Source organism: Hippoglossus hippoglossus, chromosome 18 (genome assembly GCF_009819705.1).
Source record: "Hippoglossus hippoglossus isolate fHipHip1 chromosome 18, fHipHip1.pri, whole genome shotgun sequence".
Lineage (NCBI taxonomy): Eukaryota > Metazoa > Chordata > Actinopteri > Pleuronectiformes > Pleuronectidae > Hippoglossus > Hippoglossus hippoglossus.
In genome coordinates, this window is record NC_047168.1 from 2411946 (window position 1) to 2551251 (window position 139306).

At 41.4% G+C, this 139306-nt stretch overlaps 2 protein-coding genes and 1 long non-coding RNA gene across 26 annotated transcripts; all 3 read right to left on the reverse strand.

Moving 5' to 3' along the window:
• Window positions 1-3251: 3251 nt before the first annotated feature.
• On the reverse strand, window positions 3252-86269 carry camk2d1 (calcium/calmodulin-dependent protein kinase (CaM kinase) II delta 1). 23 transcript variants are annotated; one of them, XM_034615136.1, is made up of 21 exons: window positions 85928-86264; window positions 82331-82425; window positions 47845-47904; window positions 40928-40982; window positions 38297-38362; window positions 35408-35480; window positions 27908-28010; window positions 26776-26859; window positions 25304-25398; window positions 24405-24527; window positions 24228-24311; window positions 23971-24013; window positions 21944-21981; window positions 17778-17837; window positions 16150-16194; window positions 14918-14966; window positions 7838-7858; window positions 7519-7594; window positions 7312-7406; window positions 5121-5349; window positions 3252-4872 (listed from the first exon to the last, which is right to left on the reverse strand). In XM_034615136.1, the coding sequence occupies exons 1-21, from the start codon at window positions 85987-85989 to the stop codon at window positions 4869-4871; spliced, it is 1560 nt and encodes a 519-aa protein (XP_034471027.1). In that variant the 5' UTR covers window positions 85990-86264; the 3' UTR covers window positions 3252-4868. The 23 variants fall into 23 exon arrangements, with proteins under 23 accessions (XP_034471027.1, XP_034471024.1, XP_034471029.1 ...); XM_034615133.1 differs by having other exon boundaries at window positions 21944-21984; XM_034615138.1 differs by lacking the exon at window positions 35408-35480 and adding an exon at window positions 36699-36771.
• Window positions 33392-34241, reverse strand: LOC117779215. Its single transcript, XR_004616957.1, has 2 exons — window positions 33640-34241; window positions 33392-33594 (listed from the first exon to the last, which is right to left on the reverse strand). It is a non-coding gene; the product is annotated as an uncharacterized LOC117779215 (long non-coding RNA).
• A 13721-nt stretch (window positions 86270-99990) lies between the features above and the next one.
• On the reverse strand, window positions 99991-113166 carry arsj (arylsulfatase family, member J). 2 transcript variants are annotated; one of them, XM_034615131.1, is made up of 3 exons: window positions 112374-113166; window positions 100555-101995; window positions 99991-100508 (listed from the first exon to the last, which is right to left on the reverse strand). In XM_034615131.1, exons 1-2 carry the CDS (start codon window positions 112682-112684, stop codon window positions 100600-100602), a joined length of 1707 nt encoding a protein of 568 aa, XP_034471022.1. In that variant the 5' UTR covers window positions 112685-113166; the 3' UTR covers window positions 99991-100508; window positions 100555-100599. The 2 variants fall into 2 exon arrangements, with proteins under 2 accessions (XP_034471022.1, XP_034471021.1); XM_034615130.1 differs by having other exon boundaries at window positions 99991-101995; window positions 112374-113165.
• Window positions 113167-139306: the final 26140 nt, after the last annotated feature.

Sequence of the window (139306 nt, forward strand, 5' to 3'; positions counted from 1 at the left end):
AGTTGTCTCCTATGGACAAGTCCACGGCTGGTCACATCGGATCCAAAGGCTCATGGGACTGTTAAGTTCTCTGGTAAAATTAAACTAAATCACTGGTTTTGCCAGACCTAATGTCAATAATCTGCATTGTAAACAATACACAAGGTGACACCACATCCCTCTGCTCTGTCAGTGAATTAACTTTACCCTCTGTATGAAATGTGTTGTGCGAGTAGGCTGCATTGCCTTGAATGCAATTCATGCATGAGTGTCTGACCACTAGTGTGGCTGACACACACACACACACACACACACACACACACACACACACACACACACACACACACACACACACACACACACACATAAAGAATGAGCCTCGGCAGTACTAAAACAGAATGAAGGAGACTAACGTTTCTTATAGCAGACAACCATGCAACACTGGCACAGTCTGAAAGAAAGAATATTTTCTCTATATCAGCTCACAAATAAAAGACCGTCTGGGGTTTAAAAGTGATCACAACCACTTGCTGATTGTGTGAAATGGCTTCACGTATACATGACACAATGCTGAGAGAAACAATGGGACATTATTATTAGACAAGGGCTTCCTCTGATATCAATGTAGTGCATGAAGGCTGAGAAGTTCCCTTGATGATTCTGCTCCCAGAAGGGTTATTGGTAGTATTCTGAAAATCCTACCAGGAAGTAAAGGACTAGTTCATAGTGTCCTTGTTAAGACGAAGACCAGTGTTCTACAAAGACCTGTCAACAAACTGTCTACCTCTGGAAGCTGAAGAGTAACTGAGAAAAGTTCGAACAATATTAAAGATGGTCTTAATGTATGGACTCTGATGTTTACTGTAAAAATGGAATATGATTAGCCATGTTTGAATATTGGCTCTATTTATTAGTTTTGTTTCTAATAATTGCTATATTCTGAGCAAATATGGGCTTGAATGTTATGACATAGTTTATAGTTCTTCATGTTGGAAATGAAAACATAAATAAGAAAGTCGGAATATGGACAAATCAGAATGTTGGGTGTAATGGTGTTAGAGAGTTTTTTGGGTCTCTCAGGAGTTGGGGTAAGCCAGGTGGTCAGAACACTAGTTTAGTTTAACAATGAAATATACTGTATAACAACATGGTGACGCAACTGCATAAAAATGTACAACACCAACATACAACATGAACACAAGGAAAAAGATGATCGATATGGGGGGTGTGGAAGTCCCAGGGTCCAAGGGGACTGACCCAACCATTTCCACTTAGGTCCTGTAACTAGTTCTGTATATTAACACACTTTAGTTTGTCTCTGTCTGTTAAACGTGGATATAATTCAACTTAATGGCTCTGTTGCTTTGTCAGCTACTGCATCTCAGTGTGTGGTGGAGGTGGATCGACCCAGGTCACGTCCCATCACTGCAGTAGAAAGGCACAGCAACCTGAACACTGCCAACACTTTTACAAACTATGAGAACTACATGTACAGTACATGCTGCTGTCTGTGTCATTTATATACAGTATACATGACAAATCCAATGGGTTATTTCACCATAGCAGTGAAGTAAAGTAAGTAAATCTACTTAAAGTATTAAAGGTAAAGTGCAGCCCATTCTCTGCTCTGTCTCCTGTATATTGTTTAACACAATGCTAGTCCACACTGTCATATATCTCTTTTAAATGCAGTCATGGACGGGGTTTATTTCACGACTGAGTCTTGGTGGTGGCCTCTTCCAAATCCATTTTACATGAATCTTCCACCACAAGTGCTACTGCTGCAGGAGGCGTGGTCTAATCTTACCGGCCTGTTCCAATTGGATCAGTGGACTAGTTCCATTATTGAAATATTTTAAAAATAACGTAAACATGTAATGCAATGCATTGTAAAATAAAAAAAATTGTATTGGTGTAGACCAGAGGTCTTCAACAGGGGGTCCGCGACCCCTAGGGGGTCCGTGGAGGTACTGCAGTGGGTTAGCGAGATTTTTTATATTTTGTAAATTTTAAATTTTTTTTCCCAACCAATTTGTTTCCCACAAATTTAAATGTCTTTAAATACACATTAACATGAATCCAACATATTGTAGCGAACGGATAAATGGAGGCAGAAGACGTTATCTTTCAGTCAGCAATGCACACACTGCAGCTCATATACCTTGCACATGTTTGAAATAAAAACATGAATATATGAACCTGTGTATTATTTGAATAGCTTGTATTGAATGCACAATAACAGGGTGGCTATGTTTATACATGGCACTAGGCCAAGTTTAATATAAAACACAATTTTATAAAATATATATAGTAGGGGGTCCCTGCTCCATCTCTCCATCAGTTTGGGGGTGTTTGGCCTGAAAAACGTTGAAGACCCCTGCATTAGTGTATTATTAAAGTTAACACCATACCATGCTGACATTCAATGCCTTACTATACTGTGACATTTAAAGGTTGTGTGTAGAATTTAGTGACATCTAGTGGTGAACTTGCATGTTGCAGCTGAACACCCCTCACCTCACCGTCCCCTTCCAAATATGAAAGAGAACCTGAGTAAACCTTCATTTGTCATAAAAACTCAACATGTGTTAAGTTTGTCCAGTCTGGGCTACTGTAAAAACATGGCGGCCTCCGTAGAGAGGACTCGCTCCTGATGTAAATATAAAGTATTTAAAGATAAAGGGCTCATTCTAGGGTAAAGAAAACAATTTGTACAATTTAGATGAAACACACTAGTGAAAACATCACTAGGATTATTTTATATTCAATTTCTGCCAATAGATCCCTTTCACCTAAATATTACACACTGGACCTTTGAAGCCTCACTATACTATGACATTAAATGCCTTAATATTCTATAACATTTAATGCCTGACTATTCTATGACATATATGTTACTTAATGGACTATAATATTCCTAAAAGAACTGTAAATATTAAAATTCCAGACCCAACAGTTCCCACAATGAACAGGCACTCCCTCATTAACTGGAATAAAAATGGGGAAACGAGAAGAAGTAGGTAGAATAATAATAATTATTGAGAATGCTGTGACATTTTATTTCCAACAAACAGAATATTTTGTTTGCAAACAAGATGGAATCACCAGCATGCAAGTGTACATTGATTTGGAAAATAGATCTCCTTAATGTATGCGGTAAATAACAGAGGACCTGATACCTTTAGAATAGTTCATATTATAAACACAGCTTGAGAGGCAGTTAAAACAGTAGAGAAAGAAGTTTATAAATAAATAAAACCAGCACAAATCAATTCATTTGGCAGAAATCACACAATTTATTTGATATATCTTAAACATACATTAGGTTTGTCCCATCATTGCAACATTATATACCAGTGTCCCATTGGGAATTTCAATGCATCTTAGGATGATAGAAAAACAATTGTGGTGTTTGTGGAACATGTGATCACACAGTAGAATGGTATGAATTTTCTAAACAATTCAGTGATGTCATTACTTGTATGCCTATAAGCAAAAACATAAAAAAGAAATATGCTGAACCCAAATCCTCAGTGAACCGTGTGACTCCATGTAAAAATGTGACTGTTTCCTTTCCCTCAATTTGAAATTAAATTCCCTGGTTCATTATATCCACATTAAAAACCTCAATTTAAGTGTTTAAACATAAACCTGTAAGTGAAGCCTACAATCCCCAACAGTGACACTATGATAACATAATTATAGACACATATCAATGACTAAAAGAGAATGTTGATTGGTAACTTCGACCAAAAATCCAATTGCTAACTGCAAAAATCCACAGGAAGTTGCTTCCTGAACGAGTTTGAACATCGTGATTCTACTTCAGTCCTGTCCAGTGTAAAATGTGGCGCTGTAAAACATTGGCATGAACATATTGAGCAAACATTCCAGGTGAAATAAAGGAATAACATCAATTAGGGTACTTAAAGAAATGCAATAACAACAATGACAAGTGGAGGGATCACCAGAATCACAATATAAAAAGTAAACAAAACCAAATAGAAAAACGGATAAAATTCACATAATTTGCTCTGCACTGTATGAAAATACGATTTAACTGGCAAAGAGTTACAGAATGGCCCTTAAGAAGTATACGCATCTCTAGTTTAGTTTACATTCTATCACGAGAGACTCTTCCCACATGCTGCCGTGCGACGGAGCTCCAGACGCACAAAATAAAACAACATGTTCCAAATGATTTTCCTTTTTAAACATGTAGTTAGGTTCCTAGTAAGCATTCTTAATGCAGATGGATACTACAAAAGATAGAGAGAGAGCAACTTACATCAATTACCGAAACCTATACATCACCAAAACAAAGCAAGCGTGTGTCTGAGCTATAGCAGATGGCAATTCTGAAAAGATGCACGAGTAAAAAGCAGATATGTGATATATTGGTCTTTGTGCCGAAAGGCGAAAACATCACAATAGCTCATGAGTCCTCAATATGTGCAATATTCAAATGACAAACTCTCACTACAATGATAACTGGAAGTTTCACATGTGTGACCAGCCTCTTAAAAACGAATCAACTGGCGCCTCTGAAAATCACTTCTATTTAAAAACGTACTGATCTAAAAAAAACAACAAGAAAAACTCAGCGTATTAAAACATGTTGTGGATGGAAAGATCCGGAAATGAACACCACCACGCACTCACAACAAAATGATATCGTTAACGATTTCTCCCTCAATTTGCCCCCCCCCCCAACGTGTACAATAATCTTCAGTCCAGCAGCGACAATATGTAAACAACACACTGAGAGGGCTGAGCTCTAGCTGTTATGGGCAGGGATTGGCTGAGGGATTCGATGGATTCTTGGTAGGCGGGGTCTCGTCAGCTGACTGCAGTAGGCTGGAGGGCGTTTGTCGTCGCAGATGTTCAACTCAACTGGAACAGGAAGGACACGAGCTTTAACAATTACATAAAATACAAAAAACACGTGAAGCTGTAGTTTTTTCCCCATTGAGAATATGAAAGGTGTACCCAGTAACAGTGATGTCATTTATATGAGTGCACATACAATTATTGGATAAGGTGTAAAAGTTGGGATTTATGTTAGGCCAGACAACTCATTGTGTTTTTTACGCAAAGAAAAGAGGACAATCAGAGCGGCAGGACGCCGGAGGGGACATTACTTGGTGGGCACGGTGGGCGAGCCGGAGCGGTGGAAGTGGATGTTCTGCCACTTGCTGTCGCGGCGGTGCCAGATGCGGGTCTCCTCCGACTGCATGGTGCGAGGCATGCCGCCGACGTCGATGTACTGGGTGAGGCGGATGTAGGCGATGCAGGCGGCCTCGTCCCCGATCAGGTGGACGTGGGGATTGAGCAGGATGGTGTGGATTGGCTGCTTTCCCTTAGACAGAGCTGCAGAGGGAGAGAGACATGAACAGGAGGCTTAAACTGTATAAGTCTATTAAAGAGCCTGTCTGATTTACAAGGTGTCACTGTACATGTAAGGGATTTGCTTTGTTCTAGTTGAAAAATAAATATTGGCATATGTATTATCTGACTTTTCCCAAATATCAGTGCCAAATTCATTCTTGAGCTAGATGGGGCAATACAAACGAGCTCTGTGTGTAATCATCTGTGCAGTGAGGGATTATATTAACATTTCAGGTCAACCATCTTTTGTTCTACATCCACTTGGGTTTGTTTACAGCACAGCCCTGCACAGAAATGTGTTCCTGTAGCCTCATTACATAAACTGTCTTCATCAGCGGTGGTTCTCATCAGAGCATGATGAGCTCATTTAAATAAATGTAATCTTGAGGCTTTTAGTACCATGACATTTCATAGACTACATCCAAAGATCAAAGCTACTAATCACTTTAACATTTAAATACTCGCATTCAATTCAAAGTTTTCCACAGACGAGCTGAGGTGAAAGAGAGACAATGTTTCCAGGTTTTCTTCCCATCTATTCATTTTACATTTGGCAAAAAAAGGGTTTTCTGTCAGGAAGTGAGAAAATGTTTTTTGATCAAACTTAAAAAGGTTCAGTGTGTAAGATTTAGGTGAAAGGGATCTATCTGCAAACATTTAATATAAAATAATCCTTGTGATGTTTTCACTAGTGTGTGATCACCTTGAGTGTATGAATTGTTGTTTTCTTTACTTTAGAATGAACCCTTTAATATTTAAATACTTTATATCTACATCAGGAGAGGGTCCTCTGTATGGAGGCTGCCATGTTTCTTTTACAGCAGCCCAGACTGGACAAACTAAACACCTTTTGATATTGTATGACAACTGAAGGTTTCCACAGGTTCTCTTTCATGTTTGGAAGGGGAGGGTGAGGTGAGGGGTATTCAGCTGCAACACGCAACTTCACCACTAGATGTCACTAAATCTCAGTGTTTTACCCATTTAACCATCAAGTCTGGTTTAATGATTGAACATTGTTTTTCTTTTAACTAGTTCTCCTGACTTTTGAAAGCCTCAGTGGTAGAAGGTCTACTTTAAAATAGTTTTTGCCAAAAGTGAGACGTGACATGAAATGTTACATAACCTGAAAGTAAACATGAGGCCAAAATGTCTATTATAACAACAAAAACTAATTTAAAAATGTCTTTCCCCCCCCCATCTGCCTCTCAGGGATTTGGTGGGTTATTATCTTTTAACTGATTCCACAGATGAAAATAAAAGAAAAATGATCCAGCCAAAAAGAACTGGCCTCTCAGGGCTTCCATAGAGTTTTCTTCAAGGACGCATTATATTTCATAAATACATGGATGACTCCGGTTTATCGTTTACATTAAACCAATATCTGCAGAGGTGCTTATGTGCTTTTAACATGTGGGTTACGTGCTTTTGTTTATGTTACGAAGATGCCAACACAATCTTCAGATGAGCCAAGTGATCGCTTTTTGTAACAAACAAGAATTTCTACACATGGCAAGAATTTCTACAACATAATAAAATAATTCCATTAAAAACAAGAAAGCAATCTGGCAAATATAAATCCTGATGGTCTATGACTTTGGATCCAGATTCAAAATTAATTAAAAGAACTGTTTTCTATCATTAAAACAGATGGGGAGGACTTTGCAACCTTGTAAAGAAATGTTCATATATATTCAAGTACACATGCTGTACTGTTCCTGGTATCTAACAAGTTTTAAGTGGTGGTTTTTGTATCATGGTTTTGACACTGTGAGAACCACAAATCAAATAGCATTTGTCCGATGTACTGAAGTGAAACATAAGATTAAAATAAAAACTTTGTTCTAGCACCATCTTTGTCTAGACTACATTACTTTATCTATTATTATCCTAATCTAAAAATAATAAAAGTACACGACACCATCTGAGACAGAAATTTGTTACCGTTCTCAAAGTAGAAGCGGTGGAAGTCGGTGCCCTCCACCAAGTTTCCCAGGGCCTCAGGCTCAAAGGACGTGAGGCCGGGATCACAAATCTTCCTGAAAGAGAGCACGCAGGCAGGAAAAGGTCACATTAATGCAAAGACTGAGCATATTTGATGTTACATGTGGAAATGATTCAGATAAAAAATATTAAAACAGTTGAACTGACGTGTAGGCCTCAAAGTCTCCGTTGTTGATGGCCTCAATCAGCTGCTCGGTGACTTTAATGATCTCCTGCTTCCGAGCTGAGAGACAAAGACAAAGTTAGATTTGCAAACAAAATTCCTGAGGAATGTGAAATGAAGCACAAATTAAAGTTAAAAGAAGTTAGTGTGAAACATGAGGACGACACCGATCCAACATCACAACATCGGGACGTTCAGGGACAGAAAGAGCCACAAACTAAATGAAATAGACACAGTATGAATGAAGGAAAGACGGGTAGGAAGTTAGTCAGCATGGTTCAACATGGACGACATCAAAATTACCTTTCATGCTAAGTAGGTAAGCTAGGAGACAATGGATGGAAAGAATAAGTGCGGTTGTTGAGGCTTGATAAAAGTATAACCACTACTGACACTTAGAATATGGAGATGAGTGGTAACATGGTGGAGTCAATGAATGAGAAGGTTTAACACACACACACACACACACACACACACGCACACACACACACACACACACACTCACTAAATTCATTTTACCTCCCTCAGTCTCCAGTCCACTGTTGTTACCAGCGAGCTGAACACTTACAGTCCGCTGCTGTTTAAGCTGCTGTGCACTCATCCCCTTCACTGACACCAAAACCAAAACACTAACAGCCAGGAGGTGAAACATGTTCCCATCTAAATACTCCCTCTTTGCTCAGGACCAAAACTGGCAGCTCCAGCAGGTAAAGAAACAAAACACGTTTGGACTAGAGAAAAAACAGAATACCCCACTGTGATTGGCTGGTTTTGTAGAAAGCCTGACGCAGTAAAACCACTGTTTATCCTCCGTGGACTCTGCTTTGCAAACGCTGTGTTGACCAGCTGGACAGAAACGTTCTAGATAAGTTGCTTATGTACACGAGTTGAACATTTTTACGAAACAGTCCAGATAGCGTTTGTCCACAGTGACATTCCCCCCACACGCAGGGTGGTTTAAGGTTCAATGTCTTCTTTTGGGAAGTTTCAACAGAGCCACAAACCCAACACTAGACTGGTTGTCTAGAGGATTTTACTATGAAGAGTCAGTTTGATTAGTGAGAACTGCAGCAAGTGTATTTATCTACATCTAATGTAGTTCTCTCCTTCATTGGAGAGGGATCCCTCTCTTCTTACTCTCCCTGAGGTTCCTGTGTTTTTTTGTCTTCACCCTGGTCGAGGGTTAAGGGCAGAGGATGTTACACCTTGTGCTGATTGTTAAACCCTATGAGGCAAGATGTGATCTGTGGTTATGGGCTATACGTTCCACAGATTGAGCAAAGCGTTAGTTCAGGCAGGCTCAGCTCACCTGACAGCTACAGTAGCTGATCTCAAAGCCAGTCCACATCAGCTCACTCCCTTCCATGCATTCACTGGCAAAGCTCAAACAGGGCAGCTTATCTAAGCTGCGTCAGCCTGCCTCCCCCTGCTGCTTCCTCTGCAAGCCGTTTTGCAACCCACCTCCACCCCAGCTCCCCCTCTTTTCATACTGTGTTTGATTTACTCAGTGTCACTTCTGTTGTCACTGAAGCCTGCTCTGTTCTGTTTGGGGGGGGGGGTGGGGGTCTTGCTGCTGCTCTCCCTGTATTAATCTTTCCATGAAAGCACATGGAATGGTACAGAGAGTTGTACCATACCGCCCGTTAGTTACCCACAGATTACTTAATTAAGTTTTTGTTAGCGATAACAAATCTACTTATTTCAATACTTTACATTAAATAATAGGAATATTATTTGCATCATAACCTTGTTTTTTACTTGTGTTTCAACAATAGTTAGTATGATTCTGTAATGGAAATGTCTCCAAACAATAGAACTGGTTATGTAGGACTTGTAATACATGCGTAATATGTAACTATTTCTAATTTGAATGAATTGTTCTACGTTTTAAATGCTTTTTTATTTTAAAATGTAGCTATTGTTGCTTCACTGTGCACCAGTTCACAACAACTTAATCCAAATAAAGCTTATTATACTGCAGAAATGATAAACACATTAATGTTTGATACAGCTAGGAGTCTATAAAGTACATACTGAAAGTAAACTTGAAACTTTTCCATACAAAGGCTACAAAACAATCCTCAGTTCACTGCTCATTTAAAGCAAAAAAGAAACACAGGAAATAGTAAGCACTCACAAATTAAAAGGACAAAACACCTGAAAGTCTGTGTCACGAATCCACAGCTTCAACACTGTTAAAATCCTCCACGGGAGAAATCCCTCGCAGATCTAAACTAGGGCCACGACACGTGAGGAAGGGTCACACACACAGTCTTCTGATCTGAGGGGGTCAAAAGCAAACTCCCATTGAAGAGAAGTCAATCTATCAATCTAATTGTATTTGTATAGCCCATATTCACAAATCCCAATTTGTCTCATAGGGCTAAAGAAGTCAGGGTGTTGTGAGGGCTCCTGACCGGCCTGTGGGGGGTGCTATAGGACAGCAGCTCTGCACTCACATAGTTTAGGTGTGGTTCAGTGACGCTACACAGGAAGTCTGTCAAGTGAAGTGTGTCGCCTCCCACACTTGCATAGTGATCAACATGCATTTTATTTAAAGTAAAGTAGACTTAACTAAACTAAGTTACACTAATTTCTCGACTACATCTTCTAATTTCAGGACTTCTGCAAAGAATATGCAGTTCTACTTCCTGTTAAAATGGGTTGTATATCAGAAGGGGCTGAAGCTCACAGCTCCCCCTCTGCAAATTGGAACTTACACTGGGATTTGGTGGGCAGGGGCAGCCCATGCTGGGGGCCGGGCCCCTGTGTGGGGGTCTGATGGGGGCCACAGTAGCATATGGTAGGTTGGTCAGAGAAAAAGACCAGGAAGGAAAATATGAAGAAGAGGAGCAGGTAGGCAGCCACCAGTGCCAACAGGATGTACTGGACGAACTCCTGACCACTGGGCCAAACGCTAGGAGAGTACCAGCAAGAGGAGGAGGAGGAGAAGGAGGAAGAGGAGGAGGAAGAAGAGGAGGAATGGGAGTGAGATGAGGAGTGGTCTAAATGCTTCAGGTGGTAGATGGGGGGACGGGAGGATGGAGAGTGTGCTGAGAAGAAGAGGTTGAAGGATGGAAGGAAATGTAGACCAGCATGTGGACCCAACAGGAATGGGGGGAAAAAGTGAAATGGAGAAAATGAAAATGTGAAATGAAGAACACATGAAAAGCAGGAAATGACAATGTTCAGAATAATCATTTCTTTCCTTAAGCTGAGAACAACTCAGCTCGGATGGGGGGAAGATGATCAGGTAGACAGAACAACAGGGATGTGAGATGATCCATTTCCTCAGGTGAACAGCGATGATGCAGCAGCCTCGCAGATTATTAAAAGGAACTTTCCAACAGTTTAGGAGACAGTTGCGAAAAGACTGGTTTGTCGTCCACCAGCACAGAGAGAGGTCTAGCAGTCCCTCCAGGATGTCACAAATTCAGTCTCTGGATTATGTGAAGGTGGCTTTGCACTTTTGTCAAATTGACGCAACTTGTCTACAAATTTGACCAACTATCATAATGTCATAACAGATCTGAGCACAAAACGCTGAAGCACACATGGATCAAGAACCAAAGTCACTTCCGTCCTTCTGCTTGTGAAGACGCAGACATTTGTGACTGAGGTTCTTCACCAATAGGGGAAACGTGGTTCTGCACTGCAACATGGAAAACTTTCACACAAACAGAGCAGAGAATAACACAGAATATTATAATACACATCACCAGACTGAAAGAAACAAGCTGAATTATATTAAATATGCCTGGTTAGTGTTTGTGTGGTAGAAATCACAAAGTGAGAGAGACACGTGTTTGTGTGTCTGTTTGGAGACTGCTAAGGGTTAAAAAGTTCCCAATCAAATAATGTGTGTAAGGTTTATATATGGGTCATTGACGTGACGCCTATATTTTCTGTCCGACTGCATTTTCTTCTGTTAAAAAAAGGTTTAAATACATAAAGAAATACCATATATATGTAGTACCTCTCCCATATATGTACACACTTTAAATTTCCAAAAACCATTAGTTATTTCAATGTTTCTGTTTTTTAAAGTGTCAAAATATCATGAGGTGCGACCGTCCGGCCATGACTGCTGTTGTGAAAACTTCTTTGAAATTACTCAAAATCTATTCAAATTTATTTTCTGCCATATTTGGCATGATTTCCAAAGTCTTTTGTAATCCTGTACAAAATAGTATACAAACAAACTTTGTCCAATGATGTCCATTTTATGAAATATCATGTGGTGCGACCATCAAGAAATGAACAATTTGGGACTTTGATGTTGAAATCCATTCAAAGACAGGAAGTTGCATCATAAACCATTTTGCCAAGGACCCATGGAAGCAGCAACAGGTTTGTAACTCTCTCTCAAATTTGGAAAAAAATAACCTTTTTCACAGCTGGTATGTAGTTGCCACATTTGGATATCATGTGGTATGACCTCAAAAAAACTATGAATTTTAAGTTATTTCTAAAAATATATATTTTGATTATAAATTTCATAGTGACCTTTTGTGCTGACCTAGTTTGTTTCCTTTAGGTGGCCAATTCTGTGGCTGTAAACTTTGACTGAACTAGAAAATATCATGTGGTGCGACCACATGTGGTGCGTCCATTGCAGAGTGTTTGACATGATATATATATATGTCCTAGATTGGGAGTTTTGGGGCTTTTTATATTCAATTAATGATTTATATACATAAAGTACTTTATTTTAGTATTATTTGGAAAATATTTCTATGCAATTAGAGTATTTTTTCAACGGTAACAACGGTTTATGTTTAATTTTTGTACAATATCATGAATAAATACCACCCCAAAAATGTAACATGTAATTTTATCTCCGTTATTATGAATTTATTAGTAATTTATTATTTATTTATGTGTTTATTTATTTATAACTGTTTAAATTTATTTTACCAGATGCCAATTCCAAGCAAAATAAAAAATACCAAAACATCTTAGATCTTTTAGATTCAGTATATTAGGCAACATCTTTCCCTAAAAAAGCCTTAAATCCTTGAGGAACCATTCGATAGGATCTTTATAAAGTCACATTTTAACAGCAATATATGGCATTTGGTTAAACTGTATTCTCGTTCACCACTATTACGTCAGCATTAATTGATTTTTGGCCAATTGGGGCATGTGGCTATGTTATGCTGGTCTCACATTATGCATGGTGTTAACACTTGATGCTGGGCGTGCCCGACACTCAGTGCTGGCACGATCGTCAAAACGACAGCAATCACAGTTTCATGCTTGGGACACATGTAGCAGGTTTTTGAGCTAGCGTTCCATACAACCATACTTAGAAATATGGGCTATACAAATAATATTTGATTGATTGACTAGTTATCAATACGAGGCTATAGATAAGTACACAGGAAATAAAATCCACAACCAGATGAACACACACCAAGTTCTCCAGCTGCCTCTTTCAGATTAAGCTCTGCTCAACTTCTGCTATACACAGCGCAAGCAAATAGAGCACAAGGCAGTTCCACAACATATGTCACCATTCCAGGCTATCACAGCTTTAAAATGTGCTAAGAAGGTAAAACTTTGTGTTTACAGTTTGTTGGTTTGTTTACCTGCCCCCCCAGGTGACCACGAGAACATCATATTCATCATATAAACCTACACCACTGAAATACGTGCTCCCTATGAAGGACATCACTGCCTCCACTTCTCAACCAGCTTCCCAAAGAGAAGACACAGAGTGCTTTACAAAATCCATTTAGTATGGAGGAAATTAAACACTCTTAGGACACAGCCACCAGCCGTCCATCATACATGTAGGTGTTAATGAATAGCATATGCCCTCATTGCCATTCCTGCCACTAGCTCCTCTGCAGGCGGACCACTGCTGTGAAACTCGCAAAAGATGTCATGATTAAAATCTTCCCCCAATTTCATAAAGATTTCTAAGCCTCTTTGCAAACTGAGAGTCTGATTGAGAGCACACTCGTAAGACAGAAGAGCAGCTGTAATACAATATGTGCTTGAGAGAATAATAGCAGAGAGATTTTTTTTTTTTTTTTCTGGGGGGGACGACGACACATCCTTTCCTTAAAAAAAGGAACACATCTTACTGAACACTATAATAAGAAGAGCAATTTCAAAGCTCTGATGAATGAGGTTACTGGAGCATTGAGGAATGACGATCCCGTCAGCCATGAATAACAATGGAGGCCATTATAAAGGGCATGAGGCATGTCTGTTAATGGACCTGTGTACATACTGGAAGTATGGATGCGCAAAGAACGGGAACGTGAGGAACGTGAGGAGCCCCAGGAATGAGAAAATTCTTTGTAAGGTGGTAAAAAGACGGAATAACTCAAATCTAATTTGTCTGATAGATTCTCTGCTCTATCAAAGGTCGCTGCTGTAGAGAACAAGCACACAACACACACAGGAAGGCACACAATCACAAACCAATTACAGTCCCTGGTCAAGTCCAGCTGAATATACTTACTTCACCGATAAGACACACAAAGGTCCTTTTTGCAGTTCCTGTCTGTTGTTCTACTATAAGCTCTGATGTTCCCGGGATTTAAGTGTCTGTAAACTTACACTGAACAGTCTAACACTTCCTGTAGTTCAGTCACAAAGCAGTCAACACAGGGGACCTAAGCTCTGCTTGAAGCCTATTTGTGCTACTGAGGATTGAAACCTGAGCACTATGCAGTTTATTAAAAAGTATCTCACAACACAACTGCAAATGTCTGGAGTTTATGTTTCCTTTGAATGTCCAGAGAGGTCCAGAACAAAGATACTGGACTTGCATTCAAAATTAGGCTAAGTTAAGGCTGGAATACCAACTGGACAGAGTGAATATTTGCCCTTGGGCCCCAAATGTGAGTGTTTTCAGGCCCTTAGTGTCTGGGACCCCAAAGCAGCCTAATCAGTTATTTAGTTGGTGGTAATTTGGTCATGCAGCTATTCAATGGTCCCACCTCAAATTCTGGATTTCAAACATCAGTGCTGCGTAGGCTGTCCATTCACATAATCTATTTCAAATGATTTTGCTGACTGAAATAAATGTGTGCTCCACCAAATTACCATGAACAGCCACAGCAAGGCCCCATAGCTCAGTCCAAACATGGTTTCATTACATGGTACTGCCCAACAGGAAAACATAAGCAGCATGGACAATGAGAGATGAAAGATGTTGAAAAGACAATAATACAACATGCAAGATATTCATGCAATAAACAACAGATAAGAGGGTGCAGTCAAAAACATTGTTAGTTAAAAAACTAGCAATAATAGGAGATCAGTAACCAAGAGGGAAAAATTGGGGGACAGACTTTTACTGAGGTGCGAGGGAGCAGTCCTGCTAACAGAGTGGTGTTTTGTATTGGTTGGTCCAAACTTCCCTACCTCTCACGTCCTCGTCCTCGATGGTGGTGTTGGCGCTCTCGCTGGACTCCTGTGAAACAACGCATAAAAAGGTCAGTGAGGACAACCAGGCAGTCGACAGACGTGCTGAGGACATGGGACAAAAAGAGTTCCAGCAGCTCCTGTTGCTGAACTCAGACATTCAACAACATCTCTACAAAGAACAGTTGGTCAAATTGGCGATGAAAATGGGTCTGTAATGTAATAGATGTTTACTATAGGTTCATATTTTGTTGGGGTTTACTTTTCTTTATGAGTTTGAGCGTTACCTGTTGGTTTGTTAGTGACCTGTCTGACTTGCTCAAGTTTCATGAACTGTCTCAACGTCATCTCAGATCTCAGCAGAGAATACAATCTTATAATTGAATGTGCAAAACACATGCATCTCTTTCTATAACCAGTTTGGCTATTGAACACTACTTTTTACAAAATGTGATAAAGTAAAGAATGACATGTGAACATTGTACAAGAATAAAGACCAGGATTTTCCCTCTCTATTTTCATCCCTTTGACACATACGTAACATCTCATGTTACACGACACGTTACTTGTACAATGGATGAACAAATATCCGATTTTAACAAACACACAGGGTAAACAGAATATTGTACTGGTACGTGTGATGGACTTAAAAACAACTTAACACACTTGGGCACAGACACACATTATGCTTAACTATGAACAACAAAACCATCATGTCACTGCACAAAGCAAAAAACACAAGCATGCATCCCTCTTATGGATTATACATTATAATGCAGATCCATACATAGAAGCAGTAGATGGACTTCAGGCTATTCCGTTAAGGATTTGGCTTGGGGAACAGCTTTCGAATCCACGGTTGCATGGACTACGTTATGTTCCAATAACATGCATAATCCCACTGTCACACAACGGCAATAGTGACTGTGATGCTATGATGACAACATCAGCACCCGCTCGTCAAAGGTCTCACACTCTCTGCCACACAAGATTACATCGTTTCTACATTCAGAAATATCTGGAGATCTTACAAAATGGAGAGCAAAACACAAAACTGTAAACATGGATGAGCATTATTAAGTTAAAGAATGACATGCAACAGTTGATAACAGCATGCGACACGAGTCCATGGCCCCTTGCTTTCTCATTTGACAAACATGAGGCTCTACTCTAAACGGCACACACATGTCAGCCGCAAACTACAGCCTCAGACTATCTGACCCACTGTATACCTTGTTTCCGTCAGCTGGGTTGTGGATTACAGTGGTTTGAGGCTCCTGATTTGAGAGGTCGGTGCAGAACAAAAGTGGGTTAGGGGAAAACGTTGGACAGGAAAACACTTTGCAAGGAAAGGACATCAAAGTTGTGAAGGAAGTAAGGGTAACCGGCGTATTGGCCATTAGGGGAAAATGAAGTTGGAACAGAATCACTACAGCATTCTGCAGCATACAGACAGACGGGATGTTACAGCAGTGGAAGTTGTGACTATTCCATGAACTTCAGGTAAAGAACATCAAGTATTTCACCACAGATGATTAACTTTCACCCAGCACTGACAACAAGATGGCAAAAACACAGACACCATGGTAAATGACCTGCCTTTCCTGACATCCAACATTCTTCTTGAAGCTACAACACCCAGGACAGACTTCAGATGCAAGGCAGAGCAATCACACACACAACGTTACAGTCACATCAAACATGAACCTGTAAAGGTCAAAACAATATGTGAGATATAACACAAATCTGAAAGGTTAACGGAAGCTTCCAACTCGCAAGTATGCTATTGGAAAGCTCTTTGCTGTACACCGGTGCTGACTAGCCAACTGGCACTTCATGTGCACTGTAGTTTGAATCAATGGTACAAAGCTAAATCCTTAAAGGAAACATGCAACATTTTGTGGCATAGACTTATTTGTTTTCTTTCCAGCTACTGGTGGAGAAGTTTGATATCAATCTTAGTCCCTATGTTCAGTACAGAGCTGGAGGATGTGGTCAGCCTGTTTGTCCAATGGGACCAAAGCTGGAAGATGCTCTTTGACAACTTTATATTTCCATTTGTTTACAGACTGAAATAAAAATACAGTGTTAATTACTGGGTTGTAAAGGTGTTAACAGTTTCCCCCTGCTTTCAGTCTTTATGCTAAGCTAGGCTAATCACATCTGGCTAGAGCTCTGTACATGAACCACATAAATAAGACTGGTATGAATTGTCCCTCGTGTGCAAACAAAACACAATGAATGGTCAAATTTCCCAAAATTTGAAAGCTAAGCTTAAAGCTCTGTTGCATGCTATGCTCGCTAAAAGTGCAAGCAACAGATTATGCTTTGTAGGGATTGATTCGATTCACCTTCAAATTCTCAGTCACTGTGGTCGTGAAAATGCTTCCAATGGTTATTTACAGAAGACAAAAGACCTCAGAAACATATGGCTACTTGACTCAGTCTCGGCCCATTAACAAGCCAGTGTTGACTCCACTTTGACTGACAACAAAGACTTGACCTGTGGCAACAGTGCCTTAGAGACAGCTGACATGCAATGGCCCCAGTACTGCCATTACAGTCATCATCAACAACAAAGGTGAATGTAGCCCATGTACAGCAATATGGAAGTGCAATGAAGCCCCCCTGTGTGTGGACAGCTCATGCTACACAACCACTAAAGACATATGAGGTCCGTAAGCTTTATGGAGAAAGAAAAAATACCCAATCACCATCAACAATAAAGAGAGATAGGTGTAGACTTCCACAGAGCTGAGTATTGAGGACAGATGTCACTGACAGTATGGACAGATGGACAGTTAGACAGAGACAAACAATCATGCAAAAATGCAGGCAGTGAGGCAAGCAGACAGTGTACCAGAGAAGGAGTGGGGACAGGCTCTTTGGGGCTGGTGACCACATTGGCCTTGTTGTTGATCTGGAGGGACAGAGTGGACAGACAGGTAGACAGGCGGGACAAGGCAGAAGTGACAAGGCTTAGTGTCCAAACACTAATGCGAGCACCTGCTGTGGAGGGAAAACGTGGAGCATTGTGCTCATGAGTTCCTGTCAGCGACTCGCACCTGTTTGATCCGGCCAGCACAGAACAGTTCAACTTCAGTTTTTAGTCCGAACAGGGTGAGCAAATCAACCACTTTTAATCAAACTCACAGAAGTCCACCATGAAAAATAAAGTAAAATGAAAATTAATAAATAAAAATAACCATACTACATAAAGTGAAGAGTTGATAAACCAAGTTGGAGATCTCTTATCACGGGCCTGCAACCAGTGTTAGATGAAGACGTAATGACAGTGTGAAGCAAACCAAGTTACTCTGTAGTATTCAATTCAAACTGTTCTCTATGAGACCTGGATAAGGGACCTGGCATGAGAATGATGGGTTTTGTGCGTTTTCCTGGCAAAAAACAAATTCTCCCTTTGCACAAGAAACTACAGGGAAGTTCTCATTTGACTTGACGGGTTTTATTACTTAGCACAAGGATCCACGATGGAACGCTTGAGGAGATTACATGCCATATGGCCTGAATATGACACGTAATCCCCTCACAAAATACACTTTGACAAGCAACGTATCTGCAGCCATGCTAGCAGCTCTGTGAAGCTTTAACAGTGATGTTTTTCGGTTGATTGCTAACATCAACATGCACACAATGACAATAGTGACATGTTGATGTTTAAAGAGAAATGTTGACCATCTTAGATTAGCATGTTAGCATGCTAATATTTGTCAATTTTTCGGCCAAATTCCATTGGAATACAACTGATAGTTTCAGGGACTTTTCACTCTGAACCCAAAATACCAGCCTTAGGTTGCCAGTAGATAAAAAGTCATGAGATCAACTACATCATCCCCAATCCATCCAAAAGAAATGGGGATGTTTCACAGGATAAATGAAAATTTTGATGAGCTTGTGGCCTTGGAAGATTAAAAGGTAGAGGGTCAAAGAAAGAGTCAGGTTCCTCTGGGGATCAGAAATGTCTGCAATAACAAAACAACCAAATCACATAAACAGGAACGTTAATAACCAAATTAATGTTTGTTCCAAGACATGCAACGATGAAAACTAAGATAAGACTCATATAAACAGATGAACACCAGGTAACAGGTTCAACAATGTTGGACTAACAGTTTGAAGTGCTAATCTACCATGAGTCTACTATGATATTATACTAAAGGTTTAGCAGTATTTAACTTGTAGTACTACAACACAATGACAGGTGTCGTTTTTTTCCCATCAACTGAGAAGGTACAAGGAGGAGGGTCAGATCTAGACATTTCCTGGTTTGCACTTTGCTGAAAAAGAAATAAAGAGTCTGTAATTTCTCTACGTTTTTGCTCAAAGGCTGGGGATGCACTATATGAAGCAAACCTAACTTAAACTACCTGATAATCACAACTTACTTTACAGTTCAGAGCAAGTTGGTGTTTTTATACACAGATGATGGTTTGAAGTGTGTGTTCTCGTATTTCGACTCCCACGTTCAACACCAGTGAATAAATGGCATTGATTTGTGAGCCTGAAAACAAACTCTGCACTGGATAATGATACAGTTTCTGTATAAACCTGCCATTTGTATACCCAGAGAAAAACACAATGACAAAGCGTCAGTATGCATGCTGATAATGACTTAAAGTCAAAATGATGAATAAATGTCTTTGCCAAAGGGACAGACTGATCATATGTCTCAGGTAAGATTAATTTTAAACAGAACTGTTATCACTCATAGTCCCATCTCCTCCTGTTTACAATCATAGAAGATAAAGGACTTAAAGTGGATTGTCTCAGCAGCTCTGTGTGGCCACAGAGACATAGTTTTATAGTTGGAAAAGGTGGATAAATTAACCACTTGGGCATTAAACATGATTACTGCTGTTTGACAAGATCAGATCCAGGGCTGTAGTCAGGATAAAAAACTATTGAGATTAGGATTATCTAAAATGATCTAACTCATCCTCAAAAGAAGTTTGCTTTAGTTCCTGTATTTTTTTAGATCCAAGTCTAAAAATATAGTCATCAGCAGGTAAAACAACCACCACGAGATTCTTGACGTATTCTGGAATCTGTGAAAACACTACATATAGAGTTGGTATGATTTATACAGTCGGCTCAGTAAGGTTGTGCCTCCCCAGCCTTTAGCAGTGTGGAGCATTTAAACACAAGGGCTTTTCTACAGCTAACTACCCAATGCAGGGGTCTGGATCTGGCTAGAAGCAGCAGCGAGCTCAGGCCTACCCTCAAATGTTCTGAACTGTCCGTCTTCCTTTTCTACGTTGAGCAGCCACACCACAACAAAACAGAAATGGATCTGAGTGTGACTGTGCAACCAACACTCACATACACACACATAAGTCTAAATACGTTTTTTTAGACCATATACTGAAAAATGCACCCAGCAGGTTAAGTGGCTTTTGCACAGGCTCATCTGCCACAATAATGAATAACTGTATCAAATAAGCCCACAATAATTCCATTACTCATGTGATCAAAACTGGACTAAAAAAATAAAATCACATTAGCATCTTTATTACCCGTTGATCACAAACTGCTGTGATTAAGCCTATATTCAGTAGATACGCACACACACATTTGAGAGCAGCAACAGTGGTGTATTTGGATTAAACAGGTGGGCAGTTGGAATGACAAACAGTAATCATTGTGACTGAACATGCAAGACCGCCACCACCAGAAGCTCATCAGAAGAAAACAAGAAAAACACATTAGTCATTCAGGCAGCTCTGATGAAAGAGGAGAGAGGAAATCAGTTGAACCAGAGTTACAATAATCAACATGGAACTTGGAGAGCGAAGGGAGAACAATTCTTTGTAGACCCATTGGTTTCGGTTTCACCACAAACTGACTGAGAAGCCTCACCACTCTCATGAACCTTGATTCCGCCAGATGTCTGTTTTTTTTAAATTTCATTTATTAATTTATTTTGAAATAGGAAAGGCTCTGATACACTGTTCACCACCTGCTCAGCACCCAGCAGCAGACAGACAGTCAGAGAGCAGCTGGGGAACAAAGTGGAGCTTTTAGCAGCTGAAGCACCAGCTTTAAAAAAACCTCATGTGCTGTTGTGTGTATTAGCATTTCTCTGTTTCCCTCCAGTCCTTGTCATACACAAGTGCATTAACTTACATTAACATTTGAGCACAATAAATAAACAGGTGATTTGCCCTTAAGTCACATGAATAAGATCTGCTGTGACCAGAATTTGTGAACTATTTTCTACAGCACAAATAGCCCAGTAGAAATGGAGGACTGTGAATTATCCACCTGATTGTCTGCACTTCAGAGGTATCAGCACACACACACACACACACACACACACACACACACACACACACACACACACACACACACACACACACACACACACACACACACACACACACACACACACACACACACACACACACACACACACACACAGTGAGGACACCCAACACTAACTTAACCCTAACCCTGAAACCAAGTCTTAACCCTCAAAGTAATGTCCTCACTTTCCAAAAATGTCCTCACTCCATGCTTAAAATTGTCCTCACAAAGATATAAGTACAAGGGACACACACACACACACACACACACACACACACACACACACACACACACACACACACACACACACACACACACACACACACACACACACACACACACACACACACACACACTTAGTCATCACTTATTCCAACAGTTTCCTCATATCAGATAACAAACAGACGTTGCAGAGGGGGATCATTGTTGAGAAATGTGTCACATCCACTTGGGAAAGACATAATTTCCCTGCTGCACCTCAAGCTCCTTTATTACCAAGGCTGTAGTATGGCTTTTTGTTCACAGACAACGCTACAGCATTTGAGAAACAACACTTAAAACATATTTTAAATGAAGCTAAAGCTGCTGAGGTGCAGTAGAAGGTACAGATCCATATGAAAACAGTAGTACAGGACATGTAAGCTTTCTGTACAGGAAATGAGAGGAGCCAAGAGTGAAGAGTGAAATGGAAGCTGGACTTACTTTGACACCGTCCGTCTTTTTGTTCAGCAGGCTCTTGGCTACTGTTGAGAAAAAGAAAAAAACAAAACAATGGAAGGAACCGAGTTGCCAGCTGGAACGCGCACACACACACACACACACACACACACACACACACACACACACACACACACACACACACACACACACACACACACACACACACACACACACACACACACACACACACACACACACACACACACACACACACACACACACACACACACACAATGTCTATTCATGTTTGGCCAATTACATGCGACCTCAGACAGGGCCCTGTTAGAATTGGAAGCAGAAGAGAAAAATGCAAATCAAGCCAGGAGATGAAATGAAACTTAGTGAATCATTAGTCTGGCACATGGAATTAGATTCATCAGATGAGACTACAGGAGACACTGGCAGCAGTGCTGAGTAGACACCACAGCACTGTCCAGGGAATTCTCTCTTTAACTTGTCTTTTTTCCTATTATTCCTTCCCCTGCCCACTTTCACTCATGCACTTATGTGTCTTATCTCAAACACACTACAACATACAAACACGATTTAGTTGAAGGGGGAGTGAGGTGAAATTATATGAGAGGAGTTTATTTTCCCAGTACTGTTATCGATAATTAATATTTTTTCAGTCAACATGCAAGCACAGTTGGAGACAGAGGTGGTAGGAGAGCAGAATGTGGTGCATCCTCTACGACAATGAGGGGTTTTACTGTCAAACCACAGACGCGCGCATGTTTATTAACTGACAGCAGCTTTTCTGTGACATCAGGTCTTTTAGCAGCCATACTGGAGGGAAATGTTTGTGAGAGAAATGTGAAAAGATACAGGGACAGTAAGGTTATAGTGGCCTACTGTGATAACTGGTCTGTGGAGCTCAGATGAAATGATCTCATCAGGTGGAGGTGTTTATAATTGTTTTGTTCAAAAGCCATGACTCAAAACCAGTTTAAAATCCCTAAGTAGAATGTATAGGATATTATCCACTGTTAACAGTACTCTAACTGCGTTTAATTGTGTCTTCTCCTACACATAAAGTCTTTGGTAAAAGAGGGGTTCACTTTCTTTTCAGTGAAGGAAATGGTACAAAAGTGATCTTTGCCCCCAAATAACTGAAAAAACTGAAAGTCAACCTGTAAGACTAATATTTGACTATGCATCATTACCCAGCAAAACTGTCATTACCAGGGGGATCATGTTTTCACCCCAGTCCATTTGTTGTTTTCTATGCAAAAACTACTTTATGGATTTCAACGGAACTTGGTGGAAGGATGGGGCATGGGCCAAGTAAGGCCCATCGAAATTGGGTGCAGATCCAAGAATTTTCACCTCCCAATTATCTGCAGTTCAGAAACAATGGAATTTGACGATATTTATGTCTGAAGCTGTTTTACCTACAATATGGCTGCACACAGACACTGTTCGTCAGCTGAAAGCCGTATACTGGTGTTTTAGTAGACATGACATGCCTCAGAACCAAACCTGACACAGTAGTTTGACACTGTGGAGAAGTGTATACTACACCGAGGACTCTTACCTTACATATGAGTTACCACACAAGAGGGGGAAGGAAGAAGAACAAAAGTAAACACTGACGGCATGTTTGCACTGACATCGATTGAAGGTAAGTGACAAATAATAGAATTAACATGAAGGAAAAGACCATAAGCTTGCCTGTCATTTGTCATAAAGAGAAAATAATCAATACTGCTGGACTCAGTTTGAATGTTTTGCCCTTTAAATGGACCTGAAGATAGGACTTTATCGATCCTTGTGGTCATTCATTCTCTGCTGAGAGCAGATGATAAAGGAGGACGGATGAAGCTTAACGGGCTCTAAAGGCCAGAACAGTTTGAATACCAGCTACTCTCAAGAGAGCAGAATCTGAAACAATGTGTAGATATGCAATGTAACAGAGACAGAAGCAGAAGCACTATATTTCAGGTGGGACTGTCTTGTAATACTAAAAGCAGGACTGCTGTCACATGTCATCATAACTGGTTGATTCCTACCTGAGAAGTTGCGAGTGGCAAGCATGGTGGTCAGGATGGCACCCTGTGGAGGAACAGAAACCTTTATGACCTTTATGTTTACACGTGACTGGCTCTAACAGATTTTTTTGAAAAGGCCAAGTGGACCGATGTTTAAGAAAAAAAGAGTTGATCTCTTAACTTTTCCCCAAAATGCAGAAACTGAACGATAATTCTTCTTTCCTAGACCAAAAACAGGGATTGCCTCATCTTGTATAAAAGCACTTGTTGTCACTTACCTTGAGTTTCCTCCTGGCGTTGAATTTCTTCAGGCACTCCACAGTCTCCTGTCTGTGCATCATAGACGCCACAGTGGAGCGTTGCTGTAAACAGAAAGGAAGTGCGTTTATTTATCTGGACTCAAGGAGGAGAAGGAATGAACATGTACCAGTGTGCGTTTGTGTCGGGAGACGTACGCAGATCCAGGGGTGTTTGAGTGCGTCTGTGGCAGTGACTCTCTTGGCTGGATTAATGGTCAGCATCTTGTTGATCAGGTCTTTGGCCTCTGGAGTCACCGTGTCCCACTCGGGTGATGGGAACTGTTAACAGAGAGACGCCACAGAAACCATTTACAGTGCCCCACCATCAACATTAAGAAGCTGTAAAATTCATCATGTTGATTGACTGACACACTGTATCCTGTCATTCACTAAGTGCAGACCAGACGACAGAGATTGATAAACCGTTGTCAATAATATTTAAAGAGATATATAAAAACAAAGGCAGCACAGACCAAAACGACTGTCAACTTGTCCTCAGACTGGAGATAGGGCAACAAATCAGCTCAATTTGGGTCTGAAATGCAGCTATATAAAAGCACTCCCTCTCTAAAACCTTCATTGATAAAAAGCCTTTGCAAACCTTGAAGCTTTTTGACTCGCTGCACCTACTTTACTACTGCCGTCTGTTTTTATGTGCAAAACTAGAATTACCACACCGCGGCAGTATGCCTCCACCAACCAGTGAAGTTTACGTCTACATAAATTTGCTTTCCAGATTCACATGAGGTCACCATGAGCTTAGACCACTGAAATCTAATCAGTTCTTCTTTAAATCCAAGTGACAACTGATCAAATGTCGAAGAAAGAGTCCGAACAAATGTTTTGTGAGGTCACAGTGACCTTGACGTTTCACCACGGAAATCTAATGCATAGGAACATGAGGTTACCTGACCTCAAATGAGTACATCTTTGAGACCAAGCGACCATTTGTGCTGACTTGTGATTATAAAACATTTTTGTAAGAAGTTGTATCATGTATCATTGATAATGATACGAGAGAGAGAGAGAGAGAGAAGAGTTACTATACAACTCACATCATAGGCTCCAGCTTTTATCTGCTGGTAGAGTCTGTGCTGGTCCTCATCCCAGAAAGGTGGATATCCCACCAGGAGGATGTAGAGAATCACACCTACAAAACACACACGCACACAGTGTGTGTTAGTATTTACAGACAGCTCAATTTACGTTCAATAAATACATTTTCAAGCGGATACTCAGACAGAAAATAAGACAATTCTTTATTAGTCCCACAACGGCGAAACAGGAGCACAGTCAAAAAATAGACTTCAGTAAAGGAAGAATAAGAAAAAATGCTATATAAACGCAAGGACAAATCTAAATGGAATAGCAATAATATATACAGTAAAAGGATTGCAACTTCGGTTGAGTACTTACGTATAAAAAAATATAATATCCTGACATTTTCCCCATTACCTCTTTGAAAATCAGTTTCTTACTTAAGCGCAATGAATCATGGGATATGTTGGGCCAGGAAGGATCCACCCTTTGCTCAGGATGCTCCCGGTGTTTTGTTTGGTTTGCAGTGTATTTAGTTGAGGCACTCACATTTTACCATTGATTAGTGACTTATTATGTTAAGAATATTATGTTTTGCTGGTGTTTAATTAGTGCTAATAAATCCCATGCATATTCAAAGGGTTGCTGTGTGGGCCTCCCTTCCTAATTATGCTCTGAAGGAAGTCCAGGCATAGCAGTTGTAACAAACACAAACCTGTGCCAAAGTTTGCCGGTGTTATCAGGGACAGCTGGTTTTCCATTGGCTGGCCTTTTGCCAGGAAAAGATGAAAGGTCCTTTGTCTGACGGCAACAGTGTGACCACAAACACAACACAGGCTATTGTTTCGGTGGACCCCGTGGGCAGGCACAGGTGTGTGTGGAAAGGAGCACGAGTGTGTGTTTTCAGCCAGAGTGTGTTTGACCTCTCAGACCCAGGTGGCCTGGCCCATCAAAAGTGTGTGTGTAATGAACATCAGTGATGATTAATTCAAGAGGCAGGAGCCCTCTGTGGTACATGAACTACACCAGGCAACACACACACGCACGCACGCTTTGACAGTCCACTGGGCCACTGATGTGGCAGTGGTTGCCGATTTTCACTCTGACTGCAACATATGGGCTAATGTGTGTTTGAGAGAGAGAAAGACATTTGTCTCTTAAATAGAGCATTTTTATCTTTTCAGTTAACAGTTGATGGTTGGTCAACCAAAGTAGGTGAAAAAAAAAGTAATTCAGCACATGCCCAAATGCAAAATTCCATTGTGTACGCATGCAACGGGCCATGCCTTGTAGGGTTAGATACTGAGGTTAAAGGTGTTTACAGAAAAATGTAGAAACCTTGATTTCAACTAGTGTGTTCTTGGTCTAGCGTCCCGTGATACTCCCAAGGAAAAGCTTTTGATTGGCTGTTTCGGGCCAATGCATTTGTGTGTAACCAATAAACCTGTTCCGCTGGGTTTCCCCAGATATGAGAGGCAGAAAATCTTACCACAGGCCCACATGTCCACCGGCTTGCCGTAGGGATCTTTCCTCAGCACCTCTGGAGACAGGTACCCTGGTGTCCCGGCAAAACCTGCAACAACACACACACACACACACACACACACACGCAGACCAATATTAAACCTGACCCCCTCCTATATATTGAAGTCTTATAGAAGCTTGTTGTCCAGTAAAAGGACAAACACTTCACGTAGCTGTGGAGAGGAGCAGTGGTCCAATAAAGTGACGTTTATGAGCCGAGGTTAAAGGAAAACATCCCTCTGTGGGTGAGAAGTTTGGCTCACGACCAGCAACACTCAGCCTACTTTGAAACAAACTTCCAGCTGACTGGTGCTACAGTCAGAATACAATGTGAGGCTGGAGCTGGGGGAACAGACCAATTATTTCTCTGTCCTTCAGGGGATAGGGAGAGAAATAGACCTGATATCCATCCAGTCCAAACTTGATATGAGAGCCAAGAGCAGTGGTACACCCAGTCCCTTTAGATAGGTGTGAGGTAACAGGGGAGTTTCTTGGGCTCTGGCACATCTGTGAATCTTCATTTGATTTTGCCGGTAAAAGAAAACTGGGCCAAAAATGTAATTGTTCTATTTCAACTTTTGCAGCAAAGTGATGAATAATGTCCATGAAAGCACATACGTGACATCAAAAGTTTAACCAAAACTTATTTTGAACCCACCCATCAAACACGATGTGCCCAGTTTATTGAACCATTGAGAAAACAAAAGTTGCATCAAAATCAACACCCTTCCTAACTTTTCACGCTACAGAATAATGTAGAAAAAATAGGCTACAGTTACACACACATACAGATAGATATTGAACTTCATCTGTTGCAGAAAGCCATCTGATGTTTGATCATCTAACCCTTACCCATATCTATAGAACAAACATAGTATCAGGCTTTGTTCCAGTTGTGACATAAAACCAACTACAAGATCCACTTCAAGACACTGAAGGGTGAACTTGAGCCTTTTAAGATAAAAATCCTACAACTTCACCATGTCAATTACATATTTCATTAAACTGTGTTAATAAGAACATTGAAAATACGAATCCTAACATTTCTGCAGGTTATGAAAAGAGGGTTAGGGTTAGGGTTAGTTGTCTGTACTCACCGAACCATGCCTGCTGGTCTCCCTGCACCTCGATGGCCAGGCCAAAGTCTGCCAGTTTAACCGCCGCCCCCTTCAACTTGCTGGCGAGGAGCAAGTTCTCGGGCTTGAAGTAAAAGTATGCGAGGGAAAACTTTCAGTACCTTGCTCTGACATAGTGATTCCATTATAAAATTGAAATGACTTTCTAGTGTTTAAGTAACCTTAAACACCACAGGGAGGGTTATTGTAGTTCACAGTGTAATAAGAATAAGGAATGATGTCATACACTGTGTCAGCGTTTAGCAGTTAGCACTAATGGCTGAGCTGGAGGCTGAAGTGTAGCAGGTGTCAAGTCTAACAGAAACTGTAAGTGTCTCGAGGAGGGAGGTGAGACAGAGACAGACACCACTGACTCATGTTTAGCCTGATTACTCTGCGGTTCAAGTCAGGGGCCACGGCTGACCTCAACCCGGCGGCACAGGTGGACGTCTGTCAACAAGATGCTGGCAGGTTGCGATCAAGTTGGCCGTGCAAGCCTAACCGGTGGATAAGGACCGGGTAAGAGAGGCGAACAGTGACAAGTCAGATTACTTCATTTTAAATATGTGTAGTGTTACATGGACGTATGCATTTGCATTTCCACATAAATAAGACACAATGAACCTGTATCTGACTTGATGAGAGTCTGAAAAAAATCCCCCAGAAACTAGAATACAATTTAAGACCCAGGGGAATATTAAAAAGTGCTAATACAGTTCAAAACCTTTACGTCTACTAAATTTAGAAACTAATAAAATAACCTCTCAGATGGAAGATTCTGAGATCATAATAACGAAAGCCTCTTTCTGTTTCTTTATGAAGCTGCTATCACCACCGTGACCTTTCTGAAAGCAATAAAAGAAACGTTCAAATGAAATATCTGGCCTCCAATCGTCTGAGAACTAGGGATTAGTACCTGTCTTTAAACAGAACTCCTTTGAAATGTATGAACTCGACTGCATCACACAGGTCACACGCCTTTTGCTCAACTCGTGGTTTCATTTTATATATTTACTATTTAATGACATCTGTTTGATTAAAACGTGAGGTCCTCTGCCAGGGCTTCTGTGTGTTGTGCGGTCATTGTGTTGTGTGTGTCCAGTCTTTTGTTGCAGGTTCCTGGTTGGGTGGAGTTGGAAGCCATCAGGGAAGTGGAGGCCGCTGCCCACTGCCTCATCCTGGCTCATGTGGACGAGCTGCCTCCTCTCTTGCACAACACGGAGTTCTGCTTGAATTTTGATTTTTGCAGTAATAATTTAGCATCCTTTTTTTGTTGTCCTGCAAGTCCTATTGGTTTAATTTGCTGTGTTTATTATCTTAGTTAAATGAAAATTTGTTTTCCTCAAATAAAATGTCTTTGTTTTAGTTCAAACCACATTTCTTTCATTTGTCACTTAAAACACTTTTTGATCATATCATAAAATGACTCGGGTACAAAAAGAGGATTTTTTATGAATTCTAATCTCAGAAGCTTAATATCTGAGAGGCACATCAGGTTGGATGGGGATTTTTAGACCACTTCAATCAATCTGTCAATGCAAAGATTTGTTGAAGTATAGAAACTGTCAAATGACTGCTTATGAAACCAGATATAGAAATACATGTAGGTCTGAGTAGTTACACCCAGTTGCCTCTAACTGCCTCGACTGAATCTATCAGTCCTCTAAAACAAGTAATTGGAGAAGATCCTGCTCTAGTTACTCAGCCAATATGATTAAGAACTTGGATATCTTCAGACCACATATATATATGGGAGCAGATTTAATGTACGTCTGAATGGAAATACAGATGTGACAGGCTCAGAATGACATATGGTTCATAAGGCTCTCCAAACACTGTCTACACATCATCTTCACACTTCATAATTATCTTTGCTTTTCATTCCAGAAGGTATCATACATGCCATTCCATTCACTGAAGAACAATGGGATTCCTTTGATCAGTGAGTGTGTGTGTGTAGTGTTTGTGTTTGCTCGAGCTGTTAGTAGAGCATGTGGGAATCCTGAGTCGTGCAGTTCAGGAGGGCATGCTGGAGTCAGATGTTTGAGAAGGAGGAGGAAAGAAAGGGAGGGGGGCAAAAAAGGGATGGAGGGAGGAGGGGGGGTAAATGCATTCATCAGCATCATGCAGTCATTGCAAACGCTCGACCCCGGTTTTCTTCACCACAGCCCACCTCAAAAACACCCAATCCCAGCCCTGGAAAACAACCATGTAACCTAGTAGAGAGGCAAAAAAGGGTCAAATGAAGGACAAGAGGGAAGGAGGTAAAAATAAGTTTTAAACGTTGCTGTGTAAGGCACTGTGTTCCCTAGTTAAGGCCTTTACACAAAAGGGGGTGTGACAGAAAAACAAGAGTCATCCCCTAGAAAGAACATTCATTTCCTTCATCTTACTATGAGTCACAGTTGGTACACTTCCACAGATTGAAAAGGCATTTTTCAATTCTTGGGCTTGAATCATCATGACAAAAGCATCTGTTTTTGTGGACACACAATTAAATTAAATCTTCAGGCCTATAGATGAAGATTTCTTGAAAGAAGTCAACCGTGACTTCCAAATTACATTATGGCAAGAAACTGAACTTTACATTTCTTTGTGCTGAGAAAACAGATAAAACACACAACGTTCTCCCCTTTTAGATTCTGAGTTCATTAAGAGACGATGGCACTTTGTATTGTTCACAACTGCAGTGACAAAGCATCTTAAATTAGCTATTAAGATGCTATCATGACTTTAGCCTCCTAATGCTCCATCTCCATAACACCAGCTGCCAAGGCTCTTGGGAAATGTAGTATTATTTGAGCCATTTGTTCTCTGTATCTGACTGTAATAAATACTTGATTTCTAAGAAATTAAGTTGAAATAGTTTTAACTGGTGGCTACAACATAAAGACTTTTACATTACATTGAAGCTTGTGGTGTTTCTATGTTAAGCAACATTGAGTTTATTACCAATGAGGGTACAGATTGGAGATAAACACTCCCACAACATGAGGTTCCTGTCTTTGCAAATAAACTACCTCTGCCGAGAAAGTTATGTTTTCATTGCCGTTTGTTTGTCTTTTAGCAGGATTGCGCAAAAACGATTGAACTGATTTTTGTGAAACTTGGTGAACGGGTCATGGGCCATCAACTTTTGACATGTTCTTGGACACAGGGGCAGATTTAAATGTGGTTTTATAAGGGGACTGTTGGGCCTTGGGGGATAAAGGCTGTCTACTACGGGCCATTCAAGTTATCATATTGGTGAGTTAAAAGTAATCATAACTGATAGAAACGATGGCCACGACTACAACAATAAAACCCTCCTTATAATAAACTGTAGTAAAAAGCTGTTCCTCATAAGCTGCGTTCCTTGAAGGAAGGTTCTCCCTTATGATCACACAGATGGTGCTATAGGGGTTGAAGAGGCTCAGTCTGCTGTGACACCTGGTGACATGTCGCTAAAGCCTTAAGGTGTTCCAACAGCCTTTAATTACCACCTTATGTGGCTTGCAGGCCTCACACACATGGAAACCCACATAAGGTCACAGCATGAAAGGTAGGAGGACACACACACACGCACAAGCACACGCACACGACTGGCTTTCTGTATGTGTGGACAAAGTATAGTTAATATCCGATTGATCAGGATTTATTATCCGTCCTTGCTGCTGATGTGTAATAGGTGTAATTGGATTCTGTCTAACACAGCAAGCTATATAGTAATAAGATTTAGTGGCCATCTGAACCAGCCTGGGGTTCCTGCTGTAGTCTGGAGGACTAATACTGATAATTATACTGCATCTGATGCCAAAAGGTTGTACACAAACAAATGTTTTCCCAGGTTGTAACAACACATTACTGAGATTTTCTAGGGAGAAACTATGAGAAATTGAGGAAAAATAACTGAGACTAGAAATGATGCTGAAAAGAGTAAAAAGTGAGACAAATGAAGCCGTCACCAGAGTTGAACTCCATGCAAAGCTACACTGAGGTTAGCCTTCCACAGGAAGCAAATGTTTTATTCACCTCGTCGCCTACACAGATTGGAAGTGAACAGGAGGCGATGGTTTGCCACTGATACATTTGTGCATGTGTGACCGGGCCCTTGAGCTTTTAGTGTCTTCAGAGGGGGATGTGAAATCTGTTAAATGTCCTCAAGTGATGTCTATTGTGCCAGCATTGGTTGGGTCTGAAGAATACACTGAAAAGTGAAACAAAATGGAGGGGAGCTAATCTCTGTAGCCTGCTCCTCATCTCTGCTAGAGGCTCCTGGATAAATTAACTGCTAATAGCATGAAATCTCCAGATCTCTGACCAGACTGACAAGAAACTGCCAGGTTTTTGAGAGAAGAATTTCAGTAGTAAAAAAAAGACGATATCTCAGGTTCACTTGCAACGAATTTGATCCCTAATGGTTTGGAGTCCCACAATGTTAAATAGAAATGTAAAGCTAAAATGGTGGAGTATTCTTTCGAGTTGAGAATTCTCTGTGACACTGTCTTGGTGGTGCCCCACAAAGTTAGAACACTGGACAACAGCAAGAAAAATCCATGTGTCCAGACGGTTCATATCAACTATCACGCTTTACAAGAACTTAATAGAGACGGCTATGTATTGATTTCCTGTGTGCATGTTTGTGCATGTGTTTGTGAGACTTCTGTGCTGCTCAAATCCATTATCTTTGAGATATGAGATCACATGAATGCACACACAGACACACACAAAATGCTTTCCCATAGTGCCTCTCTCCGCCTGTTTGTTTTTGGTTATATTTGTTTTGTCTTTTGTGTTTCTGCAGCCAGCCTAGGCAGCTGCCTGGCAACAGCCAATCAGATTGCAGCGAGACGGCAGTCGGCGAATGCAAAGAGCAAGCTTATTATGGCTGATGGTAAACCAAACCTCAGACACACCCAGGTTCATTTGATTTGCAAATCCTGAGCTTTGGGAACAGGCCACAGGGTGAAAATCAGCATCAAACGAAACCAATGTGAACGTGTTGTTTACTTGTGTCCAAACGTCAACAACATTCTGAGGTGACCATGGTTTTTCAGTTCATCTCTGTTCTCGATCAAAACTCCCTCCCTCCATGAATAGAAGTTGGGCATCCGTCATGGAGGTGCATAATTCACCACATACCTCACTGTGCTATGGGCAACAAGGGAAGCTGTATTTCAAGCAGAGTTGAGGAACCTTTTTCTGCATCTTATTTTCGACAACGTGGGCCATACTAAACTACTGTAAACACAACAACATCTCTACTGGGATGGCCTGAACTGCCTCTGCTTGGTGACATATCTGATGTTAAGACATGTAATGTCTTGTTTTAATGAAAACACCTTGCTCAAAGCCTCACCTGACATGCATGGTTGACAGTCATTCCTGTCCATGATCGCACATAAATGATTCGCTAGTCTGTATTTGTTGTTTTATCACATTCCAGAGAGAATTTTTTTTTTCTTGCCGTGTCCTTAAGGGTTTTTCAGTATCTTGTCTCACGTCATTAATCTGCCTGTGAATGTTCTGCAAGACAAATTGACACTGAGGAACAATTTGTCTAGTTTCCGCAGCTCCACAGCAGCAATGAGATTCCTTCACTTATGTGAATGAGGTTTCAGCTTCTTGAAAGATGCTTGTTGGGGACAAACTCCATTAAAGAGCTTCAACTTAATCCAAGAACATTTGTCCTGGAAACTTATCCAGTTTAGCTGAATGTTGCCAGTTGTAATAACTCTCAGTGATGACATGCAACAGCTACACCCTGACCTGACAGGAAAGAACCACCCCGAAGGACATGTTATTCTGATGTTTTATGTCGTCTTCTTTTATTGAAGAAAAGGTAATCGCCGTCATGCTATTCACATTGAATGGGGCGACATAATGTGTTGCCAAACGCTCTGGTTCCCTTGCGTTGCGTCACGGTAGAAATTGAGCATCGCTAGACTTTTCATGGGGCAGTGGAGGCACAGGCCGATCAAATTGTGTTGAGACAAACTTTCAGGTGCAGGTGCTAGTCAGTCAATTAAGGAAAAAGAGGCAGCTGAAGCAGCAGGCTAACGTGGTGTGTTTTTAGTGTGGTTCTGGATTTTATTTCTCGTGTACTTCTCTTTAGCACAAAGCGTCAGGCACGCCCACCATCAGGCATTAACGCAACGCATACATGCAAGTCCAGCGCAATGCCCTAAAAGAAAGTGAGTTCCTGGATCCTCCTCTTTATCTGGATCAGCTCACAAATTAGGGTTTGGGTCACGCCCCTCCTCTCTACAAACTTTCATGACATCAGTTCAGTAGTTTTTGATTAATCCTGCTCACAGACTGAGAAATGGAAATGAAAACATAACCACCTTGGCAGAGGTAAGAATCCAGCACTATACCTGTGCTAAAACAAGCAACAACTTCCAATTCCAGCAGAGAAACAATGGAAATATATATAATTAATTCATGCATTCTAGTAACATTCAACTTCTAGAAAAATAAGGAAACAATATACTTTACTATAACAATTTTTAATACAACAATAAATCAGGGAACTATCCTGCAGACCGGGACAAAATCTGCAACAATCAAAGCCACATGGTCCCTAAAGTCCAAGTCTACTTCACTGAACTACTGTCAGCTCGTCTTTTCTCATGACTTGTGTGACATGTGGGGGAGCAGAATGGTTTAACCAGGAACAGAATTCACTGGAGCCGTTTTGCCATGTTTACAGCTGACTCAGTTGTGCATGTGAATACTTCTGCCATGAGTACATGCAGGTGGCCATCGACTTGCACTTCAGCTATATGTGCTAAGTAAGTTTTAATGCGGCTGTGAACATGATTGAACACTCATGCTAACAAAGTCCCTGCCTTCACGTGTGGTGAAAGCACAAACCGGTGCTGACAAATTCTGCTACCGCTTGTTGTCATGTTGCTTAACGAAGAAACCAACAAGCTTAAAACATCACATTTATTTCCAACAGGATATAAATATCTGTTTGCTAAAAATGTATACTTCTAATCATAAAATGTTCATATTAACCTGTCAATAATGTACCTGTAATATTGAAAAGCTAGCATTTAATCTATAATTGGAGCAGTGACGTCACTTTTGATCCGTTTTCATTTTCAGTTTCCCTTTGTTTGTGTTCACTAAAACTACTTATTCATGCATTTATATGAAACGTCATAGATGCTCTCTAGATGTGTGTCTTCTTACCATGGTCCACAGTGAGGATATGCTGCTGTTTACTGCAGAGCACATCAAAACTTTATTGTGGCCATTAGGGTGGGGGTAAGTGGTTTGCCTATTCAGCGGAAGTGTGTAGCTGATATTTTATCGAAAACCTGACCTAGGAGATGTTAACCCATGTCTCAGAGTTAGGTTCAGCAGGTAAGAATGAAATAAAGCATTGACAGAGAAACGTCAGTGTGGAGAAGGAAGTTCAAACAAAAGAAGGAATGTTGGAATGTGGGCAATAGGAGTTTTGAGCTCGTTTTTTTTTTTGTTGTGTGTACTTACCTTGAGGTCGCGGTGGACCACTCCCATCTGGTGGCAGTGGAGCACAGCCTCTAGGATCTGCTGAATGCAATGACTGCATGCAAACACCAGGGGGCCATGGGTTAGTGACAAGCTACCACTCACTGTCTGTGGCTGTGAGCTCGCTTTGACACCCGGGGAGCTGCTGGCCGTGTTCGTGTGACGGTTAGGGGACTGTACAGCAATGTGTCAACTGACCCACCCAGAGGCTATAATGATGGGCAATTTTGGTAAAATGGATCATTTACTCAATAGTACTCAACAAGTTTTGTTCTTTGTGTGTGTGTGTGTGTGTCTGTGTTGCCACTGTGACAGATGCTGGAAAGAAAAACATGGCTGCAATTATGCCATCATCTGCTACTCACAAAACACGGCCAATTCGCTGCCCGAGTCCCAAAACAGAAGTGGTGTTAGCTCCTGGCCAATCAGAGAGGCCAGAGTCAGACACTGAGAGACTGAGTAGGAAGGTAAGGGTTCAAATCTGAAACAGGCTGGATTCACGGCATCATGAGTCACAAACTAGATGCTACTCACATCACCTCCACAAACTTGTTTGGCTGGACTGAACAGATGAGGAAAGTCTGGAGTAATTTGGTTGAATGAGTAAGGGGACCATGATCATTTCGTCAAAAGTCAAATTTCTGGGCTACAATTGTCAGCACCAAAGTATTCAAGTAGCTAAAATGTTAGCTAGTGGAGGTGCTGTGAGTTAAAGCACTGATCGTTTTAATCCCTCAACATAATTTAATTTGATATCAAAATAACAGATCAAAGAGATTTTATGTCAAACTCTCTGGAGTCAGAATTTAGATTTCAAATCGTCATACACTAAAGATCATCTCTGAAGGGTCTCAATAACCCCCCCCCCCCCTGTCTCTGGCTCCCCCTGCCCACTCAGGTCTCAGCCGCTCAGTGGCGGGTTCACAGCATGATTTTGGACAGATGCTACATGCACTTTGTGCCCCGGCATACAGGAGAGGCAGGCCATGATGAGATCTACCAGCCCCCTCCTCCAGCACGACACGACCCAGCGCCTCCTCTCCGCCCAGCCTGCCCACAATGCTCTGCAGTAAGTGGCTATTTAAACACTCCTGTCAGATGGCGGTGTGTGAGGGTGTCTGGCGGTGGAGAGGGGGGTGGGGGTGGTTTTTGCAGGAGGCGGCACGCTGCGAAAGGTTAACTAGTCGACTGATCAGGCAGTGGAGGAGCGAGGCGAGGCGCCACAGGTGGGCAGGCCTGTGTCTTTTTGGCGTTACTGTGGTCACTTACTAACCTTTAGGTCCCTGTGCACTATGCCATTTACGTGGCAATGATTTACACTTTCTAGAATCTGCTGTATGCAGTGACTGTGGAGGAGAGAGAGACCAGGCCAGAAGCAAAAAGGAGAGGAAGAGGGAGAACAGGTAAATGTCAGGAAACAGGCAGACAGAACACACCACAACACATCCAGTTTAAACACTTAATATATAGAGGAAGAGTTTTAAATGAACAGTTCAGCATTTTTGGCAAATATGATTATTTGCTATTTTTTTCGGAGTGAGATGAGAAGGTTGACACCATGTTTGTGTAAGTTCAGTACAGAGCTGGAGACATGAGGCTGTTAGCCTAGCTTAGCATAAAGACTGGAAGCAGAGGGAAACTGCTAGCCTGGCTCTGTCCAAGCCTTAATAAACACCTAAAATTGCCTTGGTTCCCAACTTGCCAAGATGACCTCACACAACCTACTTCCAGCGCTAAATCGATAATTTTAAAATGGTTCAGTTACAGTTGACAATAAGAACAGCTTTTTATTGCTAAGGCAAAGTCGAAGTTTAAATTTAACATATTAATTGTTAATAGTTTAGTTGTATGCTCAACTTAAATATACGTGCAAAACTCTTGACACATTTACAAAACAAAGATCACATGGTAAATAAAACCTAACCAAACCAAAATAATTGGACACTAGATAGTTTTAGTTCTTAGTCCAGCAAAATAGTCCTGAGGTTGTGATTCAGTCCCAAAGTAGGAGCCCAACCCTAGTTTAAAGAACAAATTGTCATTACTATTGAACTAGTTGAACAAACAAGACAAGACATTTATCCGTGATCTTCAGCTGTGTTCACAAGGAAGAACAGAGCTAGGGTAGCTGTTTCCCTGTTTCCAGTATTCATGCTAAGCTAGGCTAACAATCCACACTTCAACACGCAGACATGCGATTGATGAACTTCACACAACAAAGCACCTTGTTGAACTGTTCCTTTAAGGACATTTAACACTGAGAAATATATAAAAAAGGTAACATGCATGTTCTTTTCATCAATAAAGCTCTTACAGATGTCAACTTTAAAACAGAATTTAATCTAAAAATAATACCAATAACTACTAAATACATAAGGTTTTTACAAATCAGAAAAATCCACTGCAAAATAGAACCCAGAACCTTAATGATTTAGCAAAATTTAACTGAGCTGCTTAACCAACTCAAAGACAAATCTTCAACCCAGTTGGATGAAAACAAACGAGTACTTTGGGATGAAGCTGCTTTTCTTGACAAAAATCCAGTTCCATTTTTGAGTGGATTTTCAATAAACTGGAGAGAAGGTGACACTGGGAAAGTAGATCCGTGACCAGAGGACAACTTTAGGTAGAACAGGAAATGTGGAAAGAGGAGAGTTTAGGGCATAAAAGGCATATCAAGATGTGACTCGTGATGAAAAGTGGTCGTGTTCTTGTGTATGTAAAGATTCATATGCACATTGATATGTAGGTTGTCGCAGTTTCTGGATTGATTGTGTCGACCTTGATATGCCTTCATGGTGCCAAAAAAGCTTTAACATTACATTTATAGATTAACTCTGAAATATCAACACAACAGAGCATCCCACTGACCTGGCATCGGCTTCGCTGTAGTACTCCCTGGCAACAATGTCTTCAAACAACTCGCCGCCGGTGACTCTGGAGGAAGAACAAACACAGTGAGGGACAAACACTGAATGAGAGAGTTATACAGAAAAACACATGAATTACAGGGGGAAAAGCAGAAAGGTTTGAGAATGTTACCAACTTTATGCTTTTGAGGCTAAATATAAACTCACTACAAAAACAGACATGCATTTTCCACAAGTCCACTTCACTTTTCAAAATAACACAACCTGGAATGTGTGTGACAGAATGGAAGGGAGGTAATGATGCAGTAGCAACTCTATGCTATGATATGGTATGATGCTGCCTACACTGAGGAGCTTAGTATAGACAAAAAGACATGTTTAAGAGAGAGAGAGAATGGTCAAAGTCACTTCTCCACCACAGTATGGATCAAACTCCAAAAACACTAAAAACTGCACTTCCCATAGTCCACCTAGGTAATGGGATTCATTTGGCCCTCATTTCTTGTGAAGTGCCTGTGTCTTCTGTGGGCTGATGTAAAAACGTGCAGTCTCAATGGTGTCAGACATGAAAAATGTCTGAGCAGGGCGGCTGTAAACTGACCTTCATCTGGAAACTCAGTGGAGTTTCCCCCGTTGAAGTGCAGCACGATTTTTAAAGTGGGTCAGTGGAGCAGTTTGCCCAAAAAAGAAAAATAACTTGAAGGATATTTTTCCATGGGCTGTGGAAAACAGGTAGAGTCTTCAGAGGTTTCCATAGAAAAGTCTGGTGCAAATTTTAATGACTTTGGTATTGGGACAAATTCAGTTCTAAAAGGGCTGCAGGGTCCCTGTGGTATTGTTGGCATGTATTCAACAGCTTTCAAGTGACCCAAAGATGATAGTGTATTTTCCTTTGGTCCAGTGTGTTTTCATCATCAGTTGATTTAGTTACTATTAAATAAATACATTTTCTTTTAAGGGGGAATAAGAGGAGGTGTTTTGGCGTTGACCTTAGACGTTAACATCCGATATTCTATTTTATGGCCCCTAGTAACATTGTTTCAGAGAAGTCCGAAGCGGTTTCCTTTCTAGTTGCCAGATTAGTAATTTGATTAGTAAACAACAGCTGACAATATGCAGGAGAGGAGGAGGAATGAAGGAGATGGCGAGTTATGGAGGGAGACATTCGAGGGAAGGAAAGAAGATGAAATTAAGTGATGGAGAAAAGCAACAATATACAATAGTGTGTTTCATATTTCAGTTATATATCGACAGCAGGAAATGAGACAGACAGCTCATATTTTATACTTCACAGAAAAAAAAAAAATTTGGAGGAAACCACGCTCATGTTCACTCACAAATTGAAATGTGTCACGGTGGGTCTGTTGGGATGGATGATATTTCTCAGATCTAAATCTCTAGTTGTCAATGATCTGATATCTGACCATATATATATATAATAACTACATTTATTTAGTCTGTTTAACTGAAACCTGGCTGCGACAAGATGAATTTTGTGGGTTTAAATACTCATGTTCCACAGAGCACAGGCAGAGGTGGAGGGGTCGCAGCAATTGCCAATTGAGTCTTGTCCTAGAGTTTTTTTTCCAGTTAATGAGGGAGTTTTTTTTCTCTCCACAGTCACCAAAATGTTTGCTCATTGTGGGATCTGTTTGTTTTTTCTGTAATTTGTATTCTGTGCCTTCAAGTGCCTTGAGAATGTATGTTTTGATTTGGCAATACACAAATAAAATTGTATTGAAAAATCGATTCGAGTGAATCGATCCCATTCACTTAGAGGCCGTCAATCTGGATTTAAATACGCTATAATTCCCACTTGAATAGCTGGAGTTCCTGGAGTTTTTACTGGTTGCCTGGTAACCATGAACAAGACTCCAGGTGACTACACTGGGCCAAGAAATAGTCTCTCACACAATGTTTTCTGTTTTGCCAACTAGTGTGCACTACACAGTGACACATGGTAATATAGGAGTAATTCAGTTTGGAACCAAAAAACAACTCTGAAGAAGAAAAAGTGCAGGATACAGGGTCGTAGGACCGTGATGCATTTCATGTGTCGCTCTCTACAACATTCAAAACAAAACAGTAATGGATAACATCAGCCTTCAGGTTGACAATGTGACCAAACAGCTAATAATGTGTTGTTAGTGTTTGATAAACCTTGGTCCTGATCACCAGCTCTGACTTAGCTGCCTGAGCTAACTTAACTCTAGTGAAACACTGGTGAGTTAACCCTTGATTCTCCTCTGATAACCCTAGTAAGGATGCAGTGAAACAAAGCATATGGGGTTTGCTATGTTAAAACAACATAGACAAACAGACTATAGGCTCTCCCTGCAGCCTGCACTCTCATCATCATCCACTGACCTCACGCTCTCTCCTCATTCTGCTTTTAAAAAATAAATAAATCACCTCATCATACACTTGCACGAATGAGACCATGTTAAATTTGAACTTGCACACTCTCATAAGATGGTTGCGCATGTGTGTTTGGAATGTATTAAACCACGGAAAGTGTCATGTGACTGTTTTAAATAGTTCACAGAAAAATAGTCACCACTAGATAATGAGGGATTTTCAGTTTTCGGTGAACTATCCCTTTAAAGCGGCAAAAGAAAAACCGTGCACTTACAAGTCAAAGACCAGATAGTGGAATCCTTCCTCTGATATGCTTTCATGGAGCCGCACTGTGAGAGAGGAAGAGGAGAGAAATGAAAGTTAGTGCGTTATGTAAAATACTGCTCCACTGAACCAGGTTACCTGCCACACCAGCAGCAGGAGGCAACTGTGTGAATGATGAACACTTCATTGAACCACAAGCTGAGCACTGAGCACCAGGGTGCTGTTCTCAGTGTCAAGTGTGGTTAAGAGTCTTGCACATCACCAGTGGACAGAGCATTTTCTCTGGATGAAGTGTCTGTTGTTATTACAGACACATTGTAAGTGTATTTTGATGCAGAAAGAATGATTATTTTTTATTTTCAGGGACAGACATTTGAGCAAAAACTTAGGGGTTAAGTTACAATTTAAATGATTCCTCAAAGGTACTGTTCATGCTTTAACATGTTATTGGCACATTTAGAAGTTTAAATTGTACATTCTGAACTGTGTCTGCTGAGGGGGGCTTCTGAATGGATGGAACAACTCCCGTCTGCTCTTGCATCATTAGAGTTAGATCCAATTGCGAAACAAGACCCGATAACATGGGCGGACTTACTGAGAGAGGCTCCACGTCATTCGCCCAAATGGCCTTTTGGCAAAGATGTGTCTTGTGCAGTGTTATTACAGAGGGACACTTTAAAAACGTCATTCCTCTTACTGTCACAGAGAAGTGCAGGTCCTCCAACCAAACCCCATTACACAGACACACACTCTGCATCCATAAAAGCGCTAATGTCTAATCCAGTCACACGGATCCCTACAGCAAGTTTACTAATATGCCAATGAGCATGTTCAATGCAGCCAAGATGATGCTGTGGAATGATAATTTGCCCTAAAAGCTGTTCAATTACAGTTACTTACAATGCATCACTGTCAGTTACAGCAGTAAAGCTTCCACATTACCCATGTGACTATAAATGAATTACCAGAGTCCGTTGCTCTCCTGCAGAACTTTCTCAGCTATTTTGTCTTGATAACCTCTCAAATGTCGGCACAGTGAAGGAATATTATTTTCTGCATCTCTCCGTGTGTTCTCAGAGCAGATTCAGACACCAGTATATAAAATGAATTATTGACAATATTCACTTTCATTCTCTCCCAGACATTCAAACATGCTGCTGAAATATTAATATGAACCTATATCAATCTACACAGGTTTAGTAGTTCAAAAGTAGTAAGAGCCCGTGGCGACAGTTTTTTATTCAATTTATATTATAGAAAAATAATGTTCTTTCTATTTATGTTTGTTTTGATGATTCACATGAATTAGACCAAAATCTTGTAGTGTCCAGAACAGAAAAAGTGAAGCTTAGTATTTAAAGCCACAAATGCAGTTCGGACAGTATTACCTGAACATAATGTGTTGCTCAGGTGTTATTATGCTTAAAGACGTTAAGCAGAAATTAAAGTCATGTTTAAAGAATGTACCTTATAAAAGGCTTTTAAATGTATCCCTATAAATTAGTTAATTTTTTATGGTTCTCAATTAACATGTCGGTTCAAGCACAGTGATTTCTATAACCAGCTTGATTTTAGTTAATATTGCAGTGAGGTTCATTAAAAAAACATTATACTAAAATAAGAAAAAAAAATCGAATGTCAGTGGTAACTGTTTTCCTGCAGTGTTGCTTCTTGACAAATTGCGACGAAACTTTAACTTTAATTGTAGATCAGGGTGTGGATGTTGGAATTTCTTTAACCTTCACATTTAAAATTGCGAGATAGGGCATTTGTTGATGTTTTCAGTGATTTCTCTGGGTATAATTCATGGATCTTGATGAGAATATTTTTGGGGCATATTTAGAGAACTGATATATAAGAGTATGTGTAGTTTGTGCAGATTGTTGGGCCTTGGCCGAGGTATGATATATGTACTTAAGTGCCATTCTACTAATAATTAGTGGTGGTACAAGACAACTTTGTATAAAGCCATATTTTACAGTGTATATCATATTGAAACTCCCCTGCTTCTGCATTTGGATTTACTGGCAGTATCTCTCCTGTTCTATTTTAGTGCTCAAGTCTTGTGAATGAGCATGAATGTCAGTGTCTCTTTCTCTTTGCTGAAAAAAGAGTAAGAAGTCGCGGTTTCACTGAGTCAATCAGCAACACTGCCGACTGGATATGAAACGGAATAAACTGACAGAGCCAAAGGGAAACTAGCATGGACTGAAGCACAGCACCTTCTGTGGCAGCAGCTCACGGGGTTGGATATACTTGGTCGGTCTCACTTTATTTTGACACAGACAGCTCAGTTTCATAGAATTATTGAACCTATTTATTAGTAAGACACAAATGCAGTGAAAACCTACAGGAATAATAAAGTATGTTACAGCTTCACAGCACTCAAAGTGCACTCTGATATTCAGCACTGTAGCACAGCCTGGTGCTGATCTCCGAGGCCAACAAATCAATTCAACACTACGTTTCCACCATCTTTACCATCATAGACTGTAAATAAAAAATGACAATGCATCTTTAATTTCTCCCACTACCCAGAAATGAACCCGATATATCCCAGATATGAACACATGTGATTCTGGAATTATATTTAGGTCCTGCCAATAAATGCACTTGCAAAACATAGAGTTTTACCCCGTTTTGTAACTTTTTAGAAAAATTAACACTGTACGGGAAATAAATGAAAACGTGGAGAAGGTGGGGCAAATACAGAGTTCCATAACACCTCGACCTTGAATTCTGCTCCGGAAACAGATTGATACAGACGGATGGACACGCTCACCGCTCTATCCCTGACATTATACGTGCAGGAGGATAATAACTGACCTCCAGAAAACACTGTGGCAAAAGTCTGCTCATGTTGCTCCAGCAGTGACCTGTGCATATCACAAACGGCACCTGAGGATTTCACGAGCTGTGGTTAACAAGCATCGTTATGATTCTGCTAATGAACTGTGTGTATTAGCAGTTCAACAAGACAAGAACAGAGGGATGAAACATTGTGACTGAAACGGTCACATCACATCAGTCTTAATCCGAGTCTCCCAGTTAAACTTTTATATATATATATGTTATATACAGTGAGAACTTATCTAATTAATTGCTCTGAATCAGGATTCTCCAGTATTTAGACAAAAACAAGATGAACAAAGGTTATACCCTTTGAGATAAATATTATGCTATATAACAAAATTGAATAAAAAGGCTTTCTTTTAAAGGTTGAAACTTAGTGTCTGAAACCTTGAAATCGAATGAAAAAAATTGTTTAAGGGGTAGAAACTACGTTTTGAAGCATTGCGTGTTTCTATAAGCTGAAAAAAATGTAAATCCCTGCAAACATTATTTTGTATTCAAGTTTTCCTCTCTCGCTCCTCTCTACGTCTATGGATCCTGACTTTTTTTCAGAGGGTGCAGCTGTACATCTGCAAAGTTTCACATTAAAGAGTTGCTCTTTCAAACCTCAAGTTTTAACGTTTTCCTGGCGTACGTGCACCACTTTTCAAATCACCAATTTCAAGGTTCACTGGGAGAAAAGTGACAAATTTGAAACTCTGAAAATGTGTTGGGGGAAACGCTACAAAAAGAATGCTGCCGTTTTGAAGCGAGAAAAGTCAAATACACAATAATATTTGCAGAGATTGGATTTTTTTTAAGCCCATCCAAACATTATGCAAGTATTCAAAACTTAGTTTCAATCGTGTAAAACTTTTTTTGTTAGATTTCAAGCTTTCAAGTTTTGGTAAACAGCATGATATTTATTCCATAACACTCGTTTCAGTTATTTCACTATGTCGTGACTTCTACTGTCTTCTTCTTATTCAGATTTTCGCAGCAGGTTATGAGCATCATTTTTTTGTGTGTGTTTACTTTACTGTTGAAGGCTTATCCTACATGGATTTGATAAGGGACTCGAAGGGCTTGAGATTTGATATGTAGATTCAATATTGGTTTAATCTCCAATAAAATGCTAATAGAACCCTACCCCAGACCAGTCAGGTCAATAAGTGATCAATTGCAGTTAGGAGCCACCGTCGAGCAGATCTAAACAGGCAGTACAGTGGAAAGCTCTGCCACAATTGATTTTGTCTCAGTTTCAATAACACATGATTGATTTGTGTTTGGCCTCTTATCGGGCCAGCAGGGAATAGCTCATCTGCTGGTTTCAATATTTTCCCTGGGTAATATGGACTCTGTTGGTAATACCTTTGGTTGTACTGTGTGTGTGTGTGTGTGTGTGTGTGTGTGTGTGTGTGTGTGTGTGTGTGACTGTATGAATGTGAAATAGTGTCCTTTAGGAAAAAGCTGATTCCAATTTCAGGGCTTAAGAGAAGTTCAAGACAGGTCAGGTTGTACAATGATGGATTAAAACATTTAAAAAACGATTTTTTTGACATTTGTTTGCCCATCTCCTGAACTACATCTGAGAGATCTCACGCTGTAATGACTTATTTCTGAGGTTCTAAATGTGATATTTACTGCACACAGAGGGAGTGAGACTTCATTGTCTGCTCAGGACACTGTCTTTTTATAGAAAATATATGTTGGCTGCTGCATAAATATTTGAAATCTTATATATGGAACCTTTAAAAGGGAGTGAGGGCTTTCCCCCAGCTGGATGCTTGTGAATGGAATAGTAACAGCCAATCACCATGAGACGGGCGACAGATCCTTAAGTAAATGTGTATCATCTCGATTGCAAATGGTCCAACAACCTAAACGATTGTTTTTTTACTCCTTATAATAATGGGTATTGATCCCAAAATACATCATCAGTTAGGCTTTATTCTGTTTAGCCTAACCGAAAGCAAGAATATAAAGGGAAACTACCATGCTGCTATCAGCATGTCCAGTTAATTTGCTCAGTAAGCTAACAGAACATTGCATTTTCTGTCATTCCTTGTGTTCTACATGCACCTTCAGTATGGGAGTTTTAGCCAGGGACCTAGCGACCTAGTTTTAGCAGCAGTGATTTGGCACAATACAATGTATGTAGTGCCCAGTGCATATTTGAGACCCTTGTACAGAGTCCTAGTTTCAAAGTGAGACATATGGAAATATTTAAATCTGAGACATAGACAACGTTTTCAAACACCTGACGAGACCTTATTGACGCAACAATTACTAATACAAATTCCAATGTTACATCAGTGAGAGATTTAAGAACAGGTAGTTTCACAGGTGTAGTAGCAGAGGACTGGGCTCAGCATGACAGTTAAACTGTCAACTGAAGGAACGTGGCAACAAAGCTAAAAAAATAAAAGATCCTACAGGGCAACTCACAAAGATTGGCAGCTATTCTTAGTTTTCCCTATAAATGTCTTAGATAAAGTTTCTTCAATGGTCACAATGACAGACCTTTAAAAGAACGCTCCTAGAGAAACATGTTGCAAAGCCTGACTGATGCATGTGCTGGGATATTTCAGGCCTTTCAGCTGTTAACTGTAACATTGGTGTAATGGTGTTAATATCAAGAACAGTAAACTGCAGAAATTGTTTTATTTGCAGTATTTGAGTTTAGTTTTTGTCAATTAAACCTGAATTTACATAAGGTTTAATAGTTACCATTTAAAATAATTCACATATGGATGTTTGCTGATCACAATGTACGGTGACAAAAACAAATGTATTCTTAAAATGTCTTTTTAAGTAAAACCATTTCACAAAATGTTTAGATCATAGATTTTTGGCAAATCTTGTTACTCTCACATATCAGTATCACTGTGAGGTTTTCTCCTAAATTACTATCTGTCAAGCAACTGGACCCACGAGAAGCAGTTCATATTTATTGAGTTCTTTTGTGTTGACGGTAAACTAACCACCTATCAACGCTGTGTCTGTAAAATGTGAAATAACTATGTTAAAGTGAAATAAAGTTTAGACATGGGAACCCAGACCTCTGTAAAATAACCCTCTTCTTTGTAAAGCCTCCGTGGTGAGATGTTGGTGAGTCGATTTCTGACACCAGGACAATAGACGAGTGGACCAAATAACCCCCTATCATCCATTCTTTTGTCGCCGCCACCCACTCATCTATCGTTTTCCCTTAAAGCATAAAAGGGGGCCAAACAACCAATAAATGCCAGTTTTCAATGTGTGGCAAAGTCACTACTGAGGTGGTAATTATAGTCATTAGGCCTCTGTAGGGTGGGGGGGCTCTATTTAGATGTAGCTGATCCACAAGCCTGGGTACAGCATTATTTGAATATACTAACCTCAACAACCTGGCTTAAGGCAGAACTAATTTCCATTTACTGTAAAGAGTTTGTATCCTCATTTCCTTGCATTTTGCAGGTCTGTCTTTCTGTTGTGCACATTCAGTCTGTCGCCATACTGGTCTAATTGGGGCTACTAATATGTTTTGGGTTAAAACAGAATAAAAACAGAATTTAAAATGATCTTCGTCCAGATGAGCATTTTATCGTTGAATCAAAAAATAAAGGTTTACCTTATGTTATCTAAAATATCTTTGTCCAGAATAACACCTGAGAAAGCATATTACATGACGTTTCACATACACTGCTCATGTGCACGTTGGTGTAAACAGGAAGCAGGTTGCCTACTCTGCAGTTGGTTGTTTAGCAGTGTGGATGTTGTTGTGTTAAGGTTAGTGTACATCTCTAGGTAATAAATGCAAGTTTATGAGGACCCCCCCCCCCCTTTACCTACATGGAGGGTCTAAGTATAGTATAGCATGATGTAGTATGTCATCGCCATTCCTGTAGGTGAGGAATATTCTTTGGCTTCTGTGTAGATACAGTTTGTAGTCAAAAGCAGTTAAAAGGAAAATGTATAAATATTAAATGGTATGTTCTATAGATCTCTGGAACCTCTTGTATGTTTTCAAACACATGGATATATATTAAACATAACTCTAATGACATAAGACATAATGACAGGCAAGGTAAACAGAAGGGGAGTGCAAGTTACCGATGTTGGGATGCTTGAGCAGACGGCAGATCCGGGCCTCTCGCTCCAGCTTCTGGTGATCTGTAGAGACAAAAAAAGAAATAATGACACATCTGTCGCTTGTGTCAGGGGGGAGCCCTCCTGCAATTCTTCAAACCTCTCCACGGAGATTCCACATATTAAACACCGCCCACCTCTCCCTCCTGCCGGGAACAGATGAGCAGTAAGAGCAACTGTCACAAGTCATTACAGTAAACAGGAGGACAGGGGATTAATCTAAAGGAAACGTCTCCAGAATTACTGCTAATGCAGTAAATGTTCAAATCAGCATATTGAGGTCACAATATAAACCAGCTTCTATGGATCATCACAGCTTCTCTGCTCATTCACACAAATACACATTTACTACACTAAAGAATAGGATTGGCATTGTATAATGACTGAATAATAAAGAAGAATTTCATTAAGACCACAAATATATTAGAGATATACAGCCTGTGACCAATATGCCTTCATTATGAAGGGTTACAACAACTGTGGCAGTCGTTCTTTTGGGAGCTTTGACTAAGTTACAGCTCAGCCTCTACTGATATGATCATTGTTTTAAACCCGTCTCTCTCCAGTACATGAAAGTGTAACACTGCTTTGGAGTAGCCCTTTCATTCACAGCCTAACAAACCAAAGCAAAGCCAAAGAGGCTAAGCTGGAAGTATTGGCACATTTATGAGCGGCACATTTTCAGGACAGTGCTAAAAAGACAAAAAACACAGATGGCGTTGTGTGTATAAAGATAGCAGTTAAAAGGGATTGATCATTGCAGATATATCCCTGTGGCAGTGATAAATGCATCTGGGAGGATAAGATGTAAAAGACAGAGACAAAAAGAGTGGAGACATGTAAAAAATGGAAATCATTTGTTGAAAGAGGCAAAAAACTAGCATAATCACAGACTATTCAGCAGCTCTGTGGCACCATGCGACAAAGCAGTCAGTCAATCATTTTCTACGTTGTAAATAAATTCTTACAAGAGTCTCAGATATGAAATTTACTGTTGAAATTGGAATTAGTGGTTCAACAAATTGGTCTCAACTCAATGTCCCACACTTTTTCCCCTTTAACTCTAACACATGGTCGTCATCCGCAACGTTGGGATTGTTGAGTCAAACTACAATGTTCAATAAAATGTATTTTCAGGCTTAAAAACACATTGATGGAAAACAGCAGCTAAGCTGGCATGTCAACAGATGCATTGCCAAGTTCCATCCCCCAATAAAGACCATGAGAAACTAAAGAAAGCTCTGGTAAAAACAAGTGGGTGTACCTTATCATCATGTCAGAGATATAGCTGAAGTGTGTGTGTGTGTGTGTGTGTGTGTGTGTGTGTGTGTGTGTGTGTGTGCGCGCGCTGAAGCTCAATGAAAACCAAACCACCTATTGTGAAGAAAAACATAAAAATCACAGACCCAAAATCCAAATTAGGGCTAAATAGTGAAAATATAACCATTTCGACTTGCTTGTTTGGTAACACAACCATTATGATACATATAGTAGAGGTCTGTTGCCACTGACAATGTGTCATAAAAAAGCTACGCCCTTATTAACCAATTGACATATGATCAGGCCTCCGTGTTGTTTAATCCAGGTGCCGTATTTGATCTCTGTTTGACAGGCCTTTTTATTCATTAACTATGAGCATGTGAAGTGTATAAATGTTAACATCCACTTACAGAATTTGCTCTTCTGTGAAGTACACTCACACAGTGGAGTTTTTATTTATTTTAACAGGTTCTGTCCTGTGCCAACTCTAAATCACACATCCTCTCCTGCCACTCAGAGAACAGTAGAGTTGTTGTAGAGCAAACTGTTGTAGCAATAATAGATTATTTCCCTGAGTTTGAGGCAAATTAAATTGAGTGGTTGTTTTCAAGGTGGGGTCTAAGTAAATACACTCTGAAACAAGGATGACAACAATTTTACTTATGTGCCCTGGAGACAAAAAAACGAATCAAATGTTTTATCAGCACTTTGACTTTACGTGATTATACTGAATGAATATTATAAGCAATAATGTACAAATAAATGAAGCAAACCGGTCGATTGATCTAAAAGCACTAATACACTGTAGCAAATGCAATGGAGGAATAAACCAAGAGCCACTTAATACCCCACTTACACCTGCACATACACTAGGTTACAATTTGACAAACCTTGACCCCCTGAAAGTACAGGTGTCAGTGTACCCAAAACACACTGAGGACATTTTGTGATCTGATTGGTCAGATCACCTTCAGATGTGGTCAGAGACACATGTGACCACATTGAGCACAAGTGTTAATGCAGCTAGGTAGCTAACTGCCATTAGCCAGTAAGAACAGGAAGTGATCCTCTCACGATTCAAGACCCCTTTAAAAGAAATGAAGTGGACACATCAACATAGCTTCTCCGATGGGTTCTATATAAATGTAATCAGGGTAAAATCAAATCTAGATACAATCTGAAATTGAGACCAACATAATACCAGGTAAATGATTTCTAAGCGGTGTCACCGGGTTCAGAGGGTTTTGAGGATGTTGAATTAATGAACACCAAGTTACCAAAAAGACTTCTAAATATTTAACAAACAGCTCTTGTTGTAGTATGTATTATTCACCATTGTGGATGAGAAGTGGGCATGAAACAGCCACATGAAACTGGGTCTTCTATGAAAATGGAGGTACAGTGTCAGGTGGAGCTCATGTGCAACAACAGGAGATGACACTGCCTTAAAATAACGTCAGAATACTGTAGGCTGTTTAACCAACAATGACATTCATGAAGATTTGCGAAAACATGAGGCGATAAACATGACAGCAGTTTGAGGTACATGTGATCATTCGTAACCAAGCTACCGCCAAAGTCTCTTCCTTTTTCTAGAACCAATGCAGAGGCAATATTGAGATGTGACACACTGCCATCACAGGGATCCAGCTCTAGGTAATATCATTGATCTGGTCCAGACTGAAACACCTCAACATCGACAGCTATAAAATCACATTCATGTTTACCAAACGATAAATCCCCATAACTTTGATGATGCACTGACTTTTCCTCTTGTACCATCTTGAGGCTGAAATGTTTTAGTTTGAGTGAAATATCTCAAAAACAGATTTCAGTGACCTTTACTTTTAACACTCATGTTCCCCCTCAAGACACATTTTAAGACATATGAGCCAGTGGTTGTAGAGTTGGTCAAGAAATAAAAAAGGAAACTGCAGTAGAGATATATAAACAAGCGCAACCACAACCAGCACCCATGTTTCGCTCCTCTGCGATCCTATCTTGGCTGCAATCAGATGTCATGGCACCATCTCTAATCACACCTTGGTATACAAGTCTCTTAATCCTAACAGGACCGATGACATGTGCTTTCACAGAGGTTGTAATCCTCGTGGTCACAGGGTTGAAGACAACTTCTCTCCCTTTCTCCACATCCCCATTTCTATCCAACCCTTGGCTTGCTCCTAATCTGTGATGTAACAGGATTGACACTCGCGATCTCCAACCACAAGCAACTGGTCTTCTCCTTCTATACTCTGTCATTTCCTTCCTTTGCTACACTGTCTTCATTATCAGTCTGCTGCATGTTATTTGGAGCTGTTACATGCATCTTTCCAATAACATCCAAAATACAGTATTAAAAAAATTGGGGGGTTAACAGGTGTTATTCTGTTATTGACGCTGTTCAGAGACAATGTGATTATTGAATAGTTCGTGATAATGTAAATGGGAGAAAAAATTGTTGAAGGTGTAACAATATTAACTCTTTCATTGATTATATTATATTATTTATAGTTACATATAATATATATATATCAGTATTCAATCCTAGTTCTGCAATGACAGAAACAAATCTTTATCTACACTTAGCTGTAGGCAATATGGATGTTTCCAAGACGGACAGAGCTGTTGTCTCTTTAACTCAGTAATATATGTGGGACCCTAACACACAAGGTGCAAGTGTTTTGATAACCTAACCCTTACCCATAAGTATCAGAGCTGGTGTTGAGCATGATTTATGGCTGCGAGATCCTGCACACACATCAAGCTGTTAAGTTTTATTTAGGACTGCAGACCTATGAGTCAGGTAGCAAGTAAAAATAAGTCTAAGAGCAAAACTTGGATTCGTTTCAGTTTTTTAGTACGTATTTGACTCAGACTTTTGCTTTCTATTTTCACTGAACAGAAGTTCCTCTGGCAATAAAAACAACTGCGGCTGAAATGGTACACGGATTTTATGCAATCCTTGGCTGAAATCCGATGTCTTCAGCAGTTGGATGTTTAGAGTTCTTTAAGGACATGCACACAGGTACACTGTTCATTGCCTATGTTTAGTCTGTGTACCACTCACATCTTTGCCAAAAATGACTTGATTTTCCCCCCTAAAAAGACCCATAGGTAAAACATTTGAATAAATATGCAAGATACATAACTCCTTGTATTGTTTATTTACACATAAACATGTCTCTTAGAAATATCTACATACGTACTACTCCAACATGACATGTGTGGCTGGTGGAGTTATGCACCTGAGTTTGAACCTTTTAGAGCATTTCAATCAAGAATAAATTGGTTCAGAACCAGCAAAGTTAATTCCCAGCTAAAACCAAAAACTAACAAATATTCTAAAGGTTCGAAGGAGCTTCTTTGGGCATTATTCAATACCCTTCATTAATGAGACATCCTTGATTACAATGGTTCTGCTCAAAACTGGTGGGAATGTTGGTCGGTTTGTTAGGTTCTAAAAATTTAACAGAATCAGTTAAGAAACCTAACCATAAGAAGAGATTATTTGGTGGAAAAGTGCTATTAATTGGAGTAGTGAAACAGCCCTTGGTCTGAGTCTTCAAACATCAGCCAAAAAACAAAGCTAGGATTCACAGGCCACTTCACCTCATCACAGCACAAAAAGCATTTTAACCCCATGATGTTTCACAATCATGAATCCAAGACCTCGGTGTGATTCACTCTGGTGCTGGCCCATTTAGAAAACCCTCATTAACTCCCAAACATCTTCACCAAGCCAGAGAAAACGAGGACAGCAGCTATTTTCAAGGCAGGGGACTGATCAGATGAGCGGCCTCCACAGTACTGCAAAGCAGCACATCTGGCTCCTCATCCAGAGCCTGCAGGTTCAGTCACTTAACAAAATAATCCCTCAATGTGCCCAGACAGTCATTACTGTCACAAAATCATCTCAAAACTAGCACATTTTCAGAAAAGCCATTACCTCATTTAAAAAAATAAAATAAACATTCTTTCAATCTACTAACCTTTGACCGCTGAGTAAGTAGAAGAAAGGAATCCATCATTCCTCATTTTCACTTGCTGTTATTTAAAAAATAGGTGTTTAATGGATTTTGTTGCCGAGAGACTGGGAGAGTCAATGTAATAAGAAAATGTCAAAAAGAAAGGGATAAAAATCACACTTCGGACACCAGCCTACCTATATCCTAACCCATTTTATTTTCTTATTCCCCTAGGCAACATCCCGACTCTCATTCCCTGGCTCTCCCCTTTAAATGCCCACTCCAGCAGACCGAGCTACCCCTTTTCAGGTGATGCTAGGATGTGCAGTTTAAGTCAGAAGGAATGGAGAAAAAGGCAAGGATGGGTGGAGGATACAATATGTGGAACAGTGTTACAGTCTCTAGAATTTAAGGGACGTTATTAACATACTTATTTACAAACTGAAGAAATGGGTCAGTGTCTGTGGTTTTTCTTGGGTTTTCTGTTACAGTTGTCAAATGTTCTCCTTCTGTTCAAAGGGTGTCTTGTGGAGTGCCCCAGGGAACTATCCTTGGTCGCATGTGTTGACTATTAATCGTAGCCAACTGACATGAAAAGTAATCTATAATATATATATAGATTTATTATGTAATATTTGATAAACCATTAACTGCTTTTTTTTAAACAAAAGAGAAATATAGTTTCTAGCTTTTCAAATGTGAGAATTTGTTAAGTTTTGTCTTGATACACCATAAAAGAATAAACAAGCAATTAGATAACGTCACCCTGGATTTTTGGAACCTGTCAGGAGCATTTTTAGCAATTTTCAACCATTTTACATAACAAATTGTAGAGTTAACTATTGGAAGATTATACATTTATAGTGTAAGTAATATCCCTTTGTATGATAGCCTGTTGTACCGTTCTTCCAAACATCCATCAGTTCCTCACGACTGAAGTTAAGAAACAGATGCATCAAAACTTCCTGCATCTGAATATTGATAAGTTTGATATGAGTCACTGCTCCTACTCTTTTCCCCAAGGCTTATTTCTTGGGTTCCTTGTCGAGCCATGCACATACTGATGGGCTGCAAGAATACAGGATATTTTTTCATTGAGGTGTACATCACAACGCCGGCTCAGTCAGCCTCAGACATTGAGAAACATTGTGGAGGAACCATTTTTCAAAAGCAGTTTTCTATCAACCCCATAAATAAGTGGTAATCCTGAATGCCAAAACTAAGTAAGTTGCAAGCTCTTTGGTTTCTTGTTCAAGACGGCCGGGGAGTCCAAACACAAATCCTTAGCATACTGGCTCATGAATAAGAAAATCACTTGAGGGCTGTAAGCAAACTTCTCACCGACAATGTGTCGATCCTCATTGCGCAGCCTTACAGAGAGGTGATAGGTCTGCCACATAGATCTATTCTGATGCTCGAGCTGACAATCATTATTAGCAATCATAATAATCATGGATTTATTTACTGGTGGAGCTGCTATGCTCTGGAGACTCGTGTGTAGGTGTAATTGCAGGAATTGTAATAAGAGGGGCCTGTCAAAATGCAATTAGCAGTAGTTATCTAGGATTCTTGATGTGTGCATTGATGTGTGCCACTCCCTGTGTGTTGTCTGCACATAAGCTGACGAGGGGTTGAACAGAGGGAGTCAGCTGCTTTCTTAAGGGAAAAGTAAGAATAGCAAAACCTTGCAGCAGCAAAAAATGCCCTGTGTGCTTCAGACTAAAATTGTTGGACCGTCCCTTTCCTGATGACCGAATTCAGAGGGAAAATCCAGAAGTCACAAACTCTTCACGCAAAAGACTTCGGCAAGTATGCCGACATGTGGAAGAAGGCCCGTTTAACGATGGGAAACATTTTCTTGTCAAGGCCAATTTCAATGTTAATGACATTGTTCGAGGGCCATACTGAATAACTGAATCACAACAATGTCACACCGATCTTTCTAATGTGAATGCTAGAATTGCTTCTCTTTGGCAAGGCATCTAATGTCAGACTGTAGTGATGATGATGCTTCTAGTGGAAACAAGGCTCCTTCACATCTTGTCACATTGCCATAACATTGTCTCTGTCAAGAGACTGATAGAGTCCAGGGTTATTCCCATTTGTACGGTTCATCACACCAGGTCTATGAAGACATGCAAAAGACAAAACTCTTGAAGAAAGGCTGCAGCACTATAATGCAAACAGGATGAGGCTTTGAGTGCAGGTCTTTTGCCCAACCTTCAATTGTGGTTACTTTTGCTTTGAGATGTGATAATGAAGAAGAAACCTTGGGTGTTGCATGATGTTTCATTCTCAGCCTTCTTTGTCGTAATTTTTTTAATGTGCGACAAATACAGTGACAGCTGTCTGTGACATAACCTTAAAAGGAACCAGTGACATCCCCTAAGGACAACTGTCAGTACTTTCTTCATGAATTACATTTTTTGTAAAACAATAAATGCTCTTTGTATTTCCATCTATCTCCAGTGTGTCCATTTGTCCTGCTTCAAATTCAAATCATATTCGACTCAACTCCACCGTCTCAATCTGGGCTTCCTCAGAGACCAAATCCTGTGGTACAGCAAAACACACTCAGACACATACTGCAAACAAGGCTAAGTTGTAGCCAAATCGCTCTGGCCTACTTAAAGCCACAGAGGATTTTCCATCCAGAGCCTAGACTTAGCCACCGTACCATCTCAGAGACCACACAATGTTGTCCAAACCATAGATGGCTGATGTTGCCATCGTGGTAACATGGGGTGAAAAGGGCAGGAAAATGAATTCAATACAACATGTGAGATGTCTGGAAAAACCAGCTATTCAAAAGCAGCAGCAAGCTTTCTCAGTGACAACTCTGCTTCCTTATCAAGGCAGAGAAGAAGGGAAGCTGGAGCATTGGTACTGTATGTTTGTGTGGGAGACGGCATCTATTTAAGCTCCATCTATCATATGTCCATGCCATATTTGCCTGCCTGTTAGCACTAAAACAGGAAAACAAGAAGCATAGACATCATGGAGTGCATCAGTAGAGAGAGAAAAAAAAAAAAAACACACACAGATGTGACGTGTATGAGGCTAAAAATAACCCGTGCCAGGAAACCACAGCACATGCCCACACACAAAAAACACACACAGAGACGGACTGATCCTGCCGTGGGCAAGAGCAAAGAGCAGGTGTGACTAACATTCAGAGTGTGTGTGCCTGGATTGAGACGGAGGTGAGGAGGGAAGAAGGTGAAAAAGAGTGTTAGAGGCTGGGTCATTTGCACTCGTCATTGGTAGTAGATATTCTTAATCTTGCTACTTTTATTCAGCCATCATCCCTACGTGACAGGAGTGAACTTTGGGATTTCTAAAAGGTTAAAAGGGGAAAATTGAGTGAAAATCCCTGCTGCGATTTTACTAATCTGGAGCAAAAATGTATCTGCAGCTCACATAAGACACGGATGATTACAGATTTTCAGTGAGCGCTAAAACCAAACTAATGGTGAATATAAATGTTTGTTCTCTGCACCCATACCGTGCTGTATTATCATTCATCTTCTACAAGTTTTCCATTCTCGCTCTGACAAGCAGCAAGAGGCCTTGTGAGTGGACATTAAGCTTTGCAAATTGTCAGACCAGTGCTCGACCACAGTAAAATAACCTATATATTCCCTTTTAGCACCCTACAGATACACTTTCTACCCGGCTATTCAAGCTATGGTGGCATGTTGATATGACAAGTCAGCGTGAGGGCAGGCAGGTGGCACCGCTGGGGGGAAGCTGCTGTCAGCGCGCTGCCCGCTATCAACAGCAGCCAGACACTCTGACGCCATCAAGAGCAGTCAGTGCGACATCCATCGTAATCCTGCATCTGACAGTCCAGCCTCCTGACACACGCCACACACACACACACACTCAGCTCTCAGTTCTGATGAACTGGAGTCTGTGAGGATCTGGATGTTAAGTAATGAGTAGGGAATGACTAAGTGCAGAGATTAACATCAGTGGCAGAAATGCCTAACAAACATATGGCTAATATCTGTAAATTGATATTCAGAGGACTGGTGATAAAAGGACAGACTTGTAGCAGTGTTTCTAAAATGCAGGATTCAATACAGACTGTGGTGATGTACAAAAAGCCTCTGGGTTTTCACCACCTTTCTTTACCTTCTTTTTTTTTTTTTTTAAATACTAATAGCCAGATTGCAATTACAGGACATGTACTGATGGCTTGGACTGTTCATGTGATAAAGTTGATGTAGTGTAAACAGGAAGAGGACAGGCCCAGCTGTTAGACAGAGAAGGAAGGAGGGGGAGGCTGGACGCACCAGCTGGGTTTCTGTGCCGAGTACTTTTTCCCCAAGGGGCAGTGAATTGCACAGTGAGGGATGCTCTTTTTCTTTATTTAATGGTGCCCTGGTCAACTCTGCATTGTCAATACAAATTTTGAACATGTCTGCAAATGGGAGATTTACTAAGAAATACTTTTTAACATGAATCCATTCTTCATTTTTCCCCAGGCTTAAATCCTAACAAAGATAGGAATACAAATATCTGGTGTTGTTATCTGGTGTCATCATCATTGCACTATACAACTTAATTTCTTGACTTCAGTGATATGTGTTGAAAAAATAATGAATTAATTTGCAATAACTTTAGCAACAAAAAAGTTGAGAAAAATGTCCAGTTTTTTTGTATTAACCAATCATCTGTCATACATTAGGTCACAATGACGTCATTATGAAATGGCATTAGTACAATATAAAAATTAGTAAAATTAGTTGCAAAGATAATATTACAAGGATAACTAAAAGACAGTGTAATCGCATGAACTATATGGAGGTAAAATATGGAGACACTGTTGACACTTTCATTTGTAACCCCCCGCTCACTCATGTGACAACACATTAAACACAATGACTGAACAGTAACTCCATTACAGTGTCAAAATACCAACACCTAGGTGCTTTAACACTGTAGTGGCAACCATCACAAACAATGTCAAAGTCTGATGGTGTCATTTGGGGTTTCAGTTCTCAACAGCACTTTTACCTGCAGCCTTGATTTAATGTACACTGAGACTCAAACCAGACAGGGATGAGGTGTCAAACTGTTTTAACAGCTCTTCAACTGCCTCTCACCTCAGAGCGGGTTACAGCTCATTTCAGCTTTCTCTGCACAGAGGAAGTTGAGCTTTCCACAGACACTCACCCGAGCTCTGATATGGCGCAGGCTTTTCTGCTGAAGGGACTGGAAGTCTGGTTTGGTGTCTGTCTAGTACATGCGCCAAAAATACCTCTTAACTACTACTACTCTACTCAAACCAAAATGGGTGCTGAAAAGATTATTTTTATGTGGTGACAACAGAACCTTTATTCCACCATAAATGAAACAGGCCACTGTATAGCCTGCTGTCCTGTTACCCCTCAGTACACAATGGGGAAACTTGACATCAGTCTCAGTCTTCAATCGATTTGGTGACACAAAATGGCGGTATGATCAAAGACAGTTTTCAGACATTTGGACTGGACACTAAACTGGGACAAGCATACTATGACGGATGACGTTTCATAAGTCCTCCATAACAGAGTGTGGAAGGTATGTATAGCATTTTCACTATGGACATTTGTCTAATTAATAAACATGGCAATCACTGACAAGACTAAAAACCTGCAGAGCCTTCTTGAAAAACTGCTTTTACAGTTTCCCTCCATGAGAGATGGTCAAAGGAGTGACATGACAATAGAGAAGACATTTCTTTAGCAGGGTCAAAGAGCCAGGTAAGTAAAAATAATGAACTGGAGAGGGAGAAGAAGGCAGGACTGGAGGGGGATTATATACCAGGTCGAGAAGTACAGAGAATCGTGTGAGGGGAGGAGGCAGAAGGAAATGTGACACACACACACACACACACACACACACACACACACACACACACACACACACACACACACACACACACACACACACACACACACACACACACACACACACACACACACACACACACACACACAGGAAGTGATGCACGCAGGGAGATGACACAGGGCGAGGAGGCAAACCAGCTTACAGATTTCTTTTAGCTCTAATTTTTTTATGCCGCCATTGGAAACACGAAGACTTGCAGGTGGAATGAAGCGTTACAGATGGTTTCTAAGACAGCCCTCACATCCCCTACCTGTTTACAGTACACTCCTCTGAGGCAACAAAATATTTATAGAAAATGTTCCCACTGTGTTGCTCCCCAACACCCCCACCCCACCCCCATTCACAACTGTTCTGTCTTTACACTTCTTTGCTTTCTGCTCTCAAGGGAGCGGAGTCGGAGGGGAAGATGGAGCAGAAATCCGGAGAAGAGCTACTAGTTTATCCGTCCGTCTATGAAACGGATATCTACAGTACATCTGCTGCTCTGCCTGGCTGCCTGTACCACTTCTGGCTGCCTGTCAACCCACCAGTAATTTAGAAATCACAATGAAACAGAATTGAAAGGATGAGGCAACAGCGATACCGCAGCGATCTCACGAAGCAAATGTTATTTAGTGCAATGTTACAATGCATATCTTGTGCAATATAAACCAGTGCTGTGTGGAGCAGTAGAGAGCCAGCGCATTGAATGCCTGTGTGCAGTTTGCGTTGTGATGAGAGCGGAGCCGAAAGACGCAGGGAGCTCAGTAAATCCCTCTCTCCTTGCTCTCAGGCTGAGTGCCCACTGAAAGGCCCGACCCTTAAATCCCCTCTGCTGCCTCTAATCTGGGACTGGAAGAGGGCAAGTGCCCCGGCTCGCACATAAAACTGATAAGAGGAAGAGTTCCTCTCCCGACAAGTTGAGTGCAGAACATAAACCCGGCAGGAGGTCAGACTATGAGCGGTGTTCTCACACCGATTGATTTTAAACTACTAAACTACAAACCACTGAACAAGGAAATTATCAACTTGCAATTTACCTGTATTCTCTTTTTTGCATGTATTTATTATGATGTATTTTTATTTGGTCTGTGTATTAGTTCTTTTTTCCTCTCTGCATTTCTACAGTTGCCTATTATGGCTGTTACAAAAAAACCTAAATTGATTTAAAGTTTGAGGCCGATACTGATAATAGGGAGTAAAATATTTCCTGAATTGTGATACATATAGAATATATACGCATTGTATATATAAAGATAATTTGGCAATTATTCATAAACGATATAATATATTATAAATAACACAAATCCTATCAAATATAAAGAGCTTCAATTTGGAAAATAAACAAAATGCACATCTTTTCTGCATTGTTAATCTCTTTGCAAACATTGTATTGATCACTGTAAATATCTAAACAAAAAATGAAGATTGCAAAAGATTTGGAATGGACAAACAGTGTAATGACACCATTTCCAAAAGTGTTTCTCTGCATTATAGATTGTATAAATAAAAGTTTTCATATATGCAAATAATGGCAAACAAACACTGATAGCAATAGGTCTATGAAAGCCTCATATCAGACAATTTGCATTGTCTTAACAATACGTTTGTCTGACTCTAATCGCTATGGGACAGCCATACATCTGATACGACTGTTATTGGCAAATAAATCACTGTTTTTAACTCTTCACATGTTCATTTTAGAAACGATTACTTCGCAGGACTGTTGCACTCATTCCCATGGTTGCCCAGGGGTTGTTGCCATAAAGCAAGTTTGATTTTATAAACAAAACTGCAGAAACTTCATTATAACATGGTATTTTACTCGAATGTACTGATTTATTCTTTCTTTAGATTATGTGCTTGTGCTACAACAATTCTTTTTATTTTTTCTGTCAAGATCTTAAAGTAAATGAGAGTGATTATAGCATTTCAAGAGTACCTGTGACAGATGCATCATAGCTTTAATGCTGTTAGGAAGAGGTGTTTTTGTGTCAGTATACTGTGTTTTTGTGTCAGTATACTGTTCAGACAGACACACAAGCTCACACATGCCCAGAATCCCGAGTTCCCACAGCTGTTGTTCCCAGTGGAACAGTATCCTTGGAAAACACAGATCTCCAATCCATGTTTCACATCCTGATTCCAAAGCAAAGCACATTCCAGGTTGGGCACCTCATTAGGTGTTCTCTGCTGAAAGATGCTGCCATGATAGCTGTCTACACCCTGCGTGACTCAAGAAAAAGAAAGGGCTCTGTTGATGACAAAGTCCTGTACTTGTAAATTATTTTAAGTGGAGCGATTTTTGGTCTGAACACATTTTACAGAAGACATATGCCACAGTGAAGACGTTAAGTGCATCATTTAAACAAGTTTCACCAGGAGGCGACAGCGGTAATTAATCCAACAGTGGGTTGACAGGATTAAATAATCAATAGTCAATTCATTGTGGGCTGATAAATGTGCACGCTGCTCTGAAGAAAGATTTAACTCATTTAAGAAAAGTATCAATCGTTATGTGATGATCAGAGTCGATATTGAAGCGTTATTTCAAATAAATCAACATCTGAGAGAGAGACAGAGAGAGAGAAAAGTGAGCAGCGGAGTGTGTGTGTGTGTGTGTGTGTGTGTGTGTGTGTGTGTGTGTGTGTGTGTGTGGTTAACTTTCCCTCAGGTTCTGGCAATTCTTTAATAGTAATCAACCGCTTATAGACATCAAATAGGCCCGGGACAAACGTGACCACTAGCAGTTTCCAGAATTTGGTCGGGAGGTGGGTTTATGCAGGAAAAAACCTGGACAGGCCTGTCAATGATCTAAATATCTTTAATTTATTATGTAGGGCACCATCTGATGGCCACATATATTGACATGCATGGCACATGGAACACCATTTATCGCAGTTCTAGCAGTCTTTTGCAATACGTATATTGTGCATGTTGACATTGCGATGACTGTAAAATGTATTGTGCAGACCTAGTGGAGACAATAAGCCATTTTAGGAATAAAAGCGTGAATGCGAGTTCCACTGGAATACAGTAACTGAAATATGTTTTTACACTCTAGCAGCAATAGACCAACCCTAATCTTTACAGATCTCCTGCCCACCTTTCAATAACTGACACATCTCTGCAAGCCTGGGCCTGCTTTAACAGCCGCAGGACCAACTACCCTGAAATGTGCAAGCAACTGGGTGTCACACGTTCCAATGGGAAAAAATATTTCAAAACAATACAGAAAAACACATCTGCATAATGCATGCTCACAAACATAAAGGGAGGATAAGACATGCAGGGAAATAGTTAGTGCTGCAGTTATGTAGGGTCTAAGAGATTAAGGTTACAAGCCTGAAAAGAAAGTGTTTGCCCTCCAATGGAGATCCATGGAGCTTCAGAACCTGTCTTTACATTTTTACTTATAGTCAACAAGGCTGACGCGAAAGCCATGTAGCTTCGGTGAACATTTTCATCATTACGAGCACTGACACTGGGAGAAGTCACCGGCTAACAAGTTATGACTTCGCTAGCAATGAACGGAAACAGTCACACATCTGGAATTGCGAAGATGAGCCCCAAAAGAGTCAAAATCTAGGAGTTTGGTAAATAACCTGAAAACAAAGTTGGAGCAGTCACATGTAAGAGTTGGAGAATTCCACAGAAATGCTGCTAATTCACTTTGAAGGGGGGGGCGTAATGCATTGCCGAACTGCATTGCTGTTGCTTTGCCTCGCTTTGCTTGTGTTGGTTTTTGCAGGAATTATAGCGCAGGCAACAGCCGATCAAATCACAATTATGCAAATGAAAGTCCTGTCTGACATCAAAATGAAGCTGAGAAAGGAGACAGAGGCAGCTGGTGAACCTGGTATACGCTCAGCCATTATGCTCATTTCCCTTTAGCATTGCCTGGACAGCTAGCACGGGGTGTTAGCATGAAAGCCGGGAATGGTGTATGTTCCAAGTGGGAAACTGATTGTTTGTTGTCATTATGGTTATGGGAGAACAATCCCGTCAGTTTCTTGACAGTTGCACAGTCTGCTCCATGGGGAATATACAAACACATACAAGCACATGACCTGTCTATCAAAGCCCAGGCACATATGGCTCTGAGTACATCCCCCACTGGCGACCTTCATTTACCGCCACCCACACACTCTTTCATCTTTTCACTCTCTTTATCCTTCGCTTTCCTTTTTTCCTCTCAATCATTTCATCCAATATTACTGGTTGGCCTCCTTCCATTCCTGTACTCATCATCATCATCTCACAAATATAACATCTCACCAAAGATATGTTACACATAAATTAATCCATGTCTCTGAGGTTATGTACAGAGTTTATATCTATATACACACACGCACACATTAATGACAGAAACTCTGAGGAGGAAAAAGACAGGACTCGTAGGGATGAAGGAACAAATAGTGGAAGCAGGTTTTTGTAGCATTTACATTTACCATTTCATTAGCTTGAAATCTATGATGCATCAGGGTCTTTTTTTTTTTTTTACAGTAACAGGACAACATGAGGATAGCTGGGATTGCCAAAGCAGGGCGACAAAGCCTCCAGGTTCAGACTGTGTGATCACTGGGAAAGGTTGACCTTGTTTAGATCCTGACACGTTTACACAGTCACTTGTGTCCTCTACACTCCTTTTCATATTCATCAATCCAGAATGTGACTGTTTTATTTTACCACTTGCATAAGATCTAAATGAAATAATTCAAAATAAGTGGTTCTACATGTCCCATTTTGTTTAAACCCTCCCTTTCTGGCGTATGCATACCTCTTTTACACTTTTTACACACCATCACTCCGTGACACAGCCTCTCAGATAGAAGTTAAGTCTCAAGGCCAAAGTAAAGATAACCCTAATAATGACATGATGGAAAAATAATTATTAATTGAAAGTCTATTTACAACATGTTAACCAAAAGCTGGTTATTTACTCATCTAGAGAGTGAACCAAAGCAAACTTGTGGGCTGTAAAACCAAAACAAGGAACTGAAAGATGCAAAATCTTCTTGTATATAGCAATAACTACAATAATCTGGTTCATGGAGCTTGTGTGAGCTTAAAATAATCATGTTAGCAGCGACATGCCTGACCAAATTATTATCTTTATACAGAATATACACAGAACCAGGGCAAACAAGTTGTACAGATGCTAATCTTAGCTGAGCTCGACTGCGGCCAAAATCCCTCGTATCCTCTCCTGACCTGCTGCCACCAGTGTTGGGGGAGTTATTCTTAAAGTGTATTTAACTACAGATACAGAGCACATGGCCTTAAAGGATATTTGTAAATGTACTTCAAGTACTTCAATATTGTGTGTGCTATACCTGATGGCCCTAAACTCTAGTCTCTCTGATGGTGAAAGACTGAGTTTTTCCATGACGTTTTATTTTCCAAAACATTATGTTAGGAAAGCTGAAAATCCGTTAACAATATGAAAATAAAACTGTAAATTTGCACTCGTTCTACAGAAAGTTTTGTTTTCATTTGTTGCCCCTTGAAATAAACAAATAGTAACAGAATGTGTTTTGCAACACTGCAAATGACAGAAGAAAAACCAAGTTAAACGGGCACATGATATGATTTTCAATAAATTATCTCGAAAAGCCGGCGGTGGTATTAATCATGGTTTTATTTTCCAATGTAATATTCCAGTGTCTTGGCAACATTGCAGTGTCACTTTTCCAAAACCATCAGTGATGGATTGTACATCAATGAGACACAGCAAACTCTGCTGCCATCATCCATTTGTCAAGTGTTTCAGGGTTGCAGTGTGAACATGATTCACCATTTCACCACAAACTGGAAAACTGGAAATCTTATCCAGGATCCTGTTCTTGCAGACGCACAACAGTAAGGTGGTGATGTCTGTGTTGGCTTAAAGATGATGTTTGGTCAGCACTTTGGAAAGTCAAACCTGAACATTCTCCAAGGCTGGATTTTACAGGACGTTGAAAGTGGTAGGAACTGACATCAAGCTCACATCTTTCTGACATTGGCTAAGACGTGCTGAAGAAATGGACTTGGAAGTGTGTGGGGGAAATAAGTAGAAAAAAAGAGAAAACAGAAGAAGCCAACATATGCTTATATGAAGTTATATTTTTCTATTATTTCCCTCGTACAAACATAACTTCAAAATGTTCTACAATCTACAAAGTTACTTGGGGTCCTCAGAACACCATGTAACCTTTGTCAAGAATATGTGAACCTAATGAGCTGGTGAGATGAGAACCAGGAGATCCATCTTATCTGCCATTCACCGATAACAAAATCAGCGAACATTTGCCTATTTACAGTACATACCCAGCAGCTATGGAGGAAAACAAGCATTGATTCAGAGTTGTGTCTTTGTCCACCTGATGAATGAGGGTCGATTAATGAGTCTCCTTTCAGCTCTGTTTCGGTCTCCTGAGAAAATCATGAGGCTCCGTAGCTATTAAATGCTCCACTATGTTCACCAGCTGCCTGCCGTTAGAATAGGGGTAATCCGTGACTTTGAGCTCAACGGCTCCTGTAGCCAGGTGCGCTTTGCATTCTGGGATGCTGCTGCGTAGTAATAGCAGCAGCAGCTCGATATTTCATTGCACAGCAATGTTTCTCACCTAGAAATATGCACTAGTCTAGAACACAGGCCCTTTTTCTTGCATTTACTTTCTTGCTCCAGGAGCAAGACCAATTGTAAGTCAGTCTCAGCTGATCCAGCGCCAGACATTAAGCCAGAATTTCCCAGATACCAACGCTTCCATCTTGCCGTCCTTTGACATCAGCATAATAAGAACTTGAGCTTGACCTATGTCCCATCTGCTAACATGGATCAGGCAGGGGACAACAAAATGTTTTGGCTTCACTTTTGGAAGCTGTCACGTCAACCATCTTTATATGCAGTCTATGATTATTACTCAAGCTATAACTTCTACCATACTGATTTGTCAAAGCAGCTTTAGGTCTGCTGGACCAGAAGGTCAGATTGATTCTCTGGCCCCAAAACGAGCTTCTCGACTGGACATGACCGGCCACATTGCCCCACCATCTTTCACCCCATCCCCCCCCCCCACCCTCTCTCTCGCTCATCAGCTCCAAAGGCTGTGCTTCAGGCGTGAGTCACCATTGGCCAGGAAAACAGTGTGTTTAATGAGTCAACATTTGCTGGCTTGCACTCTCCACTGCGCAGAATGGGGACTCTGTTATAAATTTCCATTAAGTTTAACCCCCGACTAACCTGCCTTAATTATCCAAGGCTCACAAGTCATTACAGCACCAGAGGTGTGTATTAATCATACAACTCTCTTACATGCTGCAAAGAAATCAGACATGTGGAAGGGTTAAATAAACCCTTGCAATGTTTGCACTTCTTATCAGCAAATGGATGAAATTGAAGTCAAGTTTTACAAGTGTGTGTTCATGTTTGACAAAGGCTGTAGAGCACAAACACACACAGAGCAGTCGATGCCAAATTTACCTTAGAGCAGCACTCTAATCGGATTCTGTCCATGGGATTAAAGGTGAAAGTGATCACACTATCGGCATGAGGAGAAGTGTGTTTGTTTGTGTGTGTCACAGACATATGAGTGAGAAAAATCCTGAGACCGTCTTTTATTTTCTGTAAATGTGGGCATGAAGAAACAATTAGTCCAGAACATATGGGCAGTGAGGTCGTGCTTGCTGAACTGGGATCATGCTTTTAGATTGACCCAGTGCACTCTGAGCTCAGTGGACTGAATCTGGTTCTCAGAAGAACCTTGAGATTAATATGTATTTTCTGCATCAGTTCTGAGCCGATGTGGAAAATACACCTGGGTACTGGCCAAACCGGGGATGATGCCCAATCCATCTTGTCCGCGAAGGGATGGAAAAATATGCCGAGCTTTGAGAGTTTTGAATGTGGCTTCAACGCACATACTGGGCGACTACCACTTCCTTCTCCTAACACTCAGCTGTCATTGTTCCAAAACCACTCATGCCCTGGAGGGCTTTTAGACAGATGTATGGCTGTGTGAGAAAACAAAGCCAGGAGAGGACATAATCCAGAGCAGTTGCAAGCGAGGAGGAGGTGAGCGAGTCTCTGACTGCGATGCAGGGATGGCAGCACGAGACTGGGATTATAAACCCTGGATTACACACGCAAGTACACAAAAACACAAATCCAATGTTGGATTTAGCCCAGGGCCTGCTTTCCTTCAATTTGGTCTTGAAACTTCATGTGTTTAGAGGCTCAGCATATCATCATTTTATGTCATTGTCATGCTATACACGATGAAAGCTGGGGCCAAGCCAAAGGATACAATACTACACAGCTAACTGTTGTGGCCAGTTTATTATTATTGGATGTTGGTGTGCAACCATCAATGTCATGACTAAAGTGGCTAAACGTATAACAATAAAATAACATCATTGTACAATATCAAAATGATTGCCCTTGGATCCAACTTTCACAACACCTTTTTTTCTTTTTCTTTCCAAGCTTTTAGTTTTCAGACCCAACTGATGCCAACTTAGATGACATCACTGGAGGCATTGTTGACACAGCTCCCTCTAGAGACACCTAAACTGCTCAACCATGCTTAGGATGTAGTGGATAAATACAGGCCATGAAGAAAACTAGCGATGCATGGGTGTTAGTGGGTCAATATTACCAAAGCAAGCTATGGCCAGACTGGCTGGAGATAAACAAGAAAGAGGTCATCCTTGCTGCCCGTGCTATAATTTATCTCCCTAGAGGCTTACCGAAACAAAAGACTGTTCACACTTCAAAAAGGTACGCATAATTTTGTTCCCACTTTCCTTCTCGAGTATATTGTGAAGAACAATAATCTGTGTTATAAATATTATTATTCAAAGAGAATGGGCAGTGTTGCAGTCTCTCGGCAAACAGCTGGCACTTGTGGACAACTAATTCAGAGCAGCATAATCAAGCAACAGTACCATAAACATATTAACTGGTCTTCATCCTCACACCAGAAAACTTCACATATTTAGAAAAAAATGAGGAAGGTGAAGGCCAATTCAGGCTTTAAGAGCAAAACAGCAATTTGCAACAGAGTTACATATTTTTTGGCCGTAGAGGGATAGATCAAATCAGTCAATATTCTCGTGTTCTTGTTCAGGTTTTTCAGAAAAACAGAAAAGCTGAGGCTCAGACAGCGGAGTCCAAAGGTCTTGAGAGGGTGCTCTCAAACTTGGAACTTGTTTCATTACAGAACAAAACTCCTCATGCTTCACACAGTCTCTCAGTGACAAGTACATTTTAATGGACTTGTTCCCTTCACGAAGTCCCCCTCTAATAGCTCCTCTGTTGAACAGGTTGTCACCTGCAGCACCAATTCGCATTTGATAAACTGCAACTTTGACTCGAACTTAGAAAAATGGGGCTGTAGCAGGGGTTCTGACACACACAGCTTTTAACATCATGCACACGGACACACAAAAGAATAAGAACCCTTTCCCCCCCCCTCTCTTGTAGCTCATTGAGTCAATTTATAGATGTGAGTCACCTCAAGTGGAGGCGTTAAATCTTGACTGCAATGTGACACAACCTCAATTATCATTCCCAGAGTCAAACCTGACAGAACAGACGGCAAAGAAAACGCTGTAGTTTATATGGGAACACGGCCACTGGCATGTGTATATTTTTGAATAATAAGCTTTTCCCTTGGCTTCCTCCTTCAATGGTATATGTCACAGTTTTTAAACCGATTCTAAACACTTTCGTAAAAAGCAACAGCTGTGGAATGAGGCCACAGGCATGTAAATCAAGCTTTGACACTATTATTTCACAGCTTTGTTACATATTTTTGCATATTCCTCCTCATTTAAAAAAGGTAAGATGCATGTCAGTGAAGATGCTGTGTATCCCTGCCTTCGTTTCCAGTTATTTTCAAAGCCAGTAACTAGAAACCTACGACCACAGGTGACAGACAGCATTGAGGAGCTTAACGCAAGATACCTGGTGCAACAGTCACCACACAAGACGTTTAAAGCAAGAAGGCAGCTCCCAAAAAAAAATGGGAAACTGTGTGTCTGCACCATGGACAACAAGACTTAACCTGACCAACCCGATTTGGAAAAACCTGTGAGATTTATATCACACTTGATGACCTTCTGTTCTTTGTGCTTAGAAGAAGCAAGACTGGGACCTAGGACTGTTGAGCACGTCATTTAAATACTCTGCTCTGATTGGCAATTATTGTTCACTTCATTTCCATGTCTCCTTTTTCTTATTTCAGTCCTGGGAGCCTGCCAAGGTTATATTATTGACTGTGACAAATGGCTTTCTCTGGCCTGATAATGAGACTGAATTGTTTTGTTACACTTCTTTCAGTCAGCTGGACATTGCGGTCAGGTTATCCCTTTTCAGCTTGGGGGGGGGTGTTTTGTTTTTCACTCTAAGCCCTATGAGACAAATTGTGATTTGTAAATAAAATTTGATTGATTGATCGATTGACTCTAACCCTGAGGTTGTCAAACTGTGCATGGAGGGAGAGAATTGTGCCAACAGTTACCCTACTCACCAGGTAAAATCTGAACATGTGACAAATATTTTAGATTCTGTGTGACTTGCACTTTCCGAGGATATTATTACCGGAGATGTCCATTGTGAATAAAACATCCATTGTCACAGAAAAATAAATGTTGGTATCCAATGTCTTCTGCACATCCATGTCTACATGACAAGCAGCAACTGCTAATACATGTAAAGGTGCGGGGCCAGTTTCCAAAAAATGTATAGGGCCCCTGACTATGCACCATTTCATTCCCACAATGTATAATGTATTCAATTTTCAGACATCATTTTATTCTGAACTGTTTCAACTGAAGGAATTTCAGGGTTTCAGCTCTTTTTCTTTCCTCTAAGTCAACTAACAACAACCTGTATAGTGGCATCAACATCATCACACACTGCGGTTTTATTTTGATTTGTTTTAAGAGCACAACAATGCTAGATTTGAATACAGATATCAATCTCAATTCTTTTTATAAATGTGTATGTACCTAGAGTCATTGTTTATAATTTATTAGTACATGTGCTGCAGACAGATTGTAATCAACAACATAAATCAGCCGATAAAAATCAGCTAAACAATATTTCAGTGACACTGAATTTCTTTAACTCTTTCGTTGGTTAACTATAGTTAAAGCCATTGTGTTTTAAGTAGTTGAAGAAAAAAGAAGGGAAAAAAAACGATGTGTTTATATTCTAAAATAAAAACTGATTAACTTACATCCTCTGCTTTACACTTTGGTGGGTGGAAACACTAATATACTCAAACAGTTGTGGGAATGTGTTCCAGATTCCATTGTGTTTTTATGAGTAACCACAGTAGAATTGCCAGTGGAATCCCTGAGTTTAACTGGAACTAGCCTGCTCTTCCTCCGCCCAGCGCCGCCGAGCAAAGTGACCATCTGTTTGGGGAGATTTCCACTGGTCTCCGAACACAGACCGGCGACAATATTTATTAGGCTGAATTAAAGAGAGTAAAGAATGTTCTGGAGCCAAAAAAATAGAGGCTGAAAGTGGTGTAGCCAGAAGAGAAGAGAAACGAGAAATAAGGTGGGATGAAAAAGGGATTGTGTTTTAAACCGTGCCAAATTCAGCATGACAGGAAATGAAGTAACATTTTATGGCTTGGTGAGTGATGTGTGAATGAAAGCTTACAACGATGATATTTACAGCAAATTAGGCCTAAATATAAATAGTTGATTGTTGCATTGCTGCCAATTATAGATCAGTTAATGTTCTAGTGTTAGTGGTGCGGTCATACAGAAACACTAGCTGAAGCACATATTTCGACTCTAGACTCAAGATAAGAAAAGGTGACTCATGTGTTATCTTGCTGAAACTGGCAGAACACCAGCTCTGACATGAGGTGGAAATGGACAAGTACTCTCCAAGAGTGTTCCTGTTCCCACAGCTACATGTTGACTCCACGACCGAATACATTCCAAGACTTACATGTTCCATGAACAAGAAGAATGTCAAAGGGATTCTAATGTAAAAAGTGAAAAGTTACAAACGTGTCTTCCACTCCATTATCGTCATTATTATTATCGTCATTATTATTAAGAAGCTCATTCTACAAAAGTTAACGCAACAAGTGCTGACACAATCTTTAACACAAAAGATGGTGGCTGTATAACCATGTCACATTCCTGCTGTGTGTGTGTGTATGTGTGTATATATATATATATATATATATATTTTTTTTTTTTTCTCTGTTGCTGTGTTTGCCTCTGTTCTCTATTAAACATCAACCTGCCTGGGACTGCAGATGAAAATTGGTCTAAGAGACAAAAGTTTAAGCCAGTCCTCTGTGAAACAGGTGATGGCAACAGCTACAGACAGACGTGGAATGAGGAAGGAAGAATAATGTGATGAATCATTTCTGTTTATCTAAACGTCAGCCATTAAGTGCTCCAGTGGGATGAGCTGATGGTATCGCGTCGAGGTGCTCTCGATTTAACAAAGAGCTTTAAGCCTTGTTTTGGGTCAAAGCTGTCAAACTTTTCAAGTGATTTTAAATCTTGTGGTTTTATACGTCTGAATATATGTGCTGGTTACCGTTGAAAACACAGTTTGTCAACTTCATGGCAGTTTCAGAGGAAAAGTCAGGGGATCACCAACGCAGAGATATTTAGTGTGAAACAAAATAGTGGCTGACTGACACTGCCACCCCCAGATTTAACACACAACACATGTATTGTGTTACTAAACTTAAAAAAAAAAAAAAAAAAATGTTCCACCAGTATCTGTCAGGCTCAATAGGACTTTGCTGGAGCAGACCTATACTGACTCCCTCCAGCACAATCACAGGAACTTTGCTTCCATTAGCTCTCGCCCACACACTGATCATTTTTCCAGGGCTGATGTCGCTTCTTCTCTCTACAAGGCTGAAACACTCTGAATTCTTACACTCTAACTTTTTTCGTCCACTCACTCCATATTTACTCACCTCCTCTGTGTGCTTTAAACCTGGCATGCCTTTGCTATTTTCTTATAAAGGAAACCTTGCATACAGAAAACATTGTTAACCTCTGTCCACATCGGTTCTATTCACTTCCTATTTCCTCTTGGCCCATCTACAGACCATCATTTTCCATCTCTACTTCAAATTCACTGCTTTCAAAAGGAAACCTTGTTTCTGACCTAAGGTTAACATCCGAGTGCTAAGGATGTTTTTGTTCCACAGAAAGCCAGTAGAAAGAGATTTTGGCCCCCTCTCGTTGGATTGCAGACTTTACAGAGCAAAAACCACCCACCTGGATCTCCTCTTCCACATTAGATTTCTATTTTCCTATTATGTTGATCCCAGATATTCAACATTCTTCGACCTTGCTGTCAAACTGATCCATTTTCAAGCCCCTCCACCGTAAGGACATCGTTGACGAGATGATTTTGACAATGCTAGGAAATGAAAGCACCACCTGCCCAGATGGGATTCAAGATTCAGGTGCTATTCATGGGGGGCTGTGGCTGAGGGGTCGTCCTCCAACCAGAAGGTCGGCGGCTCGAATCCCAGCCCATGCCGAAGTATCCTTGGACAAGATGCTGAACCCCGAATGGCCCCTCATAGATGTTGAATGCACTAATTGGAAGTTGCTTTGGATAAACATGTTACACAATAAATAATGCAGAAAAGATGTTAATATTTTTTTTGTTTGGTTTTATATTATAATAAACATTAGGTTATATTTGTGTTATATTTTTATTTATTTAAAATAAAATGTGTGGTTAAGCTGTACAATATCCAACATCAATTGCATTTCTTTAATATGATCATTATAGTAGTCATTGAAATTGTTTTCCCTTTTACTATATCCATACATATGCATTGACCAATATATCTGTATCCGAATTGTTTTACTCCCAAATATTGGTATCAGCCAACAAACATCTGTTTCGGTCCGGTACTACTTTCAATGTGGCATCATTTGTTGGTGCTAGAATTAATTGGAAAGGCGCAAACATCCACTGAGCAGCTGTTCTGTGGATGGAAACACTTTGTTGATGTGGGTGGTCAAAGGAGACCGGTCGGATTGATTAGAGCTGACAGAAAGGCTATGATAAAAATATCGTTTTTTTATTCCAACATTTATCAAAAAAAACTGTGATCTGATCTAATTGTTAAATTGGCTTCTTATTAAATCTGACAGTGTTGTTTGTGTTTTAACCCTTTCACACTTGAAGATGTGAAAGCAACTGCAGTCAATTATGGAAAAACTAAAAAAGGATCCTTGTCACATACAAACATTTGTGTGTGAAACACATTAAGAGATGGATGCCGAAAAAAGAAACTGATCTTCTCAGAAATAGAACTGGATAAAACCACTGGGGAAAGGGCAGCTGTGTGACAGTGAAGAGGGTGTTTCCCCTTTTCCCACAGTCTTTGGCAGAAAACAAGCTGTTGCTGCCTTTAAAAACATGACTCAAATCAACTCCAGAGAGCGAGGCAATTTCTGATTTCATACACCAAGCATGAGAGAAGAGAAAACATATTGAAAGGAGGGAAGGTGACGGCGGGGAGAGACAAAACAAGATTTTTTGCCAAGAGTTTCCCTGGAGGGCCCGATGCCTTTTAGCATGGTTCTGGCAGCTTTTCACCTCTGCTGTTGGTGCACACTATGTGTGGGCTGTCCAAGCATTAGGGAATCTATTATTTACACAGTCTGGATAGTGTCATGAGGAAACTTCAACAAATTCCATTGCTTATGTGGTTAATTACTACAGGAGAATCCCTCAAGGGGCCTTTTAACAACATAGGATCATCACTTAGAAAAGGCTCTGTGGACTTTATGAACTGTGTGCCGTCTCAAGGTGGTTAACGCTGTAAACCGTGAGTTTCAATGTTCTAAATAGATATTGTTTTGGTAGTGCTCCTTATAGGGCTGCAAGATATTAGGTTCATATTCGATAACATTGTTGAATTTTACAATGACAATATGACTTGTGATCAATAGATAAAATGCTTAAGAATATGGTATTAAAGTCTTTCTGCTTTGGGGATGCTGTTAACGTAGACCCCATACAGACAGTGGTCTATGCAGACATTGAAAAAATCGTTATGCATTATTTCCATTCCAACGACATGGTTTTATTAAAAAAAAAAGTCACCTGGCTACAGACGCAGAGATCAAGGACAGCTCCACAGGCAAAGGGAGAAGGCGCACAGCCCGGCCACAGTGCCACCAAGTCCAGGGCAGACACCCAGAGAGCAATGCACAGCTCCACTAAGTCCACTTACAGCGATCATTTGGGGTCTTCTCATTCATTTGGTTTGGACCGTAAAAAAGTTATGCTTTACTGTCCTGCTGCCCTTAATACAAATCCAGTGGGTTTTCCACAAGTGCACACAATGTCCAGCCAAGTGAGGATAGCTGCCAGATGGGGACCGTGCAGCGATGGTGGTCTGCTGCTGCTGGTCATCTAGCACAACCTTTTGTGATGTTTAGACAATGTTGTTATCAAAAGAAACTGGCCATCATGCTCTTAGATATATGCCAACTATTTTTTTTCAAATTCTTCCTTGAATCTGTTACATTACCCAGTTTTTAAGCCATGCATCTGAGATTCGTGTATCTAGTTATACACTTTTTATACTGGGAAATGTGAAAGGCAATGATAGAAGTGTTCGTAGTAGGCCAAGTATTAATGCCAGTAAGAGTTGATAAATAATAACCCACGGAAAAATAACTTTATCCTGCAATTCAATGTCCTGCAGCAGGAGGAAACTCCCATCACCTGTACACTTTTCTAGTAGAGCAATATTACATTAATACATTATTCAAACCATGAAGGGTGTTTTGAAGGTGCATGTCAAGAGTTCTGGGACTACATCTCCCACAGGTCAACACATTCCAACTGTACCCTTATCTGCTCAAACAGCAAGTAATGAGCAGAAAGATTCAATTCAGAGATCAGCCCCATGTAGAATAATGACCCGCCCATTGCTATTCACACAAGATGCAGAGATAAGAAACAGACAGGGAATGAATGAAGGGATTGCTCTTTTTCAGAGAGGCAAAGAGCTTCAGAGGGACAGAGATGGACTGACCTTGGAGTCTCAGAGCTACTGGAATGGTTTATTAAGGCAGAAAAGAGCAACACTGTTAGATGTCATCTCTAGATTGGAGAACCCAGTCTCTGTCTGACAGACAAAGAAGCCCTAATTAAAGCAGGCAGCCTGTCCCTCAAGTGGCTGGCCTAGTTGGCTAAATGAGGATTTAGAATAAAGCCCAGGGGGAATACTCCAATTCATCCCCATGTTTCAAAGAAACCAGGAGAGACAGCACCTGAGTGGATGACACCGATGAAAAACAAGCAGGAAGGGTCCTCTAGCTTAACTCAAGTAGGTATGACTGAATGAATACATAAAGTGAAATTTATTTTAACACTTTTCAAATAAAATATACATAGCGCTTTTTTTTTTATTACAAATCTGCACAGCCGTCAGGGGCAATTTCAGGGTTCAGTGCCCTGGAAAATCAATTGAACCACCAGCCTTATGGTTAGTGGATGACCTGCTATCCCTCATGGGCCACAGCTGACCCCTGTTGCTGACTCACATCCTAGCCTCGACACCCTAAGCTAAAAGATCATCATCTCAGTTTCTCCCTGATATCAAGCAGGAAGAATTACATCATCTGCGAAAAGAAGAGATCCAAACCTGAGGCCACCTGACACACTACAAACATCATCTTGAGAATCTGGAAGAGGTGAAAAGGTTTGACCCTGGCAGAGCCCAACAACCACAATACTTGCTGTTAGGAATAGGGAGAATATTGTGATGGGTTGGAGAAGACTAAGTTTTAGGATTTGCCATTGATCTACACCAAACCAAACCTATCGTCATGAGCAAAATGTTCCCTGTGGTGTCATCCAAGTTTTTAGCCTAAATGTCTGCTGGAGTGGGTGAAAGTGCCAGCCGAATGATATCATCAGAAATGTCCCTGAGCAACAGAGTGGGCAAAGGTTCTGACATTAAAGCCATGCCATACTCCAAAGCAGTGGGTGGTCGAAATGAGTCACTTGCCAGCCACCTTAAAACATAAAAAGAATAAAAAAGGAAGGTGACCACAAAAACATGGCAAGGGGAAAAGGAAGACCCTCCACTAAAAGCATTGAGTGTTATTAAAAGCAGGAAGATGATTGACAAAGGAACAGTGGCATGACAGAGTTTACTTTCGATGATTTTCATATATTTCCAGAATCATCCCAGTTGATTTTATTTATAAACCTCTTCAAAGAATTGTTGCTTGTTACCTTGTAATCTTGTCAATATGGAAAATGAATCCATTCACGCATCCGTCATTTTTAAAATCGAAGAATATCATTATCAGCCTTCAAATATTTCAGCGCTTTCAAGCCAATTTACGAAAAAAGGAAAGAAATCAGACGGGCAGAAAAATGACCCCTCCTCTTTCTTTTCTTCTCCAGGTGGATTTATAAAAAACAAAAGCTTGACTTCAGAGAAACGGAGCATCCAGTGTTATTATCCCACAAGAGGAGAGACAATGAAGCTTATCAGTATTGATGAGGTGCCTCCTGTGGGCTTTGATTAAGTGAGCGATAGGAGACAAATCAGCTTAGCGCCTTCCAATGTATTTCATCAAACAGTCGATACCTGCCATCTGCTGCCTGCCAAGTGAGCAATAAAAATATAAATCTGAAAAACTGTGCCCCACTGACTCTTAAAATTATGGAGGGACATGTCACAAAATGGTTTTGTATTAGATTACTTAATTCCCCAATTGAAAGAATAAGATTACATTTGGTTGGGTTCATTTTTCAGCTTGCCATCTGATGCATGCCAGTCGATGGCATGTGCTTATCGTACATATTTCATGCTGTTGATTTCCCCTGACTTGTTGTCCTCCATTCCTTCATTCTTTCAATTATTCATCTCCTCTTCATCCTAAATACAGTTAGATAGAGTGTGAAAGTGAAATCAGACTAATTACCCTTTAAAAGAAAAGAGAGATGGAATAATAAGTCTGTCTTTTGCCAGTTGATTGATGGGTAAATTATGCAGCCAGATATGAAAATACCTTTTGCGGAGGACTGGGGAGTCCTCCACCCCGCTGACAGTTGCTCTATTACATGGCAGCCTGATTTCTGTTTTTCATGCTCCCTCGTGTCGTTCTAATGAGATATTTTTAGAACACCGTGAGCAGCTGTGCATCAGTTACAAGAACAGGGAGTCTGGGGTGAATGATTACAAATATGCAAACATATACGAACACTGCTGCCATAAGGCTATGGTTGGTTTTCCCTCTGGACATCTCACGCTATGCCATTTCTCTTCATCATTATTGAACATGGATGAGAAACCCCACAAGTTCACAGTAGAAAGTAAGAAAGCTCTAAAGCCTGTGGTCTCCGCTGAAATCGGTCACAGAGGGTTTAAACACACTGAGGTTTTATGCTCATGTAAAAATCAATACACACTCACAGAGCCTTGGTGAGGGGAGGAAAAAAAGAAACACGAGTAGATAAACAAATTTCCACCCAGGGAATAGGGAGGAATGGCCTGGGTTTGTAAAGAACATGTGTAAGATTCTTCAGCCCTTGTTTAACTGACTTGGGGGGGGGGGGAACGGGACGCTCGTCTGACTGTGATCAAACAAAATCTGGCCAGCAAGATTTGTTTAAAAATGTCAATTCCTTCAAAAATATAATGTAAAAACCTCCAAGTCATTTAGCATCTTTCAAGAATTATTTTTAATCTCGTTTAACATCAAAAGCTGCTTCAGTCACGTTGCTTTAATTCAGGTCCTGAAACTTCTCAAGCTCAAATTTGGGGTATTCCACTTGAATGATTCTCTGCAGAATTTTTCACGAGGGGCTTTCTTAATATTTTACATTTCATGCATGCATAAGCAATTAGCTCAGGGTCTTTAACAAAAACAATTGGTGTCAGTGGACATCATTTAGGCAGAGACTTACTCTTCAAGTGGTGACGGGCCATTACTACTTGTGCTCGTGTCAACAACAGCTCACTGGTTTCCAAGTCATAGGCCATATGGGTCAGCCAGGACCTAAGGGATGAGCTGTAGTAACAATGATGCAGGACACACTCAAATATTCTGTACACACAGCTGCTTTGTGTAATGTATTTTTTCCCCTTTATAAGCACATACTCAATATAGCTCCCTTGATCCATCTCTTTCATGCCTAGTCTTAGCAGGGGACTCTGAATGGCGTGTTGAGTCCCTGACGTTAGCTGCCAAGCCAACCACTGCACTGCATAACACTCCCACAGAGCTGGACACATTTACAGTGTGTGTGTGTGTGTGTGTGTGTGTGTGTGTGTGTGTGTGTGTGTGTGTGTGTGTGTGTGTGTGAGAGAACAGTGACCAAATCTGAATACAGGCCATTTGTTCGAAGGGTCAAGTCATAACCCCTGTTGACTCGTTGGCACAGGCATTTTAGGAACTTGCATTGTGTGTGTGTGTGTGTGTGTGTGTGTGTGTGTGTGTGTGTCTGGATATGACCCAAGAAGAACTTACACAGCTCATTGAGATTAAATGAAGCCAGATCGAAAAGGGGCAGTTTAAAATTCCGTAAACAATACTACCGTTCATTGTTTAACTAAATGTATCTGAGTGATTCATACAACACTCACCGCATCCTACACTCGGGCAATTTACAGCACAAAGACTGTAATATAGTCAAATGCCCATATTACCCCACGGACTATATTTAGTTCTCCATCTCTTTTGTTTCCATGGGAATGAGGAGTTCAGTGTGAGCGGCTGGGGCCTCGGGTATTTTCCAGAAGCAAAAAATTACAGAATGGCTGGCTCCTGAACCAGAGCTGGCGTTTCCACAGCCTGGTGGGTTTGTCAAGTGATCATTTCCACTCGGCCGAGTCCAAGCATCACTAGGTCTGTGTTTAACCACTGTCCTAGTTTTCCCCTTCATACAGGCCTGCACTGTCACTGAGGACATGCTTTCACTTCAGCACATCTGGGTAATGTTTTAGTTATATGCTCCGGTTTTATTTGGAAGGAGGAGATGCAGGGGGTTTCCAAATTTTTTTTCCAAATTTGTATTACTAATACTTCTTATCTTGATCAAGTTAATTCATAAAAATGTAAAAAGATTATAAATAAATAAAAATGGTAAATAAGACCTCAGAAGAAAATCTGGTGAACTGCTTTATGACACAAGATGAAAGCCAGGGGGGAATTACCAAGCTCACTGCCTTTACACACCAACAGGTATAGTTATGTGGACACATCTGTCTAATCCACTGTCTATTCTGAACTATATCTGACCCTTTACAGCACCACATTTAAGATTTAACAAAGGTAACACATTTTGCAAACAAGGACATTTAAACTGAAAATGAACCAATGACACTTCTTAAAACACACAAATATCGACTCATTTAGATGATACAAAATGAAACATGAGCACCAAGGGCTGTTAAATCTTGATTGTTTCAACTGAAATCTGGCGAGCTTTACAGCCTGGAAACATCTAGAGAGGAGGCTGCACCCGGAGGAGTCCCACCAACGCTGCTCTCAATCCAAGCTGTGTCCTATCTACATATCAACGGCCCATTTCCTGATTCCCCTGGGTGGAGGGGTGACCTCGCACCAAGCTTTTCCTTTAATACAACGGTATACAGCAAGGGATGGCCCAGATGCCTTCTCACAGGATACTACGATTCAATGCCAAGGACATAGGTTCAACATCACAATGCTCATGTCCTCAATTGTGCAAATACAGAAAGACTCAGACACCAAGAAATACAACAGATACAGCATGTAATTCCCACTGTTGATGCCCTTGCAAACAAACAGATGTGGAAGTGATTTTGAAATCGTCTACTCTCTGAGAGCACATGATCCATTTTGTTGTTGTACTTGTGAGTCCAGCTGTGGTACTCTGCGATTACGTCAATATTTCTTGGAAGTGAACTGCACCAGAAAGCACTTCCTGTTGGAGTGAAGCCCAGGTTTTACAGCCACATGAAGGCACTCCAATGAGATGGAGATTCCCGTTTAGGATTTCTCATCACGCAGTAGCAGTGGCAGCGACTCGGGGGTTCCCCCTCATTGAAAGTGGCCTTCGAGGTCAGCCCGCCTGCTTTAATGTCCATCATCCATTCTCACAGTGCGCTACTGTATCTGCCTGTCTGTTAGCCAAAAGGGCAGGAAGCGCCCCCAGTACTGTCTTTGCTCTCGGAAATATGCACTTATTGTATCAAAGCAACCAAATGATAAAGATGTCTCAGTCAGTTAGTGATCACTTTTCAGTCCCGAGAAGAAGCTGCAGAGTGAGTACTCCTCACTTTCACGCTGCCCGCTGGAGTAAAAACAGTCCACCCTGTCAAGTCATCCTGTCCACTTGGTAAAGACGCCCGCGATGGGTACAGGCTGGATGAATCTGATTTGAGTGACAAAAACGTTGGGGGTGCAGCCCTATATTTTTACTCCTCGTATGTTTGTCCGAGTTTTGTTTTTCAGTGATAGTGATGATGGACTCATTTTAACCACATTGTGGCTTCTCGGCATTACCAGCAATGGGTTTGTGTTGTGGCCATCATGGTGAAGGCAGCAGCCACAGCTGAGACAAGTCATGACAGTTACAAATCTGATGCATCACAACCACCAGCGATTTTTTATAAACACCTTCTAAAGTGCATCTTTTCAAAAAGTACTGTTTCTATTCATCCATGTGAACATGTAAAACTGATTTTTTTTTTTTTCTGACAGGATCAATGTATTATTCTCAGTGAAAGCAACTAAATGTTGAAAAATGTCCTCGTAATGTTAAAGAGAGTGAAAAAGAGTTCCTGGATCCTCCCTCTGATCTGGATCTGCACCAACATTTTATCGGTTCTTCCTTGGGTCACGCCTCACCCCTCCACAAAACTTCCTGGAAATCGGTTGGCTAGAGAACATAACCTCCTTGGCGGAGGTATATTACTACAGAAAGTACAGTGCTTCAAAGTTGAAGCAGCAGGTTTGTCTATGAACTGTGTTGGATTTTTACAATAGAATAACGTCAACCTGGACCATGTTCCCCTCGCTCAGCACAAAACCACAGTACAATGTTCATTCTACCAACAGGAATAACAACCAAACCTCTGAAAATAAGCCTCTGCCTCTGATGACTGAAACATTTCCTCTGTGTAAACTCAAAAATCTCAAAAAACTAATTAGATTTTTTTTTCCTTACTTCAAGAAGTTGGATTTCAACATTTACAAACACCAGAGCAGCGATGCCGTCAAATACTTGCATGCACACGCACACCTCGTCTAAGCTTTCCATTTTCCCCTCATTTTCTCCTCCAGGTGAGGGAAGCTCGGCCTCAGTGAAGGCATTGGGCCAAAGCAATCCGAGTATGGAATCAATCATGGACTCCCCTTCTATAAACATCTTCCCGTTTCTCCTTTCTGCCCTCGTCCTTTTCATCGCTCATGTTCTCCCCTCACCTCCGCACCAATGATTACACCCGGGAACCACAAACTTTCTCATTCAGACCCTCGTTTTTTTTCCCCCCACCATATGGCAAGACTGGCTGTGAATGAATAGAGACACTGTGTCGGTGATCCATCAGGAGTAGCAAGATCTCTTTTTAGTTCTCGGTTCATTTCCAGTATTGCCTCTTTTCTCTCTTATTTAAAAACCACATGCACGCGGTCGTTTTGTTTTGTTTGTAATTCATGCAGCTTCTAAAGATGTGAGGAAACCCCCTGCTTCTCTGATGAGAGGCTGCATCTGCTACCGCTGTGCAATCGGCTCCCAACACCATGTGCTTTTTCAAGCCCGTCTCCTTTTGTTCTGTGTATTTGTGTGTTGCCGTCAGCCCGTTAGGTTCATGTGCAGGGATCAATCAGCAGCGCAAAAATCCAATCCGCGGGAGCCTCCGCCCATGCTGCACAGATAATCACGGAGGGAACGAAAAAGGTGAGGAGAGGCAAAAAAAAAGAAAAGAAAAAGGGCGGCACCATGAGGAGAGAACAACAGGAGAGAGTTTCTCCACTCTGCCACCATGTTGCCTTCACTGGCCTGTATTCTACTGTGAAAACCAGTTCTGTGAGTCATGGGCAGCTCATCGGAGTTCGGAGGCTGTGGTCGATATGAGAGGAATGAGTCATGTAGAGGAGCTCCTTCGTGTTGGTGCCACTTTGATGAGTGGAGTCAGAAAAATGGAAAGCGGGGGGAGGAGTCTAGAGTTTAGGAGGAGAAAGCTGGTGAACCATTTCAAGATAAGACACTGCGGCCACATCCTCTTGTCTTGAAACTAAAGTCTTATGACACAGCAGCAACATGATGAGTGACAACAGCTTCTCATGAGATTGAAGCCGGCTCAGCGTTATGTACTCACCCCTGGCAGAGAGCTTCTTGGTATTGATTATTTTGGCGGCGTATTCCTGCCCCGTAGAAATCTTCATGCACCTCCTCACGACTGAGAAAGCGCCCCTACACAACGGGAAAGAGCAGGGATCAGTCAAAACACATAAAGATCGGTCAGTTTTGTTACAGAAGGACAGAGGGAAAACCATCCCTGTCCAGACAAGTGTAAACAGGAGGTAAATGCTCTGTAGAGGCTCTATACACACAAACGAAAAAAACAAACAACTGATAAAAAGGGTCCCTTTCTTTAGTGCTAAAGTTTTTACGTTTTTAAGTTCTAAGATGATAAAAATCTAAACATATCAAATACAGACCATTTACAGCAGCAGTACAGCGGGTTAACAACACAAATTCATATCATCACCAGAAAAAAAAAAATTCTGTGGAGAAATCAGAAATTAAAATGATTGTGCAATATTTTAAACATCTAAATCAGCTCATATGACGCCTAGTCGGCCTACTTTCTTGACCCCTTCACTTCTGCTCAAACATCTATCACCATTGCCTCTGAACTAGCTTGTAAATCAAATGGATCACATAAAGACAATAGGGCCAGTGGTGATTACATTCTCAGTGGCTTTGCCGCTTGTAAAAAGTGCCACAATGTATAAGCTTTTGATAGCCGCAAGCTAGACAGGTCTTCAATAAGAAACACATTGACTGCTGCAGGAGAACATTTCACAGATACTTTTCCAAACCACACGGGTCAGGTCTGCGGGTCCAGATTAGACTTGGAGATATTAGCGGATAGTAGTATGACATCAGACGTAAAAATATCCACTGAGGTGCTCTTACTGGGCCAGATTGCTTTGAAGCTTTCCGAAACACAGAAATGTTTTTCTGTGTTTCGGAAAAACATTTCCGAAACACTTCCGTGTTTGCGCGTTTGCGTGTGTGTGTGTGTGCGTGTGCGCACACGCACACGCACACAGGTTGTTCCTCCCCCAACGGCTGCACCTAGAGGAAGATGTCAGTCGAGCACAGTTGGTACGAGCCCACAGAGCGCAGATTAAAAAGGTCACTGAAAACAACTAGAGAAGTAGATCATGTTGCATTAGCAGGCATTAAGTTCACTGGAAACAGATATGCCCACCTATTCATTCATTCTAAAATCGCTTTGACTGGCACTGTGACACCGCTCTCTTCCTCTTGCCTTCTTTGCAAAACAACAGCCACACCTTTAATTGCGACCAGTTGAGTGCTCAGCCTGCACCCACGTTACAAAGGCTTACAATAGGTGCTCCCTCTAAAAACATGCAGCTGCAATAACATGAACCTAAATTACTGAGCACGTGGAGCCATTGGCAGAACTCTCCCTCGAGCTACACATTCAATGAACGTATCCATGGATTGATTATTAGTTATCAAAACTCCCGTAGCCGCTATTCAGCCATGATCCTCAATTGATTTATTGAAAGTTCTCAGGTGTTAAGTCAGTTTGATAAATGATAAATAACTGGAATGTTTATAACACAGTAAAATTTGTACCAGCAGACAAACCAATGACTGGTGCAAACACAGCAGACAGTGAGGCGCAGTCACTGTCTCATTTCCATCTAGTTTACATAAGGGCACATCTCTAAAAATGTGATACTGGAGAATTTATTCAGAAAATTTAGTTCAAAAGGGGGAGGATTTCATATATTAGATTCGTTGCACATAAAGTTAAATGTTTCAAGCGTTTCTTGTTTCATGGATTGATGAGTCCACTATCTCGAAATATTTGAATATTTCCTTAGAGAGCGTTAAAAACAGGACCTACAACACAGAAATACGCAACTTCTGAGAAGAATGTTCATGTATGCACTCAATACTTAAGAAAAGAAAAGGAAATTGGCATCTCCTTAAAGTGTATCAGCAGACTGAAGCTCTCTTAAATCTCCTGGTAGACGAATAAAAGACCAATGGCCCGAATGAAATCCTCACAGACTGTGGAATCTCCACAATGGAGTTCAAGCAACTTGGATTCTGTGCCTCTCCACTTTTTCTCCACACTCTGGGACCTTGACTTCCAAATGAAATGCTAAATTTACTTTTATCTGAAAAGAGGACTGGTCCTTTTCTTGCTCTCCTCAGCCCAGGTGACACGCCTCTGATGTCGTCTCTGGTTCAGGAGAGGGTTGATGAGAATGCGATGGTTGCAGCCCAGTTTCTGCAGACGTCTGTGCGTGGTGGCTCTTGATGCACTGACTAAAGCCTCAGTCTTTGTGAAGCTCGCCCAAGTTCTTCAATCGGCTTTGCTTGACAATCTTCTGAAGGCTGCAGTTATCCCTGTTGCCTGTTCACCTCTTCTTACCACACTTTTCTACACATATGGCTCTATACGGCACTCTGCGAACAGCCAGCCCTTTCAGTGATAACCTACTGTGGCTCATCCTCCCTGTGGAGGGTGTGGACGATGTCTAACTATCAAGACTTCCCTATGATTGTGGTTGTACTGAGATAGACTGAGAGATATACGATATTGATACTGTAGGAAGAGGGATTTACTCAATCTAATACTTTGAGATACTTTTTTTTTATACTTGTTGAGCTGTAGGCTGTCATGATCAAAATTGAAATAAAAAAAATTATTGAAACATTTCAGTTTACGTCCGATGAGTCTAAGGATAGAGGTTTGTTCATGTTTCAGCCCAGGACCTCCAAAATAACCCTACAAGGGACTTGCGACCCCCATTTACACAAAATACCCCCAATAAACCCACTTATCGTAATGTTTCCTGTGGTTCTGTAAACTGACCTGCAGTATCTTTGGGGAGGAAAGTATTTATTTACCTTTTGGAATATTCAGGATTAAGATATGCTGTAACGAATTGTTTTATTTGATCTCTCGTTTTGAATAATTGAGGACAAATATTGAACTTCACATTTTTTTGGGGGGGGGGGGAGAGATTCACCTGTAAATAAAACATAAGGTCGCAGAGCAGACTGCTGAGAGGCTCGTTCACTGTGTCCCCTCCGTCAGGGCTTTTCTTACACTGCAGCTGACAGAGAGACGCGGGTCAACATGTTGCCTGACCGGCTCTGACGAAGACATCCACACCAAATTCCACCCAGATTTCTGCGTGTTTTCACTTGTCCGGCGTGTCGCCAGAGGCACACGACCTGAGGAGCATTCTTTAACACGAATAAGAAATTAAACAGGATTCTTTTTTAATCGGCATGCATCCTTGCAATGCACATGGCGCCGCTTTGAATGCAATTTGAACTCTTTGATTTGAACTGATCGGGCGTTATTAATCCACGCTTCCTCCAAAATAAAAGCGAATGGGCGGTGAGCGGGGTTGAGGAGATTCAAATGATCCAGAGCGACACGAGAGAAACGCTCAACCCTCAGAAGAAGTTAAATTAAACCACCTGTATTCACTTTTAATTTGACGCTGTAAGTGGAGATAAAAGGAGATAATCTTGAACTGGAGTTGGGCTCTGACTGACTCTCCAGGTGGGAACAGGTAGGAACAGGTGGGCGGAGGTGGCGCGAGGTTTCTGGAGCCCCAGTCAAAAACCAGCGGCCGCTTCACTGTCACTAAAAAACCCTGATACGAGTAGAAAAAGGTGGAGAACTCACTTCCCCAGCTCCTCGTACAGCTGATACTCGTCCGTGAACCTGGTGCAGGTGGTTGAAGCCATGTCGGAGGTGAGCGGAGCCTGAACGCCTCAGCTGCTTCAAAGTCCTCTGCCCTTCTTCTTCTTCTTCTTCTTCTTCTCCGGGTCCCCGCGGACACTTGTCGCCTTCCGCGGAGGAAAGTAAGTGAAAGAAAAGAAAGAACTAATGGGGTCTTATTCTTATTCTTATTGGTGTTGTTGTTCTTATTAGTTTTGCGGCTCCTGGAGCAGGAAACACTCGCTGTCGCTCTTCCCGGCTCCTGCGCTCTCAGTCCGCTCGCTGCTGGAAGTGTGTCGCTGTTTGTGTCTCAGTCGACACTTCATATACCGGCGTACACATCCGGGAATCACGTTTCAGAATAAAACCCACGCTCACACGCCATTTAATCTGCCTCACCCTTCAAGGGGCTAAATAATAATAGTGATACAAATCATCATCATCGTCATCATCATCATCATCATCATCATCATCATCATCATCATCATCATCACAATAATAGCCATCATCAAAATAAAAACCACAACTTCAAATCCATCACAATAATAAAACGTGAAGTAAAGTCATAGGACAGGTGTGTGTTTTAAGCTTTGATTTTAAAAAAAGGCTGCTGACTCAGATGTTTTGGGGAAATATCCTGAACTATCAAATATTTGTTTCTAATACAAATTAAAGTCCTGCCTTAGAGCTAAGCCAGTTTTATACATAATTTGCTGTTTTATGTATATTGTTTGTTCGTTTTCCACTCAAAACTTGCTGCTTCCTTAAAGATAATTTTTTAGATTTTGATATTAAACAAAAATAAGTCATGTAAAAAACAAAAAAAGGGTGTGTGTGTGTGTGTGTGTGTTGCATTGGCTCCAAAATTAATAATACCTTCATATTCATTGTTGCTTCAACCTGGCGTAATTCGATCTTTCATTTTATTTTGGAGGTGAAAGCATCATCCGGTTTTGGCCTGATGAAGCTGAATTTCTTCCAAACGCTTCCTAGTAGGAAAATCGGCACAAGTGCATCACCTAGAGGCCGCAGGTTGAACTGCTACAGGTCAGCTCTGCTGAGGACAGAGAAGCTGAGAATCATCTTAAAACTTCTCCAGAGACACAAGACTATGACTTTTGTAGTTTTTGTTGACTTGGCTGTTATTGTTGAAAGCATTTGTTCCTGCAGGTTTGTGTGGTTTGTTGTGTTTGTAATGCTGTTCTATCTCTTCCTCTGTGAGTCGTATTCATCTGGATCTTGATAGTGTTGTTTTATTCATATCTATTTGCATTTCCCGGTACCCTGAGGTGACTCAACCCCTGACGTCATGAGATGGTTAACACTGGCTCAGCGGCAGCAGTTTAGTTCTGCAGCTTCTCCAGGTGGAGCTGGTTTCATCAACTTTTGTTTGTTTGTTTAGTCCAAACCCCAAACCTTAGGGCTCAATTTGTACTTCAGCTATCAACAGTAAAGAAAACTACCTATTTTACAAACTTGAAACACCCTCTCCAGAGCCAGTGTTAGATTTGTCCATTCTGGGCTTCTGTGGAAACATGGCAGGGCAACATGGTGGACTCAGAAGAAAAGGAACGAGCTCTAGATGAACATATAACAGTACAATTTTTAATTTCAGGTGATTACATACTAATGAGAAAATAATAATTAAGTATTTAATCTGCTCATAGATCCTATTAAGTCCTTCACACTGGACCTTTAATGAAGTCGAGGCAGAGCTCATGTTATACAGTACCATAGGTTTTTAAGCTGACTGTATATTTTACATTTAAAACCATGACCTGAAAAGTAACTAGTAACTGTTAGATAAATGTAGCAGAGTAAAAAGTACAATATTTCCCACAGAAATGTGGTGGAGTAGGAGTATAAAATAAAATATTGTGGTAACATACCGCATGTGCCTTAAAACTGGACTTAAGTAAAGTAATTGAGTAAATGCACTCAGTTATTTTATACCCTCTGGTGTCAGGAGTGAATGTTGTTGATCAGACGAACCAGTTTCTGGGAGCTAACCTTATTGTAATGTGCTGGGTCAGTCATTAGCAGGAAGCTCCGGGCTAATCAAAGTAATTAGGTCATGAAATCTTCACACATCTTTTTTTTGGGACAAATACACTAACGAAGCTCAACTGAGCAAATACACATCTAAGGAGAAAAAGTCATCACTCAATCCCATGTGTTCTGAGCACAGATAAAACCAGGTCTAACATCTTCCATGTGCAAGGTGATCAGATTCACCCTCTTCGCGAGCTGGATCTTCATTAATCCCCATTTAGCCTCCGATAATCTGATCTAATCCACCTGGGAGGAAGTGGTGTTGTGAAGCAAACCGCGTGCATGTGTGTGTGTGTGTGTGTGCATGTTTGTGTGTGTGTGTGATGAACACCTAGACGGCTGTGTGTTGTTACATAATATAAACAAAGATGTCTGTATCTGTCTGCATCAGCACCATCACCATGACAACGAGCTATTTTTAGAGCCTGCTTCCCCTCTGCTGCCCTCTGGTGACCAGACATCATCACTGACACCCACTGGTCCTTTCCTCCTGACTGGTTATGGTGGGAAGGGGCTTTTCCTGTCAGATCAGGGGCCCTGGTTCAGTTCCAGGGCTTCGCACATGAAAACGTTTATCCCATGTGTGACTTGGAGCTGAGCTGCAGAGCTGTTTAAACTGAGTGAGGCGAGATAGATGCTGTATGACTGATTCTCTTATCGCTCCAATGCTGTTTGTTGAATTCTCCACACGAGGCTGGATTAAAAAGCTGCCCATGGGCTTCAGGGGTCCCACAGGCCCCACATTCCTTATCTTTCAATTGGTTTGTGTTGATTAGATTAAAATCTCTTTTCTAAAATTGATAACACCCCTTAATATTGATCTCTGAATGAATATTGATTTGTTTTTCGTCATGAACAACCGTCCCCTCATGACCTGATCTGCTATGAATGATTATTTCACTCATAATATGTCTAACATCATATTTAAAAAAAACATCAAATACCCTTTGTCTTCAATTTGTCAATCAAAGACTTGCTTTTCACTGCAAATATTTGTATATGTGATTCGTTTAGATTGATAAATCCCAAAGTGCATAATTTGAATTTATTACATTTTTAAAAAGCCACTGCCATTTCATCAATTTAACAATCTGGACAAACATTAACTTATTGAACTATTTTAGCAGAATATGTTTGTATTTAAGGTGAAAAAAGTTTTTGCAGGGACTTGATGCTCCTCCTTTAAATGATATTATATAAAAATATGACATTGACAATAATACTGGAGTTACTACTAAAGGTGAGTGTATGGTGAATCACATATGGACAGACCGTCATGAAAGTAGAATGGCCCACTGCTTAGTAAGGGAATGTCCTTTGTCCTTTCCTCTACTGTGTATTGTAGTGTTGGTGTACTTCTGGTGTCTGTACTTCTCTTTTTTGTTTCTTACCTGCCTAGGTAGAGTGGATGCAAATTAGCATTCTTGATGACTCCAGCATATTTGCATTTTGTATTCTATGCTAATCTTCATCATATAAACATACAAATAAACAATTATTTTAAAAATTTGACAGTTTTGATTATTAAATTGCTTTCACAATGTGGAAGTTTACAGGATCTAACATGAATTGAAAAAGGGAAACAAATCTCAAAAATATGAGACAATGACACACATGTGCACATCCACTGAGCCCAGGTGTGTACTACATGTGACCTGAAATAATTGCTGCAAATATGCACCATGTGATCAAATGCCCACTTGATAATGACACTTCTACTGATTAAGTGGGAAGGTTAAAATAGTGATATATTCATTAAGATCAAGTCTAGAAATGTGCTGGTTTGTTTGTTTAATGACGCAAAGCAGGAAGGGGGCGCTGTTTCTCCAGGTCAGGTTCAGTACCTCTGTTCATGGCAGATGATCAATGCAGAGACATCCTGGTGGGAAAATAGGTAATTCAAATATGGTAATTTTGCTTAGTCCAGGAAAAGCTAAATATTCCAAAAATGTGTTGAAATCAAGGTCAAGCATTCTTGGACCACTGAAGTGTCGAGTCAAATATTCCACAATCCAAACTTTGAGGACCAAAAAAATAGTTCCCTGAACGATTCACATAGAATGAACAGGTGGTCTCCGGTTGCACGGCGTCATTGAGCACACGGTGGAGACTGATATTTGAACATACAGAACACTGGCACATATTTTCCCTCTCGGTCTTGGCGAGAGCTGCAGACGACATGTGGAGTTCATATAAAGAGAGGATCCAGCGTTCCCATCTGGTGGTGGGAGCGGCATGGAGAGGAGGTCAATGTGAAGACCCTGGAGGCTGCCGGAAGAGAGAGCTGTTACTGCGCCAGTAAATGCTCTCTCTCTCACACACACTTTGTAGTCGTAAAAGACTCGGCTAAAGTTTGACACATATGAGTTTTTAAAGGGCCAATCATGTGTGTGTGTGTGTGTGTGTGTGTGTGTGTGTGTGTGTGTGTGTGTGTGTGTGTGTGTGTGTGTGTGTGTGTGTGTGTCACTACAAATGTTTGCATCTGTACCATAGACTGTATATAAAGATGGAGGACATGGCAGATCTTGAAAGTGAGGCCAACACATCTGGATCACCCCCTGGTGGCTGGCTCCAGTATAGGTCATAAACAACACCTCCTCCCTGTTAGCAGATGGGACATGCACCAAACTTATAAGTACACAGTCAATACATTTTTCTCGAAGGTGGCTCCTCTCGTTTCAGGTAGTTCTTGTCACGCTAATATTCAAATGTTCATGTTTCTGACAGGTTTTGTTTTAATTGGGTTTAACTACATCACCAGCACAATATGGCAGTGCATGTATCCAGGATATTTTGGCTTCATTTTGTACGATGGGAGGAAGAAGAGACGCGTCATCCATCTTTGTTTAAAAGTCTGTGATCACTAGTCACGATAATGTGCAAGCTGTGACAATTAAAAGCGCTTTACAGTATGAGCAACTCATTCATCACTTCACACAACCCATTCACACACTGCCGAGTTTTGCTTAAGACACTTCAACATGTGGACCAGATGAAGTGGGGATCAAACCACTGATGACCCGCTCTCCCTCTGGAGATACAGCCACATGTTTTCTGTTACACACGCAGGAGCGTAATTGGTTTTGAAAGATGCTCTGCGTATAATTCAGCTTCTGACAATCGACAGTTCACTCATTCCCTGTCAACTGTTTTTCATTCTCCTGAAATGCTTTGTCCATGTTAATTATACAACAGCTTAGAAATGGTTAAAACCATTTTATTGGAGGTAAAATATAACTTTTGATTTTGCTGTAATTTGAAAAAGGAAATTCCACTATGGATTGAGAACCAAATTCTCCAAAGCTGAGAGGCATGGTATCTGCAATCCAGATAAACAAGGAGGAACAGCTTAGAAAATAAAGTATTGTTAGTAAAGTGACTTGCTACTGTCTCCTTTGAGCAATGGAACAATACATTAAACTGTATATTCAAGTATACATGTGGAGTAAACTTCGGTTCTTGGGATGGATGTATAGTGGAACACTAGAAACATGTCAGAACTACAAAAAAGTGGCAACTCCGTTTCTCATATTTGTGTGGAACCCGATGGTGTCATTCAAATACCATCATCAGAGAAGCAGGGATTAATTCAACAGTCACACGCTGAATCAAACAGCTTTGTGAAAGCAGTAATGGTCTCATCCTGACCGCACACACTCACTCACTCACACACACACACACACCCACATTCCCCCAAGAGGAAATAGACGGAAAGGTTATCCTGACGCTTGAGTCATGATATCATGAAACTGTAGTCCAGCATTGTCCAACCTTCCATTGCCTCTGATTTCCTTCACACACCCTGGCATGTGACAGGAGGTTTAAAGTCTGGTAGCTGAAATGTATCCAGTCTTTTTTCTCCATTACTGGCAGAGAAGAAGAAAGAGAATAGCAAGGAGGAGGAGGAGGAGGAGGAGGACCTGAGTTCCTGCCAGTACAGTGAACAGCTGAGCGGGCCGCCGTGACGCCAGATGGGAAAAAATCAGGAGGAGATTCCTCTTTCCTTATCCTGCCTCGCACCTCCCTGCACTTACAGTGAGGATGTCTGGAGGGCGGCCATGTCCTTTTCCCACCCGATCATCATACTTCATACTGTCTGTTTAAAAAATACTTTTGCTCTATCTTTTTTCCTACTATTTTTAAGCTCATTTTCCCTTGGCTTAAATTTGGTCAGACATGTTAAAGATTGTGCTTTTTGCTTCAAGCTTTACGATCAGCATTTTAATTAGGCACTAGCAATGAAATACATTCATATTGATTTTTGCATTTAACACAGACTGTGTCAATACATGCGTACAATAGCAGAGTACAAGCAGATTACAGTAATATTAACTAAGCAAGCAGCAAAAGCAATGAATCAAGTTTGATTATTCATCATCTGTAAATGTAACGGTCTGATATTTTTCCCCGTTGCAGAATTTCTCAAACTCAAAAATGAAGATATTGAAAAATGTTATTGTACTTAGTGGTTAGTCTTTTTACCGACGTTAGTTTCCCCCCATAATGATGACCTATCATTGTGAGTCTTAAAGGTGTCAGCACTACTTCTTCAGGGCAGACTGGACACAACAGTGATTCACTGGCAGAAGGTGACGAGACGGGTGGGCCAACTGGTCAGAATGCTAACCAGTGTAGGAGCAGAGACATGAGAGAAAAAGAAGCAAAACAAAAGCTAACATTGAAGTTACTTCCCACTGCTTGAGATCGCTCTTGGTGAGTAAAGGTCAAGATGAAGTTTGGGGCTAAAATCGCAACATCTATGCTAAATTGGTGAATGAACAGCTATTAATGTTCATATTGGCTATGTAGTAATAGCAAATACATGGCCAGGAGCGCTTCAAGGGACTTTGGGGGCCCCAGGCAAAGGGGACCTAGGGGACCCTACATTGAATCAGACCAAACAGATTCTAGTCTTCATGCAACCCTCGGAAATTGCGAAGGTTTTGGCAAAAAGCTAGTGGCATGAGGCCCTGTAAGTTTTTTTTTGTACCATTGGGTCTTTGCAGTCTACTTGTACATAGCTGATCCCAGAAACTAATGGGATTTTTGTCATTGTTGCGTAATCAGCTGACGTAATCAGCAATTGCCTTCTTTTCCTACCCTGTTCCAACGCCCCTGGATATAGTTGGAAACTTGCTTGTACATAATCAAAGCTGCATTAACTGATTTTATAATAAAGTTGATATGACGAGCATGGTAGCTAACACTTGCCGATTTAGAAGGAACTGTTTGTGGAGTTGCAACCTGACTAATGTCATAATTATTCACTTGCCATTTACTTGATTTGGTATCCACCAACGGAAATATTTAAATGCATTTGAATACTTGCAGTGCTCCACATGTTCACCAGCTGGCTGTTTGTCCCTGGATAGTGTGCAGAGGGTTTATTGGGGGCTTTCTCGCTGAAAACAGCCACTGCTGGAAACAGTTTTATGAGAGTTGTGAGAGCAAACTCATGAAGAACTGTAAAGATTTAGGCTGTAAAATATAAACAATAAGCAAAAAGAGGCTAAAACGCTCTGCAGAGTTGTGGGGAAATGTAGGGTTGGTTAAATTCCTCTGTAGGTTTTGATACAAATACATATACTTCAGATCTTTAATTAATAGAAAATAGAAAAAACATGCCTAATTCAGTTAAGATTTAAGACACAATCAGATGTTTGAATTTGAATTTATGAGTAGAAGGATGGATGCTTAGAATTAAAGCCCGTCCTCCCTCCCCCATGACTTCAGTGAGTCGGCCTGGGGGGGACTCGGAGGCCCGTGTGTCAGATCCAGTTGGAGTTGACATACCACAGCTGGACCTTCACCTCCTCTTCAACCTGGTTCACATTGTGGGCCGTGCCAGTGGAGCGTGATTGATCGATGCATAAACTGTAATGCTTTTTCAAGCCACACAAAAGCAATCAATGAATAACTCAGATAAAGTGAACCCATAGATGTGGATATCCATTACAATCTGGTAAAACTTAATTTATTGAGCAGGTTGTCTATAAATCAAACTTTGTGAGATGCTTTTTAGATGCATAGAGAAATGTGTTAAGTATGAAGCTTTAAGTAGAGGATATCAAAAACAAGAAAGACGCATCACAAGAATGAATATGTTCTGAAACGTTAGAGGTATCGGTAGGCATATTTCATAAATAATTAACTTTATGCTAAGCTACGGTAACAGCTTCTATATGAGTATGATCCTCCCATAATCAGTAGAAAAATGTGGGCATAAGACCCAAGTTGCGAAAAGCCAAATCTATTTTTATATCATTAAAAATAATAATTGGCTTTTATGCATAACTATGATTTAAAATGATATAGGCAGTCATACATATATAATCTGAAAGCCACAGCTGGCTCAAACACATCTGTGAGGCCTCCGGTTCAGGTGACCGATGGACAGTGAGCAGGCGAGGAACAGATCAATCTGCAAATCACAGAGAAAAAAACTGAGACAGTCATTTCAAACAACTGATGACATCAGCTCCTCATTAATGCCAGTCGTACTCAACACCTCGTTTGGAGCGCACCACTCATCAAATCCCAGAAACAAAGCAAAACCGCAAGTTTGGACATTCAATACAATGCAGTCCGCTCAGCTAGGTGGCGTGTGACCTCATGTTTCCGCCTTCATGCTCAGTGTATAAACACCAATCAAATAAAGATGGGATTGTGTGTGTTTGAATAATGGGGGAAGAGATGAGCCGAGCATTACATCAGTGGTCCATTAGGGAAGAAAACAGTGTTCCCTCAGCATGTGGGGAACTCATCTGGTTTCTGATACGACTGGTGTCCCTCGTTGTCATAGATGTTGCCGTAATCCTGATTGTATTAATGCAGGAGTGTAGGACATGCTCAGCCATTGTTTACACCCGGGACTCAAAAAGTCCAGTTAATCCAATAACCTAGTTATTGTTTCATGCTTTTTTGTTTTGACACAGAAAAACAGCACCTTAATCATATAATTTTATCTTTACAATATAAAGTAATATTTTTACATTAACATTGGATCAAATTACTAAGTCTAATGTGAAAGGAGTTGCTAGGTAGTGTCAAACAATCCGAGAATCATCACCAACTCTGCAGTTCCCCTCAGCTCTGAAGCCTTTGAGCACTTTTTAGTTCATTGTTTCGGGTTTCCTGCCCCGGTACCAAATTTTCTGTTTTGGATCATTCTCTACGGCGACCGAGACAACACACACAAGCACATTAATAGGAACACGAATGCAAAAGTCATAACACAACCGCGAAGGCCACAGCACAAGTGACAACACAAGCACAAAAGCCACAACACAACTACAAAAGTCTCACAACACAAAAACAATCACAGTGGAAGTGGGCGACAATGGATGTTGACAATGAAATGAGCAGAGTTACTTTCTGTGGTCAAACCAGCTGCCAGCAGAGCTAATCTGAAGTGGTAGAAATACAGTATTTATTCTGTATTAAATTCAAGTACTGAATATATTATCATATTACTTTCCAGTTAAATCTCACACAAGAAAGACTCACTCTTTGGCTGCCAGACTTATCACGAAATGTGGGATACAGTGAGGGATTCATGTTCTTTGATGAGCCGCCTCTATCTGTTAGCGCTAGCTTTACAGGTCTTGCAGCTAAGCTGCTATCCTCTTCTATCAAGATTGTACTAAAAGCTTGAAAAACATGAAATAACAATAATAGCTAAATGATAAAATATTGGTTTAACTCATAGACTGTATTTAAGGTGGATGTTTTGATTCCTGGATAGAGTTGCTGCTATCTTGCACTATTTACGTTAATTGAAGCCAGATTCTGTGCAGCAAAGATTGGGGAGTGGTGGTTGTGGTATTGAGTTTTGGACGATACACGCACTTAATCAATCACATATCATAAAAACGAGCACTTGAACATCTTTGGAAAAAACTTATTTAATATGCACTTTGAATTTTTGGTTTGGCCCCTTGTCTCATCTGTTCACGTGGAAGAGGCTGAGTTTATGACCTATAATGCAGAAAGCCACAAGGGGGTGATCAAGAGATTTTGGCTTTACTTTTGGGAGCTGTCATGTCATCCATCTTTATACACAGTCTATGGTTTCACTTAACAGGCCACATTTAGTAGGATATATACATACAGCATTTATGTACATCACAAAGGTGGCTTACATAAATTACATTAAAATGTCAATATGCATGGCTTTAGTAACGTTTAACCCAAGAAAAGGCCACACTCCTGTTCCGAACTTGTCAGTGTCACAGAGTTACAATTTGGCTGCAGTACAGCACCAATTATTCCCTGCAGATCTGAGAGTGGGAGGAAAACTGTCTCGACACGCCTTGAGGGAGAGTTCAGGAGAAAGAGTGACGGATGGCAGATGAGTTTTTCGGAGGTGGAGGTGGCGGCAAGTGGACGGCAGGCCCGGGGGGCTGAATACCATGGAGAGATGGACAACACTGTGTTTGCATGAAAGATCCCGGCCTTCTTCACAACACAGCTGGTTCACCAACCAAACCCCACAGGTCCGGACTTGAGTAAACCATTGGAGGACCTTCGCCGAGCAAAGCAGGGGACAGAAGAAAGAGAGAAAGGATGAAAAGAGCATGAATAAAGCTGTATGAGAATGAGAGGGAAAAAAAGAGAAACGCAAAAAGTCTGAATGGCTGCAATGGAAAGGAGAAAAGAGAACAAATAAAGGAAAGTAAGTAACAAGATTAATGAGGATGAAGAAGAAATATTAAGATATAAAGGGAGTGGTCCCTGGGAAGAGCGGAATGGGGCCAAAAGTCATAAACTGGATAAAGAGGGAGTGTTAGACCTCTCCTGAAGGCCAGGAGAAGTTCCAGTTGTGCATGGATGAAATTGCTCATTACAGGAAATCCCCATTTCTGGAGAGAGACTATCAGCCAAGCTGTCCGTCAAGCTGCTCTGTCTTCTCTCAGACACCTCAAGTCTTCTCATAGATTTCACCAAGTGTCAAAGCTGCTTTAACTCACATAATCGGACCTGTAATCACAATAGAACACTCTGTATTTCCCTGCAGTGACTGCCAGCACTGTGTACGTGTGAATGCTTGTGATCCCTACAGGAAAAGGGACGCACCGCCTTTCTACTTTTGGCACGTTTTTGCAGACATTTTCAGACACTTCCTAGGCAGGACTTCCTATGATGTCATTAAAACATGACAGCAGCTGTTTCACATGCTTGTACATCATTCAAAAAAAAAAAAATCAAAATAAATCCCGACTACCTCTCACGAACGGAATGTCCCACTTCTGCCAAGTTGCTGGAGTGCACAGCCCTGCAGAGTGTAATCCTGTGAGGGGATGCATTGCAAGCGTTAAATGTGTTCTGGCATTTTGGGGCGGTGTTCACAGGATCATTTCACGGATTCTATATGATTTTTTTATTCTTTTGGACAACAGCTGCTTGATGTTTGTCTTGTTTTTCATCACTTGACTTTGGGGAGAGAAACTTTAGAGCTCGAGCCCAGTTGAGTCATGGTCTTTCAAACGGAACGCTTGGCAATGACGCGGTCGGCTCTTTCCAGTTGGCTACACATAATTGGGCTAATTTGCGCCTTGATCAAGCAAGTACATAAACTATACAATTCACATGGTGCCACAGCTGAAAGAAAACCTACAAAATTGTATTCGCACACTTCACATCGATCAAAGCTTTCTTGCTCTGCCATCTATCAGGTTTATTTTCTCCTATCATTCCCAATGAGCACTAATGGGTGTTCTTAACGTGGGGCGGCAGCATGAGGGAACTTGATGTATTGCCTTACAGCTCAGTTACAGAGAAAAAAAAATGCCTTTGGTTTTTCCCATAAGAGGGATGCTAATGCACATAACTGAAAGCAACTGTGGATTCCCAGAGAATCCAGGGGTTTAACTGTTCCTATGGTCCATGGGAGAGGAAATTCAGACCGACGCAATGAAATAAGAATCTGATCTTCTATAATTCTCAGCTGCAGCTCATAATACATGAAGCGCATCACTTGTGTTTTATTGTCAAGGGTAAAGCTGAGCTTAAAGTCTGGGTAAAATCTGGTTTGTACACACAAATCATGTGTGGGTGGGAGCTGAAGAAAACCAGTTTGATTAAACAACCAGACCTCACCTGTTTGGATTTACAGGGGTTAAGGATAGAAAGACCCATCGTCACATCAGCATAAACTGTGAACACAAAATCCAACCGTGAAAGTCAAGTCAATGCCTGAATGGACTGAGTTCATAACCTGGCTAAGTACAGTACTGAGGCAGGGGGGGGGGGGATTAAAGTTAATGTGGATGGGAGGGATGTGCAGCCTGGCACTCCTTCCATGGGAAAGCCCCCTCTCTCTGGAGCTCCTGTTGTTTCATGTGTTCGTAACAAATGTTTGAGCTTTCAGATTGTTCGGGAGCCACAGATTCACTTTGCTCTTAAAGGGGCGGCTTAGTTAGCCAATTAAAAATAGACAAATCGTCGAGCTGGAGAACAAAACAGAAAGTGTTCTATTTTTAGGCAACTATAAATGTTTTCCTCTACAGTACATTTAGAAGTGATTTAGTGTCATTAAAATATCTAATTGGCCTGTAAAGTAAAACAAACCTTTTACTAGCAAAATTCAAGTCAGTGAAAAGTCAGTGAGTTTGGGGGCAGTTTACACGGATGCCAAGCAACAGACACATGAAAAATAGTTTTAAAAAGGGGCGATTCCAGTGCAGAATGACTCTGCCAATCTGCCAAACACTGATTATCCCAAATATACACTTACAGCTATGAGTGGATCAAAGACTCACAACATCATACCAACCATACACATAATTTCATGTCCATCCATGGTAACAGAAAGGGTAGCCTATTATCGTGAAGCTTAAACGTTTCTTGTAACTGAATATTCAAAGCCAAAAAAGTGGTCGCAGTTTATTGCCAAATCAGTCATGACATTTACCTGGTTATAGGCAGCACTATAGGATTTCGGACATTTATGGTATATGTGCTCCGAATGTCTAATATCCTTATTTAGGCCGCATATATTTTGAAACTACTGTAATTATCGTGATTTGTGAATAGCAACCGCAATATCAAATAGCATCATACAGGTCCTTAGTGTGGTCTCTCATTAACAGATTACAAATGGAAACAGATAACAGAAGAATAAGGCTGTAAGCAGCAGTAAATGAATACCCTAACCCAGCCACACTGTATAGATGAGTTTGAAGTTTATTTAGACACATCTGCACAGGACCCTTTATACCAAGGGGAGGTCGTCAGGCACTTTTTGATCTTGTGAGCCAAAGGGTTGGGACAGCTTGAGATGGAAAGGCTAATTTTGCCTGAAGTCTCTATGAGGACTTTGCTGCTTTGTTGCTGCTCCATGATCTGCCTTATTTGCAGAATTAGCAAACACAAGTAGAATGAAGTTGCGCAGCCGCAGCTCGAGGCACCCAAGCACAGCTGTACAAACAGACACGATACAGCAGACCTACGCAATTTCAATCGCCATAATTCCGTCATTCCACTTTGTGTCTGGGCCTTTTTTTTTTGCACTTAGCAAGAGTTCCCACTCACCACTCATAGTAAATGCCAAATCAAAATTCAACTGAAGATGCAAAATATGAAACTGAAGATAGAGTGCACGCTTTTGAACCCCTGTTGAACTTGACTCTGGTTTCACATATTGTAAGTCGCGTTCACTTAGTGTGAATAGTTCCATGTCTCTTTTGTGTGTCCCTTGACCACTAAATCTTGTACAGTACACCATGAGCCAGGCCCTTTTAAAGACTGCAAGAAGCAGTTAGGTCTTAATCCCAGGTCAGATTCCACTTTAGTGTATTTTCCATGACTAAAAGTTAGTGGCTGTATCTCAGCTTCTAAAGATGAGAAAAATGTTACATCTTTTCCAGTTACAAGAGTGCTCACTGTCACCAGAATAAAGGAAATCTGTCTGGAATAAAATGAGAACCAGACAAGAGTTTGAGAAAGAGCTTGAAAGATTGGAAAAGAAAACGAGCTTTGTGTCTGGGGCTTTTATTTTGGGAGTTTGTCTTACATTCAGGTTGGCCTGGTGCCAGACCAGACATCATCTAAAAGGGGAACAAAATCTATTATTCTTAAGTTCAGACAGACTGTGCTTATAAAACCAACGTACAAGAACTCACACATCACATAAATCCTACATTTGTTTCCACGATACTGTATCTCTGCAATCAACAACATAACAGAGCTACGTCTTTATTTCTCTGTCACCATGATTTATGGCAACTGTCTATGAAGAATTATTTTCTACTTTTAGTGAGACATGAATATACAAAGGAATTCAAAAGGTGACAACAGTTCAAGCATGCAACACAATCTAGAAAAATAAACATTCGTTCAATGCCCCTAACAATAACATGAGGTCTTAGCTGTGTCTGGGCATGACAGTAGTGTTTGAATGAGTGGAGCTTTTCCTAATTCTAATGAGGCATTTCAACAGGTCTATCTGCATTGTTTTCCATACAGTATAAACTGGAGTCAAGTTAAAACTAACCGGAGTTCGAGAGTCTGAAGAAGACAATCCTGAATCAGGAAGTGTCTATCCCTGAGAAAAGGCAACTGAAGTCTTTCACAAATGGGGCAAGCTATTCTTCTACCTTCCTTTTCAGCTTTCTGTTTGACTTCTTTTTCCACCTTCTTTTTCCAAGATGGTTGTTTAACAAATTATTGTTTCTCTCATCCTCCTCCTGCTTGTCCCTCTCTTCTTTGTACCAGGGTCCCCATACGCCCCCATTGTACTGAGGGTTAGAACGCAGGTCTTTAGATGGGTAGCGTACTGCTACTGCCGTCTTGTTGTAATGTGCTAATCGCATTAGCATCTTTTTCACTATGTGTGGGTAGCGCTGAGACAAGTCCACTCTCTCGTAAGGGTCGGCTGTGATGTTGAAAAGCCAGATGGATTTACCTCGGTCCCAACGGACGCGCTCATTGTGCCAGCGATTTGTTAGCCGCTGGTTGGAGAATGTTTGTGGGGGTACCCAGTCACTGTAACCTGGAACACCCGTGAGGAGCTTCCAGTGGCCCACCCGGAGCGCAGCCTGGACAGCGGTGTTCCATAAGCCATACCCAGCCTTCCACGAACCGTTCTTGGCTTTAATGTAGATTGGGTCGATGTTATGAAGAATGTCCTGTCGAGGCGACGGCCGGCCTTCACTTATTGCCTCCCAGACATCGTACCCATCCAGATTGAGATCTTCATCTATCGTTCCTTCACCCAAGGTCACCAGTGTGGGGAACCAGTCAGTGATGTGGACCAAAGATCGACATTTTGTCCCTTTGTTCACCAACAGGGGACTGTGAACAAAGCCCACTGCCCTGATGCCCCCCTCCCAGTACGTGGCCTTACTCCCTCTCAGGGGCCAGTTGCTTCCACCAGCTAATGGCTGGCCTCCATTATCTGAGGAGTATATTATAACTGTATTGTCATAATAACCGTAGCGTTTTAGTGCTAATGTGAGGTTATGGATGGCTTCGTCCAGGCAAGACACCATGGCGGCATATTTACGCCGATGCAAGTTTGGAATGCCCTTGTAGCGCTCGAGGTAGCGGGCAGGAACCTGCAGTGGGGAATGAACAGCTTGGAAGGCTAAGTAGAGAAACAACGGTTGACTGCGAGGGTTATGATTGGCTAAGATACTGATAGCCTTTCGAGCAAACATCACAGTAGAGTACATGCCACGGTCCTGCTCCCAAGCTGCCTCTTCCCCTTCGTACAAGTCATAACCACACATACCAGGCCCTTCACATTTATAGTGACTGTAGTAGTCCCCGCTGCCTAGCAGGGAGCCAAAGAAAGAGTCGAAGCCTCGCTGGGTGGGCAGGCAGCCACGCTTGTAGAAGCCCAGGTGCCACTTGCCCACCATGTGAGTGGAGTATCCTGCTTCCTTGAGCTTCTGGGGCAGGGTGACATTGTCCAGGGGCAGGCAGTTGGGCTGGGTAGCTCGGATGATCGAGTGTTGAAGGCCCGTGTGGATTTGATACCTACAAAATAAAAACAGATATGGGACATGATTATTTTTCAAGACAACTTTCATGTATGCAGGTCATCAATAATAAATGTCAAGAGAAAAAAAATACTCCAGGGACAGTTTCCATCGAAACCTATATGTCTCTCAACACTGAAAAAGCTACTGCACAAGAAATTAATAATTGTTGCTGCAACAAGCTCTTAAACATGATGATTCTTTCTGCTAAGACACAGCTGGTGGTATTGTGCCATTATTTTTCTTTCTTCCACAGAACGACATTTACAACTTGGCTACATTCCAGAAATGCTGAAAAGCCTTCTTCTGTGTTCTTTGCTCAAATTCTCATAAGTTTGAACCACCAGCTCAAAAACTGGTTCAGATCGGATCATAGGGCGCCATGAGTTTATTTATGAAATGCTCACATGCTACCGTATGACATTTCAACTAAAATAATCAAAACACTGAAAACACTGCTTAGGTAAGTTTATAAAACTGAAGACAACATTTTTCTTCCTGCAAGAGAGGATCTTTGTTTTGGAAATTACACACTGAAACTTTATTCAACCCAATTCTAATTACAATGGACCCCATCCAAAGCAAACATATCGGAGCTGACCGAAGAGTGCCTAAAGAGGAACAACACAAGCACCGAGTGTTCAGCTGACGACAGTGAGAGGTGTCTCATGGTGGATGGAGGGGGGGAGGCCCAGAGCCAAAACAGAAAACCTGTCACTCAAGGCCAGACAGGAAGCAGACTTGTGACCTGGAGCTAATGATGCTGTGCCAGCCACCTTAGCAGCAAGCTAACACAGAACTGTTGATACAGTAAGTGAGGGATCAGCTCTACACTTTGTATCAAGGAACTTTTTGAAGAATTTTTGAAGTAAGTGCAAATGTAAACTTGTAAGTGCTTTTGGCAGCAAAGGAAGGATTAGGTCAGCTCACATTCTGGGGTAATTTAATTGACTTTAATTTACAATTAGCCCATAATGACAATAAATCAGCAAGCGTTTAATTGAATTGTTGAAGAATTATGACTCCCCACCCATTGGATTCCCCTATTCCCAAACCAGCACATCATCAATTACTCAGCGATTGAGAATATAACCAATCACGAGGTTTGGAAGAAATTTCCCCAAATAATGTAAAATCTTCTTTGATAAGCCTGACAGAAGAAAATGTAAAACAATCCTGAGTACTATTTATTTTAAATTAGTACATAAGAAGTAGATATTTCTGCCAGATTGATACTTAAATTATGTCAAATTCCATCTGTCTCTGATTATTTTCTCAATGACCTCAATACCTTCAGTGCAATGACCAAAATGTAGTAATCACAATGTAAGTGTCAAGTATCAAGAGTTGGCTTTGAATGCTATTCCTGAATGAAAAAAAGATTCAAACAAGTTTACATTCTCTAGAATGAGCAATCAAAAAAGGTCAAGCCCGACATATTAATTGACTGGCTAACATATCGGCTGGAATCAGTATATTTAGGCCGATGAGCAGCAGGGAAATCAAACACTGTCAAAAAGAATTTGCAGTGATTTTGAAAATGATGCTACATGTTGTAGTTTGGTTTGACATTTTGGATTATTTGGTTTCTTCCCAACAGTTAGATAATATGATTGATACTCTCATTGCTGTGCCGAGTTTGGACCACAACGACTGCAGGTCTGAAATGACTATTTTTGGTTATGTGCTGAACTCATTGTTTGGTTGGTATTTTGTATTATATAATAATATTAAAGTAATACACAAATGTGACATCAATGTAATGCTAACAGGGGGATTTAGTTACTTTCAGACAGAGCTCTTTCACCCTGCTTTAAGTCTTTAGACACAGCTAAGCTAGCTATTGCCCAGGATGTTGAAGTATTTCTTTTAAGTCTGACAGGGTCTGGGTTTGGTTCTGTTCTATTGCTATGGGTTTCAGTCAGTATATTTAAATCCCAAGTAGGTCCAAGCTCTCAGCTCTGATGATGTGGTACATCAGAATCATCAGAGGCAAAGTGTGAACTGTGAAGGGCATGGGAAATTATATTTGCAACCCTTTGTGAATGTGGATGGTACATAATTGGTGGTCTATAAACCTACTGCCAGAGTTGGTGTTCTACCGCATTTAGGATCAGATCTAATTATACCCAGGAATATTTGGATCAGGTCTGAGTCTCCCGCAATCAAAACTATGAGCTGAGGGATTAGTGGTCTGACTATAAAGCAGCGACTGTGACTAACTATGTTTTTGTTTCACAGTGAGGCAGCTCAGCTGGAACTTAGGAAGCAACTCTCAATAGACAAACGCAATGAGCGGTGGATGTCGGGACTCCCCACGTCTGCTTTGAGTAAAAGAAAGACACCCAGGAGACATGGAGCTGATGCAACCAGATGCCTCTTCACCTTCTCTCCTCTTTTGCCGCTCCCTCTTTCTCTCCTGTGGTTAGTGGTGTGCAGTCAAGCTGTCACCGGGGAAAGGGAGTGAAAATAAGTGTCTGGTTTAGGTTTCCAGAGAGGAGGATTCATTTGGCAGAGAAGCACAAGGTTGGTCGGGTCTAGCGAGCCTCTACTCCCCACGGAGAATGCAAACGACCTTCAAGTTTTACACCACAATATAGCGTGTGCAGCAATAACTCACTCATTTAGTACTCAGGTCCTTCACTCAACAAAAACAATACACTGAGGACACTTGCCTATGATATCACAGACTGCAACTGCAAACAAACACACACTCCTTTGCATGTAGCACAGCTGGCCAGACCATCATCTTTTATTTGAGCTAATTTACTGGAGCTTCCGTTTCAGTTTGGAGAGGTTTACTTAACCTTAGCGTGATTTATGGAGATCTGTGATAAAATAATCACCAGCAATAAGTCAGAAAGCAAGTCTTCTGTCTTGTGTGTTGTCCAACTTATCTCACAAACATTACATTTTTCATTTGACCTCCATAAGGTTAAACACATTTATTATTGTAACTATGACAAAGGTCCAATACTCATATGAATGGCATGGGGTATCTGAGCGAAGTGACAAACAACCCATATGGTCTGTGTAGACTCCTATGAGATGTTCCATTAAGAAATGTGATGCTGATAATGGTGGTTTAGCTATAGTTGTTTTGCAATTAAATACTTTGAATTGGTGCACGCATATTTAATGATTGCACTTCATTCAACAAGTTATTAAAAAGCCAATGTACTGACTCTACAGATGTTTGTCTGTAGAGCTTGGTAGTTATTTAGTTTGTGGAGTGTTTCCGTGTGTGACACTACCACTGACCAATTTACCAGGGAAATCCCTGACCACTGACCCTCCTCGTCACCAGTGTGTTCGAATGACAGCTGCAGTTGGTAGAGGCTTTTTTGACAAACCTAGGGGCAGAGCTGTTTGTTCACTGGTGAGAAATAAAAAAAAAACCTGCACAATGCTTTACTGAAACAAAGACCATCTGGGTTTGATGCCTCCAAAACATTGGTTGGGAAATTGTGTTGTTTATCACAAAAGGGATTTGCATGGACTCAAATCTGGTTCCCAGGACCTTTAAAATGTTAAACTCCCCGGGATAATAACATGGCACAATTCTGAATTTGATACCTCTATTTGTTGCAAGTCTTTGAGGTCAGGTCAGTGAATACAAAATGAGACCACACTGGCCCTGGTGGGAGCCAAGAGAGAGTCTTGGTTTCATGTGGCAATGAGAAGAACTTCTTGTCACTTGGTGGTCTAGGCGGGCAGATCTGAAACTCAATTACAAACATGCACACTGGGGGGTGGAGGATGTACTGTTGGTCTGTTATAAGGCGATGAGAAAGGGATTGAGGGATTGGAATATAGAGAAGTAAAGCCAACTGTGTGGGTACAACAACAACAGCAACATCAAGAACTCAACCCAGCCTGTTACTGGAGGGTTGTTTCTGTAGAAAAAAAAATATATAGAAGTCTGTTTACTCCATTCTTTTGTTGAAGAAAGAAACTCCACACAAGACATAATTACCTCCAACAAGAGTAAGCACTTGTAAAACCTTGTTTCCCATCATCTCTCTAAAGTTCCCCATGCAAAGTACACAATAAATTTAGTGTTGTTACTTGCTCATAAATGTCTATAAAATGACTTTTGAATGTTGTGTTCTCCATTACCTTTAATCTCTGTGTCAATTCATTCTATCTACACACAGGATCATTTTTCCAATTCTGTCCTTCGATTTCTTTATTTATATTTGTCAAGCACTTTTGCATCGATGCCAGGACGGCAATAGGATGGAGAGAAAGAGGCAGTGTATGATTTAAAAGTGAAAAGAAAGAAGAAACATTTTTGAACAGATACCTGTGCAGATGTATTAAGACGTGTCTGCATATTTCAGGTCTGACCTCTCATGAGCCCCAACCCCTGCTCTCACAGCTCCTGCAGGTTCGGTGGTGTTCACATACCGAAAGGTTACAGGCGTGTAATGAGAATACCATGCTAAGAGCAGCCTGTGACTCCTCCACCAATCACTCAAACCAGCCAGAGGTTTTGACGGAGAATGGCACAAAGTGGAGTGCGAGGACTTTCAAAGTATCCCTGTGTTGTTACTCTTTCACGTTTGAGGGGGTGCAGAGGGAAACTAGCTCTTGACTTTACAGGTTTTGGGGCATGTGAAGGACAGTTATTAGGTAAGCCTCAGAATAATGACTGCAGTAAATACTGCCCCTAGATATCTTACATCCTTTAGTGCAGTCCCTCCACATTTTTATAGGTTCTTTTAAAGAACAAGCAGGGCATTAATGTGCAGCCACAGGGGCCACCGATCTGGTGTCAGGCATTTCTGCATCATTTGTCCAGCGTGGATTCAAAGCCCCACTACAGGCAGGGAAACACTTCGAACTAGATAGTGGCTCATTTCCATATCTCATCATGCCAAGGGTGCTGTTGCATTCCTCCAGTAAAAGAGTTATGGTCTTAAATACAACAGTTATCACGCTATCTCTCTGGCTTATTTCCACAACCGCTGAGCCACAAGGCCAACAAATCACACACACCATAAAACTCAAAACGCAACGGCCACCGCTCCAGCCACTGAGGTTGTAGAGGTTCCGAAGCCGACCTGATGCCCATGCCGGAGCCTTCTCATGTATTTCTGCTCCACGTCTTCTTCACATATGGTTCAAATAAGCAGCCTCAACCCCAGCTCTCTGGATTTAATCGAAGACAGCCCAGGAGTCGTTCATCTTACTTAGCTCTTCCTTTCAACAAGCTCTTCGTATGCTTCTTTGCTATCTTTAAATATCTCCCTTCAGTTTGGCCCCTTTCTTGGCCTTTGTGCTCTTATTTTCTCAGTTTTACAGAATCTTAAAGATGATGAACAAATTGTCCCCTGTCAAGACTTCCATTTCCACGAATTCAAACAGAAACTTCTCCAAGAACTTTGCTTATTCATCACCTCTAACACCCAGTTTGGTTTGTTATTGCACAACTCAATTCAGAGCTCCAAGACAAGCTAGTGTGGGGTGAAGGGGGAGAAGTGAACGAGTGACAGGTGATTGAAAGATCAAGAACAGGGCGACTGAGAGGCTGGGACACGTTTAAGATGAGTGTGGACAGTTGGGAAGAGTGTGAATGAGTAGGAGAAGGAGTCGTAGTGGCTGAGAAGCAGAGGGAAAGAGAGCTGCTTTAAGAAAACAAGCAACCCAACTCGCCTGGTGGTATAGACCAGACTCAGATCCAGAGGTCTGTGATATAAGAGTGCAGTGTTCAAGGATGGTGGAAGAGCTTTTTGGAACTCAGCCACTATACTTGCTAGAGATCTGCTCCTCATTGCCCTGGGACCCCAGGCTGCATTCTTCATCTTTTGTTTGTTGATGGATGGCGTTTCATTCAAATGTAGAAGAACGATAATGAAATTTAACTTAATCATTTTTTGTCTTTGCTTAACAAGAGTGACTGTGAGTTGTAGCACATGAAAAAGATAAGTGGGGGATGACTAATAAAGACATTTGTACATGCATATACCATTGTCCAATATGTAAATGAAAACAACAAAATAGCCTAAAGTTACTGATTTTGGATTTGTTTATGATGTATCAAACTTTCCAGATAGTCCATCTGCAGTGTTTGTTCAGACTCACACGTTCTAAAAGATTAATCTTTGACACACCATAATCATGTTTAGTTAATAACATACTATCCCAAATGAGAGAAAAGGTTACAAGTATGTGTCTGCCATCTGCTGTCATGTGTCCTCAAATGTGTCTAACATTAAAAATGTTTAGGGGCTACCTGAGGAGCTACGTCTGCTATCCATCTCTCTTGATCAGGAGAGATCAGAAGGAAGGTCATGGGGCTGAAGACCACAGCAATTCTGTAGTTGAGGGAAAGCTCTGACTTTAAGCCTCTAATCTCATCAGTGCCGCCTAAAGAAAACCAGACAGGTTGAAATGTTTCTGATGCCACGAGCAAAAACCTGGAAATCTTTTCTCAAGCTCCTGTTACTTGAAAATTAAGAGTTCTTTGTTACAGTTTTCAACAGCAGCTGTACAAAACTTCTGCCAGGGCTTTTTTATCGTTACTCTCTTGTTTTTTGTGAGCACATCAACATGTGGAGGTCATATGTTTTCCAAAAACTAAAGAATCTCTAGCCAATTTGAACATGGACCTTTTCTACCCATGTGGTTTACTTCTGACCAAGATCTTGTCAACTCACTATGGGGTACATTCTGTACCAAGTCCTGCTGCAGTCACAGCTAGTGAACCCTTAGTGCCGCTCAGCTCCACCATGCTACTGTAAGAAAAAGTCAAAGTTAGAGTCTTTGTCATAGATCAGTTATAAATCCCTACCATACTAATGTCTTTCCTGCCAGGCAGCTAATACCCATCAGCAGAACATTGAGCGTACACAGTTGCAAGTAGCACTGCCCTGCCTCGCATGGTCTGTTGCTGTGCATTTTGTTTCCACCATTGAGTGAACAGTATCTACTTCCATCACTGCTGGCTTAGTGGTTGGGCCTTTTTAAGGTTTTTTAAAAATGTATGATTCACACTAGCAACCCTGTTTTTTCCTGTATTTGTCCAAGGGCTGTAAAGCAGCTAAAGAGATGCAGTGAATCGCCTCAAAAACTGCAACTGAAGCATTGAGTCATTGACTTCCAGGGGACACCCCCCAACAAACGTCACTGCAAAACCTCAGTAGTGAGGCAAAATATTGTGTAATTATATCTCTGCCTGTGACTGACGGTGATCTGCCTCGAAGCCAAGTCAGGGTTTTCCACAAGTGTCAACCAAAGTGGACCTCCTGCTGGGCCTAAGCTTTGGGGAATTTTGGCAGCGCGGGTGGAAACATAGATATAATGGTTGGAAACTTCACCACTTTTCTATGTTGGTTAAAATATGAATGTACTGTAAGAAACCAGCAGATCTGACATCATTGTTTTTTGCTGTCATTGTGCCGATAGTGACAATGCTTAAAAAACCCCAGCTAGCTATTTACGTCTTTAGTGATATTTAGTGGAAAAGATCAACGATGAAAATTAAAGCTAAAGAACCTTAGACAGTACTTTTCAAACTGTCAAATAGTGGAAATGATGGCAATGAGGAGCATTCTGGGATAGAATGTATAGTTAATCTGTTGTATAGCCACTATAGTTCTGTGTGCCATTGATGGGTTGTATCAAACATACCATAATAGCAAGGTCAAACATCTCATGAAGAAAATCTGGATCTGGATAAATCCCGGTTGGCGACAGTCGAGAATAACACACAGTAAGTGGATCAGCAAGTTATAATGAAATCTGATGATATACAGGGAGCACGTAGCTACGTGGGTTCAGAGGCAGGTGGTTGCCATGGTAACCAGCATAAACAGCCTGTAAAAGCTTAATCAGGCTCTTATCAAGCGCTTATGTTTTGGACTCAGTCCTCCACCAAGTCTATATACAGTATGTGCCTTGACAAGTCTCTGCAAGTGTTCCAAAAAGACTCAAAGTCTGTTCTCAGAGCTTCTGTAAAGCCGTTTTCAGGCATGACAAAAAATCTGAAGAATTGGCTACAGAGTTTACCCGCAGTTTGTCTTTCACACATGCATAACGCAGCCGGATGTGCACACAGACACCGGTGTCGGCTCTTATCGCCACAAACTCCATTGACATCTTCGTCAGTGTGTTCTACTTGTATGACATCGCTATTTCAGGAAGGAAGGGGAGTTATTTTTGTATTTTTCGTCTGTCTCGTGTTAGAAGCCAGGCAGATAAAGTCAGCAGATACTGTGGAGCCTCTCACTCTGCATTCACACGTGGTTCCTCCTCCTCCGGGGGGAAAATACGGAGGAACCGCGGCGTTCAGCGCATGTCTGAAAGCAGCTTAAGTGTCCAGATGACACTGACGGCTGACGATTTGATGTGAACACACGGATGGATGGTGCTCTTTCACTCAGTCAACCATACTCCTCTGCAACCATCCGCTCAGGAACACAAGCCTGGAAACATAATTGAATCTACACCTACGTTTCCATGTGGCTGTTATCTGGGTTGGTTTCTGAGTCTGTCAGAGATCAGAGAAGCTCACGGAGGGAAGAGGAACGAGGAGGTGGCTGCACTTTTCTCATTATTTTCTCGGACGCCTGCCAAAAAAACGTCGGTGCCCAGCAAGCCTTCTCCTTTTTTTTTTTTGCTAAGGAGCAGAACAGATGGTGGAGGCAGCGGAGGAGAGAAGCCCTGCAGAGCTACATGTACAAAGAGGGAAACTGCTGATGTGAAACATTCTATGAGCAAAACTACAAAACCAGAGCACAACTGACCCCCCGTGATACTGTACACATACACTGTAAAGCCGCCTCGCCCTCGAATATCTCCTCACAGCTTCCTGCCGCCCACAAAAACACGAAGTGGCTGCTAAGGTAACACTGCTGCTCCCTAATTTGGAAAGGCTTACAAATTTGTTTGAGAAAAACTCAAGGTTCACTTACAAACTTTTTCTGGAACAGGGGTTTTCCAGAGTATGGCATTAGGGGGCCCTGCTCGGAGAGAAGCATCCCATAATCATGTATCCTATAATGAATTGTGCGTCACGGCCTCTGCTGTGGCTTCAGCTACTCATCGTGCTGGAGAACACGTTAAATCAACAACCAAACCACAATAACTGACGTCTGTTGTTTTAAGAACACCAGCAGGCACCTGTCTCTTTGTCTCACAGGTTATTCAGCTTCTGTTCACAGTGGGACATTAACATTGACATTTTCATCTTCTCCAGGACACGGGGTGTTAAGTGTCCTGAATACTGGTTTTGAGTGCTTTGTTTATCTTTGGTTAATACAGCTGCATGAGTGACTGGTCTGGAGCTTTTGATCACCTCACATGGTCATCATCAGCAGGTGGACTTGGAGCTGCTCAGTGGGATTGTAAAATGGGAAAACGTCTGTGTTGGCTTGAGAACTGAAGATCTGATCTGCTGGTGAAGACCAGGTGGATCTGGCGAAAGCTCCACGACAGCTGCTAAATGGACCTTGAGGTGAGACTGGTTCCACAGCTACTGTTACAAAGGGTTGAGACCGGACCTCTTTCAGGTTCAGACACTGTAAGTAAATGCTGTCTGCTGACAAACCCTCCTGTTAGGGAGTCATTTCACAGACACTGTTAAAGGATCACTGTAGTGCATAAGAACTGGGCTTTTATTTTGTTGGTTCTGGAGAACTATCGGTTTAACCTTGCTCTCTCGGGTTATGAAAATATTGTGTTCATCAAAGTTATTGCTACAAACATAATATAAAGAGCACCTTCACTACTGTCAAAAGGAATTTACAAGCTTTAAAAAAAGAGATAGCAGGTTTCACCTCTACTTACACGTTTTCTGGAGCAAACCTTGCTTTGATTTACGTTATCATAACCTTTAGAATCCATAGCCTGAGCTACCAAAATAAAATCCAGCGCATAATAAAATCACAACTTTCCTTTAACATTGTCTATGAAATGGAGCGCAGTGGCTGGAGCTGCTATCCATGCTCCGTAGAAAGGAGACATCTGCAACTTTGCTGCGCTCAATAAAAACTTATGTGCTCCTGATAACAGCTTTATTCGCCACAAGATGACCCCCCCCCTCAGTTTCAGTTTTTTGTTTGTTTGTAATTAAGCTTAGGGCCCCACAAAAGGCTAGAGCCGGCTCTGCACTATCAGTGAAGTGAAGCCTAAAGGTTTGAGTAGTTCAATTCCCAGTAACTGTTTTCATTGATTTGCATCCAGCTGATGAGCTCATCCTTCTGACACTGAACAGTTTTCAGCAACTTTACTCTTTGCAGAAATGACGATGAAGAGGATAAGAGGGTTTGACTCATCGTGATGATGAGCCGGCTCCATGGAGCTGTGGTGCGGGCAGGTGAGGGGGTGTGTGTGTGTGGGGGGGGGGGGGGGGGGGGCATGGTGCTCTGTACCTGCCGGTCATGAGTTGGCTCCTGGAGGGGCTGCACAGCGGCTGCACGTAGTAGTTCTCCAGCTTGACTCCCTCGGCGGCCAGTCGGTCCAGTGTCGGGGTTTTGATCTCGGAGCCGTGGTACCCAACATCCCGGAAGCCCTGGTCATCCACCAGGATGAACACGATGTGCGGCTGCGAGCTCGGCTTGTCGAACTCGTTCCCCCGGTTGCGCAGCTCGGAGTCCCAGTTCTCCCAGGACATCTGCACGCTCCACGTCTGGGAGATGATGAGGCCGAGGAACAAGCTCACCGGGACCCACAGGAGGAACATGGTTCGGGCGGATTCTGGAGCTCAGTGGCGGTCGGCGGCGCGGCGCACATGTTTTGGGGGAACAGCAACGCTTGGGAATCGGGTTCGCATCGTGTCCTACACAGTCCTCTGACACTGCAGGGAAATCGCGGGCGCCGACGGATCCACGTGGAGACAAAGCTCCGGAGCAGCTAAAACACGTTGTGTCCACAAACCCGCACGGAGGCTCTGGCTGTGCGCACTCGTCCAATCCGCTCCTTGGTCAAAAGACGCGCAGAAGCTCCGGAGTCCACACGCACGCTGGAGCAGCTGGAGCAGAGTGTCCGCAGCTGACGTCCTCCATCCCGTCAGGCTGTCCTGTCCGTCCGAGCCGAGAGCGCTGTGGACAAATACTGTCTGTCTCCTCCATGTGCACGTCCTCCTCTCCCCGCAGCTCCCAGCGCACTACACCGTGCCACTACTGCGCGTTCACGATCAGCTCCGGAGCTTTGGGTCGGCAGCGTGGAGGGAGGTGGGTGGGGAGGCGGCTCCCAGCTGTCAGTAGATCCCTGTGCAGTGTGTGGCTGCTCTTGATTAGCAGCTTTATTCTTTTTTTTTTAATTTACATCACAAGTTACATTTGTTTGTAATAGATCTGATGAGAAGGGGACATAACTTGTCTTTTTTAAATATTGTTTTACCACTGCCCTCTGTCTGTTACTTACAACAGAGCCTTGGGGCCCTTTTGAAGAAAAGAAAATTAAAGTTTACGAGAACAAAGTCATATTTTAGATCTCGTATCATTTTACGTGGGGAATATGAGAAGATAAGTCTGGGTTTTGAGCTTCTTGTTAAGTTTTGCTTCACAAATACTTTGCAAATATTGTAATACCGGATTTTCTGACACATCAGCACCACGTTAGGCTTAAGATTCAGGACTTGTGTAAGAAAGTCCTGTGTCTTAAGCTTGTGTGGGGCAAGATTGTGCAAGAAAGACCCACGCAGACTTTGAGTAGAAGGGAATGAAGTGGACGCCTGCAAAGTTATGGTTGGTTATATCTCCACGATATTCAAAAGGGTTTCATAGTTTCACAATGGGTTTGAAGTGAAACTCTGTCAACGGGTTCTTCTTCTTATTTGTTCTACTTTACTCTGGCTAATATTACTAAGATTTACCTCAACGTGGCCGTAATGCTCTGCCGTAGCAACTGCATGATTTGGTGGAAGTGTTAAGGGGAAAAATAAAGTTCTGGCGGATGTCTAGCGTCTGTCCCCCCCCCCCAAAAAAAGTTTGCAAGTGGTGAAACTACCTGTCAAAATCAATATCACCACATACTGTAGCTCGAGCAACCGAGCGGAGCAGCACAGTCTGTGGAAATAGTAGCTTTTACATGTTGGTTTTGGTCCAGGTGAAGATTTCCCTCATCCAGACAGAGGACGAGACTGGATTACAGGTGAGAGTATAGATTCTTTTTTTATTTCCTTCAAGGTTCCACAGGCAGTGACATGAGCCGATGTACGTCAAGATTCCAAGTGAAATAACTGTCATAGACTGTTTGCACAATGTCCCCCCTCTCAGCACCCTGCAACTTTACCTCCTCCACAGCTGTTCACTTTTTCCTTGGAAGCGCAGTATTGTTTTGGCTGGGATTCATTCATTTATTCACTTTGAAGAATGTGGGATTTGTAACCATAGTGAGAGTGCAGCAGCACGATGAACACACGGGTGAAAAGTAGAGAGGTAGTCGTAAATTTGGAAATATTTGAAAGTCAAGAGTCCAGTTCGACCCCAACGCACCCCTCCCAGCTCTTTATTCGTAGAGTTCAGCTAATTTGCTCAATAAACATTGAGTAGAAAAAAGAGCGTAGCTGGAACGGCACTCAGCAGAGCACATGACTCCGCCATGTCCCAACAGTTGACTTGAATTCCACACCGAATCCATCATGTTCAATTGGACATAGTTCTAAAGCTATTGAAGACACATAAGCTGTTGATTCCCTGCTAAATTTGCATTATCCCAGCTATACATTGGTGGTGGTTACAGGTTTGTAGCCCAATTTCTTATTATACTGCGGCTGAAAAAAACCTACCCCCCTATGAAACTACCATTAAATCTACACGATTCAGATTTTTATTTGGATCTGCACCAAATTGCACACGCTCATAGATTTGACACCTGATTGTTGTTTTTTCAAGTAGAGCCATGAATTATTTCCCGGTGAAAACAGAAAAAGAAAACAATCTATATGATTGACGGTAAAGAAAGTGATAAAACATTCCTGGATCCGCCCCTTTGTCCAGATCCAAGCGAAAATTGAATGGGTTTGTTTTGGCCTGTTTCCTATTCTGCCACGTTTCTTGGAAATCCATTAAGTCGTTTTTACACATTCCATAACAATCAAACAACCAACAAACAAATATATGGACAGGGATGAAAACAACCTCCTTCCCTGGAGGTAAACATACTGTAATCAGGCCTCAAAGTATTTACTCTGCTGCCAATGTCCAAGAAAAGATATGGATTTTACAGAATAACATAAAAAAATGTTGGCTGCTGTAGTTTATTTGTATAGCAGCTACTATATAGCTGTGGGTTGTCGATTCTAGGGGTTTATTAGAGCTAATATTTTCAACATTTTGTATTGATCCCTGCACCAAACTACAAGTTGCAGGTTGATGATGCTGTACTCAAAGCTATTGCTGCTACATCCGGTCACAGAAAATCTCTAGATTATTAATGTGTAATCAAGATGTGCAGCAGCAGATCATTAGTCTGGTAATTCCTATGTCAATTATCAACGGTGTCAGTGCTCTTCCATCTTAAAAACTGGATGTGTCAGCAGTGATTACACTGAAACCCATGGCGGCCGTCTTGCCACAGAATTGATCTGTTTTCATTGTGGTTCCTCTGTGAGTAATACAATTTGTTTTTCTTATCTGGATTTACACTCCTGGAACCGGGCATCTGATTTATGCGTTGACCCTGGAGAGAAGGTACATAAATTACAAAAACAGAGCTGGAGAGATACATTTCACATCCTCCTCGTTGAAATGTAAGTACATACAGTATAGGGGATGAGTGACACGTTAAGCTGGTTGCATGGAGAATCAAGATGTGTTCTTTGGTTGTTCATATACGAAAAGCTGTAGTTAACAGACATTTGAAAAAAACTAGTGTGTAGGATTTAGTGGAATCTAGTGGTGATGTTGCAGATTGCCACCAAATGAATACCCCTCACTTCAGCCTCCTCTACAAAGCATGCAGACCTTCATGTAACATCAAAGCACAATAGGTTTAATGTTCGGTTGATCTGTTCGGAGGATAGAGTCGATAGAGTCCCCAAAATCCTACACACTGGACCTTTGAGGGGAGTATGGGCTGGACTGTTTGCACACACGTAACAGGCTGCACGGTTCTGTCTTTGTGTATCACGAACCGAAACCGTGGACGTTTGGACCGCGATTTCGGTTTGGGAATCGTTATAAGACATGCATAAGGAATACAGATGAAATTTGTTGCTTCCTAACATCAATCCGAGGAAGATGAGGTGGGTCAGGCATCCTTAGGAAGCCTTGCTGTGGAATATTCCAGGCATGTCCAACAGGGACACAACCCCTTTGACAAACCCAGAACAAGCTTGTGTTTACAGGTATGCAGGTATAATATGAATTTTTATGAAGGTAAATTCATGAACAGCCCTACAGTATGCACCTAAATATTGTGTTGTTGACTCACAGTTGATGCAGCAGCAGCAGCTTCTACCTGGCGCTGCTCTGTAACCAACCGTAGAAGCATGATCCCATTGCTATATAAAGAGGCCTGCTGTGAGCCAATGAATTGGGCAGGAGGTGTTTGGGGGTGGGGGCCTGTACGGTGCGCCTGTGAAAGACCCTCACATGCTACAACTCCAAGAGGTCCTGGAATAGCATGCACGCACGATACGTGCACAAACACACCCAGGAACCCTGTGGTAGTGAAACATGAATATATTTTCTGGGTGAGAAGCAAAGTTGACAGGTCGGAGCGTCCAGAGCAAACACCGAGCAGGAGAGTGTCTCCAGCGTGTCTACGCATGTTTTCCAGAATGAGCAAACGTGTGAATCATTACAGTGCATGCTAGAATGAAATGAATTCTGTCCTCCCGCTTGTGTGGGACAATAATTGAGTCTAATCCAATTCACAAAAAAAGAGCAGCATTTGTTGGGGAGGTAGAAGTCCTGAGTCATGCTCTTTACAAAGCGGCCGGATATGACTCTCAAACTCCTTGACATCCTTAAGGAGCCGTGTGACCTCATCCTAAGTCATTGCGCACCACCCCAGCCCACTGTTACAATGCATTGACACAGGATATGAAGATCTAAAACAGGGATTGCAAGCCACAGAGCATAAAAAACCCAAAGGCACTCACTCCCAATGCACGCCAGCCCCCACCCCCCTTTCCAGGAAAGTCTTTGTTTTTTTGGACGGTTGGGTAAAACAGCAGGGAAACATGCCACACAGGTTGCTGCCAAACCCCCACTTCACCCGTCTACCCACCCTCAGCTCAGCACACATGAAAACAGGCAAGACACCGGTGAGAGGTAATAGTCTGGCCTCTGCATACCCGAGATCTGTATCCTCCACAGTAAACGCTTTGTTGTTGGAAAGTATGTAAGTTGATGAGTGGTGGCAGACACTCAGGCTGCGTATGGATAGCCAAATTAAATTCCACACAATTGCTTAAATGGAAACATTTTAATGTAATTGAGAAACTGTCTTATACCTCATTTAAAAGGCTTTCGCAATCATAAGTCCTTTTTCAGACATGACCTGTGGATCCAGACCTCCTTTCACACATGCACAACGCAGCGGGAGGTCCTCTGCACAGTCGCGTTCAGAGGCGGTTCAGCCGGGTGCAGCAGGCAGAGAGAGCAGGATGCGGAGATCACGTGATTCTCTTGACAACACACAGACGGCTCTTATCGCCACAAAATCTCTAGACATCTTGATCTGTGTCTTTTCCGCTTTTGCTCGCTGTGAATCCAGTGGGGGAACTCCTGCTGTGTTCTTTCTGCGGACTTTATTCTAGGGGGCCGGGTGGAGAAAGTCAGCAGATAATCCGAAGGGTCTCACTGTGACTTTTGCGATCATACATGCACCTCCTCTGGAGAAAGTGCGGAGAATCTCCGGAGTTCAGTGCATGTCTGAAAGCAGCTGGATCGAATCAGTGAAGTACGGTAAATATATGCGCTGGGGATGGATTGTAACCTGATTGACCAAACTGTCTTTATAGCTGGTCAGGGACGCTTTGACCACATTGAACAGAAGTGTTAATGCAAGTGCACTGTCAAGATGTATATACAACATGGGTGGAAAAACTAATCGCATGTGACTGTTACAAACCAATGAGCGAGTAGCAGCTAGGAAGCTAGCAGTCCTCTCGTAAGTCCTAATGTTGTTCAAGACACCTATGGAGGGAGTGAAGACAAGAAACCTGTAGCACAGCTTTCACAGATGGCCACCATTGTCTTCTATTCCCTGTTTTTTGGGGTCCACGCAAACATGAGAGGAGCTGTGAGGTCTCAAATCTAAAGATATCAAGTTTATTACCATATATTACAAAGGAAAGTAACTTATATTAAGAAGCTAGAATCAGGTACAATGTTTACTGGAAAATGGCTGACCTTGTATTTGTCGCAAGTTAAATCAGACGGTATGTTTTCACCCAAATAATCGGAGGGAAGATGACGGCAAAAAATGCGCAGCTCTCATCTATAAGAGTAGGTGGTTTAAATTGTGCGTAATAGCCACATATGAAATTGTTGAAACAAAAGACCATAAGTCAGAAGATCATCACACAACTTAGAAACACCAACTCTCTGTCTTCAACCAACTGCTACCAAAGGAAACACTGGCCCTGAATCTAGACACTAGTGGTGTTAGCTACATCTACAAACAAATGTTTCACAATGTCAGAACAAGCTGACTTCACTGAAATACTGATGTCATGGACAGAATCTGTATTTATCAATTGCCTTCGGGATTTATAAGGTTATATTGTTAAAAGCTTACAGACAGAAACACGAACCTGCAACAGACTGAACAAACGGTGGGATTCATAACCGACACTTCTGCTAAACACCTTTTCCACAGATGGGTCCAAAAATGTTTTAATCCTCTTTTGGAAAATGGAAAAATTGTGCAAATTATCTATGTTTTAGTTCCATTTTAACATTGTATCGTGTTTCGTCAAGAGCTGCAGACCTCCTTCTGTTTGTGTGCTGCAACCCCGTGTGCCAAGCATGAGCTGTGGCAACATTTCCACTCGTACAAAAAAACTTCCTGCCAGTGTACAAGCTGTATGTCAACATTTCCATGCTCTCCTGGAGTCACAACCAAATGCAGTGGAATGACCCCAGAGTGGAAGAAGCGTCAGTGGTTTGAGTGTTGACATGGAGATTATAGATTACCCTCATGATGTGTAGCACTCGGCCGGGCTCTGTTATTGTGTCGAGCATTCCACAGTGAGTTAATGGTGGGGCAGGTGGAGCCTGTGTAGCTGCAGTACAGTACTCAGTCTCTCAGTGTAGATAACCCCTGATCAGCAGATAGAAAGGGAATGCTAGCTATGTTGAGATTTGATTGATGAGATGCATCCCCCCCCCCCCCCCATTTAATAATATGGTAGGCATTGTAGCCTGTTAAAAAGATAAGATAGAAATGATTAAAAATACCAACGTTTCTTTTATCAGTCTCTCCAGGAATTTGCTATATGTGAGGTCTTTGTAGATTTTATTAATGGTCATTTTTTGCATTAAATATAAAATTTCAGAACCACATTTACGAGTTCAAGTCAAATACAAATCTCCCTACAAAAATGTACCAAGATTCAACCACCGCTAATCGAAGCATTAGTCATTTAAGACTAGCACTGAACTCTGCAGTTCCTGTGAATTTTCTCCGGAGGTGTATGAGTGAAGGCAAATGTCCGTAGTTTCTGCGGAGTTTCTCCACCTGACTTCACTCTGCATCATAAACCGTGTATAAAAAGCTCTGCACACAACGTCCTGGACGCAAAATAAAAAGTGACAGTATATTGTAGAACTGTTTTAAGAGGAGTAAATAATGAGAAGGAATAGTTATTAAGAGCTTTAACACAGGCAAGTTTAGAACGGGCGCTGCACTAGTTGTTTACAGTATAAACTATGTTCCTGAGAATGCTCAGTATTCTTCCTTGCAGGCTCTCCTCGCTATCAGTCTGTAGATCTGTTTCTGGATAATGCAGTGTGGCTCCTTGATGTGTTTTTAACTATGGAGCTCTTCGAAACAGAGGAGTGAGCTGAATCTGGTTTTGGATACACACAATATACATTATAAGCAAGACTTGTTCGTTATGGTTTTTTAAAAACAATGATCAGATTATAAAACAATGCTGATCTTATCCCTTATCTGTAGCTAGAAATCTGTTTCCTTCTGCAAATGAACTCATACTGGGTGGCAATGATATCAAAAAACCACTGTGGTTCTTTCCCACAGCAATTAGAGAAAGAGAGCATTGAATGCTGCCGAGTCCAGATTCCTCTGCATCAAAAACTGTGACGACAGATTCATCAGTTCCTGCTCCAGCGGAGCAACAGAATTATATTTTGTAACATTTAATGCATCTCAGTAAGACAAGATGGATTCAGTCATGACACAGTTAAGTCTTTGCATTTGTTTCTGTTTCTTCTTTGTTCTGTAACCAGTCGTCCTGAAGCACATCCAGTCGAGCTGAACATCTGGAAACGAGTCACTCGCCCCCATTATATTAATCTCGTGAGTCAGCTGGTCTCCCCAACTGGAGGCAGTGTGATCCTTTGACCTTCCAGCAGATCCACTCCAAATAAAATGTCTGCTGGGTGTTAAAAACACCTAATGAGCAGCAGGCTCTCCCAGTGCGGCGAGATTAGGGAAAACAACAGCGGAGAGCTTCACAAAAAATTAGCAGTCAAGCTCCAGCTCCAGGTTTTATGGGCCTTACTGGGCAGAAACAAGCTGTTTCGCTAACATTTCATGTTTACCAGTCGTTTTGCTGCAATAATAACTCGCACACTTTAAGACAAAGGAAATCATTGTTGAGAGGATTACGTATCGCAGCAGGTCTTGGACAATATGTTTATGAACAGATCAGACACTGGCAAGACACTGAGAGGTAATCAGAGGCTGATGCTTGATGTGGACGCTTGTAACGTGATCTTTAAAATGATATTCGCGTTATCGTCTTCCATCGCTGGCCCGCAACCCTAACCGACGGCTTTGTCTACATGTCAGACAGGCCCCAGCGCAGAAACCTCGCCGGGCTGACAAAACAGGCCCTGTTTGTTCCTGCTCGGCTGAGTTCAAGCGCGCTATTCTCTCCAGATAGAATCACTGTCTGTTTGGCTTCGACTGTGCAGCTGAGGTGAACAGGAACAAGCATTCTCACCTGTCACCACATAGTTGGTGTTTAACAAAAAGGGGTTTGGACAGTTTCAGTGTGTGCAGACACGGTGCAAAGGCTTTTTTTTTTCCACAGCAGACATTTTGTCATGTCAAAGCAGGAAAAGCACAGGTGTAACTAAAGGCATTTATGATGGCGTGGGCTCCATTCAGTTGAGCCAGTTTCACTCTTAAAGGGATAGTTCACCCAAAAATGAAAATTCACTCATTATCTAGTCACCACTATGCCGATGGAGGGGTGGGTCAAGTGTTTGAGTCCACAAAACACTTGTGGAGTTCCAGGGGTAAACAGCGTTGCAGCCAAATCCACTACAATTGAAGTGACTGGCAACCACTACTTCAAAAAAAAAAAAAAACTCATTGCGATACTCACAAGCTCTAGCAAGAACTGCAGCAGTAGCTATGGGGAGGATAACAGCAGATATTTTGGGTAAAAACATGGTGTAAATGACACCGTTTTCAAGTTTCTTTTCTGTTGTTTTTTTCACATTTTTTTCACACTATATATCTGTTGCCTTGACAACCGTCACCCACACATTGAAAGCGGTGATGGGTTTAACACCCCAAGTGAGCGCAGAGGACGGGTCAACGAGGGCAAAGTGCTGAAAAGCAACAGTCCTCTGTTCGACCCGGTCGCCGCCTCAGGCAGCAAGTGCTGAAGCTAAGGTATTCGTGCTAAGTGGAGACCCTTGTTTCATCCTTGACTTGCCGATACACAACACAACCTGAAACACGGGCCGCTGAGGCCAAAAGGCGGAGCAGACAAAACAGATTGCGAGGTAGATAGAGGGTAAAGAGGCAGAGCTGAGGTTCCTCCAAACATGGGACTCTACACGATCTGAGGGTTGGGTTCTGGGCTTCTTCCACATGTGAAAAGAAAAGGCTGCTATGGGTGCATGAGGTGTAAGAAGAGACAAATAAAGATGGAGGGTGTTTAAGATCTAGACTTCAGACCTGTTATTGACTTACGACCATGATAAGTATAAAGTATTATAATTTTCCCAGGTACATTGAGCTGTTGTTGACTACCCGTGCATTCTTACATTCCAACTAAATCTGATACTCGTCTTCTCGACAGTTATCATCACAAAGACTGCAGAGCCTCTGGTTACTATCCAGGCTTTGATATCCTCATGTATAGGGATTCTATAATGTGTGTTCCTGAGATAATGTAGATAAACTCAACATAAGGAATACTGGTCAAACACGGGAACAGTTCAATTCAGAATATGTCATCACTTTTTTGTGTGAGCCAGAGATAAGACTAAGACCAATATCTGCCCAACATGTACAATCATTGTATATAAACCGCAGATATACAAGTGAAGCAAATAGTCCTGAATTTGCACAAATGACTTCCATATGCAGTGATCCTGTATTGTTGTGTCACCTGTAGAGTTCTTGTTGTTAATATTGTATTTGTGATGGTTTGTATGCACGTTTTAATGCCTGGCTGTAATCCAATTTCTGTGGATGGGACAATACATTGGATTTGACTTGATTGTGGGTATCTGTCCCGCTCTATATTGTCATTTAACTTAGGGGTTAACTTAAAAACGCATTAATGCCATAGCATCCCTCAATAATGAGCTATGCAGCTTGAACTGGTTTCGCCAACCTTTTATTTATAACGGATCGGATGACACAGGCTACTGGGCCATAGTCTACGCCAAAGCAATAAAACACAAGTAGTAACTCTGTGCTCTCTGTACCAACAGACTCTAAACTTCGACTCTACTCCCGCACTCAAGGAACAATAAAACAGATCTTTTCCTCTCCTTTAGCCCAATGCCGATTCTCTCTTTGACTCAGATCCCTCTCGTTGGTAGCTGACTGACGTGCTTCACAGTCTCCGCCCTTTTCTTAAACTAACTCTACATTCTAACACTGTGATCCTGGACACATCTCAACAGTTAGCCCAGTCACTTACAATGCATTCATTCTGCATGGAGTTCTCACAGTGAGTGACACCTTTAATGTTATATAACCCCCGTATACACCTAACTTAAAGGGTTGTTATAATCCAACCCTGGCTCTGTATTTGGGAAACAAAGAAAGCTGAATAATGCAACGCAGTCAAAACCAATCAGCGAACAGTATATGCCAACGTTATGCTAATCCTCTTTCTTGGAGCAATTTATAAATAAAACATGTGGAAATCCTCACTTGTTACACCTCAAGTGGGAGGGTGGAGCTTCTGAAGGACCATTGAAGGGAGGGGTGTGTTGTTTTGGTTTTCAGGTCAAATATCAACAGGCATTCCCCAGAAATTACCCCACCGTTTAAATAGGATAAATCATTAGAGAAGCTTTCAGACGTCCCAATAGTAGCTTTTCCATTACATCATCTCTTTCAAACATCTCTCAGTGTGTCAATCTCCGGAAAATGATCTTCCAGTAAATCAAATCATAACAAGTGCAATCGACAGCATCTTGTCTTTCCAGATACAGTGTCCTAATTACGGGATAATCCAAAGACCACACTGACAGTTTTTCCTTATTAAAAGGTAATGAAAACTCTTCACAGTGAGGTCGCTGGATTAACCAAAGGAAATGGGACCAATTGCCACCTAATTCTTTAAATTTCAGTTTTCTGCGCACACACACACACACACACACACACACACACCCTTTACCTCGGCAGAAAACTCAAAACCTGGACAGATTAAACCAAATTTAACTGTGTGCCTCGACATGGTGAGAAACGAGATATTCTAGAATTACGTGAGCTGACTGTCTGACATAAATGAGAGTAAATGCGTGATGAGCACAATAAGGACAGATATCAAGATGCAGAACCTTGTGAGGGACGCGTAAACAGGAGTCTGATTCTGGAACCCAACCTAAATCTGACCTTTGACCCTGATACGTCTGGCCAGACGTGCACACAGAATAGTCCTCTTGTGTCAAAGAAAAACACAGGTGAGCCAACACTGGTACCAAGCACCTTTTCATGGCGACATTATGTCATAACCAAGCAGCTGCAACTCAACACCAGTCTGAACCAGTGACCGAGTAGGATTTCAACTAGGATGACTGGGTAATGAATAAGTTAGTGCCTCTGTCAGGTAAATCACTTCCACCGAGGCAATGTAATATCTATTAGTGTGCACTTCTCTTGTTATTCCGCTGTGGTTTCAGTCGGCCACGTGCACAGCTGGCCCCCAGTGCAGCCCCAGCTAGCGTAGCTGCTGCTTAATGTGTTATCCAGTTGGCTCAGGTGACTGTATCAACAAGACCTGTTTTCGCTTGGCGCACTTTCAGTAAGTGTGACCCCCACCACACCCCCCTCTTTCACCGAAGCAGGTCCCTCCAGCACACGGGAAAGTCATCGGAGTGGGTCCCAGAGTCAGGAGCCAAAGTGCACCCCTGTGAATAGCAGATGTCCTTGAGGCATTATAACGTCCACCTCCAGAATCAAACCGTGAACTGTCAGGCGAATTGTTCACTCATGAGGCCTAAGTGATGATTCTGGCATCAGGTCGGTGTTTTTCTTTGGCATAAAAGCCAGGTTTCTGATGGCCTCTTCATAACATCTTAAAATGTACTCTTTGTTTTTTATGCCCATCTCCCCGAAGGAATCCGCGAGAGAAAACACGAGACTAAATGACCGCGAGGGGACAAAACAGAAGCAGGATACAGGTCCGAGTTTAACTACTACAGTTCTGTGCGTGTGCCTGTCTGAGAGAGTACATATGTTGTAAAAACTATCACTCAAAGAATAACTTTCTTTTGATTAAATTGCAATTCAGTTAAATTTGATTTGTGTAGCACATGTCAAGATGAAAAAGAGGCGACATACACATAGAAGACACAGATGAAGACATCAACTTGGAAAGACCGGAGGATTTGAGAGCTTTTAACAAAAATGACCGATGTCAGTGCCCATGTGCTGTAAACAAATATACTATATGATCCCCATAGCGGAACTTATATGTTATGTCCTAGATTTTTCTGTCGTGAACGTATCTGACCGAGAAGAAAGAGAGAGAGAGAAGAAACCTCCAACAGAACCAGACTCAGTGTGGGCGGCCACACACTCACTGTCTGCTTCACTGCATTCACGTGGATTATATTTGAATGTCACTTCTGAGCTTTCACAGGGACATTTTGCGCACATGTCATCTGTGTGCACCAAAGTGAATCACTGGGTTTCGGCCCAATCTTTATTTACCTTCTATATGCTTCCATTAGGAAACATTATCAGGAAACACCAAGGCCAGAAGCGTCCCCACCAACATATTGATCTCATTTCCCGCATATGAGGCAGAAAGAAGTGTGTGTGGAGGGGATCCAAGGCCAGAACACAGAGTTTGGCGCTTCCTATCAGTCATTAAATCCATTACAGCACAAATGATCTGTATGATTTTCAGCTCCGTGTGTTGCGGTGCTGCCTGACCACAATGTAAACCATCCCTCATGCAGAACACACAGGGGAGAGGCTCTGCAAGCATTCAGCCGACAAACCAAATATCATCAGACATCAAACAAGCAACTGTGTAGTTCGGTATTTGAATTTGACATTTTCAAGATGTGTTTTGGCGTCATGAGCTAAATTACATTGAAAAGTGCATCAACTGATCATTTTTCAAACTATATGGGAGCTAAAATCGTTCCTTGGGGAACACCACAAGTTAATTTGGTATTTGGAAAAAATTATCACTTTCCATGACAAAGCAGTCTGATAGAAAGACAAAAAGGAAAACCAGCTAAACCCGGGTCCAAGGGGAGAGTGAGAATGGTGTGCAAATGTTGTTAAGTACATAAAAAATAAAATACATACAAGGGAGCCAAGGAGAAACTAATGATTTATCATTTTGAATAACATTACTGTTATATTGATCATATCATTTATCATCATGCTACTCTACCTCCTCTGTTTGTTTGATTGTTAGCAGGATTATGCAATATTTAAATGACTGATTTGAATGAAACTTGACGAAAGGGTGGGGTATGAAAGCGGAAGGAACCCATCAACTATTGGAGAGGATTTGATTTAGAATTTTTTTTTACTTTCTTTTATGTTGTGAGATTTTGTCAATTTCTGAAGAAGAAATGCAGAGATATAAATAAAATCAAGCATGTTTAGAGTGCTAATATTGATGAGCAGGTGAAAATGGGTGCGGATCTGAATAAGGATCTGAATGTATCTGATCTCAGGACATGTTTATGCAATGTGGTGATAAAGTGGCCAATCAGCCTTAGCGGAGGTGAGCACCCTTCTAGTTGTTTTGGCTTCTCTTGATGGAGAGGAAAAACGTCTAAAGTTCTATGACCCTTGAGTTTTTGCACAACCAATGAATACATTTTTGTCCCCAAGAAATGTTTGCACCCAACCTTGCAGAAACCGAGGTCCACTGCTGTTGGTTTGTGTAAACGCTGTTACCACATTATACATTTTGATCATTCCTGTGGCCCAGCATGACGCTGCTAAGCTGTGCAGCCCCACTGTGTTGCATGGCTGCAAACGGTAATTTCAGGCTGTCATCAGATGTCACTCTGGTTGACAGTGTTGAGATGTGGGGCCTGTGTAGGAAAAAGTCTTCTTTTAGTTTTTTTACACGCCTCCTTTTCCACCTTTTCTCTGAGATTTCGCCCAGTGCAGTTTCTTACTGAGTCCTTTGGGCAATCTAGCTGATGTTATAATGTCCGTTTAAAAAAAATTGTCTTCCTGTTTTTTGAGGCTCAATAACACAGGTTGCCACATTTGAGTTTTATAGTTTCCACCACTCACTCCACATTGCCGACCTCTACCCACTTCCTGTCAGTGACCCGTGGTGCCCTCTGCAGGTCAAAGGTTACGCCCCTGGACAGATGTCGATCAGTGAGCCTGTGGCACAAACGAATTCTTTCGGCACCAGGTTCCCCAGTGGTCACTGAGCCTAAACATAAACCTGCTCTGGGTCGCACAGCAGGGGACTGGATCAGGCTGCAGATGGTAAACAAGGGTGGAAGAAAGAAGTCAAAATAGTCCATGCTACCGTTTGCTCGAACAAGAATACGGTCCTGGGATAATCACAGTATAGACATATACCCATACAGCAAAGCTCCTGTAGCTTAGCTTCCCTTCAGTATCATATTTTATCAACCACAATGTTGAATAAACCTCACACGCTGCTACTGTTGGGAAAATATTGCTTTACTTGCTCAATCTACTTGGAGCTAAAATATTTACCCATGAAAATACAGTTTGTCAACCACAGTTAGAACAACAGATTGCAGCATAAACATTGTGGGGGTTCACTCTGACATGTTCAAACTCTAAATATTGTTTTTGTTCATATGTCAGGTTATACAGTTACAAAACACTGCCGACCACAAGGTGAGCGAGAACCGGCGGCTATGAAATGCCTTTGGCTGAGTTGGTGAGACCTTTTGTGCTTGTGGATTCTATACACTAGTTTATTTTCTTATTCAGTTAACTGTGACAAGAAGAATGCACCCGCACAATGATTGAAAAGACTTATGTTGTACCATTACACTTGGACGTTAACTTTTGTATCACTAACAGTCAGTGTGTGTTTGGTTTGCCTGTTCCGGGGTTACTGTGGCAACATGGCGGTGCAACATGGTGGATTCCAAGAAGAAGGACCTGCTCCTGATGCAGATTTGAAAAGCTCATTCCCATTAATTCCTACACTGGACCTTTAGAAATTACCAAAATTGGAACACATGACCAACCACCAATTTACAAGAAAGGTTTAATGACACAATTTGAATCTAATCTGTGAAGACCTAGTGTTCAGGGCATATGTCCAACCAGTCTTACTGCCCCTAGAAGGAGCGGTTGTCTCAGTGCCCATATAATACAATGCATCTCTTTGAAATAAAACTATGTCCTGCTTTGTGAAGTGTAAAGCATCTCCATTTTTAACATCAGCTGATTTGATATTAGAACTGTCTTCCCTGATGTGTATACCATGATTGATGCTGTTGTTTTTGCCAATGTAGGCAGAACCACACGGACATGTCATGTTACATCTAATCACAGCTTGGATTTAGGGTGTGGGATTATTTGAATATCGTGTAGCGATGAGTGTTTATACAATTACACTATATTAAGCAATAAAACCACAGAGTAGGGAGAGTTCCATTCTTCCACTGTGTCTTTTTTTCACCCTGTATGAATCACTGTAATTATCCATTTACTTGAACAATATCTGTCTTTAGAGGCTCTAAAAAATGTAATACAGTCCAACCTAAAGAGAGGAACGACTGGCCAGTGGAGGACTGTGTAGGGAGCTCAAACGTTGGCCGGTCAGAGATTCTAAATATATAATTCATAATTTTCTATTATTATTAAATCCTGAAAAAGTCCTGTTTCACAGCCTGACACAATGTGATGGTAACGCTTTCAGCACATTCATCAAAGTGAGGACATGAGGGACAGAATAATGACACGAGGAGAGGTGAAGAGGACGAGAGACAGGATATTAAAATGTGTTGACAAGAAAGGAGCGGAGAAAAGAAGAGGAAGGAGAAGAGAGCTGGGTGTCTGCAGCAGATGTAGGATAATAGCATATTAATCTATTTTACGTCTCAATTTTATATTTTCCTCCTTCAGTGGATGATATTTCTAGAGATAAAGTAAATGAGTGGAGCTGAGAGCGTGAGATAAGTTATGAAGGAGGAAAGGAGATCAGAGTGGAGAAGTAAATTCTAAAATCATAATGTATGTCCAGGTTGTTTACCCTATAGTGCTGTTCCCTAAAGAAATCTTATATAACTTCAGTAAATATTCTTCTGTTGATCTAATATTTGATTCAGAGTATTGAAGACCAGATTTACCGTGGCCTTGTTGGAAATCCTTGATTTACAAATAGAACAGCCCAGACTATCATGGCATGGATCCAGATATTAGAAGGGCATGAGTCAGATGTTATAACGGCATAGAACCGGGCTCATGGTTGAGCAGGCTTTGGTTGCACATGATTGTTAAAGGAACCGAAATGTCATCTGGCCCTAAAACCCTGGCAAAAAGTATATTTTAAATTATAGTTAAAATAAACTAGTCGTAGTGTAAACAGTGTACGGCGAACTGAAGACAAAGTTTGGGCCCGGACATCCACCGTCTATAACGGAAGACCCAAATTATTCGCCGTAGCCCCCAGAGGATTATTCGTTGTCAGACGAAAGCCAATGGGCTGCGAGATTGGAGAATAATTAGATACAACACAGGCTGGGAAACATCACTTTCTGTTATCTCGACTGGCTTCAAAAAATGGTGTGTATACTATAGTTGCTGTGAATGGAAAATGTCTCCCTGGGTCAGCATGCCCTCAGCCAATGTTTACGGCTGGCTCCACCTCTGATTACAGACACAGCACAAAGTCAAATTTCATTAAACTTTATTTATACAAATGTGACCACAGCAGTGTTTCTACAGAACGTGTTAATGAGCCGCAAACCGTCAGTGGATGAATTCTTCGAGCGTCACTGCAGATGAGGGTTAGGGGATAGGTCTGTGTGTGTGTGTGTGTGTGTGTGTGTGTGTGTGTGTGTGTGTGTGTGTGTGTGTGTGTGTGTGTGTGTGTGTGTGTGTGTGTGCGCGCACAGAAAACTGAAATTTAACACAGCTCTCACTCAGCTCTTTCACTCTTTTTCCAAGCAAAGTGCAATGACTCAGAATATCTGCAATGCTTGACTTAGAGCTTGCAACTATTTCTTGCCAAAGCTTAAACATTCGGAGTCCAAATAGATGCTTCTTTGCCATGAGCAAATTTGCATGTGGGTTTTTTTTCAGTTTCAAATTTCTGAATTCCTCGAAATGCTGAAAGGGTTATTTCTGCCTTGAAATTAAGACTTGGACCGTTTCTGTTATTTAGAATATCTTAAATACCATAAATACCAAGACTGTTGCAGTTTGTGTAATCATGCAAATGACCATTTGCAACGATATTATCTCACTGAACTGCTCTGCCAACAGATTAGAGAGGTTTTAATGTTCGAGCTTATCGTGATCACGTGCACCCTGCAGCATGTGTCGCAGAAAACTCTATCAAGCGCCTCATTCACTTCTGCCTGGTGAATCTCACCACTTGACATTAGAGATGGTGGTGTCCACAGCAGCAGCTCGGCCCCTTGGGAAGCATCCGTTTTCACCACCTCGGCTCAGACCCCGAGCTGCACAGAGACGCCGTTGTGTCGCACCAAAACAAGGCCTGCAGCTGCAGCTCCAGCCATGGAGAGAGGCGAGAGCAGAGACATATACAGAGAGCTGAATTTGGGTAAACAGATAACAGTAGAGATCAGTCTACTGTTAATGCAAATTAAATTCTGTGGCTTATTGAGGTTACCAAAACACAGCTTTACACACATACAGTATGTATGTAAAACTGACTTTATTACTCTTCTCCACTCCTTCTCTTACACTTCATTGAAAGGTTTTAAAGTTTTACGGCATGGAAATGGAAACTGTAAAAGGTCCTTACCATACACCGACCTTTTCTGCAGAGCCAACTGCAAAAAACAAAATGAGGGCACAAAATCTAGACTTTGCCTCGACTCCGTATGTCCTCCTCAATCAATATGCTGTTACAACAATGCTAGCATGTGTTCAGTCATAGTCTGTGGTGGAGGAAGTCCTCAAACATTTTACATTAAATTACAAAGAAAAAGACAAAATGTAAAAGTACTATAACTTTTCTACTGGAATTAAAAGTCAGTAAGTACTTGCTTATTGATACACTTAAAGTAATACAAGTAGAAGTACTTGCAGAGTGTAACCTATTCAGAGTCCATTTCATTCTGCCACCACAACGTGCTCACAGTGAGGGATCTGTGACGTCCACCCCAGTTTCTTTTTAGCCCCATAAGCTCTTTAAAAGACATTTTATGCGGAAATGTCAGTTTATAGAAGATGAGAGTTGGTCAAGGTGAAGCTCTATTGTATACTCACTGTACTTTATATCAATTGTTTTTGTAGAAATAAAAAAAAAAGAGGGTTTAGGGAATAAAATTGCACGTATGTGTCACACTAGAGACAGGTAAGGACCCAGATGTTGATGCACAGGAGGACTTTATCAAACAAAGTCCATCCATGAAAGAAAAGGGGACAAAATAAACAGAATAAAAACACAAGGAGCAAACAACAGAGATACAAATCTGATTGGCCCCTTACCAACAATACTAACAGTAGATATGGCATTGTGATAAGAATTGTTATTTTCTCATTTTTTTGAAGAACACAATGTGCTTGAACAAGGAACAATATAAAAAATATATCCAATGATATGTGGCTTTGCTCAAAGCTATAGACTTAACAGTAAACAAGCAGTGACTTAAATGTACACCTAACTGAATCAGGAATTTATAAAATCCTAGATCCACCATTACAAGAACCCCAAAAAAGTCCATTACTGAAATATCCAGAAGGATAAATCATAAATCTTTCAAAAGTCCATAACAATATGGACAGTATTTTCACACAGTGAAAAGAAGTGGGTCAGTAAAGCCCTGGTGGTGCAGCCCAGAGGCTGACTGACAGTTTGGGGGTGAGGGTGCAGGGCTGAGGGGTAATTACACCTCCCCTCTTTTTAATAACGTCCCTACTAACTACACAAAGGAAGCCCAGAGTGGAACCCCGAGCTATTTTTAGCCATCCCAACTCGTGCTGGTCCTAGTTGGAGGTGTGTGAGGTGGGCTTGGGGCTGCAGGCAGTGTGTGTGTGCGTGTGTATGTGTGTATGTGTCAGCCAGGTTGCTCTGACACAAATAAATGAGCAGTGTTTCTGTATGGCACACTGACTTTCTTTCACCATACATGAACTCTGTTGAAAAGAGCTTTTTCACTGCTGGGCTCTCGCTCTCATTGGATACACAACACCGCAATGATAACATGACTGTGTGTGTGTGTGTGTGTGTGTGTGTGTGTGTGTGTGTGTGTGTGTGTGTGTGTGTGTGTGTGTGTGTGTGTGTCTGTGTGTGTGTCTGTGTGTGTGTGTGTGTGTGTGTGTGTGTGTGTGTGTGTGTAGACAAACACATGGGGCATAAACACATGTTTTGGTTGGCATTCATTTTAGGTAAACTTAGGTAAGCCTGTACTTGATTTGGTCCAACATTAGGTTTGTTTAATGTCTATTTTAAAATGTTTAACGTCCTGAATTCCTGTGAAGAGGTTTAGCTACTTATAAACATGTTATTTGCTGAGAACAAACTACTGAGAAAAACGTTCTCTGAATACAATGTCACTTTTGGCTGTTTGAATCTCTAAATTATTAATTTTTGGTTATCAGTTCCGTACAGATATCGTAGATCCTTTTTTTGTCTGTGAATTTTTGTAACATGCTGTCATATGTTGCAACATAGAAAGACATGTATCTGCACATTCTAGTACGAGCCTACTATGATTACTAGTAATAATAATAATGGCACTTTTTTTTTACATATTAAAGTTGGACTCGTGTGTTGGCCTGCACCATTAAATGTACAGACAAATATCGCTGCCTTCAAACAGGGTTGTGTGTAGCATGTTCACAGGGAGAGTTCATATAATCTCCCTCCTCTTGAGATATTCACAAGTGTCTGAATTTTCTTAAAGTTCACAAATTTTGGGAAATAAAACATTATTAGAATTGTTATTGTAATTTAAGTTAGGGTTTTCAGAACTTTATGAAACCTCTGTGGTAAATGTTGGTATTTTTACTTCAGCCTCATCAACATCAGCCTTTTGCTTTTACATTTCCTGCATTATGTTACCAGATGTGAGCAGCAGCATTCTGCACTAGCTAAAGCAGACATACATACAGACAAAGTTATTTAACGTTACTTGCCAGTGGACCAATAAATGTTTCTAGTTTGCCTGCTAGGTGGTCATGGCTAAAGATTAGTACCATTTTGTAATAGCCATGACACACTCTATTAAATTTCTCAGATGGCCGAACATTATCTGGTTTAAAAGTACATTTCATCTGCATAACAGTGATAGGAGACTCCAACTAACTAATAATGTTTCCTTAAGGAACCTTATAAAGGGAAAACAAAGCTGGGCCCAGAACAGAACCCTGTAGTACCCCACACTAGAGTGGAGATCATGATGAAATATGATCACATTGATTTATTTTATTGAGAAGAATGTTATGATTGACCGCGCCAAAAGCCGCAGCAGTAACATAAATCAATAACAAGCGTAAACACTCGTCTGTTATTAACGATTTTAGTTCACTATGAAACTGTGATGAGACAAATTAAACTATGGCGAGCTGCCACAGTCTAAGTTATTAATGGGAAACACTACTTACAGCATGTCTCGAGATTAACTTGGTGGTTTAAGCGTGTCAGCAGTCAAATCCTTTTTTTTGGGCAGCTAATGGTAAAATTGTGTGTAGTAGTGGGACCAGATGTTCTACATTATGTCCTGTGATGTCGTGGTGAAAACTGGCAGAAGGTTTGTTTGTGATCATCTTTATCACACTGTCGAAACCTCAAATAACAAGAAAAATCTTATAAGCAATATCATTTCACTTACAATGTTGTTTTGTTTAAGTTTCATACTTTGTAAAAAAAGATTATGGATTCATTGTTTGACTTTTACAAGCTTTGGAAAACAGCATCCAGCAAATGGCACACATTAAGCTATTAAAGAATTTTCTTCGGAGCATGATTTCCTTGGTTGCTGTTACTGGCCACTTTTGGCTGTTTGAAGCTCGGCCACATGAACATCCCTCCATGTTGCACCAAAGCTGCTATTAAATAATGGCAGCACAATGGGAGATCCAGTAATCCACATGCAGGCAGCGGAGCTAAACAGAGCCAGCTGACTGAGCTTTTCGTGAGTGTGTGTTTGTGTGCCCACACGATTGCATCAGCGCTGCAGGGACAGAAGAAGGGCAGATGTGCCAGAAGAGCTGAGAAACCCTGATTGTCCAAAGTCTCTTCACAAACCGCACCCCCTCCTCCCTTTCCATCCCTCTTTTTGCCCATGCATTCATCCTCTGCCTGTCCTTCCATGCTCTCAGTGCTCAACAGATGTGTATGTCCTTTGTCTGGGTCGTCAACAACCGAAAGGCTGCATGTATAAATCACTTATGTTAGCCCCCGGAAGCGCAGATATAAAAGTAGGAGCATGCATGGGAAATATGATTGCCAGGGCTCGTGGAAAAGCCTTCAGTAACCAAGCTGTAGAACTGAGGAGCCCCATTCGGATAGGGAGAAAAAGAGGCGAGGAGAAGACAATATCCAAGCAGTTGCCTTTGCAAATTAAGACAAAATGGGAAAAAGATATTTGGGAGACGTTGTAAAAAAGAAAATAAGTGAAATATCTTCAGAGCAGTACTCCACACAGCCCTTGATAATACACCTTGGAAACTGGAGAGTATATAATTGCAGGTCTGTTGGCTCAAAGACAAATCATCTCAGTTGCAGAGGACACTGCTGCACTGCCTGTTGTAGGAACATGCACACAAAGACTCACACTTTAATCCTGCTATATTTGCGGGAACAGTCGTTGACTTTGGCCTAACTACAACACTACAATTACTCTGCAATTACTTACACTGTGTGCCTGATTTGTTTCTGAGGATAAACACTAAACGTCTTGGACTTTCCTTTCCCGAAAAGGTACAAACACTTCTGCCTGCTACTTATAGACGTGGTCAGATGACATCAGCGCAAATAGTTTTTAAGCAACGTGGACCCCTAACCCCGAACCCTGACCCTTACTGCCAAATACCTAACCTTAACCTTTAACCCTTATCTAAATCTAATGCTGTTACTAATCGTAACTCAGAGAACTAAATATTTCCTTGTCATAGTAACATTATAGTTCTGTCTTTGTTTGGACACATCACAAGCTTTACAATTGCAGAGAAGGATCCCAGAACCTGCTTTTTAAATCCTCCCTATTTTGGAGCTTCTCATTTTTCAACTCTTATGAGCACATTTAGTCCATATAATGAAGAGCACACACACGTTTGTACTTCTGTCAAAGTGAGGACACTCATTACCATTACTCATTAACCTTAACCATCACAACTAAATGCCTTACCCTAACCCTAAACCTAACTCCAACCCTAAAACCGAGTCTCAACCCTCAAACAAGCCGAAATGTCCTCGCTTTCCAAAAATGTCCTCGTTCCGGAAGGTCTAGGCTCAAGATGGTCCCCACAAATATATAAGCACAACTACACACACACACTTTCGTTCATATAGAATGAAAGACAGCTGCTGCCTGATGGATCTGCATGAACTTGGCTTCCCCGTTGCCAAGAGGGAAGAGCGCAGGCGGACAGAAAAGGCGAGGTCAAGACACGACGTGGCTGAGGATGAGGCTGGCTGGAACCTTGCAGCAGAGGGATCATGTTGCAGAGGGGTTGAGACGGCTAAGCAGAACGTGGGGGGAGAAAGTGGGGATGGGTGGACAGAGAAGACTTTATGCATGTGTTGGATAAACGATTCGGAAAAAAAGCTGCATCCTACGCCGACAGTATGATCAAAATGCAGCCTCTTCGGATACCTACATTCCTTTTTTTCTTTCCACCTCATCAAACTCTCCATTTTCGGCGTCCAGCTCACTTTCTTACCTCTCCACACCTGCACCAGTGATTGTTCCAGAAATAACCAAACTACATAAATTTGTGCAAATCAAAAGAACATTTTTGGCCTGAGTGGCCCCTGCATGCACAGATTGGGTGAGCTCCCATGTTGAGGAATCTCTTATCAAATATTCTATCGCTTCTCTCTTAAGAGTAATGTAAAAAACCTTCAGGCACCAGCCTCTCATTTTTGACTTTAGCTTAAGCCAGTTAAAGACACAACTGTTGCCAGCAGCAGGTCAAGTCTGCCGTTTCTAATTCATGTTCATTCGTTAACGTAACTTGACGGTAACTTGATGATGTGTCCGAATTTTATTCAGCAGGCTTCAGGTATGTGTGCTCTCTCTCTGCTGAGCCGAAGATGATTTGTGGGGGCAGGACGCTTCACTCTGTGACATACTAGTTGTTTCCAAATTCAGGGACTGCATCCTTCGAAAGGACGCGGCCTGTGTGGGCCAGGTGGACGCAGAAGGCTGAACCAAAATGAGACGATCTGTTCTACTGAGGATTTCCGTGATCTAACCAGCTCGTCGTGCCCTTATTATGTTACCTAGCAACAGAGCTGCAGTTGTACCATCAGCTGTTCAGTTGAGTTGAAGCCTGATACTCAAGCATTGGTCTTCTCGTCGCTTGTCGGCGCCATTATCGCTTTGAAAAACAGATGCATTTGGAGGAGCCTTCGAAACCGTTTGCAATCGGTGAACAAATACAGCAGCCCCTGAATTGAGACACAGCTACTGTATAATCAAAACCAATCAAGTTCCCACACCAAGTGATATCTTCACTATAAAAGTGATCAAGCTGATCGCTGAGTCATGTCAGTTTCAGGAGGTGTGTTGTCCAAGTTGTCAGTTCTGAGTCTGGACCTCCAGTATTTGGAGAAAGGCTTTTGTTCAAATTAAAATGTCAAATGTCAATAAGGTACCTTTACTTCAAAAGTGCCAGATACACATAAAATCACTTGATATCTTGAAGATTTATTTTTACTATGTTTCTCAGTTGGCTGGACTCTGAGGCAGAAAGCCCAGACTCAAGACATGAACACGGTTTTAAAGTTCATTTTTTAAAGAAGTGATCAGTGAAGTTCAAACTGGCTGGAGAGCAGAGTCTGAAAGTGAGCGGAGCAGGCTGAGCTCTTTGTGTAGGAGACTGGATCAAGAAAAGACTTTTCCAAATTGTTCCTTCCAATGAGACAAAGACTCGGCTGGAACGTGGCAGGTTACCGTCTGGGAGAGGCAGTCATTCCTGAAGCCCGGGAAAACTGTTATAAAACAATGTGAACAGATGCACTGGAAAAACATCCAACCAGAGGTTAGGGTTAGAGCCTCACTAGTGATCAGGGACCGGCTGCAGCAGCTGCTGCTATAGTGCTGGCATGAAACTTTACTGTACTTTCTTTTCAGTTTGAAGTTATTAAATTTTTTCTCTTAAGCACTTTTCAGCTTTTTTTCAGATTGCTATGAATTGCTTCTGAAGATGAACTCATCACAAGCAAGGCGAAGCAATGGAGCCACAATTCAGTATTGCTTTTGCATGACATCCGCCCACCCGTCACCTTATGTAGAGGTGTGGGCTGGTGCACAATCACAGTGTCATCTGTGGGCTGCTTGAACACAAAAAAGAATGCACACTGCAATCCAAGAGTTACAGGAAGAGTATTGTGGATGTCAGACATGTTTGGATGACACCAGCTAGATTATTTAAAGGGTACTAATGCATAGTGGAGCTTTAAGACTGCATCAGTGTCATTGTGGAAGGCAGTAAAAACCCCTCCCCTCCTCCCCAGCTGGTGCGTGTGCTGTTTGTTAATGTTCCGGCTCGCAGACATTTCTGGACTCCAACAGTTCCTCGGGGGAGATCTGTACATTTGCAGGGAGGAGCCGCTGTGTGTGGATGTGGTGCAGGTGGCTTGACAATGACTGAGTAACTGTAGGCACTCTCATCCCACCCACCATCAATTACACCTTGTTTACTCTGGAGGGCGATCCGTCCGAGGATGGGGCCTCCATGTTTGGATAGTGTCTAATGGGGCCGTGGGCCGTCATATAAACTCTGTGGCGAAAGGAAGAAACTTTATGTCTTTATAAGACAAACACAAGCCGGAACTTTACAAGGAAACACTTTTAAAAAGGTTTAAACTGGTGAACTGGGCCGTGGCCTCACTTCACTTAGTGAAAGACGTGTAAGGATTTGCTCATCATGATGACACAAAGGCTGCAGATGGACAGAAAACCCACTTATACACAGAGAAATGGATTTATCTTGAACAATAACATCCTCCATACAGTTTGTGTGTGTATACAATGTGCCCACATTTGGTTTGTGCGTCTGCAGGAATGTGTGTGTGTGTGTGTGTTTGCGTGTGAATGGGACATGAAAAGTAATTTGCCGAGCTCCAGCTGTTGCGTGCAGGGAGCCAAGGAACACGAGGCACGGCTCCAGCCAGCGGAGCGATGCACGCCCATCGCTGCAGTCAGTCAGCTCCAAGTGGGACAAACCCTTCACCTTCAGGACAGGAATGTGCGGCAAACACCTCATTACAATGCACAGGGACGGCACTTCATCATATTCTGTGCGGTCAGCATGTGATCATTGACGCCGCGGACACGCCCCCCCCCTCCCAGCCTGTGCGTGAGGACTGAGAGTGTTTTGCACGTTCTAGTGCGAGTTGAGCCAAATAAGCACACGAGGCAAATGTCAGTCGGTGAAACTGCTGGAGCAGCTGACAAGTTTGAATGAATTAAACCCACTGGCATATTAACAAAGGCCAACCTCAGCCCAGTTTCACTGTTCTACTGTGAGAGGTGGAGGAGGACCTAAGGGAACAACCGATCGTGTCAGAGCTTAAATATCAGACATGCTTGATATTTACGATAATTTGCTCAGATGTCTATATCTACCTCTTATCTTGTAATTAAAAAAAGACTTATTTATATTGGATTCATCAGTGTGTATCTGATTTTGCCTCTTTATTTCTTTCATGTTATTTCATGGCTGTCATATTTTGTATTTCCCATGTGGTGATTCATAAAGGAGAAAAACAGTTATCTCTGCTTATTTCTCCCCAAAGAGGGGGTGATGGATTCCATCTCCTGACAGTTACGAGTCTCTGTAACTATACATTAAAGTTTAAAGTTTTTGTGCTTTGTGCGTGGGGATTTCCAAAGCATTCATTTCATCTGCATCCAAAAAGCAAATGCAGCGAGATCGGCCGTTGTTTTTCGTCTCACTGAAAATAAGAGAAGTACAAAGTGTCGGACTTGATGGACGTATTGTTTAGACTCTACCTTTAAACTCTAGCCCTGCAGCAGGCGGCAGATCAAGTCCTTCACCAACGCACCTACTGGCTCAGCAAATGTCAAGTCACACACACAAAACCACTCCCAACCTATAGGCCACCATTTAGTGTGAAGGTGAGCTCGTCTGAGGGTGTTGATGCACGGTGACACACACCTGAATCCATCAGTGGCTAACCCTCGCACTAAATCCAATCAGCATGAGTGAGGAGGTGAATCAAACCTCTGCTTCGACCTGTGATATTTGCTTCACCTTTGCGCGTGCTACAGTTAAAAGAAAGGTCGGTATCATTTGGTTTCTCTGCCACATTCTTCACCTCTCCTGTGCAGCATTGAGGTTTAAAAAAGAAACTTCACCGAATAATTTACAAGCAGAGCGT

What these genes read in the sequence shown, in the direction of transcription:
- camk2d1 (XM_034615133.1), bottom strand. Translation starts at nt 85,989, where the DNA reads ATGGCTTCAACCACCTGCACCAGGTTCACGGACGAGTATCAGCTGTAC. An exon ending in CAAGAAGCTCTCTGCCAGGG is followed by an intron (nt 47,905 to 82,330) that starts GTGAGTACATAA and finishes TTGTCTCTACAG; the next exon opens with ATCACCAGAAGCTGGAGCGA. An exon ending in GGTGGACATGTGGGCCTGTG is followed by an intron (nt 25,399 to 26,775) that starts GTAAGATTTTCT and finishes TGTGTTTTGTAG; the next exon opens with GTGTGATTCTCTACATCCTC.
- arsj (XM_034615131.1), bottom strand. Translation starts at nt 112,684, where the DNA reads ATGTTCCTCCTGTGGGTCCCGGTGAGCTTGTTCCTCGGCCTCATCATC. An exon ending in AGCCAACTCATGACCGGCAG is followed by an intron (nt 101,996 to 112,373) that starts GTACAGAGCACC and finishes TTTATTTTGTAG; the next exon opens with GTATCAAATCCACACGGGCC.